Source organism: Periplaneta americana, chromosome 1, assembly GCF_040183065.1.
Source record: "Periplaneta americana isolate PAMFEO1 chromosome 1, P.americana_PAMFEO1_priV1, whole genome shotgun sequence".
Lineage (NCBI taxonomy): Eukaryota > Metazoa > Arthropoda > Insecta > Blattodea > Blattidae > Periplaneta > Periplaneta americana.
In genome coordinates, this window is record NC_091117.1 from 86,460,818 (window position 1) to 86,604,996 (window position 144,179).

General features: G+C 35.5%; 1 protein-coding gene across 4 annotated transcripts; it reads right to left on the reverse strand.

The window, feature by feature from the left end:
• Nucleotides 1-396: 396 nt before the first annotated feature.
• LOC138697945 (alkaline phosphatase 4-like) lies at nt 397-121,352 on the reverse strand. Of its 4 annotated transcripts, none has more exons than XM_069823571.1 (8): nt 121,255-121,352; nt 29,367-29,511; nt 24,090-24,272; nt 19,441-19,769; nt 16,759-16,939; nt 14,235-14,583; nt 10,979-11,129; nt 397-7,181 (listed from the first exon to the last, which is right to left on the reverse strand). In XM_069823571.1, the coding sequence occupies exons 2-8, from the start codon at nt 29,496-29,498 to the stop codon at nt 6,887-6,889; spliced, it is 1,620 nt and encodes a 539-aa protein (XP_069679672.1). In that variant the 5' UTR covers nt 29,499-29,511; nt 121,255-121,352; the 3' UTR covers nt 397-6,886. The 4 variants fall into 4 exon arrangements, with proteins under 4 accessions (XP_069679672.1, XP_069679664.1, XP_069679679.1 ...); XM_069823563.1 differs by lacking the exon at nt 121,255-121,352 and adding an exon at nt 66,844-66,999; XM_069823578.1 differs by lacking the exon at nt 121,255-121,352 and adding an exon at nt 39,174-39,194.
• Nucleotides 121,353-144,179: the final 22,827 nt, after the last annotated feature.

The following is a 144,179-nucleotide window of genomic DNA, read 5'->3' on the forward strand; positions in this document are numbered from 1 at the left end:
AGGAGAATACCAGGAAAAGTTACAGTAATAACAGCAGAAATAAGGTCTTCAATGAAGCTAAGAGAAATAGTAGCAGTAGTAAAAATAACAGCACCACAAACAACGTCAACAATGGATGATGATGATGATGATGATGATGATAAAAGTTACAGTAATAACAGCAGAAATAAGGTCTTCAATGAAGCTAAGAGAAATAGTAGCAGTAGTAAAAATAACAGCACCACAAACAACGTCAACAATGGGTGATGATGATGATGATGATGATGATGATGATGATGATGATGATGATGATGATGATGATAATGAGGATGATGATGACAATGTCGACAACAACGATGACAATGATGTGATAACAGTAGTGGTTGTGATGATAATATTAAATCGAAAGAAAGTGGATATTTTAAATTATCTTTAATATTTTATTTGAAAATAATTTAATTTACACATATAACTTAAAAAATACAATTATGTTTATAAATGCTACTGGTACTTGACTATCTAGATGTTAAACATTCATTTCTATTGAAACACACAAGTTAAAAGTTTCACAAAACATACATTTTTGTACGTACCGGTACAAGATTTTGGTCAATAGTGCAATTTATCAGAGATTTTAATACAATAGTAAGAAATTTGAATAGCTAAGATTAGTTAAAACGAAATATATTTTTCTGCTGTAGTAGGTCTAATTACTGTTTACTTCGGTAACTTTGTAACATGTTGCCAGTACTTCAATTTTAGAATACCTATAATTATAATCATCATCAAATACACTACAGAATAGACCATCAGGCCTGGTATCTTTCAATCGCTAGAAAAAATAATAATAAGGGATCTTGCTGTTAATTACACAAAGTCCTTGTAATTTACAGTTGACTGCTCAGTGTTTGCATTAAGTTTGAGATAAAAATACCGGTATGTTTTAGGTCCACAATTAAATTACAGGAAATTTTATATCTAAATATAAAAATACAATAACATTGAAAAAACACATACTGAAATATGTATTATTATAATGTACCGAAGTACATATGCTATTTCCATTACTCTTTCATCACATACTGAAATGTTAATTATGATTCTATACGGTAAATTTAACTGACATTGAGATAATCAACAGAAAATAGCTTACTTACAAATATGGCTTTTAAGGAACCCGGAGGTTCATTGCCGCTCTTACATAAGCCGCCATTGATCCCTATCCTGTGCAAGATTAATCCAGTCTCTATCATCATATCCCATCTCCCTCAAATCCATTTTAATATTATCCTCCCATCTACGTCTCGGCATCCCCAAAGATCTTTTTCCCCTCTGGCCTCCCAACTAACACTCTATATGCATTTATAGATTTGCCCATACGTGCTACATGCCCTGCCCATCTCAAACACCTGGATTTAATGTTCCTAATTATGTCAGGCGAAGAATACAATTCGTGCAGTTCTGTGTCGTCTAACTTTCTCCATTCTCCTGTAACTTAATCCCTCTTGCCCCAAACAGAAAATACCTACCAAAGAATTATCATATAATGTGTGTTGGCAGTAGGTACTATCTTGACATTACAGTCTATTTCATAAATCTCCATTTATTCTTATGTTTGCCATGACTGTTGGTAGAGATTGCATTGGTATATTAGGGCATGAAGGTCCTTAAATTTCTTGTCTGTTCATCTACAGTTACAGTAATATTTATTACGAAGGGTAAGGTCTACAGCATACTGTTTAATGGTTTCAAAATTTTGTCATTTCCAGTTTTCATTTTGCTATATAACATTTTAACTGATAAAATGGCATCGTTGTTTAGTCAAATGTCCGAAAACAGGACTGAATCTTAAAAGTGATACCAATAAGGCACAAATTATGAAGCAACTAGGCCAGGAAATAATGGGGTAGAGTGGCCAGTCCCTTTCCCTCTCCATCGCATATGTCAGCGACTAGCTACATATTAAACTAATCAGACTTCAGATGTGTACAAACAATAATTGTTCTTCTTCTGACACATATCGTCAAGTGAGATGTACTGCCTGATAATAAATGTAGGTACATATAAAAATTGCTTTATGTAATAAAAAGTGAAAATAATTAGCACTCGGATAATGACAATATAAAATAGCACGAATTTATGAAAAAGCTAAATTTACAGTGAAACTACTGTATGTCACTTTCATATCATTTAATTTAACACACAGATATAATTTAAATGTTTTAAGGACGTCTGAAAATGGATTTTTTTTACATAATTCAAAGTTAGAACAACAATATTTTAAAAAATATATTTAAGGAATGAGTCTTTACCGAATGCTAAAATTAATATCATGTACAGTACTATGAAAGGCAGTAGAAAACCGAGATGACCTTTAAAGAAGTGGGCTGGAGATTATAACAGACCACTAGGATCTAATAGTTGATGGTGTTCCTGTTTTGTTCTCGGATGCCTCTGCTGTATCACAAGGCTTAGTTCTGCAGAAAATTGTGCGTAATCACTAACACTAAATGTGGATCTGAAACCAGGGCGTTGTGACTACAATCACTGCAAGACAAGCATTATTAGCAATATTTTACTGATTTCTGTCCAGTCACTAGCACCAGATTGGCTAGTAGTCAAGCTGCAATAAAATGATTGTACTTGGGACATTGGTCCACGAAGATATCTTTCGGAAAAGCAGAAAACTTTATGGAACAACTGGGCAGAAATTTTTTTAATTCTCTAAATTATGGACTTTTTTTTTTTTTAAGTTTCGGTGTAATGGTTATCATTCCCACCTTTCATTCAGGAGGTTCGATCCCAAGGGCCGGCTATCTTGACTTGAATTTTACGTGGTTTTCCAAGTCCTTCCAGACGAATGCTGGGATAGTACTTTACCAATTTCAAGGGCAACGATCCAACTCCTTCCCAATACTCATTACCTCTTTTTCATCATTTTTCAATTATCATCCTATCATCTCACCACAACAGCTCTGTCACTATCCGATGGTAAACAAGTGTAATGTGGAAAATGCCGGCAAGAAAGAAAAATGGAAAAAAAACCTACAAAACAAGATATATTTTACATTAATTGTAATATATCACGAAGATTATTGTACAGTGCTTTTTGACCAATAATTTCGAAGATTAAAATTTAAATTTCAGAAATAAATTTGTTTTGTTTACCCGTATTTTAATAATGTAGTCTTTAATTTCTCTTGAAAGAAACCCTTTTGTTTGATAATGAGCATTACTTGTAGAATTATTGCTGTCTAACATTACTTCAGGTTCACAGTACTGGTTGTGAAGTGATAGGAGCACAGCTTTACCATTGTTCCAGACACACATTTACCGGTCGTTTACAATCCCTGAAGAGAAAGGAACTGTTAATAAAGATATGATGTGCGATTTATTATTTTCCAGGGTTCGAGGAGGAGGTAGTTGACTCACTTGCTCTCTTCCTCCATTATCTTAGTATGTAAAAGCTGTATTTAAAATTTATTAAATTCTGGAAAATAATAAAGGTAACGATTTTATTGTTAACCAGACATTGGTTGCTGGATGAGTATTATGCTAACAAGGGAGGGTTTTCAGTAGGGCATGATGGATTTGGCCGACAGTGTTAAAGTAGACTGATTTAAGGGTCCTGAAAACGATGGTGAAGGTCTCTCATTTTAAAAATAACAATATCTTCGAAAATATAACTTAGAGACACAAGCAATTAAAGTTTCTCTGGTTAAGAGCCATTGAGCATTATGCCATTTAAAATGACGTCGCATGTTATCTCTGGGTCACTAAGGGAATAAAATGAATTGGGCAACAAAGTAGACATACAAAGAAAACGTTTTAAGGGATTGTATTTGTAAATCATTAATTTTTCTCAAATTGCAGTGTCTTTTCTCCTTAAGCAGTGTATGCATAAAGAAGAAATCCCCATTATCTCCCCATCTTTATGAAGTTGAATTGAATTGAAAGAGGAGAAGTGGGAGGAGGAATTTTAAAGGTACGCAAAACGCGTCCTTGGAAGGGGTTGGGGCTGAGAGAAACTGAATATGTAAGCTCCAAACCTGTTGGCCACTTGTCTCACTCCAGGTTATGCTGCTCCACTAAAGGAGCTCTAGAAAATTTTGAAGAGAAAAAACCGAAAATGGATGTAACCTCTTAGGTACCACATACGCGAGGGGGGATGGAAATGTGATCAAAGTGATCACAGGACAGGACGAGGAAAAAATGGCTGGTGTAAATCTGCACATTGGAAGGAACTGTGTCATTTTGCCGTGCAGGAGGAGTCGAGAAGACTCGTTTATCTGCCGTTAGGATGGCATCCCGTGTAGGCAAATACATTTAACTATGACAAACGCATATAATTAGTATTATCCAAACTTACAGCAAGCCACTGGAGTAGCTCAGTTGGCTAGGCGCTGCCAATCTGGAGTTGCACTTGGGCTTGGGTTCGAGTCCCGCTTGGACTGATTGCCTGGTTGTTTTTTTCCGAGGTTTTCCCTAACCGTAAGGCAAATGTCAAGTAATGTATGGCGAATCCTCGGTCTCATCTCGTCAAATACCATTTCACTCATCTACACTAAATAGCCTAGTAGTTGATACAGTGTCGTTAAATAACCAAATAGAAAAAAAATTATAGCAATAATCTGTCGTATTTGAGATGCACTTCTGGGGTATAACTTTCGACAAGAGACTTCTAGTAGCTGCTTTGTGGTTGGTGGAAAATAAAGTTTTTGTGATAACTTATTCCCTTTCACAGTAGTTCCATAAACTACCAATAAAATTCTAAACTCATTTCATGTAAACAATATGAAATATCAGCACTCATAATTCTCAACAGTATAAATGTTAACGATTTCATGCAACATGATACATGTTATTTATTAAAACAATGTTTTCTTAAATGTCTGAAATAAATGTTACAGTATATTTATACATACTACGTTTAATATTAATCATATTAATAGAAATAAAATGTATTTTGGTGCGCATATATTTCGTGTTCCTTACATAATAAAGTGTTGTGTAATAAAGTCATTTTATGAAAATCCATATTTACTGTATGTACTTTCGCTTCTTCTAATACATAAAATCAAATGCAGTTAACTAGCACTATGGTCTTCGTTTTAACATCCCAGATACTATATAAATCACTAATATATTCCATATATTGGTACTTGTAAAATGTCTCGATTACCTACAAAAAATTACGATTCAGAATTTGTCACTTTCATGTAATGTGGCCTTCAATAGACATTCAGAATATTAATACTGTTTCTTGCTGAATTTGGTAACAGCGTCCAGCGCTGAACAATTATTATATTAATTCTATGTTGTAGTAAAATATTTAATTGGGAAGCTCACAACAGAAATAAATGAAATTATGAGGCAGTAAAATTCCCGTTTTCTCAAGACTGTTAACATACGAGGAAGGGTTGTTCAAAGTTAAGAACTGAGTCCAGCTCATGATAATACAAGACGGAAATCTCACTGAGAAGAAAGAATTGTTAAAATATGTAAACCTCAATGTACACATTCCTATTTGTTTTGAACTACTGACGATCCCATAATACTACTTCGTTCAAAAAGTTTCTGGAATATATTTTTTTTCTCGCAGGAATTAGTAATGTTATGTGATATATTTCTGTTTCTGGTGTTGGCATAATTCATAACGTCACTTCCATAGAAGTTTCGTGATCATAGTCATGTTCTTGTGTGGCAACTGGCTGTTGTCGTTTGTGTGATAGGCCTATTCGTTTGTTGCATTTCAAAATGAAGACCGTATGAGTATCAAAGATGACCAGCACTCTGGTCGACCTTCAGAAAAAGTTTTTTTTTTTTTTTTTTCATTGCTGCTTCAGCATAAGCATTCTTAATGTCTCTGAAGGAGATTTGTCAACAAAAAAACACAAAATTTGATATTTGCGCATTGCTCTGTATCCCACATTCTGAAATGTAATAAACGAATATCACACAAACAATAACAGTCAGTTGCCACACAACACTAACGATGACTATGACCATGAAACTTCTAAGCAAGTGACATCATGACTGATGCCAACACCAAAAACAGAAATATATCACATAACGTTATTAATTTCGGAGAAAAATTATATTCTGGAAACTTTTTGGACCGAGTATGTATGTGTCACAGACGAACATATTGGAAAAAAAAAAAATATATATATATATATGATAAAAAGGATTTTTTTGTGTCTGCTTAATTTGGATTCATCACACATAAAGTTACATACTTTCATGTTAAGTTGGAGTTTATATGTAAATTTTCATTAATGTAAAAACTTGTCATCACATTTCTTATGCAAGTTAAGAATCTTCTTATTTCCAAAATTAAACAATAACTATAATGTTCGTCTTTCCTTTTGTTTCAAAATACTAATAGGTAATTTTGCTTCATTCTGTCAATTTTTAAGACTAGTGGGTATAAAGTAAAAAGGTAAAGGTATCCCCATAACATGCCATGAAGGCATTTGGGGGGCATGGAGGTAGAGCCCCATGCTTTCCATGACCTCGGCACTAGAATGAGGTGGTGTGGTCGGCACCACGCTCTGACCGCCTTTTACCCCCGGGAAAGACCCGGTACTCAATTTTAAGTGGGTATAAAGTATGTACTAAAAATACATACATCCTAAAAGTATAAAATCAATTAGAAAAATTTAATTTCTAATAAAAGCTGACTGCAATTAAATTAGTTTACATACTGGTATGTATGTTAATATTTTCAGTACTGGTATTCCATATTCTCTCAACGAATTGTTTCAAATGCGAAGAAAAGAGCAGTATTATACAAACACTAACTTACACATTTTAGTATACAATTCACTTCTTTTAGACACCCTGCATTTATTGCGGGGTGAGGATAGTTATTGATATAATTCCACAGATTAGTATGGTGATAATATCATCGCTTATACAATGCTCCTATTGAAAGAGTCAATGCGGGAATGAAGAGAGCACTCATTGCTGTGACTGAGTGGGAGGATGATGCACTAGGAGACACCAACATTCCGATATTGACATCTTCACAGTACTTTCCCGGAGGTCCCATACAAGCTGCATACCCCATGACATGAGCTATGTAGTTTTGCTCGAATACTCCTGTAAGCAGGTATGAACTGGGTCCTGTTGAGAACACAGGAACATCTTCTCCTCCATGGGTTTCATCCTCAAGATAGTAAGGTGAAAAATGACGATATCTGAAGAAAGAAAAAGTTAATTTGAAGCTCTTTTAAAATTAAAGCATTAACAAGAAGAAAACGTGTAAAATAATATTCTGTTGGAAAAGTGATATGATAATTTAATATGAAAATTAAAAAGTGTTAAACTCGAGGGAGTTCCTAAAAATCTCTGCAGGTGTAAAAAAAAAAACACAAAGATATTTTCCTCACTGATGAACATTACTGACAGCCATTCCAGACAAACTGGGAATTTCAATGAAAAAGTCTTTTCCAGAAATATTTTTTATCATTAGTGTAAGACATAAATAAGTCCCTAAAATTAAATACCGGTATTCTAATGTTTTATTTTCAAAAGGAAAATATTTTACAAGTTTAATGGGCTTTAAACAGAGCCTTCTTCAGTTACAAGCCAGAGCATGGGTAGATTTGGCTATGCTGTGTGGAGGCGGGAGATTCTAAAGTGATATTGATGTAATTGTGCTTGCTCATTGCTTTCGTTGTATGTAACGTGTATTTTTTCAATATTAGTTTATGCACAAAGGTAAGATCAAGATTCAGAGTAGTGATGTAAATTATTACGGACTCGAAAATAGTGTTTTATTGCAATCAATTAGCTATACTTCAGAATACGGCATAAGTATGCTACTTACAAACAAAGACAGCCACTTGAAATAATTACAAAAAAACATGTTTTTATTGATAGTACAAAGGTGAATAAATAAATGAAAAGGATATTCCTTGTTTTATAAACTGTGAACTGAATTATTTGCTTACTTAGGGGTTTGATTAATTTTGACTGCACTTCCGGAATGCCGTTCTAATAAAATGTCTACATCGAAAGATAGACGTTTTACTCCACAACAATCCAATTTATGTTGTCCTATCACTGTGTTAAATTTCTTATTAACAATGAAGAGTTCTCGTGTCACAGCCTTAAAATGTAGTCATCCTGGTTCATAGTTACCTAGTATGCTAATTTCTAAACATGATCCACTGATTAAGTTATTAGTCCATGTACACCATTCCGAATTAAATTTGCTCATGGGTACTGAATATAACGAAATCTGTTCAATAATTTATGAGAGATAGCTTGTACACTAGTGTCTTGCAATGTTCGAACATGAGAGAGGCAAGCAAGGCATTAAGAACTTCATTTTATTTCGTATGAAAAACTAATCACAAGATCTGTGCTAAAATCCTTAAGTGGTTAAAACATAAAGGGGTGGTAGTGGAGAGAATATTTTTATAATAATGCCCAACAAACATGGCAGGCCTCCTTCTGCAGAGCGAAAATTGGTAAATATCAAACTTCGCCATGTTCGACAAACTTGAACTGAACATAGCGCCTGTAATGCACGACGCTATTGTAGTCTACACAGACAGACTGATAGGAGGCAAGCAGGCAGCTTTCCAAAAACCAATTTTTCTGTATCGGGAACAATGAAAAGAATATCTTCCTGAAAACTTTTCAATAAATTTCTTGCAGCACCATATTTCTTTCTCTCCTTTATACTTCGTGTAATAAGGAAGTAAGCCAATAATCTTCATAATACTTAGACATCAAATGATAGATGTAACAACAAATATAAAACTGAAAATAAAACAGCATGATAAGTAGTTAAATTTTACAAAAGAGGATCGGTAGTTGGCCTATTTTTATGTATGGAAATAGGACGTAGACAATAACATGAGAGGAAATAAAGAAATAAAAAACAAGGGAGGTGAAGTTTTAAAGACAATTAAAACACTGCACTATATTACAGAGCGTTGGGAATGAAGAGAGAAAAAAAAAAGTAACTTAAAATTTTTCCGTAAGTGATATGACATAATTACAGAGATAGCACAGAAGTACTGTCGAGAATGATCGAAAGTAAGATATCGGTACTGAAATAAAAGTTAATATCTAAATAAAGACGTCAGAATTTCCACATAAAAGCATAAGAGCCTTTGGCCTAGTCTCTGAATACAACAATGCCAACATAACAAACGTACATTCCACGAAACATTGAAATACGAAACCAAAGAATGTTTATTACATTCAAATGTATTACTGCTAGAATTATTATCTACGTAATACAAAACAGCTACCATCATGCCATTCATTGCATTGAGGTTACTGTATATCACAGTCTAGTCCTATACAGTCATGAAACTCAATACATAGGGAATATGCATCCATAGGTAGTTGCTAACCACTACGAAGGCTACTATCGCCTCATCACAGATAATGCGAAATAGTACCGGCACAGTCTATTGTTCCTAGTACTCTCAACAACTCAAGCTTCGTGACTGTATATAATAGACTGTGGTTGTATGTTGTAGCAAACAAACATTTGATTCTATTTTTCTGAATATGAATTTCCAATGTAGTGAAGTATTTTACTAAATATCTTGTGTAGCCTATGCAGTGATGATATTCAAAACGTTTAACAACCAGTTCTCTCATGTATACCTACATATGTTAAACATATACGGTATATGTCCATGGTAATTGAAAATATTACCTAGAAATAATTTAACAATCAGTTTGTCCGAACCAGTGTGAACCAATGCAAACCGGCCGAAAATCACCAATGTGTATATGCCAATAAGTAAAGTGACTTTTGGGTCAGTCTTAACCTGGCAGAGGTCACTAAATACAGTATCATTCGGATGGTAGCATACCTGGCACTTTACTGATGCTAGAGCAGCAGTTCTATACTTTTGAAAGGGATGAAGTATCGGGTTGATGTGAAAACACGCATATTCTTAAGACTTTGGGGCTTTCTTTTGATGTATCACAATAATATATACTTTCTTTGAAAAGAATGTCCATACCTACTTTAATACTTTCCGGCCCTATTATGTTCAATTGACTTTTATACTGCAAAGTACATGTTTTTATTTCATTTCAGAAAGAGGTAATTTTCCTGACGAAATACCTGTATTGAAGGAAATGTTTAGAAATATTTAAAAGGAAATAATAACCTGAATAGGATTAGAAATCCACTGGCTTTACACAGGTTTGACAGTACCAGTAATTATTCTACCATAATTGACAACTGACAATTCTACTGATCTACAGAGTATCGTGTATTGTTCATAGAAAATTCTTGAGCTATAGAGAGGGACAAACTTGCATTTTGATGTGACTGTCATTTGAATTTGATGCTTAGCAAAATGCTCATATAGTGACCAGAACCGGGTTAATATTGTAAGCTACAAAATACAAACTTTGTTTAAAAAACAGTAAGACATATCTATAATAGAGGACCATGAAAGACTATTACTGAAATAGTACACGAAATATATATTAAAGTCGTCAGCCTGGGTAGCGCAGTCGGTATAGCAGTATAGTGCTGGCCTTCTGTGCTCGAGGTCGCGGGTTCGATCCCAGCCTAGATCGATGGCATTTAAGTGTGCTTAAATGCGACATGCTCATGTCAGTAGATTTACTGGCATGTAAAAGAACTAAAGAACTATTGTGGGACAAAATTTCGGCACACCAGTGATGCTGATATAACCTTGGCAGCTGCGAGGATTGTTAAATAAACCATAATTTATATAAACGTCTATATTTCATATTAATTTCATAACATTTTCGTCATTTCATGCATACATATTTAAAAATCCATGATATGTAGAGTACACAAAAACTGTCAGAATAAAACAGAATGTGATAAGTTATTTATTTAATATTCTTGAATTCAAAATAAATTTTAATGAATAAGCCAACAGAATTTATGCTCAGTTAAGAATACTGCTTAAATGTTTAACATATTGTCTAATAATGAACAGTATTAAATTGTGAACTACTGATTTTATATGGTTCTTACCGTGATTGTTTTCTCTCCTCCTCTGGAATAACTCGCCACAAATTAGATGAGCAATCAGATGAGTTTGAAACTAGATGAGTGTAATATCCTGGACCATTTGCGTAAGTCAGTGTCTCGTAGGGATTATCCACAACACTTTTGTTTGCGTAACCTGTAAAGAGTATGTGATGATTATGTTATACTGTATGATACACAGAAAAAATTTTCTAAGAATTTTAAGTTATAATTTTTATATTGTTTACTGGAACGTTGTGACCAATGGGTTAAATCTTCCAGATTCTTCAGCTAAACAAAGAAATTGGGATTTCAGAAACATCCGTCGAATTCTCAATTCTCTTGTTTAGTCATACCTATCTGACATGTCATCTTGCTCTACAAGAAAAGAAAGTGGGCTCGTAGCTTATGGCAATTCCATCAACAAATACTGACACAGTTATGGATAACACCGCTTTTAAAATTGACTCCGACCATAAGTACCCTGGTGGTCTCACTTTACCAAAGGAAAAATCTCTCTTAAGGGATGCTACTTGTGTCGCAAACTCAGTTGTGGAATCAGCCACCCACAATAAAAGAAATAAATACAAACATATTATCGAAAGCCATATTTTTATTGTCTTCGCAGTTGAAACAATGGGAATGTGTGTCACGAGGCCAAAAACCTTATATCAAATACTTGCAGTAAACCAAAGTTTCTTACAGAAGACCCCACATTCTACTGAATTCCTATGACAGCATATAGGAATTGCCATTCAACGAGGGAACACTGCTGATTTAATGAATACATTTCCTAACACCACTCTCCTGGATGAAATTTCTATTGTCTCTGACATCATTCCTGCATATATATTCTATGTACTGACCATTCTTTATCTTGTGAAACCTACTTGCGCATAAGGAGAAGAAGAAGGTGGACTGAGGGGGCTTCCCTCCTTCGCTAGCTTCCACTTGCAGCTAGCTAGCTCTCTTACCCCATCATAAGGTTCTTACTTTAAGCTACGGCGCAAACATTCATTTGGTTTCATGAGATACGAATGACCTATATTAACTTAAATACATTAACTATAATATAGTCCAATTTTTGACATGTATTACTGTAGTTGTATGCTTTTTTTTTTTTTTGTTGTAGGCATATAATTACTGTAATTTTGTTCTTTCTTTTTTTTTTCTGAATTCTGTATATTTGGAAATTTGCTTACATTTTAAAAGGAGTCAGAATATGAAAACAATCTGAAATGAAATGAGTATAACTTTTTGCAGTTGCAAGCAAGAGACAAAAGTGAACAAAAGTAACATTATGAAGTCGAGATGCAATAACTCCTTTTACTTTTGTTTACACAATTTTAATAAATGTAATACAATTATTAAATTTCACAGCAGATGATGTCATATACCGTATGTACGATTTTTAAATAACCAACAGAATGTTCCTTGTACATTGCAATATGGATTAAATAATTTAAACATAATTATGTTCACGTATATAGCTTTCGAAACTGGAGTATTACATAATTTTCGTCATAGTATAAATATTGTTACCGGTATGCGAAATTAAACCTTTTAAGATAAAATTTCGCCAGATTCTCTTCTTCGATTTCTGCCTTACACCAGACTATTACGTCTCGCAAACTGTTATTTAAAGAAGCAAATTTAAGCACAGGGTGCGTATCATGATCGAATAGCTTGGCCTTTAATCTTGGCTTTGTTAAGTTCATGAAAACCTACTGGTATTTATGTACTGGTGAAAATTGTAATATACTAATTTTCACTGTAAATTTTCGAATACAGTTCATAGTTCAAGGAATTGTAAAAGCTAAACAGTCTTGTCATTATACGTACATTTCAGCAGTGGACTGAAGTACCAGTATATGAAAGATCAAGCTCCACCAAAGCCCCCCCCCCCAATTCCTGTCAAACTTGTTTGAACTCTTTTTTTTTTTTTTTTTTCATATTAACGTTAGAAAATATTGAATTCAAAAGATCTTTTTTGCTTTTGTTTATGATTAAGTTTCTGTGCTTAAATTGAGGAATTAATATCTTCAGATCATGTGTCTGGACTATAATATTTATTTTAAATTTCTGAATGTATAAGAAGAATTCCTATACCTCATTTGAGGAATGGAAGCACTGTAATGTTTTTTGTAACAGCCTGTACTCATGTGTTAGAAGTCTGCAGGTGTTCAGGTCGCCACTTGGAGAAATAAGAATAACATACTGCACAACAATGCAGAAAAAAGAAAAGTGATCCCGGTATAATGTGTTAACTTAAAGACGACATTAAATAAAATAATTAGAGTTTAAATTTTATATGATATCTTCAGGAAGGTAAGCTTCATATAAAAAAGTTTCTGTTAGCACTGTTACTTAGTTTTATTGATGTATGCATGTGTTTCTTTACGAGAGAGAAAAAGAATGAGATTGTTTTAAGTTCTGCCCTATTATAATTTGTAGTAGATACAATTCAAGTCCTATACAACTCGGTCCAAAACATCGTTGATATGGATGTAACACCGTAAGAAAATACCTTTATTAAATGATCATATTCCGATATACTGTACCATGGTCAAGCTATAACGGGGGGGGGAGGGGGGAAAGGAGATAAATGATGTCCCCCCATAACCCCGTTATATGGGGATTCAATGGTTTTGCTTTGCCCCGCAAGGAAACATTCTCTCTCTGCCTATGTTTGTGTTAAATCATTTCCATTTAGTGTCTCTGAATACTTCATTTCTTAATAATGCAATGTTTTCCATATCGTCGTGTGAATGCTAGAACTAGGTAACTCGAAATTTGCGTTTTTTAGTTACCTCTTTTATAGCATAGCAAAAATCGCACAAAATGTAATGCAAGAACTTGGTAACTGATCGAACGATACCAGCAACATCTATTTTCCAATATAACAAATAGGTAAATGAAAACAAGACATATTCCTTAGTGCAATAAATAAGTAAATAGGCAATGTCACAAAATATGAAAAATCAAGTTACCTAGTTCTTGCATTCACACGACGATATATTAAGCACAGTATTTCTACTCCTGGTTCTATACATCACTGCTCTATTTAATCTATGCATGGACAACCTTTGCACTGCTGCTGCTACTCCTCTTTTAATGCATTCCTTTAGGGGAAAAAGGTTAACACATGTGCAGTGCAGTCTGCCTGCCATATGCTTCAACCTTTACAGGCTTCAATATTCATCACTGTAGTAGTTGATAAAACGTAGTTAAATAACCAACTAAAAATATGTCAATACTATACCTAAGATATCATTGCCACGATTTGGATATCCATTCATGGTGAAGGCATGTGAGTGATCAGCGGTGACGATGATGAGTGTCTCTCTGGGGTTAGTGTTTGCCACTGCGTAATCCACGGCATCAGCCAGCTCTGATGCCTCGTGAAGAGCCATTTTCGCATAATTGGCATGATGGGCATGATCTATGCGTCCTCCTTCCACCATAAGCACAAAACCCGTGGAGCTTTTTGACAGCATTTTGATTGCTTGAGCTGTCATGTTCTGCAAGGATGGAGATCCATTTGGACCATGATCTCGCTCCAGGGCGTAGGGCATGTGACCAGGACTGAATATCCCCATCAAGTAGTCCAACTGTAATTAAATTTATTGTGTAATATAGCCTAATATTAAATTTATACCGTAGTTCATTGAATATAATGAGTGTGATGTAGGCATACTACATAAAATATGAATAGGCCTACTTTTTACCTGTCTAAATTTTATATTGTATACGGTATTAAAATTAAATTCAATCTAAATCTTTAGTAGTAGTAGTATTAGTAGTATTTATTTATTTAACCTGGTAGAGATAAGGCCGTCAGGCCTTCTCTGCCCCTCTACCAGGGGATTACTACTATAACATGAACAATAAGATTACAATTAATATTAAATTTACAATTACAATTACAATAAAAATTAAAGTACAACAAGAATACCTGATTAATGAAAGCTAGACATTTTATCATAGAAGTTAAGAACAAAGAATATTTTTGTATTTACTGAATTACAAATTAAACCTACAATCTTTAGAGAGAGGGATAAACAAATTCCAAAAATTATAGAGGTACATTGCGTTCGCGACACACTTAATCCGAAGAACTGCTGATTGCTTCTTGTTTCAAGGCTGCACATGCCTGTATGTTACCAGTCATTGTCATAGCTTAGTACAATCTGAGAGGTTAGTGATATAAGACGTGTATGTTTGTGTACTTCTTTCAAATACTTTTGAAGTTTGTGTGCTGTGCATTAAATTAGTTGTTTAGATAATTGAAATGCTGGCTGAAAAGTTTACTCTATAACAGCGAATATTATGTATGAAGCTTATATCAAAACAGATTCATGCCGACAAGTGTGTAGGCAATTTGTAGAGAAATTCCCCGATATTCGACCTCCACATAGAGGTACAGTTCGAAACCTTGTCATTAGATTAAGAGAAACAGGATCGCTGAACTCTACAATTCATACGCCAAAACGAAGGGTTCTTACAGAGACAAAACTTGATGATATTGATGTATCACTTGAACGTTCTCCTATTAAATCTTTACGTCGTAGGTATATCAAAAACTTCAGTTCATACAGCTACTAAAATTTTAAAATTGAAACCTTACAGTGTCACTCTGGTCCAAGAATTACAGCCGCATGACAACGAAAGTCGGGTGAATTTCTATAATTGGGTTTTACAAAACATTGTTGACATTATTGTTGATCCACATTTAATCATTTTCTTTGATGAGGCATGGTTTCATTTATGTAGTTATGTATGTTTACAGAACAATAGATTCTGGTGCACAGAAAGACAGCCTTTCTTGCAGTGGTTAATAATTTTCTTGACAATAAGAAAGCTGAAAATTATCAACAATTAGTCAGATATCAACAATTAGGATGTCGAATGTCACTAAAATACATTTCCTCCATTCCCACCTCGATTTTTTCTCCAAAACTTGGGAGCTATGAGCGACGAACGAGAGAGATTCCATCAAGATATTAAAAAAATGTAGTAGATTTATCAAGGAAGATGTTCCCACATGATTGCGACTAATACTGGTTTCTGGTTAGAGCATGATCCACAAGAGGGAAAAGTAACTGTAAATGTTCCAATTTATACGAGATAAAAAATAATGTACATTGTATACATCAGTTTACTGGCAAACAGGTTTGTAACGGTGTTTCCTTAGAAAATACTCTTCTTTTTAGTCATAATTTGAAATAATTTATAGAATTAAATTAAGGTTTAATAAGTTATTACAAAACTAGCGATTTTTACTAAATAAAATGGAAATTTATAGATACCTTTTAATACTTATCAGCATAAATTCAGAGCTCTCTGTTATTTTTTTCTCTAAAATTCACGTATTCTCTTACTTATATTGCTTAGTAAAATAATTACATGAATGTTAATATCAGTAGGACATGTAAAATAAAACATAATTGTGTGTTTTTGGGCGAAATCAACTACACCTCTATAACACAAACATTTGACGTCCTACGACATTTTTATTATCATTTTCGTGTTCAGAAGAGTCGATTTAGTAAAAGTGACCTGATTTTGTCCATGTCACAGACAACAATTGAAATTTGTGTAATGGACATAAAATTTAAATAAAATTTAAACTCAACGTTTAATTTTCTTAAATTCCAACTGTAAAATTACTGCAGATAATTAAATAATTCTGTCACTGCAATGAAGACGAAAATCTACATCATAATGAAATTAGGAAATAGTAAGTACCGGTATTTACCAATGAGTTAAGAAATGTTGATTTTTACCTTGTCAACATTAGCATTCATAAGATCTCCAGTGTTGTTAACAAACAAGGAATTCTGTCTCCCTTCCATCCAGGTATGCAAGAGATTCCTTCCGTCAGTTCGATTGCATGAGTCATCATCATTGGGCTCAACAGGAATGCCAAGTTGCTTCTGTCCTCCGCCTAATATTACTTTGAAGTTCCTAATGTAACAAAAGAAAGGGGTCAGAACTTCTAATCGGAGTATCGGAGTATCGGAGTATCATCATCATCATCATCATCATCATCATCATCATCATCATCATCATCATCATCATCATCTTTATTACTACGTAGTTATGGCTGTTAATTTCATAATGTAGTTGGAAACTTGTTAAGAAACTGCTTTTAATAATTTAAAAAAATTTAGAACAAATTTTCTAAATTCACACCATATACAGGATGAGTCAGGAGGGAAGGTAGGCCTACATGGTGTGAGGGGTGATAATATTGATAATTCTGAGCAAAAAAGGTTATATGAACATATGTCCTGTTCTTAACAGTATCTGACATACACCTGTTTGAAAATCACGTGCGTCAGTCTCATGTCCTTCATCAGCACTCGCATACGGACACAACCAAAACGACATTAGGTTGTAATAGGATCAATGAAACGTATCCTGGGCGTTGAACCGACTGTGGTGGAGCCATTTCTTGGCCACTGAGGTCACCCGACCTTACTCCATTGGATTACTGTGTGTGTGTGTGTGTGGAGTTCGCTTAAGAGCAAAGTCTACAAGCGCAAAATGGAAACAAGGGAGGAACTTATCGTTTGCATTTTACATGCTTGTGCTCAGCTTCATAAACTTGGGATGTACTATAAGCAGTAACATGAGCTGCTGCCAAGAAGTCAAAAGGAGAATAGCAATGGCAAAGGAAGCTTTTAATAGAAAAAAAGGAGCATCTTCTGCGGATCTCTGTAAAAAGAACTAAGGAAGAGACTAGTGAAGTGCTTTGTATGGAGTGTGGTATTGTATGGAGGCAGAAACATGGACATTAGTACGAAGTGAAGAGAAGCGAATAGAAGCATTTGAAATGTGGATATGGAGACGAATGGAATGTGTGAAGTGGACATACAGAATAAGAAATGAAGCTGTTGGAAAGAGTGGGTGAAGAAAGAATGATGCAGAAACTAATCAGAAAGAGGAAAAGGAATTGGTTGGGTCACTAACAGAGAAGAAACTGCCTACTGAAGGATACACTAGAAGGAATGGCGAACAGGAGAAGAGTTCGGGGTAGAAGAAGATATCAGATGATAGACGACATTAAGATTATATGGATCATATGAGGAAACAAAGAGGAAGGCAGAAAATAGGAAAGATTGGGGGAAGCTGATAAAATACTGATAAAAACGACAAGTTTATTTATTACTGGTATTCAATTTCCTTCAATCGAATCTGACTGGATTACAATCGAATTACTAATATAATTTCCTCAAAATCTGACTTTTGAAAATGTTTTATTTTTAAATTCGTATGCATAGGCCTATAGAATTATAGAAATACATTATATTTGTAAGTAAGTATGTCTAACTTTCTTGAAATAGATAATCCTACTTTTTGGGATAGGTATGTAGTAATGAATAATAACATCCCTTTCCTTTCTGAATTCAGACATGGGATTCTTTTATTACACTTTCATATGAGACATCTGTGTTCCTAAATACCGGTACTGAAAGATGTTGAACTCTCCAAATTTTTTACTCCATACAGCAATAAAATATTCTTCTGTTTCTCAAATAATATCGGGAAAATGAGCGTTATTTTTTTAAGTGAAACTAGTTGAGATTCAGTGACAAACGAATATAATAAATTTAATTTAAGACGATGAGCTACTGAAATTTCTAAAATCCACAATTTTTTAGCTAGAGTGTTGAAATTTTTACTGAATATGCATATGAATATCATAACCACACATTATACATTTCAATATTTTCTCCTGAACACTTCTTAAAAAATTTAACTTATTTTTTTTTCTTAGTGAAAATCCTATTTCTAAGAGAATTATTATATTTTTTAATATAATTTTTTCTTAAAGGTAACACTGTATATTGTGTAATGGAGTGTTAGTAATGCCCTACTCTAATTTGTTCATTTGCAAAAAAAATTATATATATATATATATATATATATATATATATATATATATATAATTTCTTCAATGTTCAAACATTAATAAAATAATACTGTTTTACGTACAATTCTCTAGCAATAAAACTATGCTGAATACAGCCAATCAAATGCTCCATTTTACAACAGAGATATTAATGAATAAATATGCCAAGTTTCATCAACTCTAGCTTTAACCACTGAGAAATAAAATGAATACTTGTGGTTGAAAACGTAGAAAATGTATTTTTTAAGTTAATTGAATTTAAAGTTTTAGTTACACATAACTCGTACATTAACACAACTTTTACCAATTATACAAAAGTATTAGGTAGTATTTATAATTAAGATATTGACATAAAATTTTCATGAAACCGTATATTTTTTAGCGCGAAAATAAAAAAGATGGTAAAATTTGTCAAAATTCGACTATTTTCAGTATGTAGCACATTGCCTTAAAGCTTCGTCACTTTTTTCACATATATTTCATGCAAGTATGCCAATCTTTACAGATCAGATTTTAATTGAGGCAAACTCAAACAACACAGTATACTTACTTAGCAGGTTCATCCTCTACGAGCTGTCTGGCAATATCTTTGATGCAGTCCCTGTACTTCAATGGTATTTCAGAATCACATTCCCAATCTCTGTGGTTACTGTGAGCATAGAGAGCCGCAGGAGTTGCATGTGTAACTCTGGTAGTAGTTACAACCCCCGTGTCCTTGCCAGCTACTTGCGCCCACTTCATAATGGAATCCAGTCTGCTTCTTTTATTTCTCTGGTTGTCACACACTCCGTACTGAGCATTTGAGTCTAGACCCAGCATGTAATAATTAGATTTCACTCCAGTAAACATGGCTGTAGCAGTTCCTGCTGAATCTGGAACCTAAAAATAATACCGGTACATGATACCTGTTATCTTCGGAATTCAACAGTAAAATTAGGCACTAATACCAGCTGAAGATGGATAAAAAAAACACACACACACTCTCTCTCCCTCTCTCCCTCTCTCCCTCTCTCCCTCTCCCTCTCTCTCTCTCTCTCTCTCTCTCTCTTTTTTTTTTCAATTCAGTACAGCCAGGGCTCAAAATGGACCAGAGCATACCAGAATGGTATTCTGGTTTCTGAATTTCAGGAACCTTTCTATTCCGGCTAGTAAGAAATGGTTATTACCCATTTCAGATCATTTTAACTGGTATTAATAGGCCTATATACGATATTTCAATACATTTTTCAATAAGGAGTGAATGAAACCATTCAAAATTTTATTCTATTACATTTTTACTACGTCATACTACTTTTGACCAATAAAACGGAACGAAAGGACGTGCGTCAACCAATCGTGGCTGTTTATCCCTGCAATTTTATCACTTGCCTAGCAATTGCTTGTTTTTATCACTTCCCTAGCATTTGTTTGTTTTTATCATTTCGTTAGCATTTGTTTCTTTTTTTTTGCTAACATCTCAAAATGCAAATTCTTTACGGTACTATAAAACATGCTTTGCGATCGTCATTTGTTTCCCGCATAGAAAGTGAACTGAAAATGGTGGATCCATTCAAACGTTTTGGTGAAGATAACATTAGTGAAATAGAATTTTAGTAAGTCAATTAATACCTATTTTATTATATTAGAGTAGCTACTATACTTTATTTCTTCTCATCTTTATGTACCGTACTTTCTTCTGTTTTTATCATCTCCCTATCATTTGTTTCTTTGTTTGCCAACATTTCAAATTGTAAATTCTTTATGGTACACTATAACACATGCTTTGTGATCGTCATTTGTTTACAGCATATATAGTCAACTGAAATTAGCGGCTCCATTCAAACGTTTTGATATAGCTAACATTAGTGAAATAGAATCTTAGTACCGGTAAGTCAATTAATATTTATCGTACATTTTCTTTATTTCTCCTAATCATTATATACTTTCTTCTAATCGTGTAATAGTTAATTAAATTCCGCTCGAGTTTTGATTTTCTCTTGATAAATCAAAACCTCTAGTGAGATTACAGTTGACAATGACACTGTCGGCATTATCAATACTACTTCATTGCATTATAGCATTCATATCTAATTTATAATACTCTTGTGGCATGTCTCTGAAATGATTGATTCTGCAGTGAGTATTGTTGAGGTTCTGAATAATAGCACAGCGTTAATGAAATTAAGAGGACTGGAACTTAGCAACACTTTATCACACCATATCGAGCAATTGATAGGCCACGGCTAGACAGTGAGTAGATTTCTTATTTTTTAAACTGTAAATTGAGCATTCATTTAAAAAACTTTGCGAAGCTAAGGTTCCAGTCATAAGGCTAGAAATAATGTTCTTTCAATAATAATAATAATAATAATAATAATAATAATAATAATAATAATAATAATAATAATAATAATAATAATAACAATAATAATGATAGTAGTAATGATAATAATAGTAATGATAATAATAATTATAATAATAATAATAATAATAATAATAATAATAGTAGTAATAATAATAATAGTAATAATAATAATAATAATAGTAATAATAATAATAATAATAATAATAATAGTAATAATAATAATAATAATAATAATAATAATAATAATAATAATAATAATAATAATGAAGTATCAAGACTGCTTAACATTTTTATTAAAATGTAATAATTATTTAAATAAAGAAAAATAAGAGAAAGTGTTACTACCAATATTAAGAAGAAAAGAAAATGACTTATAGTTCAACCTCTACCGCTATGGGTAGATTTTTCATGGCATCTGATTTAACTTCAGTATATTAGATGCAGTACAGTTTTCTGTAATTCATAGTCAACAGTACATATACAGTGTTACTATAAATGACCGATTACAAACTTGAATAACTATCGTTAGGAGACACTTAGAAGGATGATATTTGTATCAATGGAAAGAGAAACTCAAATATTTTCTGTTATGTTGGTGAACCTGTCCCATATTTATTAATTTCGTTACTAGGAGACGATATAACACAAAAATGGCTGCAAATGAAGACAGTAGGACATTTTGTGTGCTAGATTTTCACACATCCCAGTCTGTTGTCACTGTACAACGCAATTTTAGAATAAAATTAGGTGTTGATCCACCCAGTGGGCCAAGTATCCGTAAGTGGTATGCTGACTTCAAAACGAGGGAATGCATCTGTAAGCGGAAGTCAACTGTTCGTCCATCATTAAGTGAGGCAAATGTGGAGCGTGTGAGAGAGAGTTTCACACGAAGTCCACAGAAATCCACCGTAAAAGCCAAAAGAGAATTAAACATCCCCCAACAAACTGTGTGGAAGATTTTACGGAAACGTTTGAAGTTCCATTCATACTGTCTGCAATTGTTGCAGGCTCTGAAACCAGACGACAAAGCCAAGTGATGGTCTTTCTGTGAGGAGATACAACTCAGAATGGAAACTGAAGGTTTCATCGAATCATTGGTGTTTAGTGACGAAACCACTTTCCATCTGTCAGGAAAAGTGCACAAACACAATGTCTGGATATGGGCTTTGGAAAATCCTTCACAATTATGTGGAACATGTACTCGACTTCCCCAAAGTGAATGTGTTTTGTGCTATAAGCCGTGAAAAGGTGTATGGCCCTTTCTTTTTTGTCGAGGCGACGTCACAGGTAATTCGTACCTAGACATCTTACAGTTATGGCTTCTTCCAGAACTGGAACAGGGTATCGAAGGTTTCATTTTTCAGCAGGATGGGGCACCACCCATTTACCATTTAGATGTCAGAAACGAACTGAATACACGACTTCCAAGGAGATGGATTGGACATGCCGGCCGTGAAGATTTAGAATGTTTGCATTGGCCTCCACGTTCCCCCGACCTCACTTCTTGTGATTTTTTTCTGTGGGGTTTTATAAAACAACAAGTGTATCAGCCACCATTACCACCTACCATGTAGGATCTTTGTGTCCGCATCACAGAGGCCATTGCACTGGTGGATGGTCCAATGCTACAAGGTGTACAGCAGGAAATTGACTACAGACTTGATGTGTGTCGTGTGACAGAAGGAGCTCACATCGAGCATATGCAACTTACTTACGGTTGTGAACCAAATGTTTCTCTTTCTGTTTCATGTTTTCCAGTGAAAAAATTAAAAAATTGGAGTTTCTGTTTCTGTTGATACCAATTTCATGTTTTCTAATTTTTTGCTGACATAAGAGTAGCACATGTGATTTAACCGAATCGATAACAAAAAATATTTCAGTTTTTCTTTCCATTGATACCAATATCATGTTTCTAAGTGTCTCCTAACGATAGTTATTCAAGTTTGTAATTGGAAAGATCATTTATAACACTGTATTTAGATGAGAAGGTCTATCCAAGATATTACGAAGTCCAGGCCAATTTTTAGTAGGTTATTTTACGCTGCTGTATCAACATCTTAGATTATTTAGCATCTGAATGAGATGAAGGTGATAATGCCGGTGAAATGAGTCCAGGGTCCAGCAGCGATAGTTACCCAGCATTTGCTCATATTGGGTTGAGGGAAAACCCCGGAAAAAACCTTAACCAGGTAACTAGCCCCGACCGGAATTCAAATCTGGGCCACCTGGTTTCGCTGCCAAATGCGCTAACTGTTACTCTGCAAGTGTGGACGTTCATGTCATATTCTAAATCTGAAGTAATCACTGTGGATACAGTATAATAATTACTTAAATTAAGAAGTGTTTCAAAATATTTGTGAAAAAGTAGTCTAATTCATAGTTTTTATTTTTCGGAATCCTGTTCATCTTGAACTATTCTGCATGACGTGGGCATATGCAGCGATAGTTAAGAAACAGGAGGCTGAGGACTGTGGCAAGTTAAAGTGGGTTAGATAAGGGAATATCTAAGTGACATTTAAGGTTAATATTGTATCATTACTTTGCCTTATTTTCCAAAAATTAATATTTTTTATACTCTAAAAATCCTCGTATTTTACAGAACATGATATTACAATATTTTAGGCAATTTTTTCATCCAGAAACTCCATATGGTCGTCTTACAGAATTCTCATTATTTTTATATTTTGAGTCCTGTTCATCTTGAGAGAAAGTAATTTATGAACAACTTAAATGAACACTGAAGAATGATACACACTGTTTAGTAACAGTTGAATATTTTTATATGTATCTATATAACCAAGCAATTATCAAAAGAACAATATAAGCTATCAGTAAGATTGTTAACTTTAAAATACCTGTTTGTCCACGTTGTATGTTTTTGAGAGTCCGATGTTTGGAAATTTCTCATAGACAAGTTGGTATTCTTCTCCATTGTTTCCTGAGAGCTGACCCTTGTAGATGCGTGCAGCTGTGATGGTGGACATTCCCATGCCATCACCAATAAAGATGATAACATTCTTTGCATGGCCAACAATGTCCTGAGGAAGTGAGGTAGAGAATTTAGATTTAACTGAAGGGAAAGGATATTCTTCCTATATAGCATCTTTGTTTTAAGTAACGTTCGTCAGGATTTAAAGAAGTTCAGTATTAGGCTGTAAAACGTAAGCACAAACATAAAAAATATGAGATGCAAGAATCGTATAATAGTTTTTTTTTATACACTACACTACAATGTGAATGACATTGTCAAGACAAGCTTCACATAACAGGATAAATTGAACTAGCAGTATATCAAGATATTTTTCTCCTCATGGGCAAAGAGAAGACATAATTAAACCCCACTGAGAAACGACCATGAGTTATAAAGTAACAGCTACTCAAATACGGTATAGTATTAAGAATAAAACAATTAACTCAAAATAACACTACATTCACTATTTTAAATATACCGTATACTGTATATATACAAAACATTATCAAACTATTAAGGATCTATTAAGTAGTCTGTTATGAATAAAACAAATTCAAAACAAAGATATTTTCATCACTTTTTAAATACGTCTTTAGGGTGCGTTAACGTGGGGGGGGGATGGGAGGGACCCCCCCCCTTGCTGGAAAGTTATCCCCTTCTCATAAATTCATATTAACATCCCTGCCAGGAATAACTTCTGTCCTCCCTTAACAAAATGTAATTGTTTTAATACAAGAGTATACTTTATAATATTGATGTATTATCACCAGCAAACTAACATCAAGCAATAACTTAGGAATTACACATCTTATCTTAAACATCTGGCATGAGCATGTTCTACGGATGCCAAATGATAGACTACCCTGGAGATTATTAAATTACAGACCCCTTGGATACAGAGATCGTGGATGCCCGAAGAAGTGATGGAGAGACCAGCTATTCACCTGAGACAGAACAGGCCAAATGGCCTAAACCCTGATAGCTAATGATGATGATGATGATGATGATGATGATGATGATGATGATGATCTTACACATCTCATGAATATAATAATTATTATTACAATCAAGATGCAAGACAAGAAACTCTGTGTGACCAAGTGTTGAGCCGTATCGAATGAGGATAATAATAATTTTATGTATATTATTCTCTATCTAGGATTCCATCCCCCCCCCCCCCCATCAGAAATCTTAATTTGCACCTTGTGTATAAGATACTACTGTATTTTCAAACAAGAAAGGAATCTATATTATAATTTATATTCAACATTGCTTATATCTAGTTCATAAATTTATTTATAGTTCTACTGTTAAGAAGTGCGACGTTTAAAAATACTGCTGGCAAATGTTCAATTCAGTTAAAATTTAAAAAAGCTTGTGTTGGTATATTAAATTCCCATGGTAATTTACACATGTGCTGAATATTGGGAATAAATAAGTAAGAAGTTTGTTTTTACACTTCCAATTAACTTTTGAGACTAAAGCAAGTTTCTGAGAAGTCAGATGGGATCATAGAGCAACATTACCGGCAACAGATGCTCCACGCCAATTCTTGTGACCCTTTATTTGTTTTAATTTCAATATCAAGAACATGGACATTTTGATATAAGAATTAAGAGTACTGGCTGGGCGGAAGAGAAGGCCTACTGGCCTTAGCTCTGCCAGGTTAAATAAATAAATTATTAATTATTATTAGTTTTATACAGGACTTCAAACTTCTGTTTCGTTACATATCATCACAAGGAAATTTTATTATTTCGAGAAATAAAAAAATAAAATTCTTACAAAGAATGTTTTATTACTTCCAAAGGGTAAGAGATTTGATGCATTTAAGGAAAAAAGTCTCATAATAGGCATCAAAAACGCTCGTTCTTCATAACTAAAGATTTACATAGTGGAAAGATTCAACGACAAACAGAAAGAGTAGAGAGAATAACTTTAAAGTTAGTAATACGGTATTTAATTCATTGTTTTACACTTTTATGATTTTATCTTTGTAAATTTGCATAGGTATTTGTAATTTTATGGTTTATAATTCTCTGGTTCCAGGGCAAAAGGTGATTAGATTATGTGAATTTTTGGCGAAAATGAAATTTTGTGGTATGTTGTGTATCCTGATGGTATCTTTATGGTGACAAAATATAACATGCATATATCTATTTTTTTCTCTAACTCGTTGTTATGAAGCATGATTCCTGTGACTTTATACGGTCGTTCAAACTTTACATGCGCCCTCCTGAAAAACTGCAAGAAGTGACATCAAATTTTACCTTCGAGCCACAGAATTTGTTTGTTGTTGTTCAGTCAACTGTCCGAAGACAGGTTTGAATCTCATAAGTGGCACCATAAAGTTATCACTCATTAGGCAACTGAGCCAGAAGATAATGACATAGAGTGGCCAGTTCCTTTCCTCCTCCATTGCATACATCGCTGATTATTAACATATTTTTAAATTGGTTATTTTACGACGCATTATCAACTGCTATGGTTATGTAGCGTCTGAATGAGATGAAGGTGATAATGCCAGCGAAATGAGTTATCCAGCATTTGCTCTTGGTAGGTTGAGAGAAACCCCGGAAAAAACCTCAACAAAGTAACTTGTCCCAACCAGAATTCGAACTTGGGCCCACTAGTTTCACGGTCAGGCAAGCTGTTACACCACAGCGATGGACACCCTCTTTGTTGTTATGTGTACAGTTACCTCAGCGCAAATATTTTCTAATTTTAACTTACATGTTGTTTTTCTGACTTCGATCGCCTATCTTAACAGTCCAATTAGGTGAATAAAAAAAAACATTGTCCTGGACACAAAATCAAAGTTTGAGATGAATAATACATACCTTCTATATTTTTTAGCCGTAAACAATTAGAAAATGTCACTCATTACCCAGAAACAAAAATCATGTTACATAGTGTTATTTCAATGAATAGTGTGTGTAAACATTTTGCCCTTATCAGTCTCTTGTACAGGTATGGTGATATATAAAGCACTGTTTTCTTCGCGTGACTGTCTTGTCCTTCAATTTTTCTAGTACACAATGGTTCTACACAATAGTGATTAGATACTACGCTGCCACAAACAACACACGTCATATACCGTGACAGGATTGGTTAGGTCATTCATGTGTCCGTCATAGAATCGTGTCAGCCTAACCTGATCCATTTTCGCGAGAATTCTCCTTTTCCTTATAAAGCTCTTTTTTGTTTATTATACGACGCTTTATCAAGTACTATGGCTATACAGAGTGATTAACGAGGATTTACCGTCACTTACAAGAGCTTATTTCCGAAAACATTTTGAGCAAAAAAGTCATATAGACATTTGTCTTAATCTCAATATGAGTGAATAACCCAAACACCCCTTGGCGTAACTAAATGGACTCGCCTGACCCAGGCGCACATCTCTGGCGACTGCCAGGACTAAATAATCGTACTGTACATCCCTAGCCGATGGCGTATCTCAGGCGCAAGCGCATGTGTGTGCTGATCTGGAGCTGAACTCAGATATAGGTTCGATTCCAGCTTAGGCAGATTACGTGGCTGTCTTTTTTACCGAAATTTTAAGCAACCGTAAGGCGAATATGAGGTAATCCACGAAGAATCCTCGGCCTAATGTTGCCAAAATACTATCCTGCTATCATAAATTCCATCGACACTAAATAACCTAGTAGTTCATTAGCGTGGATAAATAAGTTATTATACAGGGAATATCTTTTAACTGTACCAGAGAGTTGTCGCTTTCTGCTCCCAGGCGAGTCTGTGACTAACACGCTGATGACGCAGTTCCCGGTTGGCAGCCTCAGTACTAGACTAGCTGCTGTACAGGGTGAATGCATTCTCCAATGCTCTTTAGTTTCTGAGCTGTGCTTAATTAATATACAGAAAATCTTGTGCGAAAACGCAACACAAGTTCCGATAGAAATTTCCAAACAGACCAGTATCTTGTGTAAAAACAATTAAAAAAAAATCTAGCTAAAAATACAGATCAGTATCTTGTGTAAAAACAACAAAAAAACCTGGCTAAAAATTCAAAGAACAGGTTCAATAAATGATTGTAAAGACTACATAAGAGCTGAAATGGAGTCAATCAGTGCTGCTGAGCTTGTGAAAGTTAATAATAATTGTATAAGAAGGTGTCAGCAATGTGTAGCAGTCAACGGGGACATTTTGAGCATAAAATATGAGCTCGGTAAGTAAAATTAACTGTACATTACTTGCCTGCCAGGCAAACAGTGGATGCATGCATAGCGGGAGACAGTTGCTCTGCAGCCGCAACCAGGAAATTCCAATTCTCCGGGAGAGTTAAAAGATATTCCCTGTAGATATAAGTATATTATACAGGGTGGGCAAAATAAAACTGGCCCGCGGAAAATATAAGTGACATATATGAATTTATATGTATAAGACTGACGCGGAAATGACCCTGACAATGCAGGAAACCGCGAGGAGAGGACAATGAGTAGAGTGCAATCTCCTGGCCACCTCGATCGCCTGATCTCTCTCCCTGTGATTTTTACCTTTGGGGCAAATTGAAGAGTCAGGTGTACTCAAATAATCCTCACACACTGGAAGAGCTACAGCAGAACATTTAAAACGCTATTGCTGCTATCCCTCAGGCAGAGCAGCTACGTGTGTCTCACAATTTGATGAAGCGAGCATCGACGTCAACGGTGGTCATTTCCAGCATCTTCTGTGATGTTCATTAACAAAGGTCAGTCTTAAACAGTCTTATAACTACAAATATATATAAATGTAAATATTACAAATTTTCCGGGCCAGTTTTATTATACTCACACGGTACAAGAAATACGGAGTGCGTGGCGTGTTGTTTCATTATTTGCCGGCAATTTTGCAGATTTTGTGAAGCCTAAATTTTGAAAACGCGGTTTATTATTTCATAACAGTTGGGCTTCATGCAATCCCTAATAAGGTCCGAAACCATCGCACATCATTCCACACCTCTATTTCATTTTAATATTGGAATATGAGTATAAAATGTTAACAACTGATAACTCAGATATTTTTCATCGGAGACCCTGCGTTCCTTATATCAAATTGCTTGTCTACAACCCTTCAATAACCTCGGTTGAGTTCCTACCAAACGCTAATCAAACATGCTGCATACAGCTAGTGAAACATTATAATATTGTATGTTGCTTACCTTCTTGTTTAAGGCATCATGTAGTCTCTTTTCACCATACCGATTCCAGTAATTGACCTCTTCCACAGGAACGCCGAATACAACGGTCATTGCTAATGTTAACATCAGATTCGTTAACGCCGTCTTCTCCATGTCGTATTGTGTTCTGAAAAAAAAAATATATATATACCGGTATATTATATTATGTATTAATGAGTACCCCGTAACTACACCATTGCCATTTGACACAGACGAGGAGTATTGAGAATAAATGCTTCATTCGACCAATTCAAATGCGTGAATTTATCGCTTTTTATCGCCATAGACTTTTAATGACACAATTACGTGCCTTTCAGACAATAAACTCTTGCAACGACCTCACTGAATTATTAAAGTACACTAACTCGATTTTCAATGGATTGACGAGTTTTTACGTAACATTTTACTGTCCATTGTTCAGCTTTCGGCAGTTACACTTTTGCTTCGGCAACTGTATTACTCACTATATAATTAAACACACTTTCTCCCACACAAAAAACTAAACAAAATATGAGACTCGTTTTTACATTTTTTTTTATTAATTTCGCAGGCAAGTCTGAACGAAAATCTTCCCTGACATACATTGTATAGGTAGATATATTAATAATATTACGCATCCAATCTCCACGGTAAGATGAATGAAGAACCCTGCGAATGGTTTTTCAGGCCCGGAGATACTACAGACATGACTCAAGGTCCTAACAGTCACCAGATAAAACCACTTAGGTGGCTTCCGACTGGCATGAATATCTATTGGCTGCAAACAAGGGTCGTCGCAAGGTACCTACATATGAAGGGTTCAGAACCATAGTGGGCCAAGCGCCATTTAATAAAACCGTAGAAAACAAGGGTTAAAATGAAGTTATTACCATAATTCAATGGAAACATATAGCAAGTAATATAAGGTATACACATTCAAACTAAATGATATATCAATCTTCATTAAACTATGGTATTCACTTAACTGTAATCCTTGCTTTCTCCGTTTTTAATAAATGGCGCTTGGCCCACTATGGTTCTGAACCCTTCATATGTTTTATTATATATCTGCTGTGACTAACGGTTGAGTATGAAGTGGCTTATTTTGGTGGTGGGGGTCAGAGTGCTAAAAAGAAGAAACAAAATATAGTCTAGGCCTATGATGAAGGATGAGTGGAGTGGAGAAAAATTCTCTCCGGCACTGGGACTCGAACCTGGATTTTCAGCTCTAGTGCTGATGCTTTATCCACTAAGCCACACCGGTTTTCCTTTTGTGGCCAACCCTCATGTACTATGTCACAGATGTGTGACAGTGGCACAATTTCCAACACACTATGTGGAGAGGTGCACTTATTACGAGTGACTAAGTGGCCGGAATCCGACGGAATGAACGTCGTCTTAAATCACTAAGTGATTATTTACGCATATCATATTATTATGATGTACCGAAGTACATATGACTTTCCGTGCAGGAATTCTGCATTATCATATGATGAAGGATGGGTAGAGCGGAGAAAAATTCTCTCCGGCACCGGGACTCGAACCCGGGTTTTCAGCTCTACGTGCTGACGCTTTATCCACTAAGTCACAGAGAATTTTTCTCCGCTCCATCCATTCTTCATTCTTCTCGCAAGTTATGCGAGAGAGAAATCTAGACGAAAGGAAAGTACTGTATGTACCTACAATGTATGAATTCATATATTAATGAAGTTTATTTACCACAACTCTATATATTGAAACATTATCTTTTTTTTTAAAGTAAGTTAAACAAGGGAGATGTTTGAATATACAGAGTGAGTCAGGAGGAAAGGTACATGTTGTAATAGGTGACAATATTGGTGATTCTGAGAAAAACAGTTTAAATGAAATATGCCCTATTCTTAACAGTATCGAACATACAACTGTTTGAAAATCACGGCCGTCAGTCTCATGTCTCAGAACTCAGATGCGGACGCAAAACCAAACCGGCATTAGGTTGTAGTATTACCTTTATTGGTCATTTCAATGCGCAATGGGCGTTGGATCGATCGCGGTGGAGTCGTTTTTGGCCACTGAGGTCACCCGACCGTACTCTATTGGATTACTCTGTGTGGAGTTGGCTTAAGAGTGAAATCTACAAGCAAAAGTGGAAACAAGGGAGGAACTTCTAGCTCGAATTTTACATGTTTGTGCTGAAGTAAAGGTATGTCCGAATCAGCTCAGATCAGCAACACAACAGCTGGTCTACAAGACGTGCAAAGTGCGTTGAAGTTGTTGGTGGACTTTTTTTTTAACATATTCTGTAAAGAAAAGTAAACAATTCAACAGAACATAAGGTAACAATGTTTTAATTTACTATCACCTGCACTCGTTCTTCTTTGTTTCGATTAGTTTTCTCAGTAACCGTAAGAACAGGACATATGTTCATATAAAGTTTTTTGTTCAGAATCATCAATATTATCACCTCTAAAACCATCTCCTGACCCATATACCTTTCCTCCTGACTCTAGAAGCATGAAAATGTGAACAACACATCCACGAATTCGTGTTTTAATGAAATTTGTTCATCATAACCCTGTTGTACAGTATATAGAATCGGTAATCTTATAAACTTATAATGAACAAGTTAAATGAGACAAATGTCCGACTGCGTCTGAATGAATAAAAATTGTGTACATGTATGAATTCATGTATTAATGAAGTTTATTTAGGCCTGCCATAAGTCTATTTTGAAAAGTATTGACGATATTACGCTTCTATACTGCAAGTACTAGCACAACGTTCCTAACAACATAACAATACGTTCATTTACGTTGAAAGGTTTGTTATGTGAATGAATGACATAAGAAAAGAAATCGAATAATAGAACGTGAAAAGAATTGCTAAGATGACGTCACCGTAACATTAGTTATGATGCAAATTGAAACAACTTTACTGTTGGATTTACAATGCAGTTGTAAGAGAGATGGCATTCTCTTGTACACCAATTCACCTCGTTGCTAGAAAAAAAGTTTGAATTCCACGGAACAAAAACACATAACATTTATATTTATTTACATTTAGAGGATTGAAACAACGTTCAGTAATTGATAGTAAAAGTGCATATGTTGCAGAAACGTAGATATTGAAGAACTGCTGATTTTTGGAGTTACCATACTGAAAGACATCTCCACAAATGTCAACCTGAAAGAGGTCACATCCATAGTTTATACAGTACTCATCGGCCTTTATAGCATGGGTTTGTTCGGAAGGAAACGAAAAGTTAGGGTTTAATGTCGTAGGTTTAGGGCACGCAAAAAAAACCCTACGAATATCTAGCCGGGGAGCACTTCCACAAAATTAAATATTTAGAATTCTCCAGATATGCAACGGCTATCTGGAAACTAACTTCATTTCTCATGTAGCACGCTGAGTTTTGTCAGTGACGACGCCATTTTTTTCTCAGGGATGTTGTGTGACTTAGTATGCAGCCAGTTATAGTGGAGTGAAGATCGTATCGTCTTTAGTACTGTACAGTTTACAGCGACCGTTCAAAATGTGTGGTGCTATTGGAAATTCCGACAGCGGTGAAACACGGTCAGTAATATGATGTCTTCCTGCAAAAAAAATTTGAAGTAGTAGAAATCCATTGTCAACTTTACGCAGCCTCTATAAATTTCGCAGAGACAAAAATCAGTCAATGGAGTGGGGGACACAAAAAACAAGGAAGTGCAGTCAAACTCATGGCCACTGTCTTTTGAGACAGAAAAGGAGTAGGCCTATTGCTGTTGGATTTCTTGGAACGAGGCATCACAATAACAATAAACAAATTAATAAGGGTCATTCAGCGTTCAGACATGGCTCAAATCATAGGCGGCAGAATTATATCATGAAGGTATTATGAAACTTATGAAGTGCTACGACAAAATATGTCTTAATTTGGCTGGAGACTACGTTGAAAAATAGTTTAATGTTGTACTCGTAGTTTCAAGTTTCTACTAATTCATTTTCACAAAAATCGAATGAAGTTATAGGTCTAACTGATATACATGACATAATACCAGAAGAAATGTCCCTCCCTACTCTTTTGGCAGAACCTAAATGCTTTACAACAGCTGGACTGGATTAAGACACAATAGGAATTATGGATCAAGATTATACAATTCAATATTGAAAAATAATCCAGAGCTAAGCAATTTACACATTCTTAAGTTTAAAAATAAAGTAAAATTGTTTGTATGACTATGTTTTATTTTATTATTATTATGATTGTTGGTAATTATTATATACTGTATCTAACCTCAATGGGGATTGCCCTCAACCACATAAAATTAAAACAATAATTTCGTACCAAGCTTTTTTTCAGATTAAAAAGAGTGATAAGAGATAAAATATTGACAAAGATATAAATAGATCGACTTTTTAATAATAACTGTATGTTTCCTTACAAACGATTTCTTAGCATCGACATAGATACATTGGATTGTACTTGTCACTATCTTTGTCTCTAGAGATTTCTCAAAATTTATATTTTCCCCGCCATTGAATTAAATATTTTGTTGTGATATCTCTAGCACCTAATGGGAGGCCCATAACTGAAATTTTATTAATAATATTTTAATATTAATATTGTATTTATCCTGGAAATAAGAAATACCTGACTCACAGATATTTTGTTTTTCAGTCTTAAGTTTTTCTGATTGTAGGCTATGTTAGAAAATTCGAAGAGAATGGTAAGAGGTATATTTTCGGATTCATTTATCTCCCTCCTTCCCCCACCTCGATAATGCATAACATAATATCATCAATACGGCGGTTACTGTCACAATGATTTTTTTTTAGTGGACTTCGAGTTCTTTTTTTCTAATTACTCTATGCTTAGGCCTATATAAATTTTGTTAACTCTCGCTTAGTGGTTTTTATATTTATTTTATCAATGACATTGTTATTATTATTGTTATTATTATTTATTTCGTATTACTATTTATTATTATTATAATTATTATTGTTATTATAGAAAATAATAATAATAATAATAATAATAATAATAATAATAATAATAATAATAATAATAATAATAAAATGTAGATTTGTTTCGTTATATGTATAAAAAGTTAAATAGATACAATTTAATGTTAAATAAGACAATTTGGATCGAAGTAGGCCTAATGATTAACACAATGAAGGAAAATTGATATATTAAAAATAAATATTCCATAAAAGTAAGATTTGAAGAAAGGTATTCTAGAGGCGAAAAGCAGGCTTTCTGACCATCAGCTTTTGAAAGTAGTCTATGTCTGACAACCCTTTACACTATACACGCTAAATACGCTATTTTCACTATTTATACTATCATAAAGAGTGAAGGTATACATGATCAAAAATTATTTACACTATTGTACACAATTTACAAAATAAGTAGGTCATAGTAGTACGAAATAAAATACCTCGCATTCAATACACAACACTGCATAAGCTTAATATTGTAAATAATGTTTGATCAACGTAATTTTTTTTTAATATTATGGTTTATTTAATGACGCTCGCAACTGCTGAGGTTATATCAGCGTCGCCAGTGTGCCGGAATTTTGTCCCGCAGAAAGTTTTTTACATGCCAGTAAATATACTGACATGAGACTGTCACATTTAAGCGCACTTGAATGCCATCGACCTGGGCCGGGATCGAACCCGCAACCTCGAGCACATAAGGCCAGCGCTATACCAACTGCGCTACCGAGGCCGACTTTATAAATGTAGGTCTACATTCTTTATTATGGTGTAAATAATAAAAATAGCTAATTGTAGTGTATATAGTGTAAATAATGTAAATTGTAAATATTAGTGTAATCGTTAAAGTGGTAGACTACATATTTTATGTAAATATGGGTTTCAGGTAGTAGCTCCCTGTAAAGCAGGTTTGAATAATTTCAAGGAAAAATTGTTCCGGGACCGGGTCCCGGGATTGGTCCATATTTTGTTTTGCCCAACTTGACTAAATGAGAGTCGCGTGAGCCGTCAGTCAAGTATTTCGCTTGCTAGACGCACTCACGTCGTTCACTTAAAACTCTATGTTTGTAACGGCATTTGGTTTGAGGATGATAACGATAGAGGGGACCTAAGAATCTAAATGAAGACCTCTTCTAGAGACGCTTCTTCAATTAAAGTTGGCCTTGGCTTATAATCTTGCAAGACAGAACACCGGGACATTTGATTAGAACTCTCAGCTAGTTAAATCCTGGTTGAGTTAGACAAGTAAAATGTTCTAGGACTTTAATTATACGATAAAAACCTTAATGAACTGACGAACGCAGTGCAAGGTCACAAATGCATACGTGACAATTAAACGATGAATAAAAGGACGAAACAGGAAATACTCATGTTAAATCGGTACTGTTTTGTAGAATTTCAGAAAGTCTGATGTATTTCGCAATGAAGACGTGGATGAAAATGAAGTATGGTCGCTATGTCACATTGTAGACCCAAAGTTTAGGCTACTCTTATCACATTCTCCTTCTTCTTAAAATTGAGGTATATCCAACGTTAGATATTTATAATTAATCGGTAATGAAAAAGTCGAGCCCAAACTTTTTATTACTACTCTTATCGTTGCTTTGCTCTCCATTTAAACAAATTAATTTATTCGAAATAGATTATGGTCCATTTTGATTAGAACTATCAAAGCATCAGAAGGATGGGCTGACAAGTAAACATTCTCATGGGGGCAGATAACAATGTTATTTTTTTCTCTTCCACCAAGTTAATAATGTCAAAACAAGTGCTTATACAAATTTTGGCCTCTCGAGTGCAATACCCAAGGTCGTCCAGAAAATAAGTTTCCCTGGGGCCGTTCACAGTACGAAAACGCAATTTTATGGAAATATTTATTGGAACTGGCATAATAGGCCTAATTATTGAGATATTTTTCAACATATTCCTCGCCGAACTTGGGACATTTCTCTACTCTTTGCTGATGATTTAGCCCTAGTTGCATGCAATGAAGATGAGCTTCAGTATTCAGTGCATAATCTAAATACGAGTATGATCAGCGCAAAATACGACATGGAAATCAATATTGAAAAAAACAAAAGTCATAGCATTTCGTGGGAAATACACGGCCGCAAGGAAAATTTGCTTAAACAACAAATTATTAAAAAGAGTAAATGAGTTTACGTATCTTGACTATAATTTAACATTTTCTGGTGAAACAGATATAACTTCTAAAATTTGCAAATACAATAAAACAATGGGAATAATCAGCAAAATTATGAAGCCTTCCCTAGTAGGCCCACTGCGACACAAGAATACGTTTGTATAAAACCTTAGCCAGACTTGTACTATGTTACGGAAGTGAAGCATGGACAATGAGAAGTACGGATATCTGCAGAATAACGGTCTGTGAAATGAAATTTGAGAGAGCAACACTAGGATATAGTCGCTTGGACCACAAAAGAAATGAGGATATCATGCAATAACTTCAATTACAACCAGTCTCACAGTTTATAAATAAGTACCAGCTGCAGTAGAAAAACCATGTCCAACGAATGAAACGGAATAGACTTCCAAAAGCCATGCTTCAATACCGTCCCCAGAGGAAGAGATCTTTAGGCCGTCCAAAAAAAGGTGGACCGAGAATGACTCACTGAGACCGTAACAGGCCTTGGGCCTTATACCTGTTTGGATGATAATTATAATATCATTGATATTATTATTATTATTATTTATTTATTTATTTATTTTAGCCACAGAAAAATGATACAATTTTCTTCAAAAGTGAATAGCAGCCGAAAGCTAAGAATAAGATTCTCACAGCGTGGACCTTAAAAATAGACAGGCGACCAGAAGTACTGATTCATCTATTTTCAGTAACTTTAGGACTAGATACTGCTGGTGCTGCAATGACAATAAGTCTGATGTTGACTATTTGCCCAAGGTGTTTGAGCTCTTGTGCCACATGTTGATATTTGCTGACTTTGTTGTTGTGTGCAGTATGAAGGTTATGACGTAGTGTAAGTGCAATGTCAACTGAGTTCCTTATTTGTTGCTATATTTGTTTGTTTATAATTATTATAAAGAGTACTGAATATTGGGAGTCACAGTAATACAGTATCTATAAAAATTTCTCTATCCCAATATAATAATAATTTGATACCGGTATTTGATATTTGTCAGTCAACTTTACAATTCATAATTATGGTGGACCTTTATATATTACAATAATTGATATTTGATATTTATTTGTCAGTCAACTTTACAATTCATAATTATAGTGGACCTTTAAATATAATAATAATAATAATAATAATAATAATAATAATAATAATAATAATAATAATAATAATAATAATAATAATAATAATAATACATTCACAGTTTTCTGCCGAAAGTCAGTCTTTCACTGCAAACCCAGCATTCTCTAATCTGTCCTATTTTCTGACTTTCTCTTACTCTCCGCATATGATCCATATATCTTAATGTCGTCTATCATCTGATAACTTCTTCTACCTTAAACTCTTCTTCCATTCACCATTCCATCCAGTACATCTTTTAGTAGGCAGTTTCTTCTCAGTCAGAGACCCAACCAATTCCTTTTTCTCTTCCTGATCAGTTTCAGCATCATTCTTCCTTCGTCCACTCTTTCCAACAGAGCTTCATTTCTTATTCTGTCTGTCCATTTCACACTCTCCATTCTTTTCCATATCTACATTTCAAATGCTTCTAATCGCTTCTCTTCACTTCGTCGTAATGTCCATATATCTGCCCATACAATGCCACACTCCACACAAAGCAGTCTCTCCCCTTATATCTTTTTCCAGAAGTCCGAAGAGGATGCTTATTTTTTTTATTAAAAGCTTCCTTTGCCATTGCTGTCCTCCTTTTGACTTCCTGGTAGCAGCTCATTTTCTGCTTATAGTACACCCCAAATATTTGAAGCTACCCACTTGTTCTACTGCCTTATTTAGAATTCGCACTTTAACCTTCTTTATTTTTCTTCCTATAACTATGATCTTCGTCTTGTTTGAATTTACTTTCACCCCTACTGCTCAAAGTATATCACTTAGTATCGTCGCCGCTTCTGCTAACATAGCCTGATCAACAAATGTTATAGGCCTACACTTTATTCTTCTCCCACCTACCATCACACATTCCATGTTCTGAAAATAGCTCTTCACTAGATTCTCTAAGTAAATGTTGAACACGGTAGGTGATAAAGGGAATTCTTGTCGTACCTATTTCACTTCCTTCTGACATTTCTTCTCCTATCCTGACTTTGACTAATTGTTTCATATAAAGATTACTGAACAATGAACAGCCTTCTCTCTTTCCAATCCATACCAATTTTCTTCTGGATCCTCATAAGTTTATGCCAATCCACTCTGTCAAATGCCCTTTCTAGATCCAATTATATACTATAACTTCTAAATTTCTTTATTATCCTCTAAATTTCTTTAGCCGATAGTTCGCAGGAATCCAATTACATCTCCCGTATCTTTTCTCTTCCTGAAACCAAACTACTGGTATTCCAACTCTCCTATCTTAGAAATAATAATAATAATAATAATAATAATAATAATAATAATAATAATAATAATAATTTTGTATTATCATAGTCATTCTTCCGTTAAGCTATTGATTGACTAATCGATATTGGATAGTACATTACTATTAACAAATTATCATAATAAACATTATTATTATTATCATTATCATCATTATCATTATCATTATCATTATCATTATCATTATTATCATTATTATTATTATTATTATTATTATTATTATTATTATTATTATTATGGTACAGCTGAGGTGAAATACCCTTGTGTAAATATAGAAATTAACAGTACTACTTACAAATGAGATAAGTTCTTTGTCAAAATGTAAAATTGGTTCACTTCTCCCCCTCCACAATCATGCACCACGAGTTCACATAGTCGACTATCGTTATGAAGAAAAATCACATTAAATAATTACGTATGTATGGCCTTTCATTGACTCCCACCACTACCGCCTCCTGAATGGTCAGCACGTTTCACTTGGTTCCAGCCACTGAATGCACAATATGTAGGTCAAGGTTGCGACAGCTGAAGAGAGGTTCTTCACCAATCCGCAAGTATCTCCCAAGTGCATCACTTTATTGTGACTAAGCGCGCTCTTATTGAGTAACAATGACACCGGATATTTCATGTTTGCTTCCCATTTACGTGCACTAAGAAATAGCTAATTTAAAGACATAGTATGAAATTCGATACATACACACCTTGTAGAATAATAACAACAATAATAATAATAATAATAATAATAATAATAATAATAATAATAATAATAATAATGTACCATATTAGGAAGAAGACATCAATGTAAAATTAACATTTTAACTTCTGAAATAAAACAGATAATTACCCATTTGAAATGATGGGAGGGGATCTTAAAATGTTGCGGCCTTCAGCCGTATTTGAATCTTGAGGAGACCTCTTCTACCCAACATCATCAAATGTAGGTGTTGTGCACTATTTCTAAAAATTATTATGAAGGCGATTTATCATAACTGACAAAAATCAATATGTTATACTTGCTTATTTACTTACTTACTTACTTACTTACTGGCTTTTAAGGAACCCGGAGGTTCATTGCCGCCCTCACATAAGCCCGTCATTGGTCCCTATCCTGAGCAAAATTAATCCATTCTCTATCATCATATCCCACCTCCCTCAAATCCATTTTAATATTATCTTCCCATCTACGTCTCGGCCTCCCTAAAGGTCTTTTTCCCTCCGGCCTCCCAACTAACACTCTATATGCATTTCTGGATTCGCCCATACGTGCTACATGCCCTGCCCATCTCAAACGTCTGGATTTAATGTTCCTAATTATGCCAGGTGAAGAATACAATGCGTGCAGTTCTGTGTTGTGTAACTTTCTCCATTCTTCTGTAACTTCATCCCTCTTAGCCCCAAATATTTTCCTAAGAATCTTATTCTCAAACACTCGTAGTCTCTGTTCCTCTCTCAAAGTGAGAGTCCAAGTTTCACAACATACAGAACAACCGGTAATATAACTGTTTTATAAATTCTAACTTTCAGATTTTTCGACAGCAGACTGGATGATAAAAGTTTCTCAACCGAATAATAACAGGCATTTCCCATATTTATTCTGTGTTTAATTTCCTCCCGAGTATCATTTGTATTTGTTACTGTTGCTCCCAGGTATTTGAATTTTTCCATCTCTTCAAAAGATAAATTGCCAATTTTTATATCTCTATTTCGTACAATATTCTCGTCACGAAACATAATCATATACTTTGTCTTTTCGGGATTTACTTCCAAACCTATCGCTTTACTTGGTTCAAGTAAAATTCCCGTGTTTTCCCTAATCGTTTGTGGATTTTCTCCTAACATATTCACGTCATCCGCATAGACAAGCAGCTGATGTAATCCGTTCAATTCCAAACCCTCTCTGTTATCCTGGACTTTCCTAATGGCATACTCTAGAGCAAAATTAAAAAGTAAATGCTAACAAATTGATCATGAATGAGCAAAAATTATTCATTTTAAATCGAAAGAAGAAAAGCAAAATTAAGTTTAAGTGAGCCAACCCTTAACAGAAACCAAGCATTTATTAATCTCTTAAGAAAAATAGAGAAAATGTACAGGCCATATTTAATTATTAACTAAGAGTTATACTTTTTTTACCAGAACAAACACTGCTGGTGTGAAGAGATAAAGAAAAGAAATATATGTATAGTAGATAGAGCACACACTAAGAACAACCAGTAGTAGTACAGAGAAAACAGCACTGGATTATACCTAAAGACAGTTAAGGCTATGGTTCAGTGGGGGGGGGGGGGGAATTAAAATATGAAAATTTGCTTTTTAACTTTAAAAAATAAAATAATGTTTCAGTTTTCTAAATCTGTGTTCATTTTGGCCCTATAAAAATTTAAAGCCCTTCAGGATGAATTTAAAGGGACAAGCGCTTGCGTGTAGCTGCAGCCCTTTAAACTGACACTCAGCTGTCATTCTGACAGAGTTTGTTTTTTATTCTAACTAATTTTACTTTTCATTCAGTTCATATTTCACGCTGTTGTGTACAAGAAAACTGTGTGTGATAGATCTGCATAAGAAGGAAAGATATCGATAGTATATAATAATATCATAAATGTTGTGCTTTGATCATTGTTTTTTCTCGATTTTCCAATTTTCAACATTTTGTAACATTCAAAATGCTCTGTAATGAATGCAGTTTTTCTCCAATTTCAGTGAAATTTTGAACAGAAGTCCACAAAAGTATGTGAAGTAAATTGACTTATGTGTTTTATTCTGCTATTAAAAGTATTCAAATCCCCAGGTGTTGAGGATGTGATAAGTTTTAGAACATTGAAAAATTAACAACTAAAAGAGTAAATATTTTTTCTGAAAAAGTAATTGAAAAAATATGAAAAACATGTATCATATTTTACATACATCTATTAGGAGTAAATGAAATATTTATTTATTTTATTTTATTGGGTTATTTTACGACGCTGTATCAACATCTACGTTATTTAGCGTCTGAATGAAATGAAGGTGATAATGCCGGTGAAATGAGTCCGGGGTCCAGTACCGAAAGTTACCCAGCATTTGCTCGTATTGGGTTGAGGGAAAACCCCGGAAAAAACCTCAACCAGATAACTTGCCCCGACCGGGATTCGAACCCGGGCCACCTGGTTTTGCAGCCAGACGCGCTGACCGTTACTCCACAGGTGTGGACTAAATTAAATATAAATTTAAAGAAAAATAAAGTAAACTTTGAAAATTAGGGCAAATATACAGTAATTCTGTATTTAAAAAAAAAAAAAAAAATTAATTATAAGTTAACTAATTAGAATACCAAAGTGACAATTTGTCAATTTGTGTATTGCATGTCCACATTATAAGAAATATGTGGTAAGAGTTTCAGATTAATTGGTGTAAAAATGAAGGTGTTTCAGATCCATAGCCTTAAATTAACTGCCCAATGTGGGATGTGATGAAAACAGTTGGAACAGGGCCTATGCTCCTTATAGGCTGGTGAAGGACATTATTATTATTATTATTATTATTATTATTATTATTATTATTATTATTATTGGGCCGATAGTGGAATATCAGTAGAAGAAACGGGAGTACCAGTCATCAGTGTTTGTCCACAACAAATTCCACTTGGAACAGCCGGAATTCGAACCGAGGTTAAAGCGTGGAAAGGAATCTGCTCTATCCGTTCGGCTAACGATGCGCCATACTGGGTTTTGCATAGAAACCTCAACAATAACGAACATCTGAAGACTAATCTAGACAAATTACACTAATTTCGCAAGTAGTGACGCATGAGTCATTTATATTCTGGTTTGAGCGCCACTTGTTCGATTGTTGCAGTAATAAAGAAATCGTGTGATGTAATTGTATGATTGCTAGGAAGTACTTCCGTCCTCAGGCTCGGCCTGTCTTCATGTGGGAGACTTCCTGCTTCAGGCCTGTCCGGTACAATGAAATCAATTCCATCAGTTTTACTGATGACACTCTGGAAATCCTAATGAAGATGTGTGTGCAGTTAGCGCAATTCACACTGAAGAATCGAGCGAGACAATGGCGCAGCCGAGTTCCAGAGGTCTCCAAGACCGATTATTGCGTACGGAGACTTAATTTCTTACGTTTCATAACTAGGTAGCGGATTTTTATCTGCTAAAATGTAAATTATTTATTTTTTTTGTGGTAAAAATACAAAAATATTTACCAAAACATTAAAAATATTTAGCCAAAATTTGACTCAAGTATCTCTACAATAATAAAAATAAAGATACGTAACTTGTACCGGCACTTATCAATAGCAGTCAAACATTTCATTACAATTTCAGTATATCACAAATGCTATCTCCAATAATAATCGAATTTAAGGCGATGCACTAATGAAAATAGTCGAATTTTGAAAAATGTAATATATATATATATATATATATATATATATATATATATATATATATATTTCGCGCTACAAAGTATACGATGAAAATTTTATCTCCATATCTTAATTATAAGTATACCTATATATAGTTTGATAGAAGTTGTGTTAATGCACGAGTTATGTGTAACCAAAACTATAAATTTATTTATCTCAAAAAATAAACTTCCTAAGTTTTTACTTGCAAATATTAATTTTATTTCTCACAGCTAGAGTGATGAAATTTGGCATACTTATTCATTAATATCTCTGTTGTGAAATAGAGTATTTGATTGGCTGTATTGAGCATAGTTTTATTGCTAGAGAATTATTAGTAAAGCAGTATTTTTATTAATATTTGAAGATTTATGAAATTATGTAAAATATATATTTTTTTCTTTTACAAATTAAGAAATTACAATAGGGCATTACTAATGCAGTGTTATCTTTGAAAAATAAATAGGTTAAAAATAATTGTTTTTAATTTTTTAAATAGGATTTTGATTAAGAAAATTAAAAACAAAACAAGAAAATAAGTTATTTTTTTTCAGTGTTTATGAGTTATTTTAATAGGTTATTTTACGGCGCTTTATCAACAACATAGGTTATTTAGCTTCTGAATGAGATGAAGGTGATAATGTCGGTGAAATGAGTCCAGGGTCCACCATCGATAGTTACCCAGCATTTGCTCATATTGGGTTGAGGAAAAACCCCGGAAAAAACCTCAACCAGGAAATTGCCCCGACTGGGAATCGAACCCGGGCCACCTGGTTTCACGACCAGACGCGCTAATCGTTACTCCACAGGCGTGGACAGTGTTTATGAGAAAATATTGAAATTTACAATGGTGATTATGACATTGATATTCATATTTAATAAAAATTTCAACTTTCTGTCTCATAAATTGTGGATTTCAGAAAATTCATTAGGGCATCGCCTTAAATACATGTTGATATATTAGTCCCCCTTCAAGGGAAGGCATGGACCGGAGCAAGCCTGAAAACTAGGAAAGAAACTGAGATGATGAGGAAAGAGGGGAAGTGTAATTATGATGACGAAATGAATCCGATGACTAACACTTCAATTGGTTGAGGGAAAACCTCGAAAAAAGCTCAACCAGGTAACTTGTCCCAACCAGGTTTTGAACCCTGGCTCGCTAGTTTCATGGTCAGACGTGCTAACCGTTACTACACAGCGGTGGACATTGTCTCTGATAAATGTCTTATAGGGACTGCGAAAGTGTTCGTTCCACGTCACAGAACGCTAGCCTTGCGTACTTGAAGAGTGGGAGGTCACAAACACTCACACCGTCAATTTCACTTATAGTTCGCAAAATCTGAGCAATTTTACACATTGATGATGGATGTTGAAATTTAGAGTGATGGTTGAATATTGGAGGGGACGGGAGAATGCCGGGAAAACTCTATAGCCACGTGCACCAACGTCGGTTAAAAATGTACTAACCATGGGCTACGAAAGCACGGTTGAAAAGTATCTTATGGTTAAAATGTAATTTCTGTGCACCATTCATTACTACAGGTTATTTAATCACGGTTAGCTAACACCTCATTTAACCAGGGTAAAATCTGTGATGGTAGGAATATATTGTTTCTACAAGATGACGAAAGGAAAGCATCCATGAGTCATTCCACGTCAAATCGCACAAAATTATACAAATTTTGACCTTCATATTTCTGATTGCGTTTATATTTTTTTACCAACTCTATGGGTCTCATAAACCAACAAGTGTATTTTTCTTTCCTCCTAAGTCCACATGTTTTTAAAATATTACATGTTAAAATTCGTTTAAAATGTCGCACAATGCAACATTTAAAGCGTCATATTTCTAACGATATTGATGTTAATTTTTTTTAAATGCATTTAAAAGCTTAAAGTACTGTCTTTTATTAAATATTTACTAACTAATTTTAATATAATTATTTCAAATATTTTTTATAATTCAATTTTTAAAACATATACATCAATGTGAAATAGTCCTATTAAAAATATAAAAAAATGCCTACTAGGTGCAATGAAGTATTCTTAATAATTCCAGAAAAAATCAGAATGGGATCTCCAATAGTTTAATGGAAATTTAATTACTTATGACAGAATGTGTAGCGGTCGGCGCAGCAGCAGTAGACGGGAAGCGTTAAAGCGCCCTAAGAGGTTTATCGGCGCTGGATAATTGACTGAACGTTGCAACATTACACCCAGTACGGATCAAGTTACTCGAGGAAACACTGCTAATTTACTTATAATGATATCTTCAAATAATTGTACATTATGCTTTTCAAATGTTTCTTTTCATTTACACTTTAAATTTTCATTCGCCTACCTTCTTTCTTGAAAGAAAATTGTTGTACTAAATCTTCAGTTTTTGACAACGGAATGAAAGAAAATAATTTTAATGTACCAGTTATTGGTTTTAGATTATGGTATCTGGCCTGCAAATTTTCAGTGTGGTTTTTGTGCTTATTGAATGGACAAAATATAAATGACACGTTAGAAATGTTTTTTGTGACTAATCAAACAGTTTTTTTTTTTGGTGTTGTTATAGGATCTTGTATAGGCTAACTTTCGTGGCAAGTCTTTTAACAGTATCTCCAATGCCAACACATGGACCTTTACCATGCGACATTGCAAAGAAGTGCCATTCAGCACTAATTCCATAATCGTCTTCATGTAAGCAATTATTCTTAATTTTTTTTTTTAACTTGATTCATTGGAAAAGTAGATGATTTTTTTCATATCGTTGAATTCTTGCTTTAAGAAATTGATTGCTTCGGATTGAAAAAGTGAAAGGGATCGGTGTCATGTTTCATGGTTTCTGAGATGACATTACTTTTGTAACGAATTTCTGTATCTCCTTTGAAATATACTACGAAAGGATTTATTTATTTATTTATTTAAATATACAGAATAAAAATATATTTAAAAACAAGATAAATAGAAATAAAATAATACAATCAATATAAAAAAGGTGATGCAGTAGTCTTAACAAAATTTGAGACCGAATGAGCAGCGCTCGTGTTCGGTCACAGTTCAGATATAATATTAATAGGCCTATAAGAGAATATAAAATAAAATAAAGTAGGAAGTAAAATTAAAATTGTATTGTATTGTGGCTTGGCATATGTTCCAATGCACACCTTGTATTGAATCTTGTATTACAAATGAATAATTTTCAGAAAAGTCTGCAATAACTATGTAATTTTCAGGTTGTACCTTTCTTTGCATTCCGTCAAAAATAAAATATGGCTGACTTTTGAATGGATGATGATGCATCTTCTACATGAAAAACTTAACATGCTAGGGAGCCTTTTACTTTTGAAACTGTTCACGGGGGTATCGTTTTGTTGTGTCTATCTTTTCTTGATAGGGGATTCTATTGACATCAAACTCTTGTTTAATTCCTCAATATTACTGATTTCTAGCACTGTAGCCATAGAACTGCTAGAAGAAGTACTGGGATAATCACTTTCTCTGTCCGCACTTTCATTTGATTCATGTTTATTAATATCACAAGAACTACCGGCCTCACATATAATTTCACCTGACCTATGCGGAAATTGATTGATTTTTACGGAACAAATCACATATTTACACACTCAAAGACTCCTTTAAATTGAGCTTTATCAATAAGTCGCGACTTACGCGTCTTAGTGTACTTTTCTTTTTAAAAGCGTGATTAGGAAGGTAAATGGATTTAAACACTTGTTATATATTACGCGATCTTTACCCTCACTCATGTTGTATAGAAGTCACGTCACTGCGCGAAATTCAAACCCAAACTGATTATTTTTCTCTCCTGCCATCTGTTTACTGTCATAAAGTTTACTGCCTTACCCAGCCTTGCTATCATCAAACACTTGGCTATATTACAGTATAAACATAGAACACTGTGAAGGGCTTCCTCTCTTAGCTGATCTGACAATAATAAAATAATTTTAGATAAGATATTTACTGTTCCTTAAGGTATTAATCATTTGATGATTAGTATGGTGACATCAGATGCAACGGGGAATTTCCACGGGAAGCCTTCTAGCCTATGGCTACAAGCAGTTCATTAGCTGGGCATCGCGAGCGCGTGCATGCCTCCGGAAAATAAATTGTTACAAATGCATGGGTGCCGATCCCATATTTATAAATACAGTAGTTTACAGATAATACATCAGCGAAGAAGTCTATATTTTTTTCAGTTTTTTAACTTGGCTATTTAATATAGTAATTTTGCTTTGAAAAAGAAACGATTAAAAAAATAGGCCAAATTTTAAATTTATTTGTGATAGGCCTAAAGTAATAAAAAGTGTTGTATTTCGTCTTTCAAATGCGACAAACCGCAAATCTCAATTATATGTAGACACAGAGTTCCAAGCGAGTTTATGTAACAGTGCGCGCATATTTGCGTAACTTCAAATATTCATAACTACACAAATAATTAATAATTGTGAAAATAAAAAAATACGGGTCTCCTTATTTGATGTCTGGAATTCATGAAAAAAAATTCGACCATTTCCAAGAAGGTCGTGTTTTATTGCTGTGCGATTTGACGTGGAAAGACTCCCATATCTCTGTAAAAATGATAGTCAACGTCTAAAAACGACTGCGCTTAATCCGTTCTATATGGAAACGAATGTATCCTACATTTTCGCGAGCATTTATTTGCCTTTGGGTGTTGTTATGTTAACGGGTTGCATTTCTTTGCTTTTCACTGCTGTTACGTTAGAATCGTACAAAATGGAAAATTAAAATCGAAAATGATTATATTCCAATGTGAGTCTGAAGAATTGATAGACTTCATTACTAGAAATAAATATGTAATATTTAAAAAAAAGATGGAATATCCATAAATAAAACGGACGAAGAAGATTAATAGGAATGTTTGTACAATTAAGGGCCCCAATTACACCAGGGAACTGTGCAATATCCTAAGCTCCATCCACAGCCTCTCTTCGTTCAGTCTGCGACGTAGGAAAAGAGGTATTCGAATTATGTCCATTAAAATTGTGAAAATATCAGTTACATAGAATCGTAATGTAAACCGACGATTCATGGGAGAAATAGGGCTGTTTGTGAGTTATTTCAAGTGATCCATTTGTTCTGGCAGAAATGACGCGATAGATTTTGATAAACGAAATTCCTTTTGAAATTTAATGTCACCTAATTCCTTGTAAGAATTCTTCCTCCACCAATAAAACTTCACGCTCACCATCATCCCTATCCAACCTACAATGCTAATTGTGTTCGAAATAATCAGGTGTAGATCTGGCCGCCATTTTATTTTACTAGGCTTGGTAATCACTAGTTATCTTCTTTAACTGCTCGAATATGGCCGATTAGAGATTAGAGTGGTTAACCTCCTGTTTAAGTCCTAACCGAGATCGATGCACCGTAAAAATGCTTAACCAGGGGTTAGGTTGCAATTTTAACCTGTGGTACACTAACCGACGTTAATGCACGTGGCCCTAAGAAATCTTGGTTTTGTCCATTAACGATCCACCATCACCGGAATTTGAATCCGGGGTCGCAGTAATCTTTAAGTCAGTTCTCTCTCAGCTGAGCTACATAGGCGTCGTCTGATCTTTATTTTAAGAGATGTGTGTAAAATTCCAAACCTTGAAAAAATTACTCAGAAATATTTTCCATGACGGTTCTAGCACGTGATGGTCTGTAGATAAATATTTTTATTGTAGGCTACTCTAACTCTATTCGAGAATAAGGTTTTGAGAAATATTTGTTCAAGGGAACGCTTCATCATCCAGAAAAACAAAATTTAATTTGTTTACAGTTTCGTAATTTCCATGTCGCATCAAAGACAATTAACACTGGAGACTGTATCAGCCAGGAGTGATAAACAGAACTGTTTATAAGTGATTGACCAGTGCATCTGAACTACGGCTGTGAGTTTGCATACTGTCTGGGTTATGCATATTTATCTGTCATCTGTATTTTTTTACATGCAAGACATTTTAGCAGGCCTACTATAAGGAAGACACGGAAAGCTCTTACTTTCCGAAGAAATCATGATAAGAATTAATTGTATCCACTTACAAATTCATCGCTTTCGGCTTGATACAAGTCTACTAAACTTACAGCCAAAGGAAAATTGTAACTACGAAAAGAGATTGAGAACAGATTGAAAATCTTTCACTTATCACTATAAGATAATCTGGCTGAATAGGATTTGCAACACTAATTTTATTATTATGAGTCCAAGGAAATATCAGTCCTACTTCTGGTGATTATAATTACAGCGTTTGAAACAATATTTGTGTCTACCGCTGTGGAGTAATATCTGACCGTGAACGAGCGGATCCAGGTTCAAATCCTGGTTGGGACAAGTTACTTTGTTTTTTTTTCCGGGGTTTTCCTTAACCTATTAAGCAAATCGTCGTTGTTCCTGCAATAACTCCTATGTGCAAAATATACAATTGTTCAGTAGGAAGAAAAAACACATTTATTCATCCTCTGGCAACCGTACATAGAAGATCGTGAATTCTTACATTTTCGAAAGAAAGAAATATAATTACATATAGGAGATTTTATTATTTGTTGTATCACTATTTAAGCTATTTAATAGAACAAAAATCTGAAAATCGATAAATATGTCACATAGGAGTTATTGCAGGAACAACGACGAAATGCTGGATAACTTTCGACGCTGGACTCTGGACTCATTTCGCTGGCATTATCACCTTCATTTCATTCAGACGCTAGATAACCATAGCAGTTGGTAAAGTATCACAAAAACGAATTAAAAGAGAGAATGTTAAAAAAAAGATTAAATTATGGTTTATTTAACGACGCTTGTAACTGCAGAGGTTATAACAGCGTCGCCGGTGTACGCAGCTTAAAAGCCGTTTGCCTTGATTAACTTTCAATTTGTTAGATCTCCTATGCTTAATTAATTTTGGCTATATAAAGAACGCTTACAATATATTTATAAACATCTTAAATTGGAAGTTGCATGAGCTGAGAAGGCAGTATTTTAATGTAATATTGTAAAATTTAACTAAATTATTGCACGAGTTATAATTCTGAATAGAATTTAATTTCATGTTGTGAGCAACTGCAAGAGCCGGGAGAGGGTTAGCCGTTCGATAGGCAACAAGATGTATGACGACTAGACATCGGAAGTTAAGGCACTAAAATGGTATTTTAGGCGCCTAAAAAGACTCTAAAAACAACAAAAAAATAGGACACTAAAAGGCATCGAAATTATACTGAATCACTCATAATTCATAAAGTAAATATCCATAAGACCATAAATAGGTAACTCAACAAAGTGCACTGGAAAAGTAGTTTCTCTGTTCTATGGATTTGTTTCACTTGTACTTATGAATTCACAACTTCACGTCCATAATTTGAATTACAATAAATAAGCAACTTTTCAAGATTAACACACAAACTTCTGTCACGTTTATTGAACAAAATCAGTTTATATGCTGAAAAAGATCTCTCAACGTATACTGATGTGACTGGAGCATACTTAAACAGTGCCATCCTGGCTACATAATAATCGTTCCATTAGTAGTGAAAGCAGGAAATTCTGCTACCCACTGACGATATAAAGAAGCTTTCGATGTTTTCAATTTTGGCATTTTTCACCATACTACAGTACTCTCACAAAGACAATCCTAGACTGATTGAGTTTCGTGTTCTCAACACAGTGCTAGATCAGAAGGACAAGGTCGATTCCGGAATAAGCAAAACAACAATGCTGCATTGCAACAGGGTGTCCCATAAGGCTACTATAAGAACTGCAATTTCCTTAGTTTCGAACGCAGAAATAAATGCAGTATTGTTGAGTGAGTAATATATAAAGAAAAAGACATAAAAGTACATATAAAATAAAAAAAGGCAAAAAAGTACATATTAAAGCAAAAAAGGCGTTAACGGCAAAAAAGGCAAGATCAAACTTCATCAGAATGCTTCATTTCTCATGATTCGTGCACATTTACTAAAAGCCTTTAAATATGAACATTCAAATCAAAATAGGCATTTTCCTAAACATCCGATGTCTAATGATAACAAAAATGTCAGAAGAAGTAAGAGCACGTCGGAAAAGTTGAACGACAAAAATTCAGAAAACTGTAGACTACTGATCTCATTCTGACATCGACATCCGTCTTAGCGACTGAGAGAAACCATGGAAAACAAAGTGCAGGATCAGTTGTCACACTGATGACACGCCAATTACGTAGTTTGTAATCTAACTCTATTATATGTCTTGAGGAAAACTACTGATCAACATCTTACAAGGGACTTCCTTTATTTAACACAAGAATGTACATTTACATTTATTGCTACTTGATTAATTCTAGAAACTGGATTTGTAACAGAATAATTACAAAATTATTTGTTACATATTATATTTATGACCGGTCAGTACGTGGTCCGCAACGTAATGACGTATATCGGCGTAACTAGGTTAAAAGAGCGTCATTAATATACCATAGGGAGTTCGTGATATATCTCATGCTGGGCGTTGTCATTCCAAAGCATTTTGGGCTTTGTGTTACCTAATACCGGATTATAATTATCTATATTTGATACACTACGTGGAAAAACCACTTAGACTTCTGTTTCCATGGCATTACAAATGACGTTAGAGTGAACTTTTCATGTCAGAACGTTACAATTTTTCTGTTTTGTACTTCAAACATAGACTTGAATGTCATGTTTTATGGGACTTTCACAGGAATCCCAAAATTATTGTCGGTTTGCAAGAGGGTTTTCCTACGTAATTACCCGGATTTGTAATGGTAACTATCCTTGCTAGTAACTCGTAAGCGGAATCGGTTTGAAACATAAAATCGCTTCTTTTGACTCTTTTTATGACGATTAGAATGTTGCATCTCCATCTGGAAGGATAATCTGATGACAATGTTTGAAGATAATGAATAGGCCTAAGCAATTTTCTAATTGTAAGTGGCAAGAAAAAAAAAAGAAACAGCATGAAAATATAATTGGAAGGATTCGAAATGCCCTATTTCTGTAATAAGCTTATTAATTTTTTTTTCATTGTCTATAAAACATAGAACAATGCATTTTTTACAACATGTACCTTACTCACTATCCTTAATTTTAATACACACCCAATATTTTGATAGAAAAATACAACAGAATAATAAAAAGTTCACGTTAAAATTAATAAAAAAAATACTGTTACAACATCTGATAAAAATTATAGGTTTCTTCACATAACAGATGCAGAGAAAATGGATTATGAATTGAGGCAAATTTAATATTACGGAGATTGGGCGCCGCGAACCTCCTTAAATCAGATTATTGTTTTGTCTTTCTTACAAACCAAGGTATTTTTGTATGAATTATTAATTAAAATTCAATATACATGGTCATAACGTGGAAAAAAATTATTGTTTGTAGCCAACATGCATTCAACTAATCAGAATCAGTTGAGGATACTTTGCGACAAAGAAACGTATAGGAAGCAGTTATGGCAAAACTTTATCTTGTTTGAGTGTATATATAGCAAATTACGTATTTGCTTTGAAAAGCGATCCTAGAAAATAACTGAAGAATTCTCTGGAACAACGGCTTAACTACTAGATTTTTAAATTTTAAATTGAGAGTACCAAACATTTTAGAGCTTGTATAACAGTTGGCCTATTGCTCATAACGACGTTCAAATATTTCTAGAGGGAGTTGTGTTTGATGAAGAGAAATAATATTTTGTCAGTAAAGAGATGTGTTATTATCTTATTAAAGATGCAATATATATTGGAAACGGAGAAATGATATAAAGTATGTTAAGTTGTTATTCCAGGGAACGTCTCAACTATTAGGATCATTCAAAACATGATAAAAAACTAAACTTTTGTGAAGCGCGTTGAACATACAGTACTACCTCTATTATCTGTAGTAATAAAGGGGGTGAACTGAACGGTTAATCGAAAAATCGAATAATCCGTACCATATAAAGTTTTCATAAATTAAGTGCATAATACAGTTTCGTAATTTCCTCCATGGTTTTGTGCTTTTAATACGCTAGGTAATGGATCAGAAGTTCACTAATTTAAGCCTGCTTTCAATAACGGATTTTTAAGGATCAAGGAAACTTCTTACGACGGCTGTCTGTGAAAAGATAGGAATAGTTAAGGTCTCATGTTGTAGATTTACATACGTACTTTATACACTTGATATTTTTTTATCATTAAATCGTGCACAGTTGTAATTCCTATTTCTTATTCTGATGCGAGATGAACCACTTTCTCTTTTCTCAAACCACTCAATTATTTTCACTTTTTTTCGTAGCACAACACCTTTTCTTTTGACAACTGTGGAAAGCATATTGTATAGAAGTTAGGCCCTTCAAAGAGTAGACCATGCTGTGTAAGGGTTATTGTTTAGTTAACTGTCCAAAGACAGGTCTGAACCTCTGAACCTCACAAGTGTTACCAAGAAGGCACACTTATGAGGCAACTAGGCCAGAAGATAATGGGGTAGGGTGGCCAGTTCCTTTCCCACTCCATTGCATACATCGCTGACTAGCTACATATTACACTACTCAGACTTCAGATGCATACAAACAATTGTTCTTCATCTGACATACATTTTCAAATGAGATGCACTGCCTGATAATATATGTACATATCAGCCAGAACCTCAATCACAGGAAAGTGTATAAGGGTGAAGGTTTGTAAAAAAAAAAAAAAAAGAACACACACTCAGTAGAAAAAATTCGTACTAATATAATGTACAGTACTTCATATTTTTTCTGCAGCAAAAGAAAGAGAGAGAGAGAGAGATAATCCACCAATCGGTTAATAGGGTGACGGAAAATCGGGATACTACTGTAGTCAGAAATGTACGTGCCTTCAGTCTCTCATTTTCTATTTGAAAACATTCTGACAGTCTGCATCGTGTCTCACAGACGCATTTTTTGTGTCTTGTTCACCTAAGTAGCACAAGGGTAGAGAAACCCAATGCTGGGGGTGATTCCTACCTCAACCAACAAATAAGAAAGCGGTTAACGGCACTTACTACCCTCAGAATCTATTATTATGTGCAAGGTCCCAGACGTCTATAGTGGTTGAATTAATGTATAGCTTTTGGGGATTTATTTCGTGCCTTCTGCACACCGTGGGAGAATACAATGTAACATAACGTATACTTTATTCTCAAAGTCAAGAGTGGAATCTCAAAGCCATTGTGTAATCGTTTTCAACTAAATATGACGATAAAGTGAACAATTTCTCTCTCTCTCTTTCTCGACTCATACAATACTGTCTATGACGATAATAACTGTATGAAGCCTACAGGTTGAACTGTAAGTAATGTCATCAATTTGAACGGGTTATTCTTTGAGATATTTCAATAAAAGTAATTTAATACAATTTTGCTCGTTATTGCTTCCTTTCCAAAACAAAAAAATTACTTTATATGAAACATTTCATAGCGTGTTGTGTAAAGCCATTCATTTAATTCCCAACCTGATCAGTCAATTTAAGAGAGCAGTGTATTATGATAGTCAATTATTGAAAAAAAAAATAGTTTTATCTTTCAAATGTGCAGACGTTTGATCCGAACAAATGTTACTTTTCGTTCTGCAAAGGAATTTTACAGTGTTACATTTGTTCAGATCAAATGTCTGCACATTTAAAGGACAAAACTAAAATCATTTCAATAATTTACTATTATAATAAACTGCTCTCTTAAACTGACTGAGCGCTTGCCTGCCGATCCGGAGTTGCGGTCGGGCGCGGGTTCGATTCCTGTTCGGGCCGATTACTTGGTTGAGTTTTTTTTTCCGAGGTATTCCCCAACCGTAAGGTAAATGTCAGGTAATTTATGGCGAATCCTCGGCCTCATGTCGCCAAATAACATCTCGCTATCACCAATCCCATCGACGCTAAATAACCTCGTACTTGATACAGCATCGTTAAATAACCAAGTAACAAAACTGACTGAGCACATTGGAAATTGAATCAATCGCTTTTCCAATATACACTGTGAAATGTTTCATATAAAACAGTTTTTATTTCGTAAAGGAAGCCAAAACGAGCAAAATTATATTAAACTTTTTTTGTTTGAAATATCTGAGAATAACCCCCTGAAATTAATGACATTACTTACGGTTCACTCAGTATAATTTGATATGTTCTCAAAAATTGTTGTATTTGTCTATATTTTAACAAACAAGAGCTTGGAAAATGGATGAACTGGCGTTATGGCTAACAGATACAGTAATGTGCCCAATGTTACAAGAAATATTATTAATAAATTTACAAATACCCGTTCCTTTAGGCGACATTCCAGATGTATTTTTTCCGTTTAATTAATACAATTGGTAACAGTTTTACTTGTTATATATTTAAATTTTCATCCTTACAACTAACTGTTCCTCTGTGACGGATTACAAGGTTTCTTCGGGTCAATTGTCAATAATAATCGCGTCCAGAGTAAAGAAAAATACAGTATAATAAGGTTATCATAACCTATGACTAAAGTACTGTCTGATATGTACAGTACATCTATTATCAGGCACCATATCTCACTTGATGTGTCTGAGGAAAGAACAATTATTGTTTGTATACATCTGAAGTCTGATTAGTGGCTTTCAGATTAACATGTTCAATCCAAAACGTCAAGGGGAAAAGATGTTCACATGCAAAAATGTCCAGTGCAAAATGTCCAAGGAACAATGTCCGTGAACAAACATGCCCAATCAGGAAAATATCCACTGCTGAATGTCCATGAACAAAAATGTCCAACATTTTACAATGCATTGTTTTGAAATATAGAAAATTCGAAATAATTAGTTTGGACGAACTTTTTCTCCTGTAACATTTTTTATCTCTATGTAAATGTTTATATTTAGTGTTTATATATGTATAATTGTAACGGTGAAAATATTGTTAATCCAATAATTTTTTATTTTTTTTTTTTTTTTCATAAGTGTATATTATTTTGGGAGTGTTTTTGTAAGTAATTTTATGAGGTTGTTATTGATATGCTGATAAATTATTTTTAATGATATTTCAATCGACAAATAGGAATAATTAATTGCATTTCAGTTATAAATTTGAGGATTGAAAAGTAGGAAATATGTTATAATTGTAAGATTGGAAAGCAGGAAATAGGTTATTGCATTACAAATTTAATTAACTTAATGGTACAAATATCTCGTTTGCAGACAAAAAATTAGTAAAAGATGGATAGACTGCATGTACAGCTGTCAAAAAAGTAGTGACCGCACTCGTGAACAGCGAATATATTCTAAGTTCACTTCGGATTATGTGATGTTACACGATGCATGCGCTTGTCGAATCGCACTTGAAGCAGTTTCAGAACTATTGTGTTTAAGCAGGAGTCATTCGATATCTATGTCTCGTAAAGCAGCGGTAGAGTGCTATCTTAGTGATTCGAAGGTTGCGAGTTCGAGCCTTGTTGAAGTTATTGTTTTATTTTATTATCGTTCGTTAGGAATATAAATAATATTCAAGTTATCGTTCGTATTCTGTTATCGTTCTTTTGCGATATAAATAATATTCAAGTTACCATTTATATTCTGTTATCGTTCTTTAGCGATATAAATAATATTCAAGTCATCATTTATATTCTGTTATCGTTCTTTAGCGATAAAAATAATATTCAAATCATCATTTATATTGTTATCGTTCTTTAGTGTTATAAATAATATTGAAGTTATCATTTGAAGAGTCCACTGCAAGAATTATGGATGTCATTTGGAATACATTTTGCAGGAGACGCAATTGAAAGTTTGAAATGCTTAGAGCTCAAAGCTTAACTGCGATTTTCCGATCATTACTGGACAATGACTATCAGTGTAAATGCCATATAACTCTCTATGTACATTCTATATGTCTTAAGCTATGCACTGACAGTCTTGGTTCATTTTTGACAAGAAAGTGACATAAATCATTCTTGCAGTGGACTCTTCATTTATATTCTGCTATAGTTCTTTAACGATATAAATAATATTCAAGTTATCATTTGTATTATGTTATCGTTCTTTAGCGATATAAATAATATTCAAGTTATCATTTATCTTCTGTTATCATGCTTCTGTTATTCTCCAGCAATATAAATCATATAAAGTTAATGTTAGGTTTGAAACAATACAGCTGCATAATACTAGTGTTAGTTTTTTATTCTTGTATTATTACATTATACTATCCTCTAACACAATAAAATGAAAAGGAGTGACGAAGATTTGAACCTGAAACGTTGATATCTAAATTATGACGTTCTTCCGACTAAGATACGGGAGCACAAGTAAAGAAGCATATGAGGAAAAATTGGCCCAATCCCCCTCCAAGACGTCTTGATGATTTGTGGAAACTCGTCCTGGATGCCTGGGATGTCGTGGCTGAGAACAGTCGCAGTCATGCCCACTCGACTACAGATGTGATCGAGATGGGAGGAAGATGAACTAAATATTGGATCGTGGCTTTTTATTTTGTTTTTTGAACTTTTAATTGTTTTGATTTTCTAAGGCAGACGTCAGTAAGTTTGTTTCGTTTATGCCACATAAGATATTTTTGTTGAGAATAAAATCTTTCTTTCTTTCTTTCCAATTGCAGCCATAATGCCATAATAAATAATGGTAAAGTAATGGCATAATACATTCATGAACCTGATGTTAATTACTAAAACATTCATAAAAGAGGTATTGGAGGCATGGAGGTAGATAAGCGCGCTTTTATGACCTCGGCACTAGAATGAGGTGATATAATGAGCACCACGCACCGATCTCTTTATTCCCGGAAAATAGCGGGGACGTTCTTTATGTTTGGCCACGAGAAAAGTCGCACCGTCGCCTGGGTTTGAACCCAGGACCTTCTACACCGCAGCCAGTTGTTTTAATAATTGAGCAACCCGACCGCCTGTAAATAATATAGGAAAGAAAATTCGAGTACTTTTGTGGTACGTCCGTGTTCAACAAAATATGAGTGGAGTGATGGCTTATGTCGTTTTGCAGTAGTCGCATCCAAGGTTAATGTGAGGATAAAATAGTAATATGCGTTACAAGAGCGGTATGTTGATGTTTTCATATTCGAGGAAAAGATTGAAAAAGCGAAACGTAGTTGAGCTTTTTTAATTTCCGAGTACATGAAAACAAACATACCGCTCGTGTATCGTACATTATTTTGTGCGAAGATCGTTTATTACATACCTGAAAGAGGAATTTCTAATTAGTTGCAATGAAATCTCCATCTTGGTTTCTGTTCAATGACGGCAATTTTGGAAAACAAAAATATCTCTCTTCAACATTGTTGCTATAAAATGTTTTCTGTGTTTACTATACTCCAGCAGGCCGATATACGTCTGTCTTTTTTTTTTCCCAGTCTGTAAATGCGAACTTAAAACAAACGGTAAGGTTACGTAATGATTTATTTTTCATTTTAATATTTTAACAATATTATTTATATAACATATTGCAGTAATAACATCGGCATCTGGAATCTTGTTGATTTTTTCACGGCTTCCTTAATGTTACTTGCATCACGAATGCAGTAACTTTAGTGGAGTAGTAGAGTTTACTTAATTTTTGCAAATATTTAAAAACAATAATTAACAGTTCAATTTAGGTGAAATTGCAGTGGTAAGTTTCCAATTTATAATTATTACTATGTTAAACGTCTCTAAAAATAATATGTTAAAAGCCTAAAGCAGTAAAATGAATGTCGCGCTTAAGCGGTAAGAAGAGGGAAATTGTTATGTGTGTTACGTTGGGAATACTGAATGTGGTATTTCACAATTACCGCGTATTGGTTTTGTGCGGAAAACAAGCAAATACGCACGATCTCGCACAAAACAAATTTATACAACGGGAACTCGGACGGCGAAGTTCTTTGAAAAGTGAAAACAACAGATATATAAAGATAGAATGTCGAAAGAAGGGAAATCAAAAACCAGAATCAGTATGGGCTACACATCATTAAAAGAAAGCCAGTAAAACGCTTAAGTTGTGTATTTAATCCTTTACAACTCAATTAAAACTTCAATTATGCGCAGCATCAAGTTCAGTTCAGTGTTCTAAGCTTTTCTTGCATTGAGTATGTACTTCTCACTGTGTCAAATGACTCGGAAACCTTGCCAGCAAAGTTCATCCAACTTGTCTCGTAAGGTTATTCCCCGCCAGACGTAGAAAAACAGCCGAGCTTTCACTTTGGCGCGAACACCTTTCGTATAAGGAAAACCGACGGATAATAGCCTAATAACAGGAAAGCAAAGGCATAAATTTGAACGGTAAACAAGATTTAGTCTCAACAGGGATCTTTGCTTACTTATTTTTTATGGAGTAAGACCGTAACAGGCCACGAAGCTTAATACGTGATAGGAAGAAGACAAAACACATGAAAGATTTTCGTACAGTTGCATTGTTTTAATACGAACATTTCTTGTTCATCATTATTACGATCATAAATTGTTCAAGGACTGGATCCTTTGTCAAGTTCCGCACTCAGTTTTGAACTGTTCAGGAATCGCAGTAACATTCATTAGACCTTTGAGATCTAGAGGTTACTATGGATCGAAGGCACTGAGATTTAATTCAGGCAGAAGGTGACTAATCTGACAGAAACAAATCCCAAATAAGGTTTCCATCAGATCAGAAACTGAAGTCATTTGTTACAGGTAGTATCCATATTACTGTCCGTCCGAGTGTTTATGTGGAGGATCACTGAGAATTTCTACAAAATCATAGTAGGTATAAATATTTGAGAAATGGGGATATGTTAGTTCCTACAATATCACAGAAATGGGGATATGTTAGTTCCTACAATATCACAGAAATGGGGATATGTTAATTCCTACAATTTTTTAGTTTCTTAAATCTGTTGATCTACTAACATGCAGTCACTGATTACCCTCAACATTGCACACAGCCAATAGGCAATAGTCCGCCGGGCTACCTTCAACGCCGTACACAGTCAATAGTCAGGGTCCGCAGGGGCGTACACGCCTTCATGTGGTCTTTTTCTTCACACTACCAATGCCTGTGAAACTTTTCATGCAGACTAAAATGCTAATTTTTATCATCATCATCCCCATATATTCACATTTTTAGAGGTTCTGAAGATAATGCAAACAAACACATACGTAAAACATCGCAGTGCAGCAATTAAATATCTCGCTCAGAAAAAAGAAGAAGGCGTTGAAGAAAGAAGCATTTATACAAGAGGCCATCCATGAATATTTAAGTCGGCGCATCGCAAGATTTGATTACATTAAGAAAGTGTCTTACAGAAACAGAATATCAAGTACTTGACATATTTCTTTCAAATAAGGTTTTGATCAAGAACGTTATCCCTAATTGTTTCACAATTTTATTATTTTGACAATGAACCGAGATAAAATTTTTAACCACAGCACCTGCACTCTGGTTGCACAATCCCAAGTCTGTACAAAGTGCGAGGGAAAATTTTGTCTTGTTATTTTTGTGTGTATTTGTAGGAATTCACATATTACTTCGTAGTAATCCATTTTTTAGGAATTCAGATATCTAAATTCTGCTAACCGCGACTTTGTAGGAATTTACCATCCCCGGTCGCAGGGTCATCGAAATGGGAGAAATCACGTGACAGTTTACTTACTTAATGGGGCCCTTTTTAAAATTATTTTGAACACTCGGACGGACAGTAAATTGTTGGATTTAAGAGATTCCTTTGCTCATGAGTAAGGACTAACAAAGTCCACCGCTGTGGAGTAACGGTTAGTGTGTCTGACCGTGAAAAGGAACGGGCCTGGTTTCAAATCCTGGTTGGGACAAGTTATCTGGTTGGGATTTTTTCCGGGGTTTTCCCTCAACCAATTGAAACAGAATTGCTGTGTAACTTTTAGCATTGGACCTCGGACTCATTTCGCCTTCATTAATTCACATATCATCATCAACATCATCATCATCATCATCATCCATACAACAGCCCCGGTTAAGTTCACTGTGCGGCGTGCTGTACTTGTACAAGAGAGCGGCCGTTCGGCTACCCAATCATTCACAGAATAGGAGTGGTAAGCATAATAAGCCTCAGGCTGCAGTGCAAGCCTTCGAGTCCCTTCTTCGTATAAGAGAGGGAGAAAAAAGATTAACAAAGGTAAAATTCAATGTACAAGCTTGCAAATATTTCATTCTTAGCTCTTGATAACAGATGTCAATACGAAGAAGATATTAGGGTTTTTTAATAGAAAAGAGCAGAAACATAATGATTCAAATGTCTTACTGCTTTCTGCGGGTAACGAAACCCAACGACGTACACGTCTGATGTGGCAAAACTGAAAATGAGTGAAGTCGAGAATACTTTAGAGAAGCCAATTAATTCGTTGTCAAGTATTCGATATTGCAAACAATACGACATCGGACTTTCCTGAGAAGCACGAATGTATAGTCAGCATTGTGCAATCTACAATCGATGAAAATAACATAAAACACACTCTTAGTCCAGAAAAGCGGTGCATGCATGATGCATACATACATTACATACATGCATGCATGTATACATACATACATACATACATACATACATACATACATACATACATACATACATACATACATAAATAACAGGAAGCGAACTTAGGTCAATTGGATTCTTAGCTACACTGACGCAGGGTTTTTTGGAGGTAAAATCCCCGCAGAGCTCCACAGAAAAAGAATAAAAAACTAAACAGTGACTTACTTCCGGTAACATACAACCTGTTCACAATAATGACAACTCTCCCTGTAACTACATGTACTCCTGAAAGCTTCTTTTCATCACTAAAAGCATTGAAAGTCCTCAGGAATAGCACAGGGGATGAGTGTCTTAATGGACTGGCTCTCAGGTACACTATAGACTATACATGTGAAAGTTTCTGTGAATGAAAATCAGATGTTCGAGAAATTAGTTATGAAACGTAAAAGGTTAAAAGTCCGACTTAAAAGTTAGTATATAAATTATAACATTTCATGTTTATGCAGCAGCATAATAAGCGATATGTGGTGTGAAACATAAACTCAAAATGTTTTTATTTTATTATTTTTTTTTTTAAGGTACTGGCATGTTATGATGACACACTGAGCCTGTGGATAACTGCACTGTTGTTGAGAAAGCATAATATATTATACTGAATATTAGCCATGCGGATTCTGCACCAAATGGTTTCCTCTGTGTTTTAGTTAGGAATCTAAGTTCTGTTTCAGTTTGACCAGCTTCATGGCCTAGTCGTTAGAGCTTCTGGCTACAGTCCATAAGGTACTGGGTTCGATTCCCTTTTCTTAAAGGAAATTGTTTCTGTGCTTGTCCTTGGTCTGGAATTTATATTAAGTTTAGTTTTAAGATCTTTTCAGGCTGTGCCACTGTTGGCTACAAACTCTTTGTTCTACAATTGTTTAAAAGTCACGTAACCTGCCGACAGGTTTTAACTGAAATATCTTGTATTAAAATTAAATTGCTTGGTTATGTCACCTATCTCACAAAAAATTTCAAGATATTATCTGGCCTCCTCTGAAATATAAAGGTAAATATGTCTACCGCTGTGAAATAATGGTTAGCGCGTCTGTCCATGAAACGAGAGGGTCCGGGTTCAAATTCTGGTTGGAACAAGTTACATGGTTGGTGTTTTTTCGGTGTTTTCCCACAACCAATTGAAGCAAAATTGCTGGGTAACTCAGTGTTGGGGGAAAAAATGGTTTATTTAACGACGCTCGCAACTGCCGAGGTTGTATCAGCGTCGCCGATGTGCCGGAATTTTGTCCCACAAGCCACTATATCTAGCGACTTGAGGCTGCCATCGACCTGGGCCGGAATCGAACTCGCAACCTCGGGTACAGAAGTCCAGCGCTAGGCCTATATTATAGTCGCGCTCTCATGGTTAACATGTCGGCATCATACAATAACGTGCGGTGTTCTTTTAAAACATAATTTTGCCGACCGATTGTTGCTCTAAGCGTCACGTTGTCACGTCTACTTCCTCGATAAGAATAAGCACTAGTTTGTTATATTGTTAAATGACTATTATTATTATTATTATTATTATTATTATTATTATTATTATTATTATCTCATATACGAGTACGTTGACATTCTTAACTCTTAATAATAATTTTTAATCACATACCTTAATGTTCGTCCTCAGCACAATACATTGCAACCTCGGTTTTAGTCCACGTGGATTAGACAAGTAGATGTCATTTAATAATGGAAGCAGCTTATTGGTTGCAATGTTGAAATTGAGGCGAGAGATTGGAGCGACGACATAAGAAATTGAAAATAATAATGCAATTAAATTTGCTTTGCCACCCAGGGCGACCCTCGGCGTTGGACCTCGAACTCATTTCATCATTAATTCACATATCATCATCATCATCATCATCATCATCATCCTTACAACAGTCCGGGTTAAGTTCACGGTGCGGCATGCTGTACTTGTACAAGAGCGCAGCCGTTCGGCTACCCAATCATTCACTGAATAGGAGTGGTAAGCACAATAAGCCTCAGGCTGCAGTGCAAGCCCTTCGGGTCCCTCCTCCGTACAAAATATGAAGGGTTCAGAACCATAGTGGGCCAAGCACCATTTACTAAAACCGTAGAAAACAAGGGTTAAAATGAAGTTATTACCATAATTCATTGGAAACATATAGCAAGTAATATAAAGTATGCACATTCAAACTAAATGATATGTCAATCTTCAATAAACTATGGTATTCACTTAACTTTAACCCTTGCTTTCTCCGTTTTTAATAAATGGCGCTTGGCCCACTATGGCTCTGAACCCTTCATATATATTTCCTATAGATGGCATGAAGACAACTGGGGGGGGGGGGCATGAACGTAGAACCCCATGCTTTCTTTTTTTTTAAATTGGTTTATTTCACTATGCTTTATCAACTGCTATGATTATCTAGCGTCTGAGTGAAATGAAGGTGATAATACCAGAGAAATGAATCCAAACTTCAGCGCCGAAAGTTACCCAGCATTTACGCTTAGTGGATTGAGGGAAAACCACGGAAAAAATCTTCAATCAGGTAGCCTTAGGTAAAACCCCCAACCTGGATTTGAACCTGGACCCTCTCATTTCACGGGCAAACATGCAAACCATTATTGCATAGCGGTGGATTCCATGCTTTCTTGACCTCAAGCACTAAAATGAGGTGGTGTGGTCGACATCACATTCCTGCCGCTTTTCTATCCCCGGGGAAAGACCCGATACTTAATTTTGTAGGAGACTGAGTGAATCTCGGGGCCGTTCTGTAAGTCAGAAAACGAGAAAACCCACACGGGATCAAATCCGGGATCTCTACCAACTAAGATACCCGGACGTCCCTTTAAAATGTATACAGGAAATTTCTTTCTATTTATGTTAAAACATGCAGAAAACTTGCAAATGCATAGCTATTTTATGGTCCTGGACTGAGGCAAGTGTGGTAAAACTTCTGACCACGAATCGAGACAAATCGAGCAGATCCGGATTCGAGCAGGACGCTCAGAGCTTATTTACTTTCATAGAGGTCAGGAGTGTCTCTTGACATGCTGAGCACATGTCGAGTGTTGCTTCACAACAGGGTGTAACAAAGAACTCAAAGCTTGACAGTCATTATTACGAAATGCTTAAAATTTTGTCACACGCAATGACTTGAGTTTGAAACGATTCCGGGTCTCCATTTTAGCCAATGTTATGTTACGAGCGGAAAGTTGGGTAAACCCACAAGCACACTGCCACTTGCATGGGCCTGTTTCACATGGGAACATTTTAACTGGAACTTTCTATCAGAGATAACGTTATTTTGAATGTCGATAATCTACGACACGGAACTCCTAACTTTACTTCCCTTTCGAAAAAACCATGCGAATTGTAAGTTTATTTTTATCGCCCTCAGCCGGAACTCACGATCCTCTGTCCATAGCATGCAAGAACTCAATGTTAGCCAATATGAACATAACGAAACTCAAATACAGAACCCATGTTTCAAATATTTTAAGGTTTATGTTTCAGTAGCTGAAAGACTGAGTAAGTTATAGCTAAATAACGGAAAAGAAAAAAAAAAAAAAAAAGAAATGGACCAAACTAACGGAATTATATGAAGTACCAGAACAACAAAACTAAGTAGTAATTAGTGAAAGTAAAAAATAACAATTCAATTAACTAAATACAGTATTTTTACAAAGCTAATGGAGCTGTAACTTGTAATTTATGAATGAAATGAAGAGAGTTAAAAATTAATGTAATGAATATAACAATATAGTGGAAGTATCAAATTTGTGTAACTAAGAACCTAATGAAAGTATCAAGGCAATGGAACTAACAAGTCAAAATAAGGAAAACAAAGTAACAGACTAGAAATATTTATAGACCAACGAATATAAGTGAATTAAATGATTCATATTAAGCAATTAAAGACATCAGTACCAATAAATTTGCATACTTGACAAACGAAACTAAATAGAAGACAATATAGATGTATTCTGTAAGATCAAAAAAAAATCTTTACATAGATTTTATTTATTTTAGTAGATCATTTTATGGCGCTTTATCAACATCTTAAGTTATTTAGCGTTTGAATGAAGTGAAAGTGATAATGCCGGTGAAATGAGTCCGGGGTCCAGCACCGAAAGTTACCCAGCATTTGCTCATATTGGGTTGAGGGAAACCCCGGAAAAAACCTCAACCAGGTAACTTGCCCCGACCAGGAATCGAACCCAGGCCACCTGGTTTCACGGCCAGACGCGCTAACCGCTATTCCACAGATGGGGGTTCTTTACGTACATAGAAGACGTTAAAACTGACGAAGTAAGAAATGAAATTGAAAAAGAAAAAACAAATTAACAAAAAGACATGAAAGTAGAAAATATAACAAGCTGACGAATATAATAAGCAATCAAATACAACAAAACCGATGAATTTGAGAACCCGACAAATATAAGAAATAGGCAAATGCAACAAAATATATTAGTATAACAAACCGATAAATTTAAGAAACCGTCGAATACAACAAAACAAATAAATTTAACAAAACAGATACATTTAACAACTCACCGAATTTAAGAAACCGACGAATCTGAGAAACCGACAAATTTAAGGGCCCGACAAATATAACAAGTAGGCCTACACAAACAAAACATATGAATTTAAGAAGTCGAGAATTAAACAAACCGACAAATTTAAGAAACGGACAAATATAACAAGAAGACGAATAAAACAAAGCCTAACAAACTAACAATAGTAACGTAATAAACCAGCAAAAGTAACGAGCGAAAGTAACTAACAAAAGTAACGACTATAATGAGAAGCGAGAATTAAAAAAAACATATTGAAGATATTAAAAAAAAAAAAAAAAAACATAATTTTACCAAGTTTAAAATTTGGAGAAGTTGTGTAGTTTTCTTTCACACTTCAGTACTGTGGACACGAATTGAAAATTGCAAGGCATTCGTAAACAACGAACCAAACTATTCCCGACAGTACACCTGTACTAATTAAATTTAATCAAGTCGTAAACATTCTACACACTTAGTATTTAGGTACGTTGCGTTAACACTCAAACAACATAGCGAGACGCTGACTGCATAAGCCGGTGCAAACACCTGTGCTAACGGCTTACCTCTATCGCAGTAGTCTGCAGCAGGGTTGCAACTGCCAAGTCCTAGCCCTCTCTCTCTCGCCGCGGTACTGTGCAAGACTGAATGGACACCAGGAGAAGCGCCTTTTGTAACCCTTCCTTCTCCTCTTGACTCATGTAACAGCTGCGGATCAGGTGGAGAAACAAGACACGTGATTGCGCTCAAGAAACGAGATGCGAGCTCTGGCTGGCCTTAGGTTATGGATTAAGGATAAAGACCCTGAATTTTACACATTGCACAACTTCATGTCAGGGACTTCGAAATATAGTGATAAGAGCGCCCGTCATAATCGGTGGTCGTAAATAACAATTAGGAGGAAACTAATTGTAAAATGCTTAGTCAAAGCAATGAATTTCATGTTGTCAGACAAAATACATGTTATTGTTAGATCATACTAATCTACTAATTACCAACATAATGTGCTAGAGGTCCAGAAGGAAACTACTGTATATTCTTTCGCAAATCATTGAACCTTCCAACATACAGATGACATGTCGTAAATAAGTAAATAAGCAAGACCTCGTTATTTCTTTTTTTAGTACTGTAGGTTATTTTACGACGCTTTATTAAAACATCTAGGTTATCTAGCGTCCGAATGAGATGAAGGTGATAATGCCGGTGAAATGAGTCCGGGGTCCAGCACCAATAGTTACCCAGAATTTGCTCATATTGGGTTGAGACAAAACTCCGGAAAAAAAACTCACCGACCGGGAATCGAACCCGGGCCATCTGGTTTCGCGGCCAGACGCGCTAACCGTTACTCGACAGGTGTGAACTCGTTATTGTTAATACTATATTATTATTACTGTTATTATTATTATTATTATTATTATTATTATTATTATTATTATTATTATTATTATTATTATTATTATTATTATTATTATAGCAGGTTACATGGCATTGTGATTTTATCCTCTTTGGTGATATCTGGTATTAGTTGGCAACACTGAAGTGACGTCCAAATTAGCCTTTTAGCAACTACTCTTACGTGATTCTCACTTTACATTGAAGTAAGCAACCCCACTCGCTCCTAGGCCAGCATAATACATTTTCAATCGTAAATAACATGGAGGCATCAAAGTAAGTATGTCACTGACAAAGCAACCGCAGCTATTGTTCAAATATATTCGCTGTTAAAATAACCTTTCCTTAATTTGCAACAAAAAATAACTCTCATATTTAATCTTTGTACGCAACTCACACCGCAGAGGTATACAAGAGACCTACTCAAACTGCAGTATGTAAAGGATGGTTCGATCCCACCCTGTAATGTCATATCATAAGTAGCAAATGGTTATAACTAGAGCTATAGTCGCGTAGCTGTTATTTCCGGCGTGACTCCTCTTTGCTTACGCCTTAGGAAGTGAAGGCTCTATAAAGTCTAGGTAGGTAGTATCGTTTGCCATTTTTGTTCTTTCGTTGCCGAGCTACCAGACGAGGAATCTAATTGTCGCACCGTTAAACATTATCATGCCGTAGCTCCTATGATAATAAATCAAACGCACTGTAATTGAGCAAATAATTGAGCGACAAATAACATCCTCGTGTGCTTTCTGCGAACGCCAACGAAAGAGCCAAAATGGCGGGCGATTATATTAAGTATTTATCGAGCCTTAGAAAGTGCATAACGTCAGCAGCGAATGACAAGACGCACACGTTTAAATGTAGCCGACCAACAACGTGATTGACTGTAGGAAATAAGAGCGACGGGATTATAGAAAGTTGGTATCAAAACTGTTAAGTTGTGTGAGCTTGGACTGTATCTCTACCGAGTGAAAAGTAATGGAGCATCTCTCGGTGTCAGTGAACCAGAACGACAAACATGTACAGCCGAGTGGTAACCAAACATGTGCTCCAAACGTCCACGCCTTAGAATAAGAAGATAATGTAAAAAAAAACACAATAATTTGTAATTATAAACTTCGTAAATTTCAATCTAAATTAATTTACCCATACATATAAAAATAACGTACAAAGTATACAATTATGATTCTAATAACTTTACAACAAATTAACAATGAACATTTTCATTTCATCAAGAGAAATACTCCTTTTATCTTCAGAGAGAGAAAAAAACATTTGTATTCTGAAAATATTCGTTCTACGTTACAAGACGTTACTGGAGCAAATCTGAAATATGATACAGTATATCTTACTACCAGCAGGTGAACAACTACAAGGCGCATCCAGAAAGTAAGTTTCCCGATTTTTTCCCCTTGAAAGTAAACGTAATTAGCCGTGTCAATTGCGCATGCGTAACAGATCTATGACGTATCAATCATATGCCAGCCGGACAGGTCCCTCCTGGTGCCAGTAGCATGGCAGCAGTGGTCCGAAATGGAAGCTCTTATTCCTTCTCCCGCCTGGGGAGGTTCGGTCGGTGATAAAGTTCTTTAATGCACAAAGCATTGCGCCAATTGAAATTCATCGGCAGCTCTGTCAGGTCTATGGGCCGAACATCATGAGTAAGCAGATGGTGCGTCGCTGGTGTAGGCAGTTTTCCGAAGGTCGTCAAAGTGTCCATGATGAAGAGCGCAGTGGGCGACCGTCCCTCATCAATGATGATCGTGGTGCGGCAATGCATCATGGAGAACCGTCGCTTCACGATTACGGAGCTGAGCAGCCATTTTCCGCAGATATCGCGATCCTTGTTGCATGAGATTGTCACTAAGCACCGGCTGTTCAAAAAAGTGTGTGCCAGGTGGGTGCCGAAAAACCTGACATCCGAACACAAAATGCAACGTTTAGGAGCAGCACTGACATTTCTGCAACGGTATCACGATGACGGCGACGAGTTCCTCGACAGTATCGTCACGGGCGATGAGACTTGGATTTCTCACTTCACCCCGGAAATCAAGCAGTAGTGAATGCATTGGCGGCATAATGGATATCCGGTCAGGACGAAATTCAAACAGACTCTGTCGGTACGGAAAGTGATGTGCACGGTGTTCTGGGACAGGAAGGGCATTCTGCTCATTGACTTCCTTCCAAGAGGTGAAACAGTGAACGCTGACCGTTACTGCGAAACACTGCGAAAATTGCGACGTGCCATTCAAAACAAGAGGCGTGAAATGCTTACTGCAGGTGTTGTGCTCCTCCATGACAATGCTCGTCCACATACGGCTCGGCGCACAGCAGCTGTTTTGACGGAATTTGGCTAGGAGTTGCTTGATCACCCACCCTACAGTCCTGATCTTGCTCCCAGCGATTTTCACGTTTTATTGCACCTCAAGAAATTCCTGTCCTCCGGTGAGCGTTTTGGCAACGACGAAGAGCTGAAGACGTCTGCCACACGCTGGTTCCATTCACAGGCGGCAGAGTTCTACGACAGAGGGATACAAAAGTTGATCCCACGATACAAGTGTCTCAATTCTGATGGTGGCTATGTTGAAAAATAGCTGAAACATTGCTGTACCTGTTTAAATAAATGTTTTCCTGAAAGTGTGTGTTCTTTTTTTTTAAATAGGGAAACTTACTTTCTGGATGCGCCTTTTACTTTGTGAATCTAATAGTGTATCTCATATGTGGCACATAATATTAAACCCATAATTATTTTCAAGAAAATTGTTCGTTTCTATTGTAATGACAGCTAAGAAGTTCGTATCGTAATTCCGATGTTAAACTTGGACTGTAACGCAACCGAATGCATAGCAGCACGAGACGTCAACGAATTATAACTGTTGTGAATGCTCACATTTAAATACATTTATTGTAACATTATTTCCGTTCTCGTTCTCGTTGTCGTTTCCGTTCCCGGTTTATTGTGAACCAGCCTTAATCGGGAAAAAATATACGTGTTACACACTCCTGTTTGCATAATCATTTAATAACAAATGAATTTACTTTTTTGAAATCATGCATTATATTCACATTACATAAATAATACAATAATAACGGAATAAATCACTTTCTTCAGAACCTAAAATATTAATATAAATTAACAATATTATTCAAACTATTCACGACTCTACACAGCTCCATAGAATGTCACTATGCGATGTTTATGTGAACATACTGTGTACCGTCTGTAGCGAGCGGCAGCAGGACGAGGCGCGGGTGACATCTATACTCCTCGCTGTAATCAACTGAAATCTACTGTTTTGGTACGAACTTCCTAGCTCTGGTTATGACTGTAAAATTGCTATTGTAATCATGATCACCACCTTCTAATTTATGGATTGAGTTTTTTGGTCCGTTCGTCTTCATTTTTGTGAAGTTTTTGAACCAACATTAGACAATCACAAACAATGAGGCTGCCTTAACATTTGAGAAGTTTGATACAACACACAACAAAAACACGTCCAACAACACAGACCACTTACTTTATTTTCTACCTAGACCGCAGCTCAGACTTCCAACCGGATATATCTACATTATGAAATTATCGTTATTAACTCCACATATTCTAGATTAGCATGATGTAACGCTAGCGGATGCACATTAAAAGGTACTTCACACTACGCGCAGCTCTGTTATGTTAGTTTTATATAGGCGTGCGAAGTTATCGGTATTGTATCCTTGAAACCTCAACCAATTTACAATCAGTAAAGAACTTTATTTCATTCAACCTTCGTCTGTGATAACAAAGTGAGGAATTTTACATCCAGCTTTTAACGTTCAAACCGTTGAATGCTGCTGCAGTCAATTTTCTCCGACATTGTGTTTCTGTCCTTAAAAAACCTCCAAGAATCGAGAAAATTAAGGAATTCTCATTTACAGCGAAATTTGATTTCAGGCAGAAAGAAGATTAATGTTTATGATATTGGTGATTGAGGCGAAGATGATATGGTAAGTAAATTTATAATGCAGCATTTGCCTTTGTCACTGAGGGAAACCATGAAAAAACCCAGTCAGATTGGCCTGTCACGGGGTTTGAGTCCGGGACCTCCCGAATGCGAGTCTCAATGAGCCAACTCGTTCAATAGAATGAGGATATTGTAATTATTATAAGCAAAAATAATTGGCTGCAAGAATTAAGTGTGTTTAATGAACAGAATGAAATGTTATGGATAACAGTCAAGGTACAGTTATGATAACAAATATATTAGAGTTGTTCTTGTGCCACAAGCAATTAATATTTCACTGATATATTATAAAGCGTGATTCATAAATACCTGTAAAAAACTTTGTGGGTGTAATGTAGAGTTAAAAATAAAACTAAAATATTCTATACAACTTTTCCCGCAAATCCTTACTTTCAGAGTTATGATGCATAGTGCCATATCTTGCCAGGCATCAAAAACAAGGGCCAGTAAAGCCTTCGGCTGTCTCACGTTCGCATACATAGCGACTGCGGTGGATGTTTCTTATTCGTACACCCCACTACAGTTGATTCCGACCTGATAGGGCTTTGTTTACTGTACTTAGGTATGTTTAGTTGTATGGCACTGTTGCAGTTCCTACAGTCACCACGTCCCATAGGTACACATTCATTTTGTCGTTAGTTCAGTAGGCTTCAGTTGTGTACGGTAAGATAGATCGTGCAACACCAATTGCTTGGCCAGCCAGATCACCTGACTTCTATCTTTGGGGTCGTCTGAAGGCGCTCGTTTATGCCACTCAAATTCTGAACGTAGCATACTACTGCAGTGACATCAAAATAGCTATGAAACAGTTCGGAACAAGTTGAACGGGGTCTGTAAAATTCTAAAATCAGTACATACCTACGAATAGGGGTCTACGAATAACAAACATCTAACACAGTCGCTATGTAGGCGAGCATTACACATCCGAAGGCTTTACTGGTCCATGTTTTTGATACCTAGCAAGATAGGACATTTTGCATCATAACTCTGAAAGTAAGGATTTTTGGGAAAAGTTGTATAGATCATTTTAGTTTTAATTTTACCTCTACATTATACCCACAAAGTTTTTACAAGTATTTATGAATCACCCTGTATATGAGAACATGAGAATATCACGTAAATATTATTCAAATCACAACTGAACAAAATAATTTTTTAATACCTTTATTGCAATCCCCCCCCCCCTCACGAATTATTTTACACTCTTCCAAGTTGCTTAGATACACGCATATGACAACCCTCTCTTGAGTATAGGAATGGACACGTTCACTTTGTTGAGATTGTCGATATAACGTCATCAATCCCATAGCGACCGAAATCGAATGATGTCAGTGCAATTTAGGTTTACCATATTCTTCTACGAGGTATAAACTAAATATACGAAATTATAAAGTAACTAAAATAGACTTTAGAGTATTTCACCATATTTCTGAAGGAACAGAATTGTTGAAAAAACGTATAGAAAATATGTCATAATCCTGACACCGATTCTTTCTTTTGTACAAACAGTTGTATGTAAATTATTATTCGCGGTACGTTCCCTAACTTACATCATTAAAGATAGTGGCGCTGTAAAGAAAATTATGACATTATTCTGAAGCTTTTTATGAAGCTTGAGATTTAAGTCGTAAACGATTTAGTTAAATTACTTGAGCACAAATTAAAGTAAAGTCAGGAATTCAAAAATGAAGAAGACAATGTACTGCTACAGACAGCCTGTAACAAAACTTTCTGACGCATTCAGGCAGGATATGTACTGAAGATCATTGAAGGAAGCCCTTTCTCTAAGCTTTACAAAAGATATGCATGCAAATGTTCATGGAATGATTGCTTGATGTAGAATAAAGAAATGCAAAATGGAAAATTTGTGCGATTTTCATATACAGTTTATCGACACAAGATATTCTAGAAGAGAAAAAACAATTAATTTGGAATTATTTTGTAATGTTTAAAAAAATTGAATTAGAGCCTAAATATTTTAGTAAGTCGAGTTTAAATTCCATCATAATTAAAGTCTCATTTAATGAACCATCATCAATCGTTGGATCGTTACGATGGATGTAGATTCATGGTACGTTTAGAAGATCGACAGAACATCACTTTCCATAAAATCTACGTACAGTTACCCTTAAAAAGAATGAGACTATTCTTGGTCGTCGGAAGTTAAAGTTCTACAGCGCTGTTCAATCGATATCGACGTAACGATAAGTACCATGAAAAATAGAACAAGAATTGTTACAAGGACCACAAGGACCAGAATAAGGATCACGAAGAAGACAGCCATTTAAGGCCACGATTTCACAACTTAGCTTGGGTAACAAAATATCACTGCTTCTCTGTACCGAATGACAAATGCCTGCTATCGGATCTACATTCTGGACTGCTGCTGTCACTATCTTATCTCGGTAGCTCATATAGTAGCGTGACGGTTCCTTCGTATAACCGACACGTCTCGTGTTCAATCCCAGGTGAAACTTTTTTTTTATTGAGTTGTAATTAATTTGTTCAAAGTTCCTCGTCTATCTAATTTGTTGAAAAATATGGAATAATTTATGTCCAATTTTTGGGTCTTACAAGTGGGCTGAACCTCGTCAAAAAAAATAGATCTTACTTGGAAGTTAAAACTATTCTTCCTCAAACAAAAATCATAAAAAACTAAAAGAGACCTGTTAACTTAAAACCTTGTCCACATACCATCAGCTTCTATTACAGCTCTAAGTCGATCCGGCATGAATGTCACGAGATTGTGGAATAAGTTCTGATCCCCGGCGAGATCTTCCCAGGTGTCAACAACGTGATCCCACAATTCGTCTCGATTTCGAGGGCGTCGGTGGGCATAGGTGGCTATTCTTCTCTTTATAAATTCCGCCCATAAATTTTCGATGACATTCAAATCAGGTGACTTCGGAGGCCAATTAATGATTTCGATCTCGGGTCTCCTTTGAAACCATCTTTGAATGCTTGCGGTATAGTGCACGGGATGGTTACCCTGCTGGAACAGCAATGTTCCTTCGGAAAAACGTTCTCGGACGGAAGGAAGGAATATATTTTCCAGAATGTGCTCGTAAGTTCCCGCATTAAACCGGCCATCGATGCGTTCTATAACGCCAGGTCCAACGTAAGACATCCACTCCCAACACGATGTGCTAAAGCGCCCCGATCTTTCACGTCGGTGCACATAGCGCTGATCATGTCGGAGACCATCCTCACGATAGACACGGACAGGACCTTCGTAATCACTCGAGATGGTTGTTTCCTCGGAGAAAATTACATTTCTCCAATCGAAATCCACTCGATTGGTAGCGAAGGCAAGACGGTTGACAGCTTGTGCTTCCCCCAATATTTCCATTTGCGCAGCCCTCCGGCTCCTAATACCGCGGTTCCTCAACCTACTGATCACAGTCTGTGAAGAACCGGGAAAATTAGATGCTGCTCTTATTTCGTTAGCAGTCCGAAAGGGGTCCAGTCGAACTGTCTCGAATAAGAGAGCATCCTCTTCCAATGAAGAAATCCGCGGACGCCCAGGAATAGGTCGATTTTCGACCTCCCCTGAATTTTGGTAACGATGAACCCCCTCGCGGCTGTACTTCCAGGAACACCGACCAAACGTCCAGCAGATCTAGCCCCATATCCAGCCTCAACTAGAGCTATAACTCGCTGTCTCATGTCACGTCGGTTCGCCATTGCGATGAGAAATGAGGGATGACGATAATACTTTAGTGTAGACATGACTATTTAACGCGATATAGAATTATTGAAATAAGGGGCATCTTGCACAGTAAGAGTTAATAAATCAACCCTAAATTAAATATTTAAATAACAGGATATAACAGGAAGTCCAATTGTTGCGAAACTAATCAAATTAAATCTAATTACATTAAGTAAACAAATCCCAAGTTATGACACCACATTGCTACAGCTAAATTGTAGGTTATTAACATTTAATAGGTCCGTGCTTATGCGTTGGACGACAAAACCAAACATCGAAAGTTCGAATCTTGCCGAGGAATATAACTTCTTGCTTTTTATAATGTAAATCAGACTTTTAACTACATTCATATTTCTTACATTATTTATTAATATTTATAGCCAACATTGAATTTGTACAGAAAAGACTTTATAAATCTCATATGGAATTTGTGATCTGGAGTGACATAAACATAGACTATCTCTCGGAACTTTTCCGTAAAAGTAAATTAAATTCATTACTTGAAACTGGAAACCTTAGTCGTAGAGTCATTTTCCCACCTGCATACAAGCTAAAGTAGCACAGCCATTGATAAAAGTTTTGTACACAGAATTAGACTGAATTACTATTCGGCAGAACCTATAATCAATGGTTTGTCTGAACATGATAAACAAATCCTAAGTGTTTCCAATGTCACTGAACAATTTCAAAATATTAATTTAAAAACTAAAAAAGGGTCGTAAATGCTGTAGTCTATCTAGTGATTATTTACATTTAGTCTATAAAATGAATCTTGGGAAAACGTATATGATACTGGTACTACTGATAAATGTATTGTATTTTTCGCTTAATTTCAGAATCACTTCAGTGGATGTTCTCCACTCAATGTTGTAAAAAAATTCAAAAGTAAAAACATGTAGATAACGCAGGGACTTAAAAACCTCATGTATTAAAAAGAAGAATCTATATGTAATGAGTAGCAATGTAATGATCCTCATGTTCTTAAATACTACAAGAAGTACAGTGTAATTTATCAAAAATTATGAAAGAGGGAAATAGAATACATTTGAATAGAAAAGTACACAATTCAGATAATGCAATTAAAGCTATTCAGAATATTATTAAAGTTAAACTTGTAGATATCCTAAGAAAGAAAATATTTGTTCATTAAAACCAGTGATTTTTAAAGTAGAGGATCCCAATTCTATTGCAAATTCTTTCAACGTCTTATAGCATATAGTACAGAAATATTATTGACAAATTAAAACATTCAAGATTTTGCAAAAGATACTGCAATTGGTAACTTAACAGATGCATTTAATAATTAATATTAATATATGTGATTAGTCAATAACTGCAAAAGTGTTTTTCATTCAATCATAACATGAATAAAATTGAATGCACATTAAAATAAACACTATTGCAAACACGTAGATAAAATAGTTCAAATCAACTGAAGGGGTGGGAATGAAATAATCCAAAGCCACACTTTTAACAAAAAAATTGTTTTTGTGCGAGTGCATTTCTTACACATATGGGAAAGCTACTAATAAAATAATGTAATAATTACTCAACAAATGATATAGCCTAAGGACTCTAAACCTTTATAAAAGTGTGTCTGTGTGGCTTAGGAATATTTTTTAATTTCATTTTAATTGTTAGTTTTTAATAGATATGCATTTACATTGTATGTGTGTGTATGTATAAATGCATTCATTAGATTAACGTTTATAATATTATAACTTGTAATTTTGTATTGTCTGTGATCATTAACACTTAATCTGAGGACTTTTTAAAACTCTATTTGAACGTTATTTAGCTATTTCAAAGTTATTTAGACAAAAAAAAAAGTTGTGTATACTAGGAATCGAACTCGCACTCTTCTACACAACACGCAGAAGTCTTAGCGTCTGAGCTATTGAAACGACATGAAAGCTTTCCTTTCTATGCGGAGTGTCGATCTAGTCATGAAGGTCCATTGTCGATTTAACTACTGGATTTATGTATATATTTATCTTTTATTTACGTAATATTATCATATTTTTTGCAGTTTTTGAAGTGAATTTCGGAACGATGCTAGTAACAAACCAAATAGCCTGAATTTAAGTAACTCAATATTCGTTATCTTGTGTATCAGTGCTCTGGTCTCCGATCATGCGCAGTGTCTTACATCCGAGACTTAGGAATACTCAATCGTCTCATCCTTTTCTAAGGAAACTGTACATTTACAATTTGTTTCGGTGGTAGTATTCTGTCGACGTGACTGTCGCCGAATTTACAAATCAATCTGACTGCTATTTCATAATCCACAAATGGGCGTTTACTGAATAATATCAAGGAAAAAATTGTTCCAGGACCTTTGGCTGAACGCGCCAACACTCTACCGACCGAGCTACCAGACTTCGGCTCAATTATTCCCTTTTATATCTCATACCTGAAGTGGGTTGACAAGATGTCAAAGACCCAGCATTGAGTGTACACTTTTTCTGTGTGACTTAAATTGCGGTTTTCTGTTTACGAACAGTGACGTGCATCATACAAATCTGACTTTTCAGGAATAGCTCCCTGTAAAACTGACGGGAATAACTGAATCGAAGTTTGGTGGAGTTCTTGGATAACTGAGTCGGTAGAGCGTTGGCGCGCTCAGCCAAAGGTCTCTAGTTCGATACCGGCTCCGGAATTTTTCCCTTGAATTTATTCATGTCAGCTTAACAGGGAGACGAAGGTCGCTCAAACTTTCGTAAGGCATGCATGGTCATATTTAAAACGAAGTCAGATTTGTGCATTTCACGAAATCACAGCCCCATCTCTCGGCGTTGAAAGGAAGTTTCGAAGCACTACCGGTTCGCGAACGTGATTGGTCACTTAATATCTTTGTGAATTGCCTTTGTGGACACCCATTGATGTTTTTGAGCATAAAAGACAAAGAATATTTTCTCCTTTGGCAAACACCTCTTATTACCATTCATCATGAGAGAGGATCAACATGTTTCCACCCTTTTCCGCCAGATGTCTCTTCAATAACAATAATGATGTTGGCGACGAAGCACGTACATTATTGTTCATTTTGTTCATTCAATAAAATGTCCAGCAAATGTTTTTACTATGCAGAGGCGAACGCAAGAGGGAGGGGGGTTACCGGGTTTGAAACCTCCCCCCCCCCTTGAACTTAAAAAATGACATAGATATTTAGATCTGAGTATTTATTTATTCACAATCGTTTTCCCTCCTCTAATTTTTTACTATCAGAGTAACAAAGTCTACATCGACGTAAGACATAGTCCTCCTACCCTCTCCTTCAATATAATCCCTGTGCTTGGTGCTGCTGCACGTTCGAATTATAACAATGCTATCTTTATTTTAGAGAGACCTACCGCCTAGTACCGTCCCTATAATAAAATGAAGCCGACACAACATGAAATTTAACTTGTAGTGAAACATATTGAAAAGATTGTTTCGACAGTTGTGCAGTGCAGATGTTAAATATTGTGCATTGTCGATTTTAAATTCATTTTAAGAGTGATATTAACCGTTCGTTAGTTTAACATTTTGTCCATTTGACAGTTCATATTTTTATATAAATATATAATACTATATTATATTAATAAATATGCTGTAACATAATAATAATAATAATAATAATAATAATAATAATAATAATAATAATAATAATAATAATGAGACAAAATTGAAAATATACCGATAATATAAATTGCAAACAATTTTAATAATGACCTTCCCCCCAACCCCTCTCTTGACAAAATTCTGCGTACGCCACTGTTACTGTGAACTTTCCTTGTATTGTGAGATAAAGCGATTGTCTCTGACAAACGTGACGTCAAACCGGCATTGCGAGAGGAAAAGCGGTAATAAATTTATTCCTGTCGAGGCTGCGTTAGTGAACTCCATACAGTAGACATCAATTACTATTGTATAATACCCTGCATACTCACATATTCATAATGCCACAATTAAATGAACAAATGCTTTAGTATCGATAATTGTTTGGAACGTCAGTTAACTATGACGTCACTTGTAACTGTTAACTGCTTTTGCTAGTGGGTACGATTCGAAAGCAAGCGGTTCGTGGTTCGATTTCCTGCAAGAGCCGAGATTTATGTTCATTCCTCGGACATGGGTATTTCCTCTTGTCCTCTGCGAGTCCCGTCATGTCTCCGAGGTGACCCTACATCGTTCCGACCGCATGGCCAGGGAAGCCAGGATGTGAGATAGTCTAGTGTTGGTCTAAAGAAAAAAATATTAATAACGTATTTAATATTAAAAACCTGTATATTTTTTCGTGGAACGTAAAAATTACATTCCATTATTTGCAATAAATTATATTAATTTTTTATATTTTGCCGGCGTTTTTCACATTACAGTCGTTTGCTGTCGTGCACACTGCACACAGCTTTGCCGAATGCACTACTCCGTCGGACAGGAGACAGGCCTATCGCGAGATGTGACGACAGATGAGAAGTGAGGATTGGGAAGGAGTCAGATCGTGTCCCTTCAAATTGATATTCTCCTAGCATTTGCTGGGAGAATAAAAGTTGAGAGTTAATTATTGTGTTAAATCGTATTGTGTATATAATTGTATTGTGTATTGTAATTTCATTGTGTATTGTTTATATTGTGTATACCACTGCCACCGGGTGCTTGCCCACTTGCAGTGTAAATACATACATACATACATACATACATACATACATACATACATACATACATACATACATACATACATACATACATAGGCTATCTTTACAGCACCGTGTTAGGTAAGTTCTTTATAATGTGAAAATTTCTATTTTTACGTTTGTGGAGTAGTAGTAGTAGTAGTAGTAGTAGTAGTAGTAGTAGTAGTAGTAGTAGTAGTAGTAGTAGTAGTAGTAGTAGTAGTAGAGTCACGAAGCTTGAGTTGTGAGGGTGCTAGGTACAATAGACTGTGCCGGTACTATTTCGCATTGTCTGTAATGGGGCGATATTAGCGATCCTAGTGGTTAGCAATTATCTATGGATGCATATTTACTACGTATTGAGCTTCGTGACTATATACTAGACTGTGGTAGCTGTGGTAGTAGGCCTACCGGTAATAGTAGTAGTAGTATTGGTGGTGGTAAGAAACGAGGAATTTAGAGAATTTTTACTCTCACATGTCAGCCTCTTGGACTTCTTGTGCTAGCCCTTAACCCATGACATGAATTGTAACGCTGCATTCTTGATAAATAGGCCTAACAGACCTGTCACATTTTTCCGTGGGAAAAGTTGCTGGTATAATACCTGTAAGAGCGACGACGACGATGATAGTTATGATCATGATGACTATGATGTTACAAAAAGTTAATATAAGTTACTACTGTAATACTGTATTTCAGCCGCATCTGTTAGCGCTCTAGTCTTCCATGCAGGCGGCGCAGGTTCGATCCCAGACCAAGACGTGATGGAATTTGTGAGGTGGAAAAAGCAAACCTTGTAGAGGTGTTTTCTCGGCGGCGTACTCCTTTCACCTTCTAGCATTCCATCAACACTCTTCAGCTTCCCCTCATTTCATCTATCATCTTCAATAATGGAAATATGCTGGGGTGAAGTTGTAGGGGTAATACGGATTTCGATGTTGATATAGAAAGGGGTGGGGATGTCGGACCTATGGGGCTTATCAGGATATTCGTATGCGGACGAAACCTGGCTCTAGGGCAGGCGTCTCAAGGCCAACGCATAAAAGTTGGTATAGAGAGCAAGTATAAATAACATAGTCAGCTGAAGAGATAAGCGCAGTACCCGAAGATAGACGATCGCTGATTAATGTTATAAGCATGAGCGAGCTAAGTTGTAACTGTCGCGGGAGAAATGCCACAAAGCTGCACTTTTGAGTTGTACTGTCACTATAGACGGTTGTTTTCGGAAGGAATTTCTTAAGTAGTTTGCAGTAATAATAATAATAATAATAATAATAATAATAATAATAATAATAACAATAATAATACATTTATTTTCTAATTATATACTATCTATGAGAAAAAAGAAGACATATGAAGCATGAAGAACCATACATGTTACGTAATTATTTAAGCACCAGGAACTGGCCACCTAACTCCATTATCTCCTGGCCTAGTTGACTCATAAGTGGTGCCTTGTTGGTATCACTTGTGAGGTTCAGACCTGTCTTCGAACAGTTGACCAAACAATAATAATATTTCATTTCTAATAAAGATTTTTGGTATCGCTCTTTTTTTAAGTTTATACTATATTTAATAAAATAAAATTCAATTAAATAATAATAATAAAATTACAATAAAAACTTGTTGGTTGTTAAAGTAAGTATTCTTACGTTACGCTAATATTAATATATTAATTACAATAATAGTTAAATAATATATTTCGTAATGTTTTCAATAATTAAAAATAACCTAAACACCTTAGAAATTCACAAGCAATTATTTTAAATTAGAACTATTCAAATCTTAAATCTGATCTCAAATTCTTTTCTCAAGTCCTTCAGTATTTCATTATATTTGTTACACTGGTCTTGATTCAAATCAGGTAACAATTTTAGATTAATAAAGTGGTAACAGTTACCCACTGAAACTTGCGTCTCCCACAATTTCGCTTTCCCTATGAAAGCTTTTATTTCTTCATACATTTGCGGTAATAAGAACATTCTTTCCTCGGAGATGGACACAATGACTGACTGTTACATCGTAGCGGTTGCAGATGTCTATTCAAACGTCGCGGTCAATGACGTCATCCGGAGATACACGAACTTCTCCTGCATCTTGTTCCACTCTTACATTGAAAAAGAGAAAGAGGAGGAAGTGCTCTGAGAAGGCCCTATTGAGACGTCTGCTCTAGGGGCTGAGGCAGGATGGCCCCGTCCACCTATCATCGCCGGTTGATAAGAAAGGGCTTGAGGCTCCGGACCCCTAGAGCTTATAACGCTACTCGTCCGCGAAATGGGATCTGCCACTATCATGGGCTAGGGCCATCTGTCAACGTCAGCTGATCATGAAGAGCTTCAAGCTCCTGTAGCAAACAAATCAGTCAGCTAGAAAAATGTTTTTCGATTTTCACTGTTGAAAACAAGTAGACATGAAACAACTCCTGGCTGTCTGTGTCCCCTGCGGTGGCTGAGTGGTCAGACCTTCCACCTGTCACGCAGGCGATCCGGGTTCGAGTCCCACAAGTTCGAGTGACACTTGTAGCGGACAAGGTCGTAGTTTGCGGGTTTTCTCGGGTTCTCCCGTTTCCCCATATTAGGCATCTACATCATTCCGTCAACATTTCTCCATTTCGTCATCATTCTACAGCATTCTCCGAACACCGGCTGGTCTAGGAACGAGGGGGTTACCTGTTCGAAACCTGGGTACGCAGCGAACCTTAGTGTAGTCAGCCGGTGTGCGTTTGGGAATGTGCCTAGTTTGAGGAATACCGCAATAGAGCGTAAGAAAAGATCGCAGTGCTGGATCGTACAGTAGATTATTTAGTCCTGACAGTCTCCGGCAATGTGCGCCTGGGTCAGGAGAGTCCATTTAGTTACGCCAAGGGTGTTTGGGTTAGTTACTCGCTTGCCTTCGAAGCGATCGGATGTCATGCGTGCGGTATAGCGGTATGTTTCTTGGACAATTCGCGGGTGCTCGTGTAAAGGGGGTTAAGTCAAATTGCAAGGTATGTAAACTTCTCTCCTTTGGTACTGAACAAAACCCCTTTGTCACAAAATACGGAGCACTGTAACTGCATCATGGATGGAAGAATGACTTAACCCCTTTAACACAAGAGAAAAGTAATTGTGGATAGTTCAAATCTATACTTATTCCAGTTTAGCCAAATCAACTTAACCCCCTTTACACGAGCACCCGCGAATTAAGCTGTACTGCAGTCCTTTACCGACCGCTCGCCCTTAACTCTACTCCGGAGCTCTCCCCTCTACTCCTATTACTTCCCCTCTTTCGCGTCGCTGAGCTGTCAGGACTAAATAATCGGTCTGTAGTGCCCCCTACCGAAATTCCATTCCATTCTTATCAAGGGCTAGTTGGTTGTAGCAACTCATCTGAGTCAGTTTCAATCAGTCTTTTTTTTTCTCTCGCTCTCTCTTATTCGGATGAGAGACACCAAGGCTTACGCTGCAGCCTGAGACTTATTGTGCTTACTACTCCTTTTCTGTGAATGACTGAATAGCTGAACGGACGCGTTCTTTTACAAACACAGCATGCCGCACCTTGAACTGAACCCGGGCTAGTATGGATCTTGATATGTGAAATAATGACTGTGAAATGAGTCCTAGGTCCAACGCCGAAAGTTAGCCAGTAAATTCTACTTCAATTGGTTGAGGGAAAACCCCGGAAAAAAACTCAACCATATACCTTGTCTAACCAGGATTTGAACCTGGGCCCGCTCGTTTCACCGTCAGGTCTGCTAACCGTTACTCCACAGCGGTTGACTTGAAGTGTGGGCCTAGCCTTAAGCCTTTGTTCAACAAACACAAGTACTGAGATTTGCTTACTTATCTTACTACTTTCTAAACGATCGTAACCTGTAAAGAATGAGAGCAATGGAAAGGGGAACCCCAATCATATTTTGGCACAAATCCCACGTGAAGCAACCGGTTTGATCTCGTGAAAAGGCACCGCACAATATGTATGACGCAGATACTTGCGCGTTCGCGGTGACGGCTTCCTTCTCGAGCAGTCCAAGCGGGCTGACAAACCGGTTGTGTTGCGATGTCTGTACGTCTACAGTACAGTCCCTTCCTCCTCACGCGAATCTCACGCATGCGGGTCAGGGCTGCTGCAAGTCAAGGGGAAATAATGTTCTGTAGTATGACTCCCCTGAACACCTTTCAGACCCATTTCTACTACTTCTTAAGCAAACCTCCAACTGAGTATACCGTATGTTCCATGTTCCATGCAGGAAGACGCCTGGCCACGCATGCAGTACGTATTTTCACCCAATTTCCAGTGCAAAATGTTATCATTGTAACAGTAGTCTATTTCTAGCATTATGTAGAGAGTGGAAGGGAACCAATGAGTTACATTAAGGAGTTAGGTACAGCTTACAGCAGTAAAATTTTTGGAAATATTCAACATTTTTTCCTCCATTACTGTATTTTGTACAACAATGAAAATTGGTATGTGTAAAACACTATCCTTCTACTACACGAAATTAATATTTTTACGATTTAAAAAAAAAATTATATATATATATATATTTTTTTTTTCAAAATTCATAATGGTGGTAGTTCACTGTGCAATGATGAAGCTTTTCCCTCATAACTCATAAACTTTTTCATGATCTCTCTCTTTTATTTTATTGCTGAAACTTATGTTTACAATATCATGCTCTTTCAACTACATTGCTTAATAAATAATATATATTTTCATTTTGTGTTAGAAGAAAATACTGATATTTGACCATTTTTAATGGATTTATTTTTTATCAGATAATCTATCAAAGGTAGAGAAGTGATCTTGCATTATATTGTAGATATGATATGCATAAATACACACAAAATATTTTATGACAAAATGTTGGATAGTTTTTGAGTTATGTGGGAAACGCTTCATCACTGCACAGTGAACTGAATTAAAAAAAAAAAAGTAAATAATTTTTTTTTTAAATCGTATAGTATATAGCAGAAGAACAATGTTTTACACATGCTAATTTTCATTATTGTACAAGATACAATATTGGACGAAAAAAATGTTTAATATTTCCAAAATGTTACTGCTGTAAGCTGTACCTAACTTTGTCAAATAAGTGTTTTGATACGTCCAATAATTTTGAGAACGCGAAATGTAACGTGTTGTAACGCTGCAAAGAGTACTTCAGGTTATTGCTCCGCAGTCACTCATTCCGCAAGACATGCGAGAGGGGAATGTAAACAGATACGACCCGATCAAATTATTGTACATCAAAACGTAAAGTAATGAATAAATTAATTTACGCAAACGCTTTGGTTTCTAACATTCTTTATTAAGGCTGGTTCACAATAAACAGGGAACGGACACGACAACGATAACGAGAACAGAAATAATGTTAAAATAATTGTATTTAAATGTGTGCATTTACAATAGTTAATGGTGAATGTTCGCATTTAAATACATTTATTTTAACAATATTTCCGTTCTCGTTCTCGTTGTCGTTTCCGTTTCAGGTTTATTGTGAACCAGCCTTTACGCTATAATCTCTTTAACTCTAAATTTAATACTATGAAACTTATGTAACACTCACAGTTTCTGTTGATTTCTTTGCTTTTTTCTTAATTACAAAATAGTAAAGAATACACATTCTTGTAAAACAAAACAATTTCCATCAAAAATTGCTTTATATATTATGTAAAGTCAAAATAACATTGTTACGAATAGAAAAACTGTAACTCAATCTGCATTTGTTATTATCTTTGAAGAAATTAAAAATTAATTCGAAAAGGAAATCAAATTTTCAGTAATATTACGTAATGTGTTAAGTGTTACTTATGTATAGTAATTTTATCGAAACCTATCTGATGAGTAAGGTTCGGATAAAGTAGCTGTACCAGGATAGGCATCTTTGGTCCATGCATTTTGTTTACTAACATTAACTAGTTGTCTCTTTGTCCCCCACTGTCCATTCACTGATGTTTTAGCTAGGGAGTGGGGAGCGCTCTCCCGAGCAGGTAGAGTTTTAGCTAGTGAAAGGTGGTAGTGTTTACCTAGTCTGAAGCAAGGCAAGGTCTTATCCTATACAGCTATATAGCCTATCCTGATACAGCTACTTTACCCAAACCTTATTGATGAGACGTTTTTGTTTACATTCTCCTCTCGCAAGTCTGGCAGATTGGAGTTACACTCACCCCATTGCGAAGAAATGACCTCAAGGGGCACTGGTACTCTTTGCAGCGTTACAACGCGTTGCATTTCGTACTCTCAAAAATATTGGACGTATCAAAAATATTGGACGTATTTGACAAAATTTGTTCGCATTGATTTTACCTATTGTATGCTTCGTTCCATAATGTCTGACAGACAACGTAAACATTGCTGACAGAGGAGGAGAGAAGTATAATTGCTATTCAACCAATGGCAGAGGTCTCAGTCCACGCTTACCTTGAAGTTGGGTGAGGTAGAACGCTTCAGACAGTCCAACTTCAAGATACGGGATGTGACCTCTGCCATTGGTTGACTAGCAATTATCCTTCTCCCTTCGTCTGCCGGCAATATTTACGTCGCCTGCTACACATTATGGAACGCAGTATAGGTCTCAGGTTACGTGCATTGTCTGTTATTTTTATCTTTTATGAAAGTGTGGAAGAAACCGTATGACACAAATGTCACTTGCCAAAGGGGGAAAACAATATTATTTTGAACTGAGAAACAAAGACAACAAGGATCATTATACCGACCATGACAAAGACATCATGGACCACGATAAAGACCACGACAAGGGTCACAACAAGTATTAAGGCATGGACCACAACAAGGACGACCACCTCGTGAACCTTATCGTGATCCTTGTCGTAGTGCCTACCGTGGTCTAAATCATGAGCCTTATCGTGTCCATGTCGATCCTTATCGTGGTTCATGTCGTGATCTTTATAGTGGTCCTTGTTATCTTTGCCATGGGCCTTCATTTGTCTATAGTAATCACACTAGAGGTTTTGATTTGTCTAGAGAAAATCAAAATTCGAGTGGGATGTAATCGACTATTACACGATTAGGAGGAAGTATATAAAGATTATAAGAAATAAAGTATTCATAATACAAAACAATACTAGTTGATTTTGCAGTGTAGGCTTTCACGGCCGGAGTCTATAGATGTAGATTCATTTTCCGGGCTGAGAGGCCGTGGTCTATTAGTTGGTTTTAGAGCCGCACTATAAATACGCTCGCATAACCAGACACAGGATCAGTTGCCTCAGGTACGCCGAGAAGAGTCTTGCGACCTCGGATATCACTCCACTGAAGATGTCTGCCGCAGTTGCAGACGAAACGTCTGGTATAAAACCAACTAATAGACCACAATACTAATTGACTTAAAAAATATTAAACTGTCTTGAAAATGCATTATTGTACCATCTCAACATTACAAATATTCCGCTAGATGGCAGTACTGTGTTATGATGAGGTGTTCTCTTGTTATCAGTTGCGACAACAATACAATCTTCATTGAACTTTATGGACGATTATTAGTCAAGATGGCTTTGTTGATTTAATTTCATTTTTATTAAAACAGTTGCATTCCACTTCAATTATAAATATATATTAAACAATCTCTGATACGTGACTATCCATAATCTCATACAGCATAAGCTGTAACATAACCTAAATAATATAAACAAGATAAATGAAAGAAACATTGTAACTAAGAATTATGAAATAAACATGAATCATTTTAAAATGTACACTTATTGAAAGTACAATGTTGAAAAACAAAGAAACAAATGCTAGGGAGGTGTTAAAAACAAACATATGGTAGGGAAGTGATGATTTTTTTTTTATTTTAGTAGGTTATTTTACGACGCTTTATCAAAAGCTTAGGTTATTTAGCGTCTGAACGAGATGAAGGTGATAATGCCGGTGAAATGAGTCCGGGATCCAACACCGAAAGTTACCCAGCATTTGCTCATATTGGGTTGAGGGAAAACCCCGGAAAAACCTCAACCAGGTAACTTGCTCCGACCGGGAATCGAACGCGGACCACCTGGTTTCGCGGCTAGACGCGCTAACCGTTAATCCACAGCTGTGGACGGGGAGGTGATGAAAATTGTAGGATAAGCAACCACGATTCATTGAAACACGTCGTTCCGTACAGTTTTATTGGTCAAAAATAGTATGGAGTAGTAGAAGTGTAATAGTCATTTCAAAACAACATCGTTTTCTCCACTTGGAAATTGACTTTTGTGCCACACGGTAGTAAATCTAGTCTTTATTGCAAGGTCTTAAAAAGCAGTACAGCAGTCTGACTGAAGAAATTGTTACTCAGGAAACAGAACAGAATTTGTAAAATATAGCCTGCCGTTAGGAAGTCGCCTTTCTTATTGATAGGCCTACTTTAGAACTCAAGATCTCACGTCCGTTTCGAGCCATTTTTTGTAATAAATTATTATCTATATTTTTCAGTCAGTTGTAAATATAATAATTTTTTGTCCACAGGTATACGCCCATTTTTTGGCATCCTAAAATAGAATTTTCGTGGATGATAAAAAGTTCACCGGAAAATTTTCTGGAGACCTCTCATTTAGACACAGATTTGCTTTACATGGCAAAAACATACATTTGACTCCTTTCGTAATCCCCACATAAAGAATTTATAGTATGTATTTTCATTATCCCTAAATATCCACTGACATTAGTCGGATCTGAGCGCGTGAATTTCGAATCTAATTCAGCCTCTTGGGGCAAGATAATTAACCCATCTATATTTCTACTTCAGTGTGCTTGTAAAAGTGTGTTTCCTACAAGAGTAAACAAGCTTTATGTTCAGAAATTAGTTGAACTGATAACTAAAAGTCAGAAAAATATCTGTCTGTCCGTCCGTCCGTCCGTCTACCTACTTACCATTATTATTATTATTATTATTATTATTATTATTATTATTATTATTATTATTATTATTATTAAATTTGTTTATGAGCAATGACAATCTAAACTCATTCTGGAGACCAATAGATGGTTACCATTATCTTGCTGCACAAGTTCCATGTGAATTCTTTAGGATAAGAACTGAATCTCTGGTGTGCAGAGACGGCGCACTAATCACCGAGTCTGGCGAAGATCATTTTGCAGCGGGTTATATTTATTATGAGGCTCATACACACCGAAGTACAACGAAATTATATAGTATAATTTATCAGACTTTTTGTATTTGTGTTGACGTGTTGTCTGAAACATGTCCTCAGGGCACCAGCAGTTCGCTGGATGACATTGTGAAATACTGCTTCAACACGCAAAATGAATAAAAAGCACGTCTTGCGCCAGTAAATTGTTGAATTGCAATAGAAAATGTCTAAGTATACCTTTAGTTATTTTAAAAATCCCAGAATTCAGTTGCACGCAAATGAAGACGTAGTGTGTGCCACTCTTCTAATGTATTTTTTCTTTTTGCTCTCTCAATCGGCGACTTTTCGTCATTCTGACTTCTTCAAGGATTCAGATCTAACTTACTCGTGTTGTGCAATCTTATATAGCTCACATGAAGGATCATATTAACATCGGAAATAATATTTCAGCTTTGAGATGCCATTTAACATGTAGACCTCAATTGCCGGTCCAATTCGTCCCAAATGTGCTCATGGGATTGAGATCAGGAGTCTGTGCAGGCCAGTCCAACCGGTGAGCATTATCGTCTGCATACCACTGCATAGTAGCCGCCGAAACATGGGACCGATTTCCATTACCCAACTGAGTGTCATGTTGCAAGAGGAATGGCGCCACATTCCAGTGGATATCCTACCCAAACTAGTGGAGAGCTTGCCTGACAGGGTGGCTGCTGTTATAGTAGCAAGAGGTGGTACCACGAGGTTCTAAAGGGACAAAAACAGTTCCCAATTCCTTTTTGGTAGATAGTGTATATTGCTGAGATGTCTTCCATAACTAGAACATTTTGAAGAGACAGTCAATTATTTTCCTTCCAATGTAGATGGACTTGACCTGGATGAAATAATTTATTTTGTAACATTTTTTGCTTGAATAAATATGTGACTTCCGGAAAAATAGCAAAGTGGAATGAAGAAAATGCTGATATTTGCTCAAATGGAGAGAAATTTTTTTAATTTCCTCTGTGAGAAAGATTACTATGCACAATTCCAGACATTGATTGCATTATTTCCGTGTCTTCCTGGAAGTAATTAGTATGCAATTTAAGGGAACATTCCCTTACAAATTGGGCTTTATCCACTACAAACAGAACTCCTTCATTGCCGAAATTTGAACTCGGGTTCACCGTCACCGTAGTCAGCACTCTGCCAATTGTGTGACGACAGATGAGATTCCTAAGATGACGCAACAAAAAGCAAGTAAGCACGGGGAATCCCAGAGTTAAGACAACTCGACGTCTTGAATATTCAGAGATGACCAACTGGAACGCTGACAAGAATTCAAAGGGAAGCGACACTCCTTCGCTTCTACTGACGTTTCCAGAATGGTGGAATTTCATAAACTGGAGGAAGGAAGGTTGAATTTTGTTAATTGAATAACAGAGACAACTGCTCAGCGGCATTTACGCACAAACAGATGTCACACTTCATTCATACATTAGCTAGTGGGTGCTTCCACTGACATGCACAGCAATATACTCTAGTTCTTAAGAGATAAGCAGCTTAACATAATAGCATTATACTTCTTTTACCTACTTCTAAGATTAAGGCTGGCTTTCAAAGCCTTATACAGAAACAACAAATATGATACAGAAGTCAAGGTTATATGTAATTTGCTAGTGCTAGACACAAAAAATAAATACAGCGTATCTTCTTACAAAGATTTCAAGATTGTATAATCACCCATCTATCAAAAATATCAATAAAACGAGAAGATGACAACCACTCGTGATTATTTAAATACAGAGTGATCCGTTTGAGTATGGATAAAATAAGAACACTGTAAAACATTTACTACTGAACTTTATTTGTTGAAACTTAGTGCATACAACACTGAAAGATGGGAGATTCCTCAGAGCTCAACATGACCCTCATTGGGCACGCTGCACAACTCATAACGGTGATACAATTCAGCCCATGTCCATTGTAACATAAGAGGGGTGGTTTGTTGAAAAGCGTGAGTAATTTTTACTCTCAGATAATCAATGTTCCTGGATTTTTGTGAATAGACAATGTCTTTAACAAAACCCCACACGAAGAAATGGAGAGGGATTAGATATGGGGAGTTTGGGGGCTAAGCCAAGAGATAGCAGCTTCTCGTACTGAGTTTCGCCTGGGACCTCCTGCATATTTTTTTTTTAAACACAGAACGTGCTTCTACAAACGTTCGATACCACAACATTACGGAATCGTATTTAGGTACATTACGCACACCATACCCACGTCGAAATTCCCTTTGAACTCTTTTAACACTCACAAATTTGATTTGTAGTAGCCGTTTTAATCATCTACGATTCTCATTTGTCCTTTCAGATTATGTAGTGTTGATTGTACTATATTATGGAAACTCCCATCTTTTAATCATAATATAACCAGCAAGAAATTTTTCCTATCATAATAGTTTTATAATAATAAATTAATATTATCCATACCCAAACGTTTCAAACTGTATTTGTTGTAAGTCAAAAGTTTACAAACATTGTAAAAAAATCGAGCTGTTAGAGTACACGATTACCACACTGAAGACCGGATTCAAATCCCTGGGAGTCTTAGTGAAAATTCTGGTGGACAAAATGATATGTAGAAAGGCTTTCTCGTATGCTATCCTTTATACTTACTCACTTATGACTTTTAGAGAACCCGGAGGTTCATTGCCATCCTCACATAAGCCTGCCATTGGTCCCTATCCTGAGCAAGATTAATCCAGTCTCTACCAACATATCCCACCTCCCTCAAATCAATTTTTATATTATTCTCCCATCTACGTCTCGGCCTCCGCAAAGATCTTTTTCACTCCGGTCTCCCAACTGATATTTTTTTTCTGAATTCGTCCATACGTGCTACATGTCCTGCTCATCTCAGACGTCTGGATTTAATGTTCATAATTATGTGAGAATTAAGAAACCTTACGTCACAAGGAAAATGTTGGAGAAGATGGAGAAGAGGAGAAAATGGAAAAGCATCACCACAGAAGAAGGATTGGAATAAACTGATGGAAATAATAAAGAAAAATTGGTGTGGATTGGAAAGAGAAAAAACTATTCAGTAATCTTTATATGAAACAACGAGTCAAAGTCAGGATACGAGAAGAAATGTCAGAAGGAAGTGAAATTGGGAGAGCAGTACGTCAAGGATGTCCTTTATCACCTACCCTGTTCAACATCTACTTGGAGAATTTAGTAAAGAACTGTTTTCAGAACATGGGAGGAGTGATAGTAGGAGGAAGAAGAATAAAGTGCATAAGATTTGCTGATGATATGGCGCTGTTAGCAGAAGAGGAATTGATACTAAAGGAATGCTACTGGAGCTAAATGACAGCTGTGAGCAGTATGGGATAAAGATAAAAGCAAATAAGACGAAGAGCATAGCAAAAAAAATATAGAAGATAAACTTTCGAATCCTAAATGAAGCAGTACAGCAAGTGGACAGAAAGTTGGGGTGTACTATAAGGAGTAACATGAGCTGCTACCAAGAAGTCAAAAGGAGAATAGCAATGGCTAACGAAGTTTTTAATAGAAAAAAGAGCATTTTCTGCGGACCTCTGGAGAAAGAAGTAAGGAGGAGACTAGTGAAGTGCTTTGTATGGAGTGTGGCATTGTATGGGACAGAAATATGGACATTACGACCAAGTGAAGAAAAGCGAATGGAAGCATTTTAAATGTGGATATGGAGAAGAATGGAACGTGTGAAGAGGACAGACAGAATAAGAAATGAAACTGTGTTGGAAAGAGTAGGTGAAGAATAAATGATACTGAAACTGATCAGGAAGAGGAAAAGAAATTGTTTGGGTCACTGGCTGAGCAGAAACTGCCTAGTGAAGGATGCAATTAAAGGAATGGTGAACGGGAGAAGAGTTCTGGGTAGAAGAAGATATCAGTCATAGACGACATTAAGATATATGGATGATATGAGAAAACGAAAAGGAAGGCAGAAAATAGGAAAGATTGGAGGAAGATGGGTTTGCAGTGAAAGACCTGCCCTTGGGCAGAACACTAAATGAATGAATATCAAGCTGAACAGCAAGAAAGGAAACATTCTTAAAACCATGACGGAAAAATACAGACGACGTGATATGACATGGATGCATTTTTTTAAAGAAGTGAGCTATAAGTTTTTTTTCCACAAATTTAAAACAAACGAAGCTATTGATTTAAGAAGTACCGATTTACTGCAACAACACTTTTGACCAAATCTACGTAATGTAGACAGTCCTAAGTCTGTTAAACTGGGAAGGAAAATGCCGATGCACTTCAGTCCCTTTGGACCCAATTCGGATGTAACCGGGAGCCAATTCGGATTTTTAAATTTTATAATCTAGGAGCCAATCCGGAAAATGGGAGCCAATTCGGATTTAAATTTTTATACTCTAGGAGTCAATCCGGAAAATGGGAGACAATTCGAATTTTAGAATTTTATTCACTAGGAGCCAATCCGGAAAATAGGAGAGAATTCGGATTTTAGAATTCTATAATCTAGGAGCCAATCCGGAAAATGGGAGCCAATTCGGTTGTACCCGTGTAGTCAGCCAGTGTGCGTTGAGAATGCGCCTAACTTGAAAGTTAGCGCAATAGATCTTCAAAAGTCGTAGTGCCCTCCCCAAAAATTAAATTAAATTCAAGCAAGAAATGGATGTAGGTATGCAATGTACAAAATACAAAAGAAACCATAGCTTTTTTTTTGTGTTTAATAAATTAGGAAATTGCTGGCATTTAATTGTACAAATAAATGAGCTTACAGATTGTTAACAATAACAGCTTGAATGTTACATCATGCAATATGGAAACAGTATCAAGGCTATCCTTGATAAATTATTTCCATAAATTAAGAACATGGCTGTAATTTCTGAACTATTAAAGATACATGCATTAAATTTATAACACACATTCTCTAGTCTATTACGAAACTTTTTCCTGTAACAGAATTGTAATTGATTTAATTTTAAAATTATGTCTGTCTGTTTGCAAAAATGTAATAAAAGAGTGGTATTAAATTGTAATTGTTTATTTTACAAATGTATAGAGTAATAACAAAATTCTGTTACAGACGGTTTGTAGAGCACGCTTTTACAAGTAAAAAAAGTTTGAATTTATCTTTAAAAATGGCTTAGATATATCGATTTTAGTAAAACCCTGCATTGGTACATTCTTTTTTAAAATCTGGGCCCCCAAATAATTTTTTCAAAATATTTATATTTCGTTGAGTTCAGGAGGAGTACCATAGAGAAGGATATCTACCCCCTTTTGCGGCAAGGAAGAAGACGCGTTCCATATATTATTAGAATGTCAAGAAACAGACAATACAAGTAAAAGGTGGATAAATAATAAATTTTGAATATGAATAGATATGTAGCATATAAGAAAATATGTAATATAACTAGTATAAGAGAGTTAAATAAATGGGGAACATTTTTTAAGGATAGTGAAGATGAAATTGGAAGAAAAAGTTAAAAGTAATGGTATATTAAATTGATTTTGTAGTGTGTGTGTATGTTTTTAGTTGTGAGACGTGGCATAGATGATTAAAATTGTAAAGTAAGGCAGATCTGAGGTAATATAGAATAATTGTAACAGGTCTGTCTTACAGATATGTGATAGATGAATAAATATATCATATCATATCATATCATATCATATCATATCATATCATATCATATCATATCATATCATATCATATCATATCATATCATATCATATCATATCATATCATATCATCTCATCTCATCTCATATCACGTCACGTCACGTCACGTCACGTCACGTCACGTCACGTCACGTCACGTCACGTCACATCACATCACATCATATATCATATCATATCATATCATATCATATCATATCATATCATATCATATCATATCATATCATATCTCATATTTGGTTGAGTTGCTATAACCATGAGCTCTCTACATACAAAAAATTAAAATTTTACACCAAATAGGAATAAAGTTTCAAAAAACATCGTCCTCTCCCCTGAAATATTTTGGCATTATTATCGTTGTCATCACACCTTTGAAAAATTGAACCCTACAACTACATCCGTCCTCACTTTTGATACAGCCTTGAACATAAGAAGTTCGTTGTAGCAGCGGAATTTCGTGGTCATTTTTCATTTGTAAGCATGACTACGGAAGACTTACGTAACCCTTTAAGAAAATTATTGTACACAGACTAGGTCCTCATGGAAAGGAATTAACTTTCCAGCTCGTTGCCTGGAATCGAATGCTGATCCACTAGATTTGTTACCTGTAAATATACTGTACTGTAGACGAAAAGTTTAGATAGCTGTAAGGTGAAGGTCTTGAGATAACAACTACTCGGCTTTGGTTCTTCTTCGAGCTTATTAATTATGAGAGTAAGGCCTCATTATAGATAAAAAGATTTACTTCATTTTTATGACTTAAGTCTTGCGGGTTGAAGAATGTGGTGTTACTGTAACTATAAAGAAAGCATACAATTCCAAGTAAACCTTTAGCAACATGTTTATCCTAATATCATTACTATATTCCGTAACGAATGTTAGACAAGACGGCAGTGGCGTAGCCAGAAAATTAAGATAGGGAAGCGGCTAAGTTTTGGGAACATCAATTAACAAATTTACCCATGTCTTACATGCAACATATTTAAAAGGCAATAGTAATTGAAGATCTCCCCGGAATAAGGGTGTAACCAATAAATAAATACTTAATTTTTCAGGCAAAACGAAAATAATTTCAGGGGGATATTTCATTAGGCCTATAGGTAGGTATTTCTAGCAGATCTATTTTATTAATCAAGGATACAAGTTTATTCAGCTATTGGATGCCATCATTATTATTTTAAATGAATGCTTCAAAATCACTTTTTCCACCCTAGTCACATATTAATTAATTTGATGTTACATCCTTTTTTCTGGGGAGGTTTTCAATTATTATTGTTTAATACTAAGAAAAATAAAATCAATTTAAGCTCCTCAAAGATTGTTATAAAGCAAACTCCTTCTCCGTCGTTGCAGAGTGAATCAACATACATTCATTCATTCATAGTGTTCTGCCCAAGAGTAGGTCTTTCACTGCAAACCCTGCATTTTCTAATCTTCCCTATTTTCCGCCTTCCTCTTAGTCTCCGTGTGTGATCTATATATTTTAGTTTAACGTTGTCTACCATCTTATATCTTCTTCTGCTCCGAACTTTTCTCTCATTCACTATTCCTTTAAGTGCATCCTTCATTAGGCAGTTTCTGCTCAGCCAGTGACCCAAACAATTTCTTTTCCTCTTTCTGATCAGTTTCAGTATCATTCATTCTTCACCCACTCTTTCCAACACAGTTTCATTTCTTATTCTGTCTGTCCTCTTCATACGTTCCATTCTTCTCCATATCCACATTTCAAATGCTTCCATTCGCTTTTCTTCACTTGGTCGCAATGTCCATATTTCTGTCCTATACAATGCCACACTCCATACAAAGCACTTCACTAGCCTTTTCCTTAGTTTTTTTTTTCCAGAGGTTTTTTTTCTATTGAAAGCTTCCTTTGCTATTTCCATCCTCCTTTTGACTTCCTGGCAACAACATGAAAATGTTACTACTTTACTTAGAGTACACTACAAATATTTGAAACTGTCCACTTGTTCCATTGCCTCATTTGGAATCAGCAACATTTACTTTCGACTAAAATTAATAGTAAGTTAATAGAGTGGCATAATTATTCTTTTACCCTTCGCAATGTCTTATATAAGTTTGCAGTGCCACCATCTCGAAACACAAGAGAGTAGCCGAAGACGTGTTACAATGATTATTAGAGGAGAAAAATTCGCTTCGGCCCCGAGGATCGAACCCGGGCCCTTGATTCTACGTACAAAGTGCTCTAACCACTGAGCTACGCCGAAGTTCAATCCACAGCACCGGATCGAATCTCTCTCAGCTAGTGTTTTTCCCTTTGTGGCCTGACTCCAAGTTCCGACATATATGTTGACATATACCATTAAGTCAACTGCCATTATACAAGGAGCGCACTCAACTGAGTGATTTGGTGGCCGGGATTCCACAGTAATATGCACTCTTGGGCGAATAATCTACGTAAAGATTAATTTTTGGTCCTACAGAATATATCTGTTATGGTAACAATGAAAAAGACCCGGGTTTGATCCTCGGCGCCGGAGTGAGTTTTTCTCCTCTAATAATCATTGTTACCGCAACAGATACAGTATGTATATTCTGTAGGACCAGAAATTAATCTTTATGTGAAGACGTGTTCTTTTATAAGTTGATTGGACTTGAGAATTTCATCTAACATCAGGCATTTGTTAAGATTAAATTATTTTCTTAGACTAAAATGTTTCTCATCTTCATTTATTAACTAACATTTCAGAAAAATGTTTACAATAAACTTACTTGTTCTAAAATATAACTTTGTTACTAAAATGTTATTTTTTATGGTTCCTCGCCGAAAGAAGTCGATTATTTAAGAATCTTTGAAAGGGATTTTTATTTGTGTGTGTTTTTATGCCGAAAACGTCAAATATTGTTCAGGAAATATAGTTCTACTTTAAGTTACTTGTTTCACTACTCATTCTGATCAAGCGGTTTGCATAAAGATAACAGCCGAGGGTCGATGATACATGAGGAACTATTAGCAGCATGTGTCTCGGTAATGATTACATGCCAGACTGACAGTTTCTGGTCTCTCACTAGACAAGAGGTTCAGCAATATGATTGGCGCTGTTCGGCATGTGTGTCTGTTACGTGGCAGATTGAGGAAACATTATCAGTGTTTTTCAGTGAGGAATAAGATCCTCTTACTGGACGGATTGCCGAGGTCATTGAGGGGCAGATGAACAAGAATATCACCAGTGTTTCGCAAAAGAATAAATAAAAACATTGGCAGGAAATATATAACAGAGGAACACCTCTTGATTGACAGCTGTGTTCCTAGTAAATGAACAGACAGGGATACAAAGATCAGAAATGACATTCCTAAGGAGAAGAGAAGATTGTACAAGAGAAGACAGAAACAAACATGTAAGAAAGGAATAAAATAAAATTAAAAAAACACACACTTACAAAGGGTGCAAATCTGGGTTTTCAGGTATAGCTCGCTGTGAAGCAGACTAGAATAATTTCAAGGGAAAAATTGTTCCGGGGCCGGGTATCGATCCCGGGATCCTTCGCTTAGCGCACGAATGCTCTACCGGCTGATCTACCCAGGAACTACACCCGACACCGTCCCAATTTTTCCCTTTATATCCACACAACTCAAGTGGGCTGACAAGACACCAGAAACCCAACTTCGAGTGCACACAAACTCTATGCGACTTAAATTGTGGTTTTCTGTTAACGTACCTACAGTAACGTATATATTATGCAAATCTGATTTTTCAAGTATAGCTCCCTGTGAAGCAGACTTGAATAATTTCAAGGGAAACAGTGTTCCGGGGCCGGGTATCGATCTCGGGACCCTTCGCTTAGCGCACGTATTTTCTATCGACTGAGCTACCCAGGAACTTAGAAAGGGTGTCCCAGAAATCTGTGAATTACATTTAAAAGGTGGTAGAAGAGGCCAAAACACTTTTTGTCAGAGAACTTAAGGTAGGCGTCGCGTTCTTAATTCGCTTGACGCCATTAAATTTGGGAGTTCTGCGTCAAAAAACACTTCACTCACAGTGAGCACCACTGAACTCTGAACAGAGCTCACAGGGATGAACCATTGTCTGTAGGACTCTCTCGAAGATCCCGGGAACAGAATGTATCCAAATGCAGCCAAATTCCTGTTTCTTTGATTCTCCTCAACATTTAATAACAATTATGGTTATTATTATTTTGATTGATATAGAAAATATTTCATTTGATGCTAATCTTGTGAGTAAACTAACATACTCATATAACACCATAAGAATAACTCCAGACTGGTGAGGTCAGAAGATCTTGGTGGCCAAGCAACAGGTCCGTTACGACCAATCCACCTGTCTGGAAAGACATTGTCCAGGAACCGCAAGAACAGTATTTGTGAAATGTGCTGGGTGGCCATCATGCTGAAACCATATAGCTTGTCTTACCGTCATAGGAACCTGCTCCAGTAAAGGGAGGAGGGTTTCTTGGACAAGGTGCAAGCAGGTTTCTCAATTGAGACATAGCAGTTGAACAAACAGCACTGCAGACTCTAACGCCGTCTAGCGGGCTAAGAACGCGACACCGGCCCTAAGTTGACTGACTAAAAATGTTTCTTTTGGCTTCTTCTATGAGTCCTTAAATTTAATACCTGATCTTCTGGGACATTCTGTATAACGTATATGAATACATATATGTAACCCTCGGCCTGGGTAACGTAGCCAGTATAGCGCTGGCATTCTGTGCTCGAGGTTGCGGGTTTGATCCAGGCCTAAGTGTGGCATTTAAGTGTGTTTAAATGCGACAGGCTCATGTCAGTAGATTTACTGGCATGTAAAATAACTCCTGCGGGACAAAATTCCGGCACACTGGCGACGCTGATATAACCTCTGCAGTTGCGAACGTCGTTAAATAAATCATATTTATATGTAACCATACATATATACTTAGATATACACATGTTATACACCTCTGACTGAGGTTCTGAGTGATATGTATATCTATTATCAGGCAGTACATCTCACTTGACGATATGTGTCAGAGGAAGAACAAATTGTTTGTATGCATCTGAAGTCTGATTAGTGGAATATATAGCTAATCGGCGATGTATGCATTGGAAAGGGAAAGGAACTGGTCACCCTACCCCATTATCTCCTGGGCTAGTTGCCTCTTGAGTGATACCTATTGGTGTTACTTAAGAGGTTCAAACTTGTCTTCGGACAGTTGACTAAAAAACAATAACATATGTTATATGCATGTGATACGAAGTATGACTATTATGTTCGAGAATTAATTCTGTAATTTTTCTGCTCTTCAGTGTCTTAAGGTCGAGCATTCAAAGGGTAATGATTTGTCGAATGTTACGACTTTATTGTAATACATTTGTGGATTCTTATTTTTTCAAACTGGTTTAGCAATTCGTTCCTTCTTGTGATTTTCATCGTGCACTGAAGTAGCATGTGATGTATAATTCCTTCGCTTTATGCCAGGATCTGGACCACACTGGATTCAGGTAGGTGGAATCTGTGGAGATTTGTTTCTGAGACGAGGTTAAGGATTCTAGCCACGTGCAGTAAACGTGACTGCCAATCTTGGAATGTTGTAGAAACTGGAATTGAATACTCCCCCGGAATAAGGGTGCATGGTTTCGCTATGTATTTAGACCCTTATGCCGGGGGGGGGGGGGTATTCAATTGTTGGGCTCTTTTATGATGTCATAATTTTTATTTTGGTTGTTCTCCAATCTGCTATCCACAGTCTTTCATGAAGTCATGATTCACAATGCTAAGAAAGTGTGGCTTCAAGCTCGTGAATGATCCCAATGAAGCTGAGAATCTAAAAGGTAGACCATATGTGTATTCAGAGGTCTGCAAAAGCCCAACTTTTTATGCTAGGTACGGTCCGGCCTTTTCACCACTGAACCGAATACGACCGAGCAGGGTTTGTTTACAAAAGTATTCCCCGAGCCCGCCTGAAACTCCAAAGTATCCAAAGAGCTAGGTAGAGATATTAGTATTAAAAATAGACTTCTGGGTATTCCACCCTGTCCTGGAACATTTTCAACGTTTTGGAACTACAGTCCCAAACATTCTTTATATTTGACTAAGTATTGGTAGGCCTACAAGGCTAACGAATTATCTTTGAATATGAGTAAAACTCAAGAATTGTTATTCTCCTTGCAACCTATACCTGATCAAGACCGTCTCCAACTAGACCTGATGCACAAACTCATGCAAAGCTTCTTAGTCTAACATTGGATCCCAGGCTCACTGGGAACCTCATATAAATACGTTGTGTAATATATTATCATGGGTGATATATTTACTGAGAGGTTTAAAATGCTTGGTGCCTAAGGAGTTTCTAAAATCTGCCTATTACGCTTTTTTCATAGTATAATGTCCTATGACATTCATCTGTGGGGACAAAGTAGCGTTGTATCGAAGATAGTTTTTTTTACAGAAGAAGGCCATTCGAATTCTTACATTTTCCAGTTATAACAGTCATTGTAAGACGTTATTTATTGCTGAAGGCATAATTGCAGTTATTAATCTGTACATTTTCCATTGTTTGCTAAGAACTAAAAACAATTTAAACTATTTTAATTGCAAGTCCAATATATACCCTTATTCTACAAGAACTAACCATCATCTTGTGTCATATGGTAGATTATTCAAGAGTAAGATATGGTACGTCCACCGTTGTGGCTGAGTAATTAGCGAGTCTAACTCCGAACCCAGCGGTCCCGGGTTCGATTCCCGGTCAGGACGAGTTGCCTGGGTGAGGTTTTCTCGGGGGTTTATCCCTCAGTCCTATCAGGTAACTTTATCAGGCGATTGGAACCCCACTCATCTTCGCCACTTCCTTTCCTCCCCCATCATCCTTTCCTCATCGTCCCGTTTATAGTTTTTCAGATCACTCTACAGGCGGCCTCCCGAAGCTGCTAACACTCTCGAGTGGCATCCGTGGAATGTACTTCAGCGAAGTTCGATGGCTTCTGCAATTGCACCCGAGGCGGACCTTCCCGGGGGAGGAGTTTGGCCTCGGACCGACATGTCGCGACAGGGAGGGCCTTGGGGGAATTTGCCGAAGCAGGAATGGTATATGGATTCTGTCAGCTGTAGGGACCGGTCGTTAAGGGAGTCATGTGGTTAGAGCGGTGCGCGTATGAGATCTGTGGCGTGCAACTCATTCCATATCGAGGATTAGCGCAATAGATCTCAATTGGTCGCAGTGCTGGGCCATCCGTGCCCCTCTCAGTTAAATTTCATTCCATTCCAAGATTTGGTACAAAATTTATGCCATTAACCTGTTTAACAGATTACCTCTCGAGGCCCACTAACTGGGTGCTATTCATAGACATTTCGCTAGCCTGCGCTACGAGCGTGCTAAACTATCCCCGGCTATCGACAGGATTCATATCATATCATATCATATCATATCATATCATATCATATCATATCATATCATATCATATCATATCATATCATATCATATCATATCATATCATATCGCTAACACTGGTTTATGAATACGAAAAACTTTAGTTCGCTGATCATCCACCGGAAGCCCACGCTAAGAATGTCTATGAATATGGCCCTGAGAGACTAAACACTTTTAGAACAAAATTATATTAGTGGTTTATACAAAATCCCTTTTATAGTCTTGAAGAATTTTATAATATTCCTTTAAATATAACATTTTAATTATTGTATATGTTGTATATTGACTATGTCCATAGCACTTACTTGGTGCTTATGGCAAATAAAAAATGATTGTGTTTATTATGATTAACGAAAGTTTAAGGCCATCTGTATTAGTGGGATATGTTTCTTTCTGGCTCTATATTTATGTTACACTTTCACGCTATTAATTTATAATGAATTTCATTGAAGATAATCCTAAGAAACTCACATTTTAGTACAAGAATGATAGTGATTGGGCAATTGGTCTTAAAAGAACAAAAACATCACATTTTCAGCACTAAGAATTTAACAACATAGTTTAAATCTAGTATTCTTGAAGTTAATGTAATTGTGTTTTAATCAGTGGCGGCCGGTGAGGCATTCTGGTGGTGGTGCCAAAAATGAAAAAAAGGTCTTACGCAAATTACCCTAGTGAAACTGATAATCGCAGCTCACGTTTACATTATGTTAAATAAAACACATTAATTAAACCAGCTATTTTACCAGGTGTATAGTTAATAATGTATCTAGTAACACTTCCAATAACATTTCCGAAACTAATAACGAAATTTACAGATACAGATAATGCAAAACTTTCACAGTATTGTTAGTCAAATACAAATAAATTTTATAACTAATAAAATTACTGGCAAAACACACGAGATAAACAGTGATATAAATAATAAACGAACACGTTTGCATTTCATTTAAGAGGCCGATGAATCCAAGGCAGCAGCCTGAATAACACATGTTCATGTCCAGCACAGATCTCATGTATCGTTAACAAAAGCATCAATACTATAGCAACAGTGTAGCGATATTTAGTTGCCGCAAAATAAAACAAATATTACACAACATTAACAGTGTTACATAATATGAAAAAATATTTATCTTTCTAAAAAGAACCATGACTATCTCTGCATTCAATATAGTTAAACGGATAATACTTTACACATTCAAATCCAAGTTATGTGCATTAGTTTTGAATTGGCAACATTACATTAACATTTGGCGCGGAACTTTAACTTGTGTTTTCGTGCAAGTCTGCGGTTGATGATTTCTGCCTAATTTCGCTAGATGGCAGGGTTGTTGTCTCCAACAACCCTGCCATCTAGCGAAATCTCTGCATTACTGTGCTCTAGCGGGCGAAATATTAACTACTGAGTCAAACTGAATTCGGCTCAAAGCCTGCCATAAGAAACGTATATAAACTAGAATCAGTAGCCTTTTGTACAGTGTTATATGGGCGTAAGGAGTGCCACACAGATGTAGCTCCAAAGTTCGGAAAAACGCTGCAAGAGTGCGTCCCGATCTGTGCGCGCGCTCGTTCAGATGAAATACGAATAAAAGTGTAGAAATAAACGATTACAACTGCTTTTTATGATATTATTTTTTGTTTATTTCATTGGCGGTGCCATGGCACACTGGCACTACCCCAAAAGCCGCCCCTGGTTTTAATGTCAAATAATGACCCATCAGTTTGATATAGGGAAGCCAACTTTCTGCTGGATGATTCCTGGATGCAATTCAAATTTTACTTTCATGCTTACAAGAAAGTACTGACATAAAATAACAATAAATGCATACATATAAAATATTTAACAGCCTCCAGTGAAAGCCACAACACAACACAACACAATTAAAATTTGAAACAATGTACGGAAAATATTAAGTTTTTAATGACAAATCATCATTAATCCGCCTTAAGCCTGCATTTCCTTTCACTTTTTCCTGTAGAAATGATATTAGGATCCTTCTTAAAAATCGGGACAATTTCAGAAAGTGATATTCCAAAATTAAAATTTACTCGCAACTCTGTCTTGATCAGGTTTTGAGACAGTTTGTTTCTGTCTGTCAAGATATGATCGAGTAAACTGAAAATTATTTATAGAAGGCATTAAGATGTTGGAATTGACATTACATATGATAGACATAGTAATTTCAGTAATTCACGACATGTTACAGATTTCAGAAAAAAATGCACTCTAAATTTTATCCACATACTGTTCATACACATTTTTTAAGATTAGCCATGGGCGCAAAGGGGAAGTGAAAAGAAACTTAGAAACCCCCGCCGATGTCCTTTTCGCTTACACCGCCTTATAAACAAATTCACTGTAAGGCACTGTGCACCAGTGATGGATTTCAGGCGACCAGCGAGAGCCGAAAGTTCGTGTAAGCTATAATGTCCGCCTTATACAGTTCGTCACTGAGCAATGCTTACCTTACTGTCTACTCGTATCGGGTCAAAACATTACTGTCTCAGCCAGGGAAGGTGGAGTGGAGAGTTAAGGAGAGGTTAGTAGTGACTCGTTGAGGTATTAGTGCCTAAGCCTGCTTAAGGTGCTGAGTTCATCTTATAATACATCTCCATCTAGCTGCATGTGCAGCTCGTCCAGACGGCATAAAATCAAAATCCCTGGACATTCCGGTATCCAGAGCAGGATAAAAATGTTTCCTGGACCAAAATCCTTCCCTGCATCGTCCACGCAAATTCTGGACGGTTGGAAATCCCAGTTTTATAGTAATATGATTATATTTCATGTGGATGATTCCTAGATAAACTGACTCGTAGATACTCATTAGAATAAAATCAGATGAATGGCCTAGGCGATATTATTGTACACAGAGAGACAGAGAGAAGCGGAGGAAGGATTGCATGTCACTGCAATTCGCCCTCCTGTCACAAGGAAATGTTGGAATATAACCACAGTCTACTATATACAGTCACGAAGCTTAATACTTACTAAATATGCAAACATAGACAGTTGAAATATGCATCCATAGATAGTTTCTCACCACCAGGATCGCTACTATCGCCTCATCACAGACTCTTTCCCTAGCAGACCATAAAATGTATTGTACTTTCGATATCGTGTTCTTTTGAAAAAATTAACACCTTCCTTCCACTATTGAAATATGAAATACATAAGGTTTATATATTATTTTCATAAAATATATATTATATTCTATAAACTCACCTTCCTGGATCATTCGGAAGAAGGATAACTCTAACCTATTTTTCATAGTACTACAAACGTCTCCTTATCCCACATTATTATTCAAATTATTGTATTTTAGCCATTTACAGTTATTACAACCGATAACAAACATTTCACAGTTTACATAGCTTTTCACAAAAATGCAAAATACGGCACAGTCGATGCTTTTTCGATCTAGACCAGGCCATAATGTTTGTTCGGGTTTTCTATTTCAGTGTATGGAGCTCAGTGAAATATTATATTATAACTTTATTGCTTATCATTGCTAAGCTTTATTTAGTATAATTTGTCCATAAGTTCCGTTTTCTTCTTGTTGCATAATATATTGCAGAAATAATTACAAAACTGTGTTATTTTAATGTGAAGAGAATTTTACATCTTAACATAATCTATTCGCGTCAACATTTCAAGTTTAGAATGGAAGCTATTTTGAGGTTCAATAAAAACGAATTTATATTGTGATTTTAATTTAGCACATCTACCTTCCTTAATTGTAGACAGAAAATTTACCATACCACTCCTAAGGAATTAGTGTACGTATGATTGTGTTACTTTGTCTCTTAGGTAGTAGATAAATACAATAATTCAGTACTCAATTGTAGAATTAAAATACAGACAAATAGAATGTGACGGGTGTCCAACATGACATTATGTTTAATTATAATGTATAATTGCGAATATAGGAATACAAGTTAAATATAGTAAACATAACCTATAATATCCATATGACGTAACATACATATGTAGTGACAGGGCATTGGAGACCACTAAAATTAGACAGAAAGGGGCAACTCGTACAGTAAACATAACCTATAATTTCAACATATCTAAATATTCGTGCGGTGCAATTGAAAATTATTGAATCGTGTATAAATGAATGTACAAGAATTTCGCAATATTTAATCGAAATAAAGGCAGGCATTACACATACGAACAACGTAATTTTCACACCAAAAATAATATTACACATTAACTCGCAAGGAATTATGTCTGAAGTGTCTCCTAATCATTGTTTTAAATTTTATTAATGCAATTACACTACATTTTAGAGAAATATATGTAATTCATTATGCATTCCAATTAATTTTTATGGTTGAAACGCCGCCCTTCGTGATCGGGTTAAGCGAGTCACATGATCTGCCTTATGGCCTGTATTAGATCACGATGGCAGTGACAATCTATTGTTACAAGTACTCACAGCGCTCCAAGCGGCTAGCAACTATCGCGAGAAATGCAAAAAATCATCCCAAGCTTCGTGACTGTATACAGCAGACTGTGATATAACTGTCCACAGCTTAATAGAGGCCAAGGATAGTTTGGAAGCATTTGTATGAACCGGCTTAGAATAATCCACTGCTTGATATCGCCACGAAACAGGAAACATTTCGCGGTGTTAATGAACCAGTCGGATCTAGTAGTGGCCCGCGAAACTGGTTCATATCCTCCAGATAGGAACTACTGGCACATGGCGCTCTAGCGTCGTTGGGGAGAGGGGAGAGCGGTGTGGCGTCACAGGAAGTATTAACAGAACCTCGTCTCGTGGAAATTTCCAGCTATTTCAGCCTACGTCCAGGACAAAGCAGAAAGCGGATTAGTGCTGTGGAAGGGACTGGTTGCGCTATCGGTACGCTAATACTCAAACGTTTTGAGTCAAAACAATAGGTTATCAACTTATCACTTATTTAGACCAACAAGAAGAAAGATTACAGAATGAACCAACATTTCATCTTGATCTTCATGTGAAAGGACGGAATTACGCAACGTGAACACAATATGTCGCGTCGGTGGATTACGTTTGCGTCAACTATTGTTTATAAGGGCTAGCTTAAGCGCCAATGACAACGTAACTAAAGCGCCAAAGTAAACGTAACAACTAAGGAAGGGATGCTTATCGAAACATTTAACAGTTTTATTGTACTTAATATCTAGTTCTATTCAGTTCATCAGCTTATGATTAGGAAACAGAAACGACATGTGCTATGTAAATATGTCTAGTTATATACATTTCATTAGGTTAAGAAAAAAAAAATTATTTTCAGATGTTATAACTAAATACTCTTTTGACTAATTAATATTATTTTGTAGTCATGAAAATACAATACATAGACGTACACAAAAACTTGGTTAGGAATACAGCATAAACAATGAATGACAAACAAACTGCAGATTAAATACAGAAATAAATGAATAAATATCAATAATCATATACAAAACATTTGTTCTTGCATATCTTAAATTTCATTCCGCAGATGATGAGGAGGGCGTCTCTTTTCGCAGAATAAGACGAATTATGTTTGGTGTGATCGATCTTGCACTTGAAATTCGAAGAACTGCAGTGGGATAGATATTCATGAGTTAGAGTATCTCTTCTTGGAGATTTATTTATCTTCATTAGAAAGAACAGTTTCTCACACAGATATGTTGAGCGAAACATTGACAAAAATTTGCAGCCATTTTGTGCATATCTAGGAAATCTTTTTGCGAAAAATGTTCATAAAATTGTGAAAGGTTTGTTCATGATTCATATTTAGCCTTCAACTCATTAGCACATCGAACTGTAAGCAACTCGCACTGAAGATCAGAAAGAACAGCATCAATTTTATTATTATAGTAGTTGAATAGGACGCAGCGAAGACTTTAAGATCCAGTGATAAATCGTGTAGATCTCGAAATCTGATAGAAAATTCTTGAATTAGACTCTCAGAATATCTGCAAATGCCTGTAATTGATCTTGTGTCAAACTAGATGATCTCGTTGACAATTTTGGAAAATGGGCTAACTCTCCTTTCAAAATCTGACGCTGCCAAAGCTCCAGCATTTCCTTGAAAACATTAATACTGTCTTCAAAATGAGTAATAAGTATGTTGTTTCCCTGTAACTTACGATTCAGTTTATTCATACGGGATGTGATGTCGATGAGAAATGCCAATTCATTTATCCATTTAGAATCAATAAATTCATGGACGGGATGTCTTTCATTTCTATGAATAAAGCTATTTCGTCCAACAAATCAAAAAAGCGATTTAACATATTAACTGTACTGAGCCATCAAAGGTAACAAAAATACATAATATTACCATATGCACATTCAATGTCCATCAGTAAAGCTTTAAATTAATGTGGGCCATCTGTCATACAGCACAAACTATGATAAGTCAACAACTCTTGTCTCTTTCAGGCGCTCATCCCGTTAGTTCAAAGAGCGAGCTTTCTCATTGCCCACCTTTGAGTTAAGGGCTGCGGCCAACTTCCTTGGTTCTTCTCCAACGGTTATCAACCGTTTGAGAGAGGTAAATAATCGTTCGCGAAGAGATGCGGCCAAAGAACAGAGGAATATGCTGTTTGCCAGTGAGCTCTATATACAGCTCATTGCTGTCGACAGCCTAGCTTTCGCAACCGGTTGAATGGGCTTCAACTAAGGACGAGTAATTTTCTCCGACGAAGCAACCATCCCATCCGATGACGAATCACGCGTCCACGTTTCTCGTGAGCCCGGCACCAGATATAGTCGGCTCTATATCCAACGACGACAGAGATCGGGAAGATTTAGAGTATCATTCTGGAGATGGATGTCTCGCATGGCTCTGGCGTGCTAAATCGCATCGATGACCGATTTGGGGCACCGAATTATCTGCATATTTTGGAAAACATGCTTCTTCCTCCAGCCCGAGTTAGTTATTCCGATGGAAATTTAATTTTACAGCAGGATAACCACTCAGCGCACACTGCCATAAACGTTCAAATATCGTTCCCGGGAAGGCCTGAGATCGAACTCATACCTTGGCCTCCCAAGACAGCTGGTTTGAACGCTATCCAACACGTATGGGCTGAGTTGAAAAAGGGGATGATCGACAAATATCGAGAACACTGTCGACCTGGTTGGCGAGTTGGTATAGTGCTGGCCTTCTATGCCCAAGGTTGCGGGTTCGATCCCGGGCCAGGTCGATGGTATTTAAGTGTGCTTAAATGCGACAGGCTTATGTCAGTATAATTACTGGCATGTAAAATAACTCCTGCGGGACAAAATTCCGGCACATCCGGCGACGCTGATATAACCTCTGCAGTTGCGAGCGTCGTTAAATAAAACATAAAATTCGAGGACACTCACTTCAAAATCCAGATCAGTTGTGGGATCAAGTTCTGGCTACCTGGCAACATTTCGCTGAGGACCAGATCTATTTCCGCGAACTGATGGACTCAATGCCCCGAAAATGCCACGCTGTGATAGACGCCGGTGGCATGTGGACATAGTATTAGGTCCACATGTGTATTTTTTTATTTTGCTTTAATTTGTTTGTTTACCTTTGTTTTATTTCTGGAAGAACATTATCTCCCAAGAGTTTTGTTATTCACCTAATCGAGCCAGAGTTGGGAAATAATTCGTTCCATTATTAAAAAAACTAAAAAAAAAAGATAGGTAACATGTATAAAAATTAGTTATGGTAATAAAAAATTGCCCTTGTCGGGATTCGAACGCGGTCCCCGGAGAGACCGCAACTCAGCGCGCTGCAGGAGATCGGTGATTTTTGTGTCTGTACATCTATTATCATGCAGTATCTCACTTGACGATGTGTCAGAGCAAGAACAATTGTTTGTATACATATGACGTTTGATTAGTGTAATATGTAGTTAGACAGCGATGTATGCAATTGGGGGGGGGGAGGAACTAGCTACCCTACTTCATTATCTCCTGGCTCAGTTTCCTTATGAGTGATGCCTTATTGGCATCACATATGAGGTTCCAAATAGTCTTAGGACTACTAATTAACATACATATTTATGTTCTAGTGATAACAAAAATAAGAAGAAGAAAATGAGACAGAGGAAGAAAAGCCATGGAAAAAGACAAGGATGAAAGAGGGGAACAAGAAATTTGATTTGACATTTGAACTTAGCAAATTTTTCTTTCTTTAACACTGACTTTTTAAACGATTTTTTTTTTTGTGTTTGCACATTTTTGCTAGCAGGATACTTCGAAATTCAACGCGTGAATGGAGCATGGATGGCAGAACGCATGAAGTTAAAGCTTTAATACTCCTTGCCTCACATAATTCATGTGTCACAAGCTTCTGGATTAGTGCGATGTAATCTTAAGAACCTGAGTTGAGGAATGCTGGGGATAAAGATCTTACTTAAGAAACTACTATGTTTAACATGAAAGATGAAGTATACCTTATTTCATAATTAGTTATGACTAAGTTACATAAACCCAACAAGGGCTTTATAGTATTATGTGAATTAACTTGGGAGCAATGTGGTTGAGTCAAATCCTTTAAAGTACATTAAGGCGACTAATTACCTGCATAGAATAAACGATGTAAATACTCTTTCTAACGCTTTCGCCGTCATATCTTACAGATTTTTGCCCTATTTGAATGCCGCTACTCAGCTTATTTCTTTGTTTCTAAATACTTGGTACCCGTAACATTAATGAAAATCAAGAGGCAGAGTTAGGTAAGCCCTGAACATTTCATTCATTCATTCATTCATTCATTCATTCATTCATTCATTCATTCATTCATTCATTCATTCATTCATTCATTCATTCATTCATTCATTCATTCATTCATTCATTCATTCATTCAGAGTATTCTGCCCAAGAGCAGGCCTTTCACTGCAAACTCAGCATTCTCGAATCTTTTACATTTAGTCTCGTCATATAATCCATGTATCTTTATGTCGTCTATCATCTGATATCTTTCTCTGCCCCGAACTCTTCTTCCTTTCATCATTCCTTCCAGTGCATCCTTTAGTAGGCAGTTACTTCTCTGCCAGTGACCCAACCAATTCCTTTTTCTCTTCCTGATCAATTTCAGCATCATTCTTTCTTCACCCACTCTTTCCAACACAGGTTCATTTCTTATTCTGTATGTCCATTTCACACCTCCATTCTCCTCCATATCCACATTTCAAATACTTCTAGTCGTTTCTCTTCACTTCGTCGTAATGTCCATGTTTCTGCTTCATACAATGTCACACTCCACAATGTCCGCAAAAGATGCTCTTTTTTTATTAAATACATTAGCCTTAATGCTTTCAATGGTGTGAACCTCTTTAACTTAGCATACTGTACATACTGTATTAACTATAGAGCGCAGTATTCCAAATGATGAAAATGTAAAGAGGGAGAAAACTTATCGTTTATGTATGGATATTATTATTATTATTATTATTATTATTATTATTATTATTATTATTATTACTTACAAATGGCTTTTAAAGAACCCGCAGGTTCATTGCAGCCTTCACATAAGTCCGCCATCGGTCCCTATCCTGTGCAAGATTAATCCAGTCTAAATCATCATATCCCACCTCCCTCAAATCCATTTTAATATTATTTTCCCATCTACATCTCGCCTCCCCAAAGGTCTTTTTCCCTCCGGTCTCCCAACTAACACTCTATATGCATTTCTGAATTCACCCATACGTACTACATGCCCTGCCCATCTCAAACGTCTGGATTTAATGTTTCTAATTATGTCAGGTTAAGAATACAATGCGTGCAGTTCTGCGTTGTGTAACTTTCTCCATTCTCCTGCAACTTCATCCCTATTAGCCCCAAATATTTTCCTAAGAACCTTATTCTCAAACATCCTTAACCTCTGTACCTCTCTGAAGTTTCACAACCATACAGAACAACCGTTAATATAACTGTTTTATAAATTCTAACTTTCAGATTTTTTGACAGCAGACTAGATGACAAAAGCTCTCAATCGAATAATAACAGGCATTTCGCATATTTATTCTGCGTTTAATTTCCTCCCGAGTGTCATTTATATTTGTTACTGTTGCTCCAAGATATTTAATAAATGATATTTGAGAAAAATTATAATAGGACAGTATAATTTGGTCTTCAGATCATACTGTATAAATGGTAGTTTAATATTACAATAGAACCTTTCAAAGACAGAAGGGCTACTCTAAACAAAATTTGCTTTGGAATGGCGAAATTTTTACTGAAATTTGAGAACTGTCTTGGAATGGTGCCATGGCTTCCAATCATCAACCCAATGACGGAGAAATTGTAAACGTTACATTTATGGTATCATTGGTTCATGTATGGTTTTTTTTCTCGATGTCAACAGCTCCCGGCTGGTCCACACCTATTTCAAATCTCACCGCCCGGTCTGTGATGAAGCCTCTTCTACTCATCTTGTCAATGACAATTTTATCGGCTCTCCGCGTGCTCCCGTCAGTAGCAAGGCAGTGCACTTCTTCAAAAACTTCGTAATTCTTACCAGACAGAGCGGCTGCAGTTTTACTTCTTATGCGATGGTGTCTTGTATTGCGCACAAGTTCACCATGTGGACAATAGCCGAGGGCATGGCTCAACGTTTCTTTCTCACTGCAGTGGGTTTCATCCTGACTACATCCACGGAGTGATCTATCAGGAGCAACATTACCTTGTAATTTATAGCGGTTCGCTATTCAGCACTACTTAATGCTTTTTGTGTTTCCAAACATCTGTTTACAAAAAGACACTTACAATAAAGAGGCACATCTTTATCATGAGTTCGTAAACAACACCATTTATTAAATTCTTTTTGCCGTAAATGTTTTCTTATAACTTGAAGACTTTTATAAATACAGTTTTCTTTTTCAACAGTTCCCAGCAAGGTAAGATATTTCAATTTATCATCATTCAGGTCTCGTAATGTAGGCGTTTTTATATAATCACTGTGCGATTTTTCAAGTACACAACTTAACTGTTGAATTATAGCTTCCCATTGAGCTCTGTGAACTCCGAGGCCCTTGAACTTTTTTGAAGAATAAAGCATGGCATCTGGTGTATCCGTTGGGAAGTGCAAAATTTATTTTATAGAACTCTTTATCGTCTTGTCAAGAGTAAAAAAGAACGTTTTCGGTATTTTCAGTTTGTTAGAATTTTGAAAGCAATATATCAGAGATGGCGTAATGAACTGATTAATGACTAATTTTTTGTTCAGGTTTAAGTAGAAGGCTACTGACAGGAAAATTCAGGCTTTCTTTCAATTCATATGCTGTACGGTGTTCGTCAAATATCAATTAGTGAGAGAAGTTACTCCAAGATATCGAAACGTCTCATGTAGTATAGAGCGGATTTCGCAAATAGCGTTAATGGACAAAGGTGATCCATCATGTTTTCCATTAATTATATTTAAGACTAGTGACATGGAGGCATTCAATGTTAATCCAATTTCTTTAAAACGTTGGAGGACTGTGTTTTCCTTGTTATTTGCAAAGATAACGAGATCATCCGTGAAACCAAACTCTGTAAGTTTAAATAAACCAGTCGGTAACCATACTTTCCAGCGACCGTACTCTCTGATAGTTCATTCAAAATAAAATCCGTCACCATATTTTAGGGTGCTATTCATAGACATTTTGCTAGCCCGCACTACAAGCGTGCTAAACTAGCCCCGGCTATCGACTGGTTATTTGTACAGGATTCATATCATATATCATATATCATATCATATCATATCATATATCATATATCATATATCATATCATATCATATCATATCATATCATATCATATCATATCATATCATATCATATCATATCATATCATATATCATATCATATATCATATCATATATCATATCATATATCATATCATATATCATATCATACCATACCATACCATACCATATCATATCATATCATATCATATCATATCATATCATATCATATCATATCATATCATATCATATATCATATCATATCATATCATATCATGTCATATCATATCATATCATATCATATCGATAACACTGGTTTATGAATACGAAAAACGTTAGTTCGCTGATCATCCACCGGAAGCCCACGCTAAGAATGTCTATGATTACGGCCATAATGTCTATAAACTTGTTCAATAGTTTTCCTATTAGTATTAAAAATTTATCTATCCTGACTTTATAAAGGGAAGGTAAAATCTTAATTCAAAATAAACCCTCTTTATGATTTAATTACATCCACAATATTATTTGGTAAAGTTTATTACTTACGACGGTGTCATATAGCCTAAGCTTTATTGTCATTTGGCTAATTTACTCCATCTAGTCACCCACTCACCCACTTAACCACCCATCATCTGTACGCGAGATTACGTGCATCTTTTAGAATAGGCTATATTTTGCCCCCAATTTCCGTCTTTCATTGTTATTGTCAACAGCAATCTCACTAGAGATTTTGATTTATCTACAGAAAATCAAAACTCGATTAGGATTTAATTGACTACTACACGATTGAAAGAAAGTATATAAAGATTAAAAGAAATAAAGTACTCTAATACAATAAAATATTAAATGACTTACTAAAATTCTATTTCACTAATGTTAGCTTCACCAAAACGTTTGAACGAAGTCGCCATTTTCAGTCGATCTATGCGACAAACAATTGACGACTGCAAAGCATGTTTTATACTACCTTAAAGAATTTTCAGTTTGAAATGTTGGCAAATAAAGAACCAAATGCTAGGGAATTGATAAAAAACAAACAACTGCAAGGCAAGTGATAAAATTGCAGCGATAAACAGCCCTGATTGATTGAAACACGTACATTCATACCGTTTTATTGGTCAAAAGTAGTATGACTTAGTAAAAGTGTAATAGTTATTGTAATATTTTCTATAGGTCTATTCTAAATGGACAGAGATGAAGACACTTCCGAAGTTTTGAAATAAGCAGTACCATTCTCCACACATTTCTTAATACTTAGTACAAATAATTACGGAACTGCTTTGAAGCTTTGCACGTTTCCGACAGTCAATAATACAAAGAAGTGTCGAAGGAACGATCAGAATTGCTTGTGTTGAAATTGGCTGAAAATTGCACAGAAAATTGTTACATGTGGCGGAATGTCAACATGCTGATGTGTTTTCAGTTACTCGTGGCGCTCGCATGAAACTTGAGTGATGACTGTGTACGTCAATTAATTTCTTGTTTGTTTTCTTCAGTTATTGTTAATAGTTTAAGATTCTGAATAATTACATATCCAAATCGTAGAAGTCACTTACAAACACAGTGTATTTGCTTTAAATCTCTATCTTAAGCTAAGTGCATATCACAGCTTATTCTCCAGGCTTTATTCATACTGAACTCGAGATAAAGTTTTATTTATCATGTGTCAATGTTGCAATAGTAGTAAAATGCCACTTCGTACACTTAATATCTCATAATCTACATCTGGCGTTTGCGCAAATGTTACATAACAGCAACCAATTAGTGCTGAGGTTCTGCCACGCTATGCGTATAAAACTGCTTTTCCCTCTTACTCACTTCCAGTTTGGAGAATATTCAGCAATCGTTAAGGTGAAGCTACGAAGCCGAAAAGAGACGTAAAGGAAAGAAATTGACCTAAGATGTAAGCGTGGTTGACAAGTTCATATTATTGTGATTTATCGAAGTACGTATGATATTTCCGTGCAGGAATTCTGCGTTATCATGATGAAGGATGGGTGGAGTGGAGAAAAATTCTCTCCGGCACCGGCACTCGAACCCAGGTTTTCAGGTCTACGTGCTAACGCTTTATCCACTAAACCTCACCGGATTCCAGTTCCGATGCCGGATTGAAACCTCTTAGGTTCCTTCTAGTTGCCAACCCTCATGCACTGTGTCACAGATGTGTGACAGTGGCACAATTTCCAATACACTATGTGCACTCATCCTTCATCATATGATAATGCAGAATTCCTGCACGAAAATATCATATGTACTTCGGTACATCACAATAATATAATATGCGTAAATAACCACTTTGTAATTTAAAACGGCGCTCATTCCGTCGGATCCCGACCACTTAGTCACTCGCAATGAGTGCACCTCTGCACGTAGTGTATTGGACATTGTGCCACTGTCACACATCTGTGACATAGTGCATGAGGGTTCGGCACTAAAGAGAAAGTAAGAGGTGAACTTAAACTGAGAGGATTCAATCCGGCATCGGAACTGGAATCCGGTGTGGCTTAGTGGATAAAGCGTCAGCACGTAGAGCTGAAAACCCGGGCTCGAGTCCCGGTGCCGGAGAGAATTTTTCTCCGTTCCACCCATCCTTCATCATATGACAAATTTATATTTTCGTGTTCCTTTGGAATAAGAGGTTGAATTTCATGTTAGTGAAACTAAAATCCTAGAGATAACTGAGAGCTTGAATAGAAATATCACACCCTATATGATTTAAACATATTTACAACGATAAGTTATATTCTATACTCTACAAAGAAATGCGACATGCACAATGGCTTAATAACTCTGAATAACGCACATGAGGGTCGAAACCGTTCTAGGGTATGGATATCTCTTCGTTGTTCGACGTCGTTTCGCTTCCTCGTTAGGAAGTTCTACCATGTGTGCATCTAATGTCAACTACAAAAATTACAAAATGGGCTAAGATCAAGCACCGAAAAAGGGAAGAGAAATCTTCGCATACACACACGTGCATACATACGTTACACAAACACACATACATGTACATTATATATATATATATATATATATATATATATATATATATATATATATATATTCTAACGCAATGATTCTTTACATTATTAGGCAGAGAGTTTTTCTAGTTGAATCTCATCTGCAAAATAAAACCTCTGAAAACGTTAAAAAAATTGTGCATTCTTTGGTTTTGTCACAAACATCCGGAATATCTAGCTCTCAGAATATAAATGGATCTGTTTGTACATGCATATAGAAATTCATACACATATAGGCCTACATAATAAAGAAAAAGTCGATGGAAAAGTCCTAGGGACGATAAGGAAATGAGGGATCAAATATTTTTAACTGCTACCTCCAAGTAAGTCTTTTTTTAAGCCTCATATGAATGTACCTAAGTATATCGCATGACATTCACAATTCATGTAAGTATTACGAATAACATCAAATGCGATCATAACAATACCTTAACGTAGTTATACGTAAAATTAGAAGCACGAGAGCTTGAAGACTGCAAATCTAAATTTAAGGCGTAGGATGATAATGCATCACTTGAATCAAATCCAATAGACGTCAAACACGACCAATATAACTTTATAGTATAATATGTTACCTAATCATGAATTAGATGAAATTCAAATGAATACATCTCTTATTAGAGTTATTAATAAGATGATTTTCGTTGAATTGTTGGTCATATAGAGAAGATAGGATTTCCTCTATAAACAGAATTAATATTTGTATGAAAAATGAAATAGCTCTTACAAATAAATCAAACAAATTGGCTTTGCAGTACCACCAATTAGATTCCTTGGAATCAATTTCATCAATAGAATCGATGAGTCCGAAAACCAGTCATTTTTTACAAATGTAGTAGCCTATTCTATTCTACCGAGATAGACACACCACTTAGGCTGTAAACACGTCATCTCCTCCTACTGGATATAGAAATTATTGAGCAGTGAAATCTCTATTTAGTTAGAAAAGATGCCATATCCTGGAGATAACCTGTTCTCTAACTAAACTGGGAAACTGAGTAGCTATATCAGTCTTCTATTAAAGTTACGTACTTTATATCTTTTCTGATGGCTGCCCGGGGCAGAATCGAAACCACACTGTAGTGAGATTCTAATGTCTCTTACTGGTCGCTTCGATGAGATTCACTACTTTACCCCACTAGTTGAACATTCGTTTAACCCACATGACCGCGATTTTGGGGTCGTGAATATAAAAATACAAACGAAAGACCGTATATACATTCCTCTGCAGTGTGCTACAATGATAAAATCATCAACAAAGTCACAGAAGTTTACTGTACAGGAGGCGACTTTAAATATGGTACTTAATTTCAAAAACTAGTGGCTGGATAAGTAAGGTTCGGATAAAGTAGCTGTATCAGGATAGGCATCGTTGGTTCGTGCGTTTTGTTTACTAACATTAACTACTGTAGTTGTCGCGAGAACCCAGCTGACAGTAGTAAGACGTAGGCTATATTCAGTTCCTATCGGCTGTACTGTCCATTCACTGATGTTTTAGCTAGGGGATGTGGAGCGCTCTTCCCAGCAGGTAGAGTTTTAGCTAGTGGAAGAGGGTAGTGTTTACTTAGTCTGAAGATCCTATCCTATACAGCCTATCCTGATACAGTTACTTTGTCCGAACGTTAATTATAAGAAAACTGTGCTATCAAAATGCTCATATGGAGAAACAAGAAATGAGAAACTGCAATTTCATGGTTGTTTTACTTAGAAAATCTCGGCACCTGGTGAAGTTGAAGTAGCTACTTTCACTATCGGATTATGCCAATTTATATTTGTAATGTATAATAAAAGTTGTCTGAGAGTGGTTCCACTACCAGTAAGGACAGCTCATTCTTGAAAATTTCCCATAAACCAAAAGAAAATCGCAGATGTCATAAAACTTCTGCAACACATCCCAAATTAATTTTAGTCTTTCTATGACTGTAATCATGCTCCAGAAGAAGATTTCTGAATCTAGAGAATTTGTTTAGTTCATACAGCTTTTTCATATTTAATTTGTTAGTTGTTGATACCGTTACAGTAACAAATATCCATATATGGTATGTGCACATTCACATTGTCTACTAAGTATTGATTTGAATACTCTATAGCCGATTACTGCATAAGTTACACATTATTAATATTGTTTTGTAATCTGATGTCTGTATGACATATACTTAATTCATATTCTGAATTAAAAATAATTAATAGTTCCTCTTCTTTAAAATTATTCTATTTAAAAGTAACTACATGAGGTCGTGAATATGAATCATGGAAGACCCTTTCAGGACGGGGAAAAGGTGTTTAGATGTATAGCGAAGTAACAGCCGCCAACAGTTGGATTGCAAACAAGAAAGGACTTTCGACTAGTGAATGGATATCTAGCCTGAAAATGACAGCAAATTAGCAGCTGTTCGTTCCGTTCCCGGCAGATCTCTCGACGGTACCCGGTGCAGACATGGCTGCCCGGAGATTGAAACTTTAGCACACGTCTTGGGATTCTGTGAACAGGGATTGCTCTTGAGGAACTCTAGACATCATCTTGTAAGATCCAAAATTGCTGCCGCATTAAGAAATAAGGGCTGGATAGTAGAATAATAAATTTCCTGTCTAGCTGAAAATGGGTCAACGAGACGAGTAGATATTTTAGCGTACAATGCTGACACTAAACAGGGCATCATTGTGGACCCCACGATACGTTTTGAAGTAGAATGTCATCAGTCAGCCGAGGTCCACCTTGAGAAGAAGTCGATCTGTGAGCCTACAGTCAACTATTTCAAGCTGAAATATGCCTTAATTCACGTTGAGATATTCGGCTTGCTCATAGGTGCTCGAGGGACTATACCAGCTTTTTTCGAAGAATTTCGACGGCAGTTTGCTCTGCCAACATCTCTGAGTAATGACATTGTGATAATTGTGTTAAAAAATCCTGCCAAATCCTAATTAATCAAATGGTGCCACATTAATAGCAATTGTAATTTTTCACGTCCTTTTCTTTGTTTCCCTTCTTTAAAATTTAATATCTATGTTTACATATGTATAATAATTTTTTGGGGATATACTGAGTCCGTAAGGGCTACCCTCAATGGGGGCAGTTTACTATTATTATTATTACTATTATTATTATTGTTATTATTATTATTATTATTATTATTAATATAATTTTACAAAACAAGTCTACAAATTCTAAAAATATTATTTTATAAAATAATATTGTCACGTAACTGCGATAGAATCTTTAGTAATTAAGCATGTTCTAATGTGAAAAAAGAAAAAGGTCAGTATGTGAGATGGGGATTGAAAAATTTAGTTTTTTGTCTCTCCTGTAGTATTATATTATGCAACGAACCTATGTTTATGAAACGAACGTAAGAGAGTTTCATAATTTTCATACGAGCGTTTTAATTACTATCATAGGCAAGATGCATACGACTGTTTTTGTTCGGCCATAATTAAATGTCAAAGTTTTGAGTTTTTACAAATATTTTATCTTTTCACTTTAATGATAAGGAAATGGTGAGTATGTGTGTATTTTAAGCGTGTTCTCGACTATTGCAACAGATGGCACGAGTGTGAGTGTCCCGAGTAGTGCAACAGATGGCAGGAGTGTACGCCGTATTTATTGATTTTTTGCAGGGTTTTATTTAAAGATTTTAACCTCAAAGCAACACACTAAAATACAGGAAATGAACTCATTTTATTAGGATATTAAAATTAACATAAAGAGAATTTATTTTATATTAAATACACATTGTTGATTGTCCAGTTTGTGAAATTTATCTGGGAAATGGCTCCCAGTGAAATGTTTGAAGTTGGATTAATGTTTACTTGAGTGATTCGATCAATGCCACTTTCAAAACTAGGGAATACCATTTTAGATTGGTACTCTCAAGGCTTGCGGGTTGTTGCGTGCACGATATTAATCAATATCGCATATGCTTAGTTGGAAATCGATAGTTACAATAACATAATGAAAAGAAGTACTTTAATGTATGTCATTAAGATAGTTACGTTACATGTATTTAGCGAATTATAGTATGGTCGAATAAAAAAATTAGTTTCGAGTGAGATAACTGGTTTTCGAACTTATCGATTCATATAACATTTATCGAGAACCAATAGCATTTATTATTCTACATGTATTCTCTGATTCGGAATTTCAGCATTAAATTTACTATCTTTTATGTTTGTGTGTGCTTGAAGTAGATTAGATTTTACTCTTGAACATCGTATTAAATATCAGCTATTACAAACACTTCAAAATGCATATTGCGATTAAACACCGTTACTTTATTTCTGCAGTATATTTCTCACTCATACTTCGATTGACTAACTAAGAATTCAAGAAATCGAAGGTAACGATATCAGAGTGGAATTTCAGAAGGCACATGCGTGCTGTGCTTACCTCTCGTGTGTCTCGAATCACGCCACCGTACGTTCATTCACTCAACTCAGGGTTTGCGTAGACGGCCGTCTTGCAGATGTAGCCAGTCTGAATCTAGATCTCTTTCTACTATTATATAACAGTGACATAATAGCGTCTCTCCTGACTGGAGGCGGCTGTTAACCAGCTCCAATAGCAAAGTCATTTAAATAGATAATTTGACAAGAGTTGGGGCTAAACCCATATCATTACGCTGACACCACTGTTACGAGCAAAATGAATATGGTAACATACACTGTGGAATTCGTTCAACAATCACTGAGGGATTTCTGATTGGATGCTGGCAGAGAGAAATGAGAGGAATTCAATATGTTAGGAGAAAGTGGGTGAAGGGGCGAGTAAATCAGCTAAGAAATGTGCAAAATACGGATGTATAAGAAAATTGCCGAGAGAATAAGTAGACTACTTAGAGTTAAATAATTAGGTGGTGACTGAAGGTGAGTAAATAAGTGAGGGTGAGCGAGTGGGTAAGTGAATAAGTGACTGAAAAAAGGTGCGAGTTTTTTAATGAACGAATGATGGGTGGCTGGATGGTTGATTGAATGAGTGGGTAAATAAGTGAGGGTGACCGAGTAGGTAAGTGAATATGCTAAGTGATTGAAAAAGGTGGGACTTTTTAAATGAATGAATGATGGATGACTGGGTGGGTGATTGAATGAGTGTGTAAATAGGTAAGGGTAAGCGAGTAGATAAGTGAATAAGTGACTGAAAAAGGTGCGAGTTTTTGAATGAATGAATGAATGAATGAATGAATGAATGAATGACTGAATGAATGAATGATAGGTGACTGGGTGGGTGATTGAATGAGTGGGTAAATAAGTGATGGTGAGCGAGTGGGTAAGTGAATAAGTGACTGAAAAAGGTGCGAGTTTTTGAATGAATGAATGAATGATGGGTGACTGGGTTGGTGATTGAATGAGTGGGTAAATAAGAGATGGTGAGCGAGTGGGTAAGTGAATAAGTGACTGAAAAAGGTGGGAGTTTTTGAATGAATGAATGATAGGTGACTGGGTGGGTGATTGAATGAGTAGTAAATAAGTGAGGGTAAGCGAGTGGATAGGTGAATAAATTACTGAAGAAAAGTGTAAGTGAGTCTTTGAATGAATGAATGAATGAATGAATGATGAGAGACTGAGTGGGTGGTTGAGTGAGTGGGTAAATAAGTGAGCGAGTGGGTAAGTGAATAAATAAGTGACGGAAGAAAGGTGTGAGTCTCTTTCAATGAATGGGTGAATGAGTGAGTGAGTGAGTGAGTGAGTGAGTGAGTAGGTGAGTGAGTGAGTGAGTGAGTGGGTGACGAATGACAGAGTGGACGATTGAGTGAGTAGATAGGTGAGTAAGTTATTGAAGAAAGATGTGAGTGATTCTTTGAATGAATGAATGAATGAATGATGACTTTGAGTAACTGGGTTTGTGATTGAGTGAGTAGGTAATTAGGTGAGAGAGTGTGTAGGTGAAAAAGTAAGTTACTGGAGAAAATTGTGAGTGAATTTTCGAGTGAATGAGTGAGTGACTGAGTAAGCCTATGGTTCAAGTGAAATATATAATCAGGAAGAAGAATATTTCAAATGGTACTCTCATAGAGTACTTCACAAATTTTAAATAATATCTAGGATGTAAGGCCACTCATCAAGTATAAGAATAAATAAACTTACGATGCTTCAGCGGATATGTCGTGCAACATAGAAAGGTAAACAAGAAAAGAGACCCAGATAAAGTTTTATACAGTAACAACGGTAGCCTACCAGTTCTATAGTATGGATCGAAGAATTCAATGATGAACAAAAACAATAATTGCAAGCTACTGAAATCAAAATCTATACAGAATTAAGAAATGAATATGTAAGAAATAAACTAAACGTATTATCACTACAAGAAAGAATTCACCACTACAAACAACAATGAATTCAGCATCTATAAAGAATGGATCACAACCATGTCTCTAGAAGAATCGTGGACTACAGACCGAAGAGAAGAGGAGATTAGGTGGCGACAGAATTCTGTACCTGAAACCGGAACAGACAAGGAAGCCTAATCCTTGTAACGAAGAAGAAACACAGCATTTTAATGTAGGATAGGATAGAGTTCCTTCTGCTCTGTAACCATCCGGTGAATCGAGAGAGAAAGATATGAAACGAAAGAACTGAACAGGTTAATATGAATGGAGATGCTGTAGAAATGGGCTCAGGCAGTGTCTTGAAGTCACCAAACCTTACAGACCAATCTAGGTAGAGAAAACGGCTACACGCCTATCTGCATGGTTCTCTCCATCATGTATGAGCGAATCTTTTACGCCAACATGTGATTAAATTTTGACGTAGAACTACGCCTTTCTTCTCACTAGGTATTGGGGGGGGGGGGGTGGCAACTCGGTAATTTACCGTCACATAAAAATGCATACACCTCTCGCCTCAATAACAGAATACAAGGAGAACATGGGGATTTATAAGCAGAACAAGGGAGTACAAGGATAACAAGGATAATATAAGGAGAACACGCGAAAAGAACAAAAGGAATACAAGAATAACAAGGGGTATACAAGGGCAACAAGGGGAATACAAAGGTAAGGAGAATGCAAGAACAACAAGGAGATAGAAGGAGGAAAAGGAGAATACAAGGACAATGGGAACACGAAGATAAGGAGGAGTTACAAGGAGAACATGGGTATAAAAGGAGAAGAAGGGAAATACAAGGAGAACCAGGATAATACAAAGAGTAAAAGGGGAATACAAGGACAACAGAGAAACACAAAACTAAGGAGGGGTTAAAATTATAACAAGTGTATACAAGGAGAGCAAGAGAAATACAAGAAGAACAAGGGGAATACAAGGAGAACAAGGGAAACACAAAGATAAGGAGGGGTTAAAATTAGAACAAGTGTATACACGGAGAGCAAGAGGAATACAAGGAGAACAAGGGGAATACAAGGAGAACAAGGGAAACACAAAGATAAGGAGGGGTTAAAATTAGAACAAGTGTATTCAAGAAGAACAAGGAAAAACACAAAGATAAGGAGGCGTTAAAATTAGAACAAGTGTATTCAAGGAGAACAAGAGGAATACAAGGAGAACAAGGGAAACACGAAGATAAGGAGGGGTTAAAATATGAACAAGTGTATACAAGGAGGACAAGGGAAACACAAAGATAAGAAGGGGTATAATTAGAACAAGTGTATTCAAGGAGAACAAGAGGAATACAAGGAGAACAATGGAAACACAAAGATAAGGAGGGGTATAATTAGAACAAGTGTATTCAAGGAGAACAAGAGGAATACAAGGAGAACAAGGGAAACACAAAGATAAGGAGGGGTATAATTAGAACAAGTGTATTCAAGGTGAACAAGAGGAATACAAGGAGAACAAGGGAAACACAAAGATAAGGAGGGGTATAATTAGAACAAGTGTATTCAAGGAGAACAAGAGGAATACAAGGAGAACAAGGGAAACACAAAGATAAGAAGGGGTATAATTAGAACAAGTGTATTCAAGGAGAACAAGAGGAATACAAGGAGAACAAGGGAAACACAAAGATAAGAAGGGGTATAATTAGAACTAGTGTATTCAAGGAGAACAAGAGGAATACAAGGAAAACAAGGGAAACACAAAGATAAGGGGGGGTTAAAATATGAACAAGTGTATTCAAGGAGAACAAGGGAAACACAAAGATAAGGAGGGGTATAATTAGAACAAGTGTATTCAAGGAGAATAAGAGGAATACAAGGAGAACAAGGGAAACACAAAGATAAGGAGGGGTATAATTAGAACAAGTGTAGTCAAGGCGAACAAGAGGAATACAAGGAGAACAAGGGAAACACAAAGATAAGGGGGGGGTTAAAATATGAACAAGTGTATTCAAGGAGAACAAGGGAAACACAAAGATAAGGAGGGGTATAATTAGAACAAGTGTATTCAAGGAGAATAAGAGGAATACAAGGAGAACGAGGGAAACACAAAGATAAGAAGGGGTATAATTAGAACAAGTGTATTCTAGGAGAACAAGAGGAATACAAGGAGAACAAGGGAAACACAAAGATAAGGAGGGGTATAATTAGAACAAGTGTATTCAAGGAGAACAAGGGGAATACAAGAAGAACAAGGGAAACACAAAGATAAGGAGGGGTATAATTAGAACAAGTGTATTCAAGGAGAACAAGAGGAATACAAGGAGAACAAGGGAAACACAAAGATAAGGATGGGTATAATTAGAACAAGTGTATTCAAGGAGAACAAGAGGAATACAAGGAGAACAATGGAAACACAAAGATAAGGAGGGGTATAATTAGAACAAGTGTATTCAAGGAGAACAAGAGGAATACAAGGAGAACAAGGGAAACACAAAGATAAGAAGGGGTATAATTAGAACAAGTGTATTCAAGGAGAACAAGAGGAATACAAGGAGAACAAGGGAAACACAAAGATAAAGGGGGGGTTAAAATATGAACAAGTGTATTCAAGGAGAACAAGGGAAACACAGAGATAAGGAGGGGTATAATTAGAACAATTGTATTCAAGGAGAACAAGAGGAATACATGGAGAACAAGGGAAACACAAAGATAAAGGGGGGGTTAAAATATGAACAAGTGTATTCAAGGAGAACAAGGGAAACACAGAGATAAGGAGGGGTATAATTAGAACAATTGTATTCAAGGAGAACAAGAGGAATACAAGGAGAACAAGGGAAACACAAAGATAAGAAGGGGTTAAAATTAGAACAAGTATATTCAAGGAGAACAAGGGAAATACAAAGATAAGGAGGTATTAAAATTAGAACAAGTATATTCAAGGAGAACAAGGGAAACACAAAGTTAAGGAGGGGTTAAAATTAGAACAAGTATATTCAAGGAGAACAAGAGGAATACAAAGAGGGAAAAGGGGTATACAAGGACAACAAGGAAAACACAAAGATAAGGAGGGGTATAATTAGAACAAGTGTATTCAAGGAGAACAAGAGGAGTACAAGGAGAACAAGGGAAACACAAAGATAAGAAGGGGTTAAAATTAGAACAAGTATATTCAAAGAGAACAAGGGAAACACAAAGATAAGGAGGGGTTAAAATTAGAACAAGTATATTCAAGGAGAACAAGGGAAACACAAAGATAAGGAGGGGTTAAAATTAGAACAAGTATATTCAAGGAAAACAAGAGGAATACAAAAAGGGAAAAGGGGTATACAAGGACAACAAGGAAAACACAAAGATAAGGATGGGTTAAAATTAGAACAAGTGTATTCAAGGAGAACAAGAGGAATACAAAGAGAACAAGGGAAACACAAAGATAAGAAGGGGTTAAAATTAGAACAAGTGTATACAAGGAAAACTAAAGGAATACAAGGAGAACAAGATGAATAGAAGGAGAACAAGGTGAATACAAGGAGAACAACGTGAATACAAGGAGAACAAGGTGAATACAAGGAGAACAACGTGAATACAAGGAGAACAAGGTGAATACAAGGAGAACAAGGTGAATACAAGGAGAACAACGTGAATACAAGGAGAGCAAGGTGAATATAAGGAGAACAAGGTGAATACAAGGAGAACAACGTGAATACAAGGAGAACAACGTGAATACAAGGAGAACAACGTGAATACAAGGAGAACAACGTGAATACAAGGAGAACAAGGTGAATACAAGGAGAGCAAGGTGAATACAATGAGAGCAAGGTGAATATAAGGAGAACAAGGTGAATACAAGGAGAACAACGTGAATACAAGGAGAACAAGGTGAATACAAGGAGAACAACGTGAATACAAGGAGAACAAGGTGAATACAAGGAGAACAAGGTGAATACAAGGAGAACAACGTGAATACAAGGAGAACAACGTGAATACAAGGAGAACAACGTGAATACAAGGAGAACAACGTGAATACAAGGAGAACAACGTGAATACAAGGAGAACAACGTGAATACAAGGAGAACAACGTGAATACAAGGAGAACAACGTGAATACAAGGAGAGCAAGGTGAATATAAGGAGAACAAGGTGAATACAAGAAAACAAGGAGAATACACAGAGAATAAGGAGAAAGCAAGGAGACCATGGAGGGGTGCAAGAAGGGGAATATGAGGATATAAGGAGAACGTGTCATTTCAAATGTAAATTATGAATAAATTTTAATTTTAATTTGAATTAAAAAAAAGGATAGGCCTAATAGAAGAACAGGGAAATACAAGGAGAACTAGGAAAATACAAGAATAACAAGGAAAGTGCAACAATAGCAAGGGAAAAACAAGAATAACAAGAAGATACAATGAGAAAAAGGAGAATATACGCACTGCCAGAAATGCAGACTCGTCGGTTGCGATAGAGGATCGGCACTTTTGCATCCACGCGTAGTCTAGGCTACTTAAAAATGTGAAACATTAAAACTATGCACCTGTACATTATTTTTACGAAATTGCGTGGTATGAAATAGCGGTAAGGTAAACTGAAAGTAATGAAGTGAAATATTTAAAGTTAGTGTGGGTGGAGTGAAATTTTTAAAATTAACTGAAAGGAGAATAGCGAGCAGCAAACGTGATCTCCTGCACAGCGTATTTCCAGTCATTGCCGGGGAGTAAACAAGCTGACAGCTGACGACACCGTGCTTACAATAAAATTATTCTTACTCTTTGTTTGATACATCTCAGACTACACGTAACTGGTGAGAAATAACATGAATATTTTATAACACAGTTTAAGTAAATTTGTTTTATATGTCTTGTAAGTAGTGGTAAAGCACAATACGCATAGTCGTCGCAAAATTGACAGGTAAGGACAACGCCGTCGTGACAGATGTCTTCCTGTGTGCTTGTGTAAACTTTGTATAGTACTTGACATCTAATCTCAGTCCGCGTACCGTGATTCGCGACAATAGAATTGCAGAAAATCCTGGTTCATGCAAACAAATCATAGGCTTAGCTGCAGAGGGAAAGGAAGGTGAATTATATTTAACGTGTACGAACTTCACTTGTAGGAAGTCTACAATTAAAATAATTAGGCAACTTACATGAGAAATTTCTGACATCTGAAGTGGGCGAAATTGCTACCTAGAATTGTCTCTATAAAATGTCATCACGCAGTTGTCCTTGTGATCTCACACGACTCATTTTCGTAGCTACAACATAATGCAAATGTTTGTAAGAAAATGAATGACTCTGCTTATAACGTGGATATACGCGATAATTGGATCATACTAAATGATATAGATATCCAAAGAATTTAACCTAAACTTCGGGAACACAAAGGGGTCGAATAGAACATTGTACTCACCCCTAATTTTAAAACATTTTTGCACAGATCAATTTGTGTATCAATCATTCCAGGAAAACTGAGAATTCCAATAAAAAAGTCTTTTTCAGAAATATTTGTTTGTTATTAGTGTAAGACTAACAACTCCGATATACCAATCACAATAGGAAGCAGAAAACTAGACTACGTGACTGAATACATCTACAGTCCGCATTTCACGAGAAGATCCGAGCAAGGAATGCGAGTTATTACCCTATTCTTATAACCTACCCCCGACAAGGAACAGGCCGGCCATTGATTGATCCTCGCTTCTCCCAGCCGGCCAATGACATCACTCCCATCCACCTGCTCCTTCAAGAACGCTGAGTTACTGGCTTACTCTCTCCTCTTACCCCGCAAGGACCGTACTCCCCTCGTAGGCATCCTCTCATGAAATTTGGACAGTACCTTGGCGAACTATGTCCTTTCACAACAGACGACAGAACGAGATTCAGAGAAAAATCGGAAACGCATGGAAGAGATTTTGGAGCCTCAGTTTCATTGTGACAGACAAGACTTACAATTTAAAATTAAGGAGCGGAGTCATGAACAGCTGCATCCTTCCAGTTCTCCTATACGGAGCACAGACATGGTCTGTAACGGAAAGAGAGCGGGACATGCTGAGAAAGTGCCAACGAAAACTGGAGAGGAAGATGCTGGACATCACACTCAGACACAGACTACGTAACGAAGACATAAGGAGACAAAGACGCAGCAGAAACTGCCGACAAGCTGACGAAGAAATAGGCAGGACACGTGATACGACTCAACGCGAACCGGTGGACAGGCCACAAAGGGAAACATTGAAGGAGGAGGGTTCGGTCCGGTGCTGTGGATTGAATTCGGCGTAGCTCAGTGTTCAGGGCGCTTGGTACGTAGAACCAAGGACCCGGGATCGATCCCCGGCGCCGGAGCGAATTTTTCTCCTCAAATATTAATTGTCAATATTACAGATATTATTCTGTAGGACAAATTAATAAATCTATAATATTCTCATAGCTGCAGTGCATATGTCTGTACAGATTACTGTGCACTTAACTGCGGGATTCCCGGCCAAACAAGGCACTCAACTGAGTGCGCTCCTAATATAATGGCAGTTGACATTAGACATAGCCTATACGTCAACCTATATGCCTAACTTGGAGTCAGGCCACAAAGGGAAACATTGAAGGAGGAGAGTTCGGTCCGGTGCTGTGGATTGAATTCGGAGTAGCTCAGTGGTCAGAGAGCTTGGTAAGTGGAATCAAGGACTCGGTTCGATCCCTGACGCCGCCGGAGCGAATTTTTCTCCTCAAATATTAATCTTTCACAAGATTTCTTGCGATTTATGCAATTAGAAGAAAAATTTGATGGCGCACAAGCATCTTAATACCTGCTTCAGCTACAAAAATATTTCTTAAGACTGTCGGATTTTACAAGGGTGTGCATTACTTGTAATGTTACTGTATTTTATTAAATTCAGTGGTTAATTTCCAAAGAACTGATTGTCGTCCAAATAAACGACATGCAAGCTCATACCCGTCCATGGATTTCTTAACAGTCTTCATAATAAGATTCCCAACCTTAAAAAAGGGTTTTGTGTCTAATTATTTACCACACTCTGAGCATTTTGAAACGAAAGGCTGTTTCTCAATAGTTCACAAGTTTCTTTGAGGACCGAAGGGAGTAAATTTCTGAAGAAATAAATATAAAGGAAATAATAACTGAATCGCTCCATACAGAAAGGGCTTTAGTCCATTAGACCTAGTTTTGAGAAAACTAAAGAAAACATTCTGTAAATGCCTACTCTATTCCTTTCTGCATAGAACTCTGAGCCTGACGCTTCAGTTTCTATCTTTCCAAACATTGGACTGAATACCTTTCTGCACAGGCCGAAGGAGCCACCCATAAAGATATGATTTCCATCTATATCTCGTTTTTAAAAATTTGTGACTGAAGCCCTTTCTGTATGGACCGATTATCTTCACATACTAAAGTTAATAGTACAGTGTGTTTCAAAACTCCTTCCGCAGTATAGATGCGAAAATCCGTTTACCGCTGTTGCTTGGAATGTTGGTGAACCACAGTGACAGTCTATCGGCCTTGGCGTAGATCCTATTCCTCAATGAAGATCACATCTGTCTCTGTGTACACGGAAAGCTGCCAGCTATCAGTGCCACAAACCGCTTTTTATACTTAGCGGATTTCCGGGTAGTCTATTCACTGCTGAGTGAGTTTTGTAACGCACTCGAAATTCTTCATGTATAAAATTCAATTATATTTTGACAGTCTTGTTCATTGTATTCTTGCTTGTGTTTTTAAGCTGGATCTGTAAATTCTAGGTGAGACAGAAATCTATTATTTCACATTTTCATTTATTCGTGTATTTATTTATTTATTTATTTATTTATTTATTTATTTATTTATTTATTCTGATGCAATTAAGGTCAAGAGGGTTCTCTTTCACACCACCAGAAATACAAATACAATAATACAAATAAAATATAATTACATTAAGCGAAGTAAAGTCATACAAAAATCTACGACCCATACAAAGTTCAAGTCATTAAGTTTGGAGAAAGGAAGAGAATTATTGCAAGTCAGCTGCAAGTAATATTTTATGTCGTAGTTCTAATATAACACTACCACTCAAATATGATTATTACAATTTGACAGTTTGTATTGTAGATTCAATTTTTATGTTCATTTATACAGCTTCACACTAAAAAATAATAAAACTACCAATATCTTGTCGGGATTCCGAAACAATATTTTGCAGAAAACTGTACTTAGGCCTACATTAATTAGTTTCGGTAAATATCGAACTAATTTCAAGTAAATAAATTAATTAACATTGAAATTATATTTTTACTACTAAGCTTTTAAAAGTGTATGTTTACTTATCAAGTTAATAATCTATAGAAAGTATTATTTTGGACACGTATATTTACCTTGCAAATGTCATATTATATATAACTGTTGACGAGTTTAAAATTCAATCTATTGCATTTAAGACAAGAGACTCAAGGAGGAGTAAAACATTCGAGAGACTATGGAAAATTCGAAGAGAAAATAAAGTGGACATTAGAACAGGTCTATGCTACATTGCTAGACAACAACAGAATATTATGAACAACGAGTGACTACAAATTTGGTTGAATTGTTTGGACTTTTCCCATTGTTAATTTTGAAAAACTGTAACACGATAACACAACGTTTCGAATAGTGGCTCTTCTTTCTTCGTCGTCAGCCACTCTTCGAAACGTTGTGTTACAATTTTTTTAAATTAGCAATGGAAAAAATGCAAAGAACTCAACCATTTAACAACTCACCGTTGCTCTCCCACCCCCTTCATTCAGATCAAGACTTCAAATTTATGTATTACTCATATTCATTCATAGTTTTCTGTCAAAGGGCAGGTCTTTGACTGCAAACCCAGCATTCTCCAATCTGTCCTACTTTTAGCCTTCCTCTTAGTGCATAATGATCGATATAGGCCTATCTTAATGTCGTGTATCATCTCGTATCTTCTTCTGTCCCTGACTCCTCTCTCGTTTGCCATTCTTCCAGTGCATCATTCAGTAGCCAATGACTCATCCATTCCCATTTCCTCTTCCTGATCAATTTCAGCATTATTCTTTCTTCACCCATTCTTTTCAATACATCTTCATTTCTTATTCCGTCTCTCCATTTCACTGCTCCATTATTCTGCATATCCACATTTCAAATGTCTCTAGTCGCTTCTCTTCACTCCATCGTATGCTATCCCCCTTTCGACTTCATGGCAGCAACTCATGTTGTTGCTTATTACGAGAGGACGGCATTTGGAACCAAAGTAATGTAGTCGGTGTATATTTTCACAATAAAATTTCAGGTACCTATCGAAGATTAAGTTTCTTAAGATTTTTTTTTTATTTACGGTAAGATCGTAGGCTCTAGTAACTGATAAAGTATATATCAAAAAAACAAAATTTAAGAAACTGCATAAATTTTACTGGAACGCAGTGGAAGGCGAATGTTTTATTAATTGCGGCAAAATTCATTTCTGGTTTCGTTATTGTGACGTGTACTGAACAAGAAAAGGGAATAATTTTGACTGAAATAAGCCATTTGTTTAATGACATATGAATATAGTAAAGGTCACTACGTATTTCTGATAGGAGAAAACTAGTAAAATTTCTTCAGACTATTGCTGAATACGATAAACTTTATTGTAGAGATGGGCTTTCACTCGTATTCATTGTACTGTACATTGCCTAAACTCTAGGCGCTCTTACTTTGAATCGCAGCAGTTCGACAAACATCGATTCCAACGCTTAAAAGGGAACCAAAACACTTCATCAATCAATGTTCTATATAACCAGAGCATCTGTGAATCAGATAAAGCATGGCTAGCACGGTGTTGTTAAACGAGGTTTAGGGTCTCAATTGAATCCTATGTAGGAAAGTGATTACTTTTTTTCGGAATTGGAAAATGGGGCACAGTACTAAGACTATGGAAATGTCCTTATCACTGTTAGAATATCCCATATAGAGCGCCATTATAGAACATATCATATTAGTCAGTATGGAAATGTCGTAGGACTGGATCGTGAAGCCCCTCTGAATGCTCCTCGCAACAATAAACCTGGGATAGAAGTAACTTTATTCAATCCTAGTGTATAGCCTAAATATACTGTATGTGATGCATTACCAGAAATTTCTCTTATATAAAAAATTGTTTATATTTTAACTTCTTTTTTTAAGTATTTAGCAGAAGAGGCTACACGAGACAATTTTTAAATAGAAGAGAATAAATGATCTAAATCTTAAGCAGGTAAGACTAGATGCACAAAGTTCTGAGCAGATATGAACAGATGAAACAAGTCTTGAGCAGATAAGAGCAGATGAAACAAGTCTTGAGCAGATAAGAACAGATGAAACAAGTATTGAGCAGATAAGAACAGATGAAACAAGTCTTGAGTAGATAAGAACAGATGAAACAAGTCTTGAGCAGATAAGAACAGATGAAACAAGTATTGAGCAGATAAGAACAGATGAAACAAGTCTTGAGTAGATAAGAACAGATGAAACAAGTCTTGAGCAGATAAGAACAGATGAAACAAGTCTTGTGCAGATAAGAACAGATGAAACAAGTCTTGAGCAGATAAGAAACAGATGAAACAAGTCTTGTGCAGACGAAAGTATACAAGCCAAGTCATAATTAGACGAAGTATAGAGATGACAATTTTTAAGCAAACGAAACTAAATGATCCAAGTTTGAAGCAGACGAGACTATATCATGATACTCTTGAGGAGACGATTCTAGATGAGCCAAGTGTTGAGCAGATGAGACTAGGTAATGCTGACGTCAGCGTTTCTGGCACGTGTCCTTGAGTACAATGCACAGTCTGCGGAGCATCTGTTGATAGTGTAGCTGAGATTGGTACCGCCTTCTATACACGTCACTCAGCAATCTGTCAACCACAGTTGCCAGTCTTGCTGTCCAGACTGTGGCAAAAGTAAGATACTCTCACTTAACTATCCCTACGCTAGCATTCTGCGGTGTGTCCTTGAGTACAGTATCCAGTCAGAGAGTTTCTGTTGCCACTGCAGCTGAGAACGGTACCTCCTCCTAAATACACGTCACATCAACAATCTATAGGATAAGCATTGAGGAGAAGAGACGAGATAATACAGTCCTGCGCGGGCGAGACGGTGATACTATTCTCTTGAACGGAGGAGACTTGATGAGTCAACTTTTGAGCAGAGGAGACGACATGAAACTAGTCTTGAATGCACAAAAAAAAAAAAAAAAAAAAAAAGACGAACAAGTCTTGAGTTAAATCAGATGAGCATGTCTCGAGCAGGGAACCTAGATGAAACGAAGTATTGAAGATTCGAGACTAAATGAGACTAACCTTGAAGAGACGAGATTTGGTAAGACAAATTTAAAGTGACGATACGAGTCTTAAAGAGAGGCATGAGATGGCAAGAACCTTAAAGGGACGAGACTAGATGAGGCGAGTGTGAAACACACAGTGAGAAAGCATTATCACTAATCTCTTATATTAGGCTAACTATTAAAGAGTATACAGGATATTACATTTTATTACGAGTATTTGACATGATATGATAGGGTAAACATTGGTAATTTCGTGGCAGTGGTTATTTCGTGATACTTTTTCTTTGCTCTTTTGTGAACTAACCAATGGTGTTACGAGATCCAAATTTCCGCCAAGGGATTGCATATGTTGTCCAGTTTCCAGAAACATACAGCTAAGCTTTGTGTGACTATTGTAATTGCTTCAGTGAGCTTTTATGTTTGGAGAGAGCAAGTTTGCGTCGACTTCTCAGGCATACAAATTTTGTGGATGTTTGTAATTACATTACAGGCTTATTACTAAAGGTAAGCATATGATATTTGGTACAAAGATTTATTGTATCTTCATGAAATTTTAGGAAATGTTTTTGGAATTTTAGATACATCTGTAGTCGCCATATAGGCTTAACTTTACTGATAGAAATCTTAGCTGTTTGAGGCGAAATTTTTTTGAGCATTAAGTGTTACAATTTTTAAAATAGTATAAAATGTATTACAATAGGAGTTTTAGAAATCTGAAGACAAGATGTGATAACAAAAAAGAAAACGGAGACGCAATGGGTTCAGTGTAGCTTCTGTTTGATTTGTTATCATGCTAAGCGTCAATGATAAGTGCTAGATGACTTGCAAGAATTGTGACAGAAGATGGAACATGGCTCCACCATTTTGGACCGGAGACAGAGGAAGACAATGGAGTCGCATCATGCAAATTCACCAAAGAAATAGAAATTCAAAAGTACATCTTCGGCAGGAAACGTTATGGCTACTGTGTTTTTCGATTCAGAAGGACTCTTGCTTGTGGACATCATGCCACACGGAACCACCATTAATTCTAACGGGTATGTTGCAACTCTCAAGAAACTTCAAGTTCGACTGAGTCGTGTTCGACGACATCGGGAGAAGCAGGATGTTCTGCTATTGCACGACAACGCACAGCCATATGTCAATCACAAGACCACAGACCAGATCAGAAAATTCGGATAGGCAACACTGAAACATCCGCCTTACAGTCCTGAACTGGCACCGTGCAATTACCATCTCTTTGGTAAACTGAAGGATCCCTTCGCGGAACGAGGTTAGAAGATGACTCCCTTGTGCACGCTGCTAAAGAGTGGCTCAGACGTGTTGGTCCAGACTTTTACCGTGCTGGTCTACAGGCCCTCGTTCCTAGGTTACGTAAGGCAGTTGAAAGGGACAGGGATTATGTGGAAAAGTGACATTTTGTTCCTGAAGGATGCATCTACATTCTGTGAAAATAGCAAGGCTGTAGGATAAAAATATAATTTTTAAACAAACGTTATGCATTACTTTTGGAGTTACCCTAGTAATATAGGCTATAGTAAAGTCCGTAATAAAAGTGTTCACCCTTTCAGGGCAAAGAAGATCCCTTTTCAATTTCAATTTTTACTTTGATTTCATTCTTATTATATGTTGATATGTATTTCTATGTTTTCTTGCTATGAATATTGGACGGAATTACTATGTTTGAAGTCTTGTAACAATAAATGAGAATTTCATTTGACTTCAATGAATTTTTCCACAATTCTTCTACCTCTCACGAAATTATCAATGCAATATCACGAAATTACCAAGGTTAGCACGAAATAACCAACCTTTCAGCTTAAGTTGTAAAAGTGGTTTTTGGCACATATTCAAGAACGTATCCAATCTTTTATATCTCCAGATTGTACAGCAAGTTATTGTCTTTTAGATGAAAAAATCGGAATAAGGATATATTTACACATTTGGATTTTGAATTACTCGTAGTTTTCATGAAATTATCACGAAATTACCAATGTTTACCCTATATACCATATCTCAATAGGCTATATTCAGTCTTGTTGACCTTAACATTTCTGTATTCAGGTCAACATTCCCTTACTCCCAATATTTATAGCTTAAAAGACAGACGAATCGTGAGCTTAATACCTGCTCTTAACTATGTATGTATTTAATGCCCTTTCCCTTCCACTTATCCCTCCTTATAATTTATCACATTTTATTAAAATACTTCACTTCTCTTATTCTCAGATACACTATTAACTATTATTACGAGTATAACAATACGTATTAAATTCTAAGATTATGCTGCTTGCCATGTTGACTGCATAAAAATTTACATTTAAAAAGCAACATATTTGATCTAATATTAAAGGCGAAATATTTTTGGTGGATATAATGAACGTATAATAGGTTTTAATTAAATGGAAATTGGATAATCATGAATGCACGTAGAGAGCAGAGAGATTCAGACTTTATTTGACAATGACTCGCTTGCGTTGAACGAAAGTATAAATACTTCGGCCGAGCGTTTACGCCAACTAATTACAAATGAATTTCATCGCGAAACGAGGAAAAAAATCTGTTACGCTAGTGGCGCTAAAAATTATAGATAGAAATAATTTTGGGTCATGAAACACAGATCTAATTATTTTACGCATAACAAGCTTAAAATAGAAAAAAAAGTATATAAAACTGTATTTTAATTAAATAATCTACACGTAACATTGTTTATGGGTTTACTGAATCAAAACATGCGTATAAAGCTGTAAAACTGTACTAAAACCGACAATAATTTATTTATAACGTGATGAAATTCACACACCCGCTGCAAGAAAATTTAAGGGGAATATATTAATTGAATTTTCTTAGGGAATTTAACAACTTAATATATAGTAATATTTAAATGAAAATTTCCTCCAATTTTAGGAATTTTTATGATTTCATATTCAACCAATATTCACTTAGCGTCCCTATCGATATATTTCTTGGAAAGTTAATACATTGTAGTCGTTAATTATCGTTATGCAACGGTGATAAAGATGATTACAATAGAATATAACACTATCACAGACACCAAGATGGAAGGGAAGAAAGCCAGAATTAAACAACAGCGAAAAAGATATGTATACAAACCATGTTCAAAGAATAAAAAATGGACAGACTCCCACTTTATTTAAAATGCATAAGCCAATCAGTAGAAGAGATATGTACTAACCCAGAAAACGCTGTAATGAAGAAGATATTATGTAGTGCATGAAGCATGATGATGTAGGTCCATGATCTTCTCACCTTACTAAATTTACCTATTTACTTATTTACTTATTTATTTACTTACTTGCTTATTTATTTACTTGTGTATTTGTTGATTTATCTATGCATTTATTTATTTACTTGACTTACGTAGACCTACTTACTCATTACTTACTTACTACTTACTTTACTTATTTATTTATTTACTTTTATTAATTTATTTATTTATTATGATGTAAATAAGACCATCAAGACTTGTCTTCCACAGCACCAGAAAAACAAATACAAAAAGAAGTGCAGAGAGAATAAATAAATAAAAAAAAGAAATAAAGTAGAAATATAAACACGAATAGGTAATGGAGGGTAAGTGTGCGCACTTAGTTTTAATTCGCTCATAATGTGGTCGTCTGTTATTATTTTGTATCATTAAGTAGGTGTTCATACACAATGAAAGTTTAAGAATATTTATGCATTGTTAAAACTGCCTATAGTGATAATCATTTACTGTGGCACACAAGTTTAGACAAGTTGGCGAATGCGAACACTTAGACGACATATGCGGGTAATTGTACGCAGAATGTCGGCTAACTGTGCGCACTTTTTTATGTATGTTATCTTTAGTTTCACTGGGTTACAGCAGGCCTATATCGCAATAACTTATTAACACAGATCACAAAGAAATGTTCCATGTCCTTCATATGACGTGCACAACTCGTGCCACCACTCGCCACACCCATTACACTCTACCCAATCTTCATTAGATACATCACACCCAGGGCAGATGTATATCTTCTCTGATGGAGTTCATCACGAAATATGCTGGACTCGAATGTCAGCTGTGTGCAGTGGAAGTTTTCGATTGGGTTCCTTCATATTTTTTTTACACCTTTTAGTAATTTTGGACACTTGAAGATCCGATTTTGAAAACTACTTTTCAGTTCTTGCTTTCAGCCTTTCTTGTTTCTTCTTTTCTTCCTCCTGTTTCAAGTTTTGCTTCTTCATAGGATTGTTTTTATACGGAGACGATGTTAGTTCTTTTCATTTTGTTCTGATTCTCATATTTAGGTAAGGAATGAATGTTTGTGATTGGTACTTGATGTAAACTAATGGGACTGGTTGGTTGAATTGTTTGATTAGTTGACCCCTCATTTGTTTCTTGGTTGTTCATATTCAATTTTCTCCTTCTTGTTGTTTATTTATATCTTCATCTCTGTTACTATTTGCTGACTGATCGAGATCTTCAGCAATCGGCAAGTCGATTTTGGTTACCTCAGATGGTAAAAACTCATAATCATTGAACACGTGTGGATTGCAGGGATACATGCATGTGTCACGGAAAGCCGCTACAGCATTTCCAGCAGTTGTCACCCTCTCAAAGGCTGCGCGAAATAGACCAGACACTTCCATCTGGGTTACAGCTCTGCAAGGATTACTACAAAGTCACTTTTCTATTTCTTGGGCATAGAATTACTTGAATGGGGCAAATATTACTTTATCTAATTGCAGAAGTATCTAACTAGCATGGGGTGGCAACGTCAATAGGACAATGTTGGGTTGTCTGCAAAATTTCACAGGTGAGAACGGGCAATGTGAGAAATGGTTATCAAGAACCAAGAGGACTGGATCATCCACTGGAGATTTAACATGCTTGGCAAAATGTTCCAACCAAACAAGTAACAGTTCGGAATTCATGTATCAAGATTCACTAACAAGTCCAAAAGAACCTGCAGGGGAGTTATTACAGAGCTCCAGTTTGTTCCTATTACGAGGAAAAATCAAAGCAAGTGGTTCAAAGTTCCCTGTTTGGTTTACACAAAAAAACAGCAGTCACTATTTGATCTCTTTCAGCCGATTTTATTTTCTTGATGGACTTTTTTTCCTTTGTAGCAACGACTTTAGCCGTCTTATCAGGAACAGTCGACACTCCGGTCTCGTCCATGTTGAACAATCTGTGGGGAGGGAATTTGTACTTTCCCAAACATTCCTTGAGATTCTCTAAGGATAACTGTGTTAAAGTTTAAAAATGATAAACTTTATGTGTGATAAAAATTAAGAATAAATGTCTTAGAATATTTACATCGACTGAGCCAACTATGTGACCGACTGTAGAAATTATTTGAATATTTAGTAGCTACTTCATGGATTTTGTAGCCTATATAATTTGCGTTTTTCACACATAAAACTTAAATTCAATGATGTGCACCAGTATTTAAATAAATAAAGAAATAAATAATGAAAGAAAGCAATACATAATTAAATAAATAGCCAAATAAACATTTAAATGAAGAAAAGAAGAAATAGATAAATAAATAAGTAAATAAATAAATAAAACAATAAATAAATCAATAAATCAATGAATAAGTAAAAAAATAAATAACTAAAAAAATAAATAAATCAACAAATAAATCAATGAATCAATGAATAAATAAAAAAATAACTAAATACATAAATAAATAACTAAATAAATAAATACATAAAAATAAATGCCTAAATAAATACATAAATAAATGTATAAATAAATCAATAAAGAAAAAGTAAATAAGTAAATAAATAGTAAATAAAACGATGAACAAACAGATAAACAAACAGTGCAAGCAAATAAATAAATAATTAAAATAAATAGATAAATAAGTAAAGTAAGTAGTAAGTAATAAGTGAGGAAATGAAGATTAGTAGAGCTTTACAGTATTTTAAAATGCTTATTTGAATATTTAGTAGCTACTTCATGTATTTTGTAGCCTATATAATTTGCGTTTTTCACACATAAAACTTAAATTGAATGATGTGCGCTAGTATTTAAATAAATAAAGAAATAAATAATGAAAGAAAGCAAAGCAATACATAATTAAATAAATAACTAAATATACAATTAAATGGAGAAAAAAATAGATAATTAAATAGATAGATAAATAAATAAATAAATAACTAAATAAATAATTAAATATTAAAATAGTTAAATAATTCAGTAAATAAATAAACAATTAATAAATACGTAAGCAAAGAAATAAATAAATAAGACAAAACCGAACACATAGACAAAGAGACAAGGAAATATATAAATATTAAAAAATAAATAAATAAATTCATAAATAAGTAAATAAATAAATAAATAAATAAATAAGTAAATGAATGAATAAATAAACAAATATGAATAATTAAATAAACAAATAAATAAATAAATAAATAAATAATAGATCTTCCTACAACTGATATAATTTCTACCAGCCTCATTTTAAAGTTTTTAGTTTGTGTATTTTTTAATGTTTCACATTATGTCCTTTAGTGTAATTATGAGAGTCCGTAGTGTATAATTTAGAAAGTTTTCTTTAAACATTATTGACTAATTAATTTTATATTTATATCCAAAACAATTACTCCATTTTATCTCGTTATTTCTAGGTTATCGTACACCGTATGCATTAGATGGCACTATTTGAGAAAGATGCAAACAGATACTACATTAACTACATAGGATTAAGAGTTCCTCATGATTATACCTGGGATATTAGAGTAAGGTAATTGTTTGTTTTGTTCCTTAAGCATTCATTTAACTCTTTAACAATATGTCCATGTTTTATAGAGAAATATGAAAGTTGGTAGAGTTTTACAGTATTTTAAAATACTTATTTGAATCTTTAGTACCTATTTGATGGATTTTGTAGCCTATATAATTTGCGTTTTTCACACCTAAAACTTAAATTGAATGATGTGCACTAGTATTTAAATAAATAAAGAATAAATAATGAAAGAGAGCAATAAACATTTAAATAAATAAGTAAACAAATAAATAATCAAATAAATAATTAAATGAATAAATAATTAAATAATAAAATAAGAAAAGAATTCAGAAATAAATAAAAAATTAAACAATATAGAAAGAAGTAAAAAAAATCAAAACATATCAAACAGCCCAAACAGACAAGTAAATAAATGAATAAACAAAAGAAAATGTAAAAACAAATAAGTATATAAATAAATATATATAAATAAATATATAAATAAATAAATAAACACATAATTAAATAAATGAATAAATAAATAAATAAGTAAATAAGTATTTTAGTAAATAAATAAGTACCGTAACTAAATAAATAATGAATTAAATAAATACCAAATAGACAGACAGACAAGTAAGTAAGTAAGTAAATACGTACGTAATAAGTAAATAAGCAAGTAAGGAAATAAATAAATAAATAGATAAATAAAAATAAATAAATAATACATTTTCCTACAACTGATATAATTTCTACATGCCACATTTTAATATTAAGTTTGTGTATTTTTCAATGTCTCACATTTTGTCATTTAGTGTGATCATGAGAGTCCTTAGTGTATAATTTCCAAAATTTCTTTAATTATTAGTGACTAATTAATTTTATATTTATGTCCAAAACAATTATTTCATTTTAACTCGTTATTTCTAGGTTACCTGTACACCGTATGTACATACTAGACGCCAACTATTTCAGAAAGATGCAAACAGAATATTACATTAACTACAAGGTTTAAGATTTCCTCATAATTGTACCTGGGTTATTAGTGTAAGGTAATTGTTTTTGTTCCTTAAGCATTCACTTAACACGTTAAGAGTATGTCCATGTTTTATGGAGAATTGTGATGGTTAGTAGATTTTCACATTATTCGAAATTGCTTAAAATAAATTATTATTATTATTATTATTATTACTATTATTATTATTATTTGATTCTTTAGTATCTATTTCATGCATTTTGTAGCCTATATAATTTGCGTTTTTCCACATAAATCTTAAAATGAATGATGTGCACTAGTATTTAAATAAATAAAAAATAAATAATTAATGAAATAAATAAATATTTAAATAAATAAATAGTGAAATAAATAATTAAATTAATAAATAATTAATTAATAAAATAAGTGAACATTAAAGAAAATAAGTAAACAATTATGTAAATAAATAAATAAATAAATAAAACAACATAGATCAAACAGAAAAAAAGGACAAACAGAAAAGCTAATAAGTGAATAAGTAAAATAAGTAAATAAATAAATATAAATAAGTAAATAAATAAACAAATAAATAAACAAAGAAACAAACAAACACACAAAGAAACAAATAAATAAACAAATGAATAAATAAACAAACAAATAAATAAGTAAATAAATAAATAATATTTCCTCCTACAACTGATATAATTTCTACCACCCATATTTTAATATTAAGTTTGTGTATTTTTTAATGTCTTACATTATGTCTATAGTGCGATTATGAGAGTTCTTAGTGTATAATTTAGGAAGTTTTCCTTAAACATTATTGAATAATTAATTTTATATTTATAACCAAAACAATTACTTCATTTTATCTCGTTATTTCTAGGTTATCGGTGCACCGTATGTACTACACGCCAACTATTTGAGAAAGATGCAAACAGAATACTACATTAACTACATAGGATTAAGAGTTCCTCATGATTATACCTGGGATATTAGAGTAAGGTAATTGTTTGTTTTGTTCCTTAAGCATTCATTTAACTCTTTAACAATATGTCCATGTTTTATAGAGAACTATGAAGGTTGGTAGATCTTTACAAGTATTTTAGAATGCTTATTTGAATCTTTAGTACCTACTTCATGATTTTGTAGCCTATATAATTTGCGTTTTTCACACATAAAAGTTAAATTGAATGATGTGTACTAGTATTTAAATAAGTAAAAAATAAATAATGAAAGAAAGCAATAATTAAATAAATAACTAAATAAATAATGAAATAAATAAATAATTAAATGAATAAACAATTAAATTATGAAATAAGTAAAGAATTGGGAAAATAAATAAAAACTTAAATAAATATAGAAACAAATAAAAAAACCAAAACAGATCAAACAGCCCAAACAGACAAACAGACAAGTAAAGAATTGAATAAGTAAACTAAAATGTAAAAATGAATAAGTATATGAATTAATAAATGGATAAATAAATAGATAATTAAATAAATGAATAAAGAAATAAGTAAATAAATAACTAAATAAATAATGAATTAAATAAATAAATACCAAGTAGACAGACAGACAAGAAAGAAAGTAAGTAAGTAAGTATGTTAGAGAGGAGGTAAGTAAATAAGGAAATAAATAAATAAATACATAAATAAATAAGTAAATAAAAAAGGTTCTACTGCAACTGACATTATTTCTACCTGCCACATTTTAATATTAAGTTTGTGTATTTTTTAATGTGTTACATTTAGTCATTTAGTGTGATTATGAGAGTTTTTAGTGTATAATTTACATAATTTTCTTTAATTATTATTCAATAATTAATTTCATATTTATGTCGAAAACAATTGTTTCATTTATCTTGTTATTTCTAGGTTACCGGTACACTGTATGTACTACACGCCAACTACTTTAGAAAGATGGAAACAGAGTACGAAATTAACTACAAGGGTTTAAGAGTCCCTCATGATTATACCTGGGATATTAGAGTAAGGTAATTGTTTGTTTTGTTCCTTAAGCATTCATTTAACTCTTTAAAAATATGTCCATGTTT

Coding starts and splice junctions, on each gene's coding strand:
- LOC138697945 (XM_069823571.1), bottom strand. CDS start 29,498: ATGGAGAAGACGGCGTTAACGAATCTGATGTTAACATTAGCAATGACC. Junction 24,273..29,366: donor ATGATGCCTTAAACAAGAAG/GTAAGCAACATA, acceptor TCACTTCCTCAG/GACATTGTTGGCCATGCAAA. Junction 19,770..24,089: donor CATACAACGTGGACAAACAG/GTATTTTAAAGT, acceptor TATTATTTTTAG/GTTCCAGATTCAGCAGGAAC.